Here is a 139,122-nt window from a genome sequence, read left to right on the forward strand (position 1 = left end):
CATATTTTCCTTCGTTTAGTATTAATATAAGATAACTATGTTTTTTCCTTCATATTTTCTTATTTTGTTTGAATAGTTTTATTTTCTTTGATTGAAATTTAATGCTTAGTCAATGCTCAAAGCTCGAGCCACGTCAAACGCTTATAATTTAAATGCACATTAACTAAATGTTTTTTTTCCTTCATATTTTCTCATTTTGTTTATAATTTACAACCCATTGACTTAATGCACATAAAATCCAATAAATCAGGCATTTAAATAGTTTATTCATATTCCAAAAATATCTATTTACGTTTCAAAGACGCGCAATCGGAGAGACGCTCAATTCCGCGTTTAAAACGACCGAGAGCGAAACGACGAGAAATAAGGGGAAACAAAAAAAAAAAAATGAAAAGAAAAAAGAAAAGATAATACAAAAGATAAAAGGAAACAAAATTAGAATCCAAAATTAAAAAAACCAAAATGGGGGTGCGCAGTGTACAACCCGCGCACGATAGAGTCCCTCACCTTTATTTCTGGGTCCTTCGGTTTCCGTCCTCTATATCACCGCTAATCTATCCTTTCCTTCATCCTCTGAAGCCCTACTTTGCTATTCCTTGCTCTCGTTTTCGATATCGCCCAGATCTGCGATTCGAGTCGATTCCCCGCGATCCGACGGTCAAATCGCTGTATTTTGAGGATTTTCGACGATCCGAGCCCTATTTCAAGGTATTTCCTTCGATTTTGAGTCAGATTCGTCATTTTTTTCATTGAAAGTGATTTTTTTCTTTTCAAACGAGCTATTTATCGCTCGATTTGATCGGTTTTATCGTCAATTTTATGTTTTCCCGATCGATTAGGGTTTTTGGATTCGGAATCGTTTATCAAGTTCGTAATTTGTTGGTTTCAGAAATCGGTGAAAAGAATCGCCGATTTGAGATTCACCTCCTCCTGGTACGACCGTAAGGTGGAATCGCGTTCATAGAGCTCGTTTCGACAGCTTCAGGCTATTTCCAATCATTTGATTAAAGGTCTGTTCTTTTGAATCACAGCTTTCATAGGTTTTGGATGTTGTTTTGAAAGATAAAAATTATTTTGATTTCTTTTATGGGAATAGAGGTTAGGGTTTCAATTTCAAGATTTTCGTTCGCATATGATTTATGATTTTTTTTTGGGGCTTGTAGCAGAAAACCAAATTTTTTTGTTCGATAAGCGATGCGGGGATACGATAGAGAGGTTAGTTATGGTGTTCTTAATATTTTTTGTGCTTTTTTTTTTCTTCTTTTTTTTTTTTATGTAAATCTCAACTGGGTTTCATATGGATATTTTTCAGGAACTGCAACAAGAAATGGAAGAAGGGTATGACGATTACGAAGACGAAGATGAATACGAGGAAGAGGACGGAGAAGGATACGAAGAGGAAGAGGAAGAAGAAGACCCAAAGCCAACAAAGGAAGCGTTGGAATATCTCGAGCTGAGGCAACGTTTGAAGGAACAAATCAGAAAGAAGAACATCAAGGAAGGTGGATCGAGCCTCAGAAACAATTCCAGTGATAGAAAGCGAAAGCTTCCTAATGATACGTAAGTGACTTCAAAGGAAGCTTTTTGTTTTTTGTACTCGTGATTATCTCATAATTTTTTTTAATATCTGTTTTATGATTATGCTTTACATTTTGTTTTGCAGCTGCGGATCATTTTTCGGCCCTTCTCAGCCGGTTATTTCTCAGAGAGTAATTCAAGAAAGCAAGTCTTTTTTGGAAACTCAGCATTTGAATCCGAAAGTATCAAATCCCTCCCCACACCCGGTATGTATGCATTATTTACCTCACATGTCTGATGAAAATTCTGAATCTTGAGAGACACACTTGACATTGAAACAAGCTTCAGAAGCAGCCGAGCAAAAAAATAAAGGCTTCGTTTTTATTTTTAATATTTTTTTATATGGGTCAAAGCAGATAATTGCTCCGGTTCTGGAAAATAAACTGCACATAGGAACTTGACTGCGTGGAAAGGATTTTCTTCTTATATTTTTATTTGTAATCAAGTTACATTTCTACCGTTTTCTCTGCTAACCTGATACGTATTTGCAGAACAAAAAGAGTACCGCTTCATCCACCGCCTCAGGATCAAAACCCACTGTACACAACAACAGAGGAAGAGTTGTAAATGAGGTACTTAAACCATACGTGTTGATATTTTTCCTCTATATATGTCTCTTTTTGCAGCGATTTAACTCCAAATGAATGTTTGTCGCACGCAGGTTAGAAATAAAGTACAAAAGCTTAAGCAGACTAGAGATTACTCGTTTCTGTTGTCGGACGAAGCCGAGCTTCCAGCCCCCACTCCAAATCCGGCTCCTCAGCGGAATATGTCCGCTTCAGGTTCCGGTATATTACTCTTCGTCCCGTCTTTTTCCGCTTATGTATCTCGAGACATTCTATTTTTATAGAATGAAAACTTATACAGGTTTTTTGGTGATGTTGAAGATTCAAGACCTGCTTCGGCCCCGGCGACGAAGAGTAAACAAGGCGGCCCTGTAAACGGCGCAAGGCATGCCAACGGTTTTAACGGAGAAAGGAGACCCAGTTCTTCAAACGGACACGCGAACCCAAAACCAGGGCTCAATAATCATAGAAGATTGCCTTCAACGAGTAGGCCCGATTCAAGGCAGTCAGACTCAAGACGGCCTCACAGTAGCAACGGAACGGGGCCTGGTCGGCCTCTCAGGCCCAATGGAGGTCTTCCCTCAAAGGCTTCTTCTTCGTCGTCGGTTTCAAGGAGCTCCGTCCCCAATAAGAGGCCTCAACCACCACCAGCTTCGAAATCGCAGCCTCCTTCAAGACCGAAACTTGCTTCTCAGTCTCGCCCTTCTTCACAGTCGCAATCAAAGTCAAAGTCGCAACATTCTTTGAACTCGCGGCAACCACCACCTTCGGCCTCGAGACAGCATTTGGAGCAGCGCAGGGAATATCAGGGATCGAATAAGCCCAAAATGATCCCTAAACCACAAGGTGGTGGACTTTCGAGACCTCCTCAGGTATTTTTTTTTTTTTTTTATGGGAAATTCCTCATAAACTGATTTTTTGTTTAATGCTAGTTTGACGAATATCAACTTCTAAAAATCTCCACAGCTACAAGTTAAAAAAAAAAAAAAATCAAACTGTAAACAATTCCCCTTTTTTTTTAAATGAGACATCAAACGGTAAAAAAATGCTAAATTAAAGTTACAGTAAAAACAGAAAAAAAAACATTAAGGAAAATAGCTGTAGATTTTGAGAAACCAATTCAAACTGTAGACAATCCATAATGCACAGGATGAATTTTGTTTGTTTTTTTGATAGATATTTGTAGAATAAGTTTTGTAAAGTTGTAATTTTTTTTCGATTTTTTATTTATTGCTTTCTCTTGTCTCCGATTTTTTCATAATGATAATGTCACGAAATCAGCAGGCAAACAGGCCTCCATTGAAGCAAAATCTGTCACGACATAGATCTGGATCTCCCGTTGAGCGGCCAAAGAAAAAGCCGAAGCGACGGTACTCTGACGGGGAAGACGATGGCGAAAATGCCATTAGTATGATCAGACAGATGTTCCGGTAAAACTTCGAGTTCTTCACTACTGTGGTCGGTCGTTTATTGTTAAGATAGATCTCGAGATGTGAATAATGATTTGGAAAACTTTTCAGGTACAACCCCAATAAGTTTGCCGACCGCGATGACGATCTTAGTGACATGGAGGCCAACTTTCACGACATCATGAGAGAGGAAAAGAGAAGGTAATTCCTTTCTTTCTAAATCCTAAAATTCCATTGTTTTCTCGACTTTTTAGGATAATTAGCCTCTGAACCATTATGCGAGTGGGCATTTTGGTCCCCTTATCTAATTTTATTCTAAAAATAATCCTTGAACTATTGATTTCGATATTACGATACAAAACTGACCACGGCTTCCCTTCTTTCCACTAAAAATACTAGAATTTTGCCGAAATAAAATTAGCTTAGGATCAAAATAACCACTTTAATAGTTTATGGACTTAATTTAGCTTTTATAAAAAAAAACCCTACTTTTTTTGTTGTTGCAAAAGTTGGTGGTATTGAAATGAATTGGATGATGAAGTGGTGTGTGAATGCAGTGAGAGAGCCGGAAGAGCAGAGGACGAGGAGCAACTTCGTCTGATTCAAGAAGAAGAGAAAAGGGAACGCTTGGCCAAGATGAAAAAACAGAGGAGACATTAGAAGAAGACTCTAATCTTAGTTTTGACACATTTATTAGGATTTTATATCTCAGATTTGTTTTGTTTTTTTGGGTCCTTATTATTTTTGACTGGTAAGTTATAAGTGGTCGTTGCTCTTTGTCACATAAAGCCCACCAAATTTGTTGTTTTTGTTAGTTGGAAATTCATGGTTTACCAACCTCTTGCAAATATAATGTGAAATATGAGGTGTATTTTAATATTTTTTTAAAAGAGAATGAAATCTTTCTTAATGCTCTTCAAGTTCAACGTTTGGGCTAAAACATATTGTGAAGTAACAAAGTAGCTCCACGAGATTGGACAAGGCAAGAAAAAGAGATAAAAATAAAATTTGTTTGAGAAAAAAAATTTAGATAAATAAACAAGTCCATCCATGCAATGCATTATATCTATTATGCACGTGAGATTAATAAAATTATAATTTCTTAAAAGTAAAAAAGTTAAGGATAACAAGCAAGTGTTAATAACGAGCATCACAAACCAGAGTTGAAGTGGAATGGACGTTAAGTTTTATGTCATTATTCATTACCTTTTTTTTGGGAGATTATTTACTATTGATATTCATAATGACATATGCCGGGATGTGTATGTATATAAAATAATAATACTTTTAGTTTCAGCAAAAATAATTGAACCTGAAAGAAGTTTGGGATCTAGTGATTTCTATATCATTACTTTTGGTATAAATATAAATTTAAACTCCAAAAAATGAATAAAAAAAAAAAAAAAAAAAAAAGTAACAATGAACTTGAAGTTCACACGAGTAATTTAATTTGCGAAGGCGAGAAAGAAGGAATCGAATTGAATTGAAGTTATGAAGGCCTTGATTTCCTCTGCAAATGCAATTCAATGGAGTCCTCATTCCTCTCTCAAATCCACGATCAAGCTTTTTCATCGCTCCCGATCTCCGTCTCGCTTCTCGTGCTCTTTCAGGTTGGAAGGTCAAGGTCATGGAAACGCAGACATTTCTCAGGTACAGAATCGCTATATCTTGCTTACTTAATTCCCCTCTAATACCCATTTTTTACCGTTTTCAATTCTCGCTTTTTAAAGTCCATGAATGGCGGGGATAATAAACAGGCCGAGATTTGGCAATACTTCAAAGAAGCTCAGCAGAGTAAGTCCCTATGCAAATGGATCCAGAATTTGAGTACTCGATTTTTTTTTTTGTTTGTGTGTGTGTGTGTTGATTAACAGTGGTTTATTTGGTGTTGATGATTAGACATTATGTACTTGAACAAACAACGCGTAAAGGCCGTGGATGAGCTCAACAGAGTCAGTGAAGAGAACCACTCGCTTCGGGAAACTGTAAGCCGGCTTGAGGCCGAGAAAAAGCTAGCTCGTTTCGGGGAAGGTAACTTTTGCACGGCCCTCGTTTTTGTTGAATAGAGCTTAGTTTATTAATTCTGTGACTGTTCTATAATTTACAAAAAATTATAAGGTCGGTTTTGAGATATGTATAAAGCTAAATGTATCGGTTTATGTGACTGTTCTATAAGGTAACTTTTCGGGGAATTTTGATTTTTGTGGTGTCTGATGAGTCTCTTCATTTATGTATCGGTTTGATCAAATGATATACAATTTTTTTCTACACTTGGGCAATGTTGTTTGGCTGAATTGAGTTGAGTCTATGTAGAAAGTCAGACGCTGTGTTGGGAATTACTGCTTCGAATAGACTCGCTAGTTTTGACGGGAATGATTGGCACCTCCGAATCGTCCGATTTGAGGAGGCTGGTCATGGATTGTAGAGTTGGTCTACACGATGTTTTTTCCGGCGTTCGTGAAGGGAACGATGTCGAGTTTCTAGAAGCACTCCGTCGGTTCTTGGACAGAAGCAAAAGGTACACACATTTTTTTTTTTTTTCTAGATGTTTAATTGGATTTCGGACCCGGAGTGTCACATTCTTTTGATCATGAAAGATTCTCTTTGGCATCAAATGATTTTAGAAAGTATCATATTTCATGGATGGAATTTTATACATTAATGAACTAATATTATTGCCTTGATGAATCGTACGCTAAAATATCTCTTTTCATGCTTTCCTTCCCCGGTTCTATTAATAATTTTTATTGTTAATTCTCGACCCAGAAATGCATTCCATGTTGTCCACATATGCACTGAAATGGAACCATTGGTTTCTGTTGGATGTTTGGGATCATATGTGACGGGATTATCGCGAGCCTTGCAGAGAAAGGGTCATCTCGTGGAGGTTATATTACCCAAGTAATCAACATACTTTTTTATTTTTATTTTTTAATCTTGTTCTTTAAGTGTCTTTGGTGCAGTAGATATCCAAATTTGGCCGGATACATGATCTAGGATTATTTTATTCTATTTTTGATAGATTTTTAAAAAAAATTTATTCCCAATGACTTTGCACTGGACATAGGTATGAGAGCCTGGACCTAGAAGCAGTTCAAGGGCTGCGCGAAATCGATGCGGATTCTTATTCATACTTTAATGGCCAATTGCATGAGAACAGAATTTGGAATGGGTTGGTAGAGCTCATTTTTTTTCGTCTCATGGGACATTGTAAGAAACTATGTTTTAAACACCTACTTTCTTTTTATTTGTTTTGAATTTTGCAGTGTTGTTAGTGGTATCGGAGTTACTTTAATTGAACCACGGCTTTACTCTTCCTTCTTCAACCGTGAGCTGATATACGGCTACTCGGACGACTTCGAACGGTTAGAAATAAAACTATTTTGGGTTTATTCTTAGTTCCCCTAAGTTATTGATATTTTTCACGTCGATGATCACAATCATACCAACATTTTAACTTTTTCTTGTTAAATTCACCTTTTATGATTCTCAGATTTTCCTATTTTTCGCGTGCTTCTTTGGATTACATATTGAAATCCGGAAAACGGCCCGATGTATTACACATCCATAATTGGGAGACCGCTATCGCTGGACCACTCTTCTGGGATGTCTTTGAAAAGCAGGTTTACCTTAATTAACACAAATGAAGAACTAACGACTTGGATATCAGTTTTTTAGTACTTGTAACTTTAGATATCAGCTTTAAAAATGTTATGATTAAGCTTGTGAGCATTTGAAATGTTAGATGTGTAAAAGAGTGAAGAGCGGTAGATTAATAGATTGGACGATGAATCCATGAAGAGGTTTATTAGATCCGTTGCTCTCTTTAGTTAAAAAGTTACGGTCTGTGAATGTGATCGGGTTATACAATTACTTGACTAGTTCACGTGGAAATGCCAATAAAGACTAAGTGAGAATGAGCAACTATTTCTCTAGATCATCTTTCAGTTAATAATCCTATATGGAAATTTAAGTTCATGTAAAGGCTATTTATTTTTATTTTTTTTTATGTCAGATTTTGACGTAAAGCTATTTTATTAGAGAAGCTCTCTCAGTTTTACTTCTGTTCCATATGCGATCTTCAATTCCAACAAATGATCCTTTTAGAAGTGTAATTTTTTTTCGATGATTCTTCGTTCCTTAATTAGTATTTTTTTTTATTACAGGGACTAGAAGGTACAAAAATATTGTTCACATGCCAGAACTTAAATCTACAGGCAAGAGCTGTTTCATTTCATGTCCCGCTTCATGTACTCTCGGCATCCCTTTGACCAATTTTCATACTTATAGTGTGTAGAGAAACCAGAAAAAATAGCATTATGCGGACTTGATCCTCGCAGTCTTCACCGAGCCGATCGTTTGCAAGACAGCGATAAAACTCATCTCGTCAACCTTTTAAAGGTAAAAATCGCTTTCTTTTTAGTTATTATTATCTTTTTAATATAAAATCTTTGACTATAGTCACCTTGCTAGCTCTCTTATTTATAAGGCCGAAATATATAGTTTGGCCTGCAAGTTTCATCAGAAAAAGTCCAATTCATGCACCATTTCTATCTTGGGTCAAAACTGTATCAGAGAACACAGTATGCAGAACTTTGATAACACAGTTGATTGAAACATATATCTCTATATTGACGAGCAATTTCTTTTCCTTCCACAATGGTTCTCACGTTTTTATTTAATTGTTTTTAACGTTATTACATGCCAAGAGTTCTTTAGCTTCGTGTCATGTCTTGAGTTTTCCCGCGTGTATTATTATAAGTTTTCAGGGTGGAATTGTGTATTCCAATAAAGTGGTGGTAATGTCGTCAATGCATTCGAAAAGCAAGATTATTCAGAGTCTTAGCCATGGCTTGGAATCTACTTTGAATGCTAACAAGTAAGTTTATAATTTAAAGGCCAATCCTTGAATTTAGTCTCAGAATCTTTAGATATATTGGTAAAGTTGTGTTGTACACTGCTGTTGGAGGACCAAACACTATTCATAGGAAAAAAAAATGATTCTTTTTAGGAAAAATGATTAAAGTGTTAACAAAACCAATAGTTGTTGGAATATTTTACTCAAAATATTTAGTTTCTATATAATCGTGGAAATGTCATTTTATTGCAGAATCACGCCTTTTTTTTGTTCTTCAGAAGATAGATAGGTATATATTAAAATATACCCAATGTTTCAGGGACAAGATTGTTATTTCTCCTTTTGGATTTGAGAGCTCTACTTGGGATCCTTCCACAGACAACACTCTTCCGGGAAATTACACTGCGGATGACATCACCGGGAAAGCCTCTTGCAAAATCACACTACAACACTACACGGGATTATCTGAAAACACCTCTAATATAGTTGTAAGAATTCTAGTTTATTATTATTATTGTTTAGCCTTTGTTTTTTTTATAAGAACGGTTTTACTATTTGATAAATTGAAAACCATATACATCATGTTACATCTTTGGCGATATAATAAAGTCTGAATAAGATGGGAGACTAGGCATTGTTATCAAAAGAAGAAACACTTCTAAATTCGTCTTTTGTTGCTATAAATAAAGCTTTTGAGAACTTCGTTTAGATAATATATGTGACTTGTGATAGTTATTTTTACAATATTGAAATTTCTTTTTTGGTGTGGGCCACGGTTTTTCTCCGATCTTTGGAGTTCCCCACGCATATTCTTGTTTATAGTTATTGTTTATTTTTTTACTCATTGACGTGTGTTATTGATTCTGTCTTAGGTCGGATGTATTCTCTCCGATGTTTCAGATGTTGATCTGGAAAATCTCAAGGCTGAAATTCAGAATGCTATCATCAGAGGTGTCCAGGTTGTTACACATATTTTCCAAGTTGAAAAATGATTCGCATCGCAGCTTAAATTTTTATTTTAAATCAATATCCAAACTTGTGAGAAAAATTAAACTCACTTTTGCTACTGCCCATCTTTTTTTTTTTTTTTTTGCATCAAGAGTTACATTTTTTTATAGAAAAAAAAACCTTGATTGGGAACTTTCTAGTTGATCTTTCTCTTTCTTCTGTCAAGTACTTTATTTACATTACATTAGTTTCAGATGCATATTAATTATTGGCCTGATTGTTCTTCTGATGATCATAAAAAGATACGAGCTTTCGTATAATGAGTTGTGACACGTAAAAGCAATTATTTTGTGGTTTTTTCCCTTACAGTTTATCATCATAGGGAATGAGAATTTGTCAAAAACAAACAGACGGCTTCAATATTTCCAAGAAGAGCTTCAGGTACAAGCTGGACAGGTTATTTTTTTTCCCTAGTAATGAAAGCAAGCTTGATTGAAACATCAAAATGTACCTCATTTTATTTTCATTACCTTTTCATGGGGTTTGTTTATATAGATTTGTATTTCAAGCTTCAATAAGTCCATTCGACTAAAAAATATTCACGCAGGATGATAATGTACAATTTTGTCTCCAACATAACGAAGCGCTCTCTCATCTGATCTTTGCGGGATCAGACATTATCTTGTGCCAATCATATCACGACCCTGTTTCTCAAGCTCCGGTGAGTCTCTCTCTCTCTCTCTCTCATTAGTGATTATAAGGTAGAAACAGAACCATGTGATACTGAGTCTTGTGGCAAAAAATATTTGCCTAGAGATTTTTATTAACCTTGTTGAATTAGACTCTTATAACTTATACCAAGACCCGAAGCAAAACCCGTTTACTAAGCTTGATTCTCTTGTGTAAATGTTTTCCTAGGAACCTTATTTGTCTATATATATATTCATTTTTATTTTTAAAACCGTTGAATAGCTTGCAATTTCATTTTTTTTTTGTTTATGTTGATAATGTAGCTCAAGGCATTGAGATACGGAGCGGCTCCGCTGGTAATTAACTCCAGTAAAAGCATATTCCGGTATCTATCTCTCTTTCTCTCTCTCTCTCACTCGCGCCTGCTCACACACACACACACACACCGAAAACAGTAATTGACTATATTGTTCTCTCTCATGTTTTTGTGAAGACCTTTCGTCGATCACGACAACGGGACCAATAAATTCTCTCGGTTTATAAGCTCTACATTCAGAGATATGTCGCTTAGCGAAGCTCTTGATGAAATTGTACGTCTTTCTTCACAGTTTTATGTTGAGTTTTCTTTTTATAAACTGTGATATAAGAAGTAAAGCTAAATAAATTCGACTGTGTGTTTTAAAAGGAAAAGAAGTCGTCAGAGTGGGATCAGAAGATAATCCAAGGGATGAGAATGGACTTCTCTTGGGACGCCGAGTGCTGTGACATCCATATTTCTACTTATGCAGATCTTAGGAATTTGTAAATAACTACACAATGTATATGAAAAAGCATATATGTGTACATATTTGTTAGTAGTGTTTCATTGCATATATTTTATCTGGTGTTAGAGTGGGATTTCTATATAGACCTTTCTAATTCAAAGTTCAAACAAGTTGTGCTAAAATAGACGACTATAAGTTAATAAAATAAAAATGCTTACATAATAAAACTTGATATTTGCTAGAGAGTAAAATAATACGTAATATTTTTAACTATGAGCTGAAAATTGGCCAATTTGTTACAAAGTAGACTACCAAGAATATTTAATAAATAAAAAAATAAATTGTACAAAATAATGGCATTTTCAAACTAGTAACAATTTAAATTGGCTAGATAAGCCTTAAAAACAGTGGCAATTGTGTTTTAGCCAACGTTTGGTTAATTTTTTGTAAATGGCCATTGCGCCTACGTGGCAGGGAATTAACTGCTTTTTTGTTACTGAATTGCCCTTATTAATTGCGCATTCATTTTTAAATTAAGGCAGTTTTAATTTGAAATTTGAAATGGACCGAAATGATTTTTATTTTCGGAATAAACTTTTTTGGAAAGAAGTTATTGCATTTTAGTTATGTTAGACGTGTGTTTTGGTGTGTGTTTATCGGCATTAATGGTACTGATTCCCTGAAATTCTGGACGTGTAAATGGAATTTTTCACGTTAATTGATTTGTCAGCTTATTTACAATACAAATAACTTGTAAATAAATTTTATATTTATTGTCCATTAACATCAATTTACATCTAAAGAATCAGTTTACAATTTACATCGCGAGGATGAGCGGAGCGAGAGCAGCGATCTTGTGCGCTGATCTGGTGCGCTCGATCTGGTTTCTTCATAGAATTAAAAAAAAAAAAATCTTGGTTCCAACTTATTCCCTGCTCTTTACAAATTCTCTTCTTTATTGTCACTGTTAAAACAAATAAAAAATCTTCAAGACTAGTCTCCGCAAGAAAAGAAAAGAAAAAAAAAAAAAAACTTCTCTGAGAGACTTCACGAAGAACTCCCTTTCAATCTTCTGATCAAAACCACCCGATAAAAACTTCTAGTCCGAACAAACAAAGCGACCAGACACCCGAGGCAAGCCACGCCAGCCATGACGAAGAACGACAACATGAAGCAACGCGACGTAGACCGAGTCTGAGTCCGGTGAGTCTGCGACGGCGGCGACTCGCGCCTTGTAGATCCTCGGATCGGAGGCGTCTCTCCACTGGACCGAGCCGAGGTTCCGGCTGCCGGAGAGATCGTAGAAGTGTAGCCCCGCGGCGGAGTCGGATCCGAGGGCGGCGATCTCCGACGATCGGCTGAGACGTCCCAGGGCCGAGATCTCGTCGAGGTGAGTCCGGATCGTGGCGGAGCGGAGGAGATGAACATCGTAGCTGGAGATCTGGCCGGCGTGGGCGAGCCAGACGGAGCCGTCCGCAGCGGAAGCGGATATCGCGGTGGTGAGGCCGTCGGAGGCTGGTTGGAAGGTGGCGGCGATGGAGGCGTCGATGCCGGAGAACGGCGGAGGAGATGCGGCGCTGTGGAGGCCGTGACCAAGGCCGTAGGAGAGAGCTTCGTTGGCGAGCTCGTGCTTTGAGAATCGGAGGGCGGCGGAGGGAGACGGTTTGAGCGGAGGAGGGAGAGTAGGACGGAGAAGATCTCTGGATCGCGGTCGATGAAGATCGGGGATTGGCGATAATGGGGTTTCAAAAAAGGGGTTGTGGGAATCGTGATATTAATGACCGAGTAATGGTGTCCTCGATTACGGGGCAGTTATTATCGATATTCATTTAAATGTATTTTTTTTTCATTAACGTTTGGGCGGGAACAGGTAAGGGTTAAATGGTATTTTTATTCGTGTTAATAAAGTGGAGTGGTCATTTACACAAAATTAACCAAATGGTGGCCAAATCCAAATTGGATATAATTTATGTGGCCATTTAGCTATATAACCCAATTTAAATTGTAGATAAGCATGTAAAAGTTGACTATAAAACAATCGGTCACAATATCATCATTGAGATCATAATTATATATATGTATCACGTGATGCACTAAGAAATCACAACCAATATGGTAGTAGTCAATGGTAAAAAAATCCATCTTCCATTATTGTAATAGAATAGCGACCACTGTGCCCTTAATTATTTATTTATTATAATTATTAATATAAAGACATCTTTATTTTTTTGTGGAGGAGAATGATTGAAGTATGTCGGGAGAATGAGCATATTTTCCTTTACAGCTATTGCCCTTTTTTTCTCCTTTCCATTCATTAGTTGTATTGAATAGTCTGAAAATATAATAGGGATATAAGAGTTTCTTCTGTCCAACCCTGTTATTACCTTCTTCATCCAATACCATAAGAGTGAGTGAGTTGAGCTGTGAAGAAAATTCCAAAGTGGGAAGATGGCTGAAGCTGTGGTTTCGGTGCTGATTGAGACTCTGGGTTCCATGGCAATCGATGCAATCGGAGGGGAGATCAAGCTGGTGAGCGGAGTCGAAGAAGATGTCCGAAACCTGAAGACCAATCTTGAGGACATTCAAGCTGTTCTTGAGGATGCTGAGCAGAAGCAACTGAATGACGCTGCTGTGAAAAGATGGCTTAAGAAGCTCAAGACCGCTTCCGAGGAGATCGAGAACGTTCTGGACGATTGGAGCACGGCCGTTCTCCAGCACGAGATCAAGAAAGAAGAAGACAAGAAGGTGTGTTTCCCGGTTTCTTTCTCTTGCTTATCTTGCACCAAAGTCGGTCGCCTCGTTATGCGCCGTGATAGTGCTCTCAAAATTAAGCAACTTAATGGAGAGTTGGCTAGGATTTCCGAAGAAAAAAATAGGTACAATCTCAACATAAACACTGTTGTTGAGAGGCCTCGGCCACTTGGGACAATCTCCCTTGTCGACGTGACCAAAGTTCATGGTCGAGACGAGGAAAAGAGTCTTTTAGTGAGCAAGTTATTGTGCGAGAGCAGTACCGATGAGGATGATGGGAGATCTTCCCTTCATATCATCCCCATTGTGGGACCGGGGGGTCTCGGAAAAACTACTCTCGCCCAACTTGCTTTTAACCATGAGGCGATTAAGAACCACTTTGATAAGCTAATTTGGGTGTGTGTCTCCGATCCTTACAATGAGATCAAGGTCTGTGAAGAGATTATTGTTGGTCTTGGAAGCTCTGCTCAAAGCTCTTCACTGAATGTCCTTGTCACATGCATTCATGAGTCCATAGAGGGGAAAAGAGTTCTCATTGTCTTAGACGATGTCTGGTTTGTAGATTGTAGGAGATGGGAAATTTTAGGAGAAGCTCTTAGGAATGGGGGTAGAGGAAGCCGGATATTAGTGACCACGAGAAAGCAAGATGTTGCGACGATGATGGGAGTGCCCACAGACCAGATCATTAGTCTAAAAATGCTGAGTGAAGATCATTGCTGGTCGATTTTCAGCCAATTGGCATTCATTGGGAAGGGAGACGAGGAGCGTCGACAGCTAGAACCTATCGGCCGGAAAATCGCTGTTAAGTCGAAAGGCTTGCCTTTAGTTGCTAAAACTCTTGGAAGTCTTGTGCGGTTTAAAAAGACGATGAGTCAGTGGGAAGACATTTTGAATAGTCAACTGTGGGAGTCAAAAGATGCTCAAGTTAAGGAGGTTTATGCTCCTTTTCTGCTAAGTTACTACGATCTTCCACCGCTGGAAAAACGCTGCTTTTTGTTTTGTTCGGTGTTTCCTCAAGACCATGTTATAGACAGAGATGATCTAATCGAGATGTGGATGTCTCATGGTTACTTCAGCCGAAGTGAAGATTCGTGGAAACTAGGTCGAGATTGTTTCGAGACTTTGGCTATGCGGTCGTTTTTTCAAGAAATCAACGAGAACGGATATAGGGAAGTTATGTTCAAAATGCATGACATAGTTCATGATTTTGCCCATTTTTTGACGGGCGATGAATACGTTTATATGGAACTTGACGGAAAGGAGAAGAAGGCGGTGGTGGTAGAAGTTAACACTCGTCACTTGACTCTCAAAGGGTGTCTTCCTAATTCATTAGGAAATGCGAACAAATTGCGCACGCTTTTCCCCCTACCAAGAAGAGGGGGCAGAGTCGCAAACCACGAAGAAGAGAAGTTAGTGTTTTCTCAACTTACATGTCTTCGGACTTTGAGTTTGGAGCAATGCGGGCTGGAACAATTATCAGAGGATATTGGTCTATTGAAACACTTGAGATATCTAGACTTATCTATCAACTATTGGTTGGAAGAATTGCCGAAGAAACTATTCGACCTCTGTAATCTGGAGACCTTGAAACTCAATCATTGCTCTAGATTAAAAGCACTACCAGAGTGCATCTCAAAACTAGTCAGCCTAAAACATCTCTACATACGGGAGTGTTCGGAGTTAGAGGGGCTTCCGAAAGGGCTAGGAAAATTAAGTGGTTTGCAAAGTCTAGACATGATAGTGGTGCCCAAGGAGAGGGGATCCTATCTACACATTGGAGATTTAAACACAATGAAACACCTTCAGTTTCGAGGGATTCTAAGCATCACAGGGTGTGGAAACACAGGGTCGACAATGGATGATGTCGCGAAGCTGAACCTCTCGCATGTGCTTGACTTGGAGTTGATCTTCAAATCTTCAGATAGCAACAATCACAACCACACCGAAATCCTGAGTTCCATTCATCCACATCCCAATTTGAAAGATCTGTATATTGAGGATTACTTGGGTCTCACTGCGTCGCCCGCTTGGATGATGTCTCTTTCCAATCTCACCCGTCTTAACTTGCTAGAATTCAAGAATTGCGAGACTTTACCTCCGCTTGGGAAATTGCCTTCACTTAAGGAACTAATACTACGTAAATTTCCCAAGATGTGTAGGGTGGGTGAAGAATTCCTCGGAATCACTGAAGCCGATCGAGAGGTCATTTCATTTCCGAAATTGGAAGAGCTTACTTTCGATGTTCATACGCAGTGGAGAGTGTGGGAAGGATGTTGCACAAAGACGACAACAAAAATCATGCCATGTCTACGCACCTTGAGGATTGAAGGTTGTGGAAGCCTTGAAACACTACCAGAGTTTCTGAAAATGACGCCACTGCAAGAGGTGTTTATCTATGATTCCCCCACCTTGGAAAGGCAGTGCCAGAAAGAGGTCGGGAAGGAATGGCACAAGATTTCGCATGTCCCCAACATCATCTTCGATCTCAATCACGTGCGGAAAGATGGTGTTTGGATTCAAACAGACGAGACCGAGTGAGACAACTTTCTGGTAATTTCATTTTGTCTTTTCTTCCTCCAAAAAAATCATGTCTAGTATTATTATACAGATCAAACCCCTTGCATTAACTTTTTTCCTCTAAAGATTTCAAGATCTAAAATCAGAATTTTTCTTCTCTTGTGATTCTCGCGATGGCCGAGAAGAAGTCGGAGCGGCGGCGATTCGCTGCTGTGAAATAAGCAGAGCTCAATCTTAGCCACAACAAACTCACGCACACCCATTCCAAACCTTCTTCCCTCAGAAAAGGTCTCTCTCTCTCTCTCTCTCCTGTAAAGACTGAAGCTTGATCTTCTTCTTATATGACTAAAGTTTGAATCTGGAGATTTTTGGTTGATATATGGTTGGTTTTCGTGTAGAGCTCCGATGGGAAAGAGACTAAAGTCGATAACTTTTTGGACCAAATATTTCGAAACGGGGACGCGGGGCAGAAATACAGGCAAGGGTCGAGAAGCTTAAGATCGACAATCAGGTCCTACTCGATAATTACGCTCAGGGACGGAGTGTCTCCACTGGTTCTCGTCTCAGGGCTCTGCATATTTGCTCCAAGTGCTCCAAGGAGCACATGTTCATTATCGATTGTCCAAGCCTTGAAACACTACCAGAGTTTCTGAAAATGACGCCACTGCAAGAGCTGCTTATCAATTATTCCCTTACCTTGGAAAGGCAGGGCCAGAAAGAGGTCGGGAAGGAATGGCACAAGATTTTGCATGTCCCCAACATCCTCTTCAATGGCACACACGTGCAGAAAGATGGTGTCTGGATTCAAACAGACGAGACCGAGTGAGACAACTTTCTGGTAATTTCATTTTGTCTTTTCTTCCTCCAAAAAAATCATGTCTAGTATTATTATACAGATCAAACCCTTGCATTAACTTTTTTCCTCTAAAGATTTCAAGATCTAAAATCAGAATTTTTCTTCTCTTGTGATTCTCGCAATTATGTTTTTGTTTTGAACAAGTGTATTCGATTTGATTTATGTAACCTTAGTTGATGATCATGATAATAGACCATAGCTGGATTTTCTAATATTTGATTTCCAGGTGACCATCGCTTATGGGGCTTTCAATTTAACTTCTCAAGTTCGAGAACATCGATTGGAACAAGATTAATGAAAAATGGGTATGAGAAGAGTGCTCATTTAAATCAACGTGCAATCAGTTCCCCTTGTTCTATAAGCTATATCCAATGCTTGATTATTGAAAAAACTTGCAGGAGAACAGTACTGGACATGCAGCGATGGATTGCAAACGTTAAAGCCAAGCTTCTTCTTCCTTCCCCAATTCTTGAGAAAATCCGAGCTGTCTTCCGAGTCTCTGCCATTTATGAGCCGAGCTGAGCCTTGCCTTGACTATCTGGTATTTTTCTAATCTTTTTGTTTTTACTATTATTTTTTACGTTACCTTTGTTTTGTTTTGGTAACTTTATCATAAATTCATAATCCACTAATTTCATTGATATTTATATAAAAATAAAAACAACCCTTGTTCATCTAGAGAAGTCCACTAAGTATAGACTAATTTATGTTGTTGTAAATTCGGTCTAGCTACCGATGAAGTTTATCTCAGTTTCTTTAATTTTTGAATGCACGCTATGTGTTTGAGAATTTGTTGTTAGCCTCTCTCTCTCTCTCGCGCTCTCTCTCTCTCTCTCCCTCTTGTAAAGACTGAAGCTTGATCTTTTTCTTTTATCTCTTGAGATTTTTGGTTGATATATGGTTGGTTTTGGTGTAGAGCTCCGATGGGAAAGAGACTAAAGTCGATAACTTTTTGGACCAAATATTTCGAAACGGGGACGCGGGGCAGAAATGCAGGCAAGGGTCGAGAAGCTTAAGATCGACAATCAGGTCCTACTCGATAATTACGCTCAGGGACGGAGTGTCTCCACTGGTTCTCGTCTCAGGGCTCTGCATATTCGCTCCAAGCGCTCCAAAAATCACATGTCCATGAAACAAACAAGAACAACGGGGCGTTGTATTTTTCCCAAGGGGTTTCACAAGTGAGTTCGACAAACTTGTTTTTTGGTTTTGCTCTATCTTGGTTTTTTGAATTGTTCTCTTTTGTTCCTTTATTAATCATTGTCGCAATATGTGAATCGGACCACAGATACAAATTGTTCTTGCTCATGCATGAACACTTGAAAAATATGATGGCACAACATCTGAAAAAGAATTGGTAAATTCACATACAAAGTTGTCGCCTTTGGTTTTCCTTGATGTGATCGTAGTTCTGTTGAACTTAACATAATAAATCAGCTTGCTCAACATTATTTGGACATATAGACGTACACGAGTCTCACCGCGTATCCCACCTTTCTTAAATTAGATGGATTCGTGAATTGAAAGGTACTTTACCTCCGCTTGGCAAATTGCCTTCACTGCAATATCTTGCACTGGGGAGCTTCTCCAAGATGTGTAGGGTGGGTGAAGAATTCCTCGGAATCACTGAAGCCGATCGAGAGATCATTTCATTTTCCGAAATTGGAAGAGCTTCGTTTGTACCGCAATTTGCAGTGGAGAGTGTGGGAAGGATGTCGCACAAAGACAACAAAAATCATGCCATGTCTACGCATATTGAGCATTGTAGATTTTAGAAGCCTTGAAACACTACCAGAGAGTTCATGAGAAGGAGCGGAGCCAGAAAGAGGTTGGGAAGCAATGGCACAAGATTTCGCATGTCACCAACATTCTGTTTGATAGTCGATACAAAAAGATGGTGTCTGGATTCAAACAGCCGTGACCGAGTGAAACAACTTTCTGGTAATTTAATTTTTTCCTTTCTTCCAAAAAAATTCGTATTTAGTATAATCATACAGATATAACACTTGCATTAGCTTTTTGGCTTTGTAGAAGAGTATACGATTTGTTTCATGTAATCTTAGTTGATGATCATAGACCATAGCTAGATTTTCTAATATGTTTTTGTTACTTCTTAATTTAAAATGTTGTTTGAAAACTTTGATTTCTCTCCAGGTGAGTCATGATGGGGGCCCAGTAAACCATCCTCTTTCATCTTCACTTAGCTTCCGAAGTTTGAGAACATCGATTGAAACGAGATTAATAAATATTGGGTATGATAAGAGTGACTCATTGAAATCAATTTGCAATCAGTTTCCCTTGTTCTGTAAGCTCAATCCAATTTATGATTGTTGAAATTACTTGCAGGAGAACAGTGCTGAACATGCAGCGATGGATTGCAAGTAGTCTTAAGGTTTATTTTGTAACAATGGATCAATTGCCACACTTTCAACTTATAGTAAATTAAGGTCCCTGTTTATATTATGAGATGATGTATGTAGAAGAAATGACGAGTATTCGATTGAAGACATCGAAGGCCTTCTTTTTCCATAAGATTCAATACTTTTTATTTTCTGTGGTTTGGAAGTAGTTTCATCAATAGAATTAGCCACTGTATTGCAATGTGGTTATTTTATTTTCTGCTTGTGAGTATTTTATCAAGGTAACAGATTGCCTCTTTGTATGGTGCTCTGAGGTTCTCTTCTGTCTCGTTTTAGCGTTGGGTCCTCAAAAAGCCTTTTTTGCCTCGGTATAGATAGAGGGTTTTGTTTCTTAAAAAAAACAAATCCCCAAGCTGATCACATTCATCATCTAAACTTTCTCAAAAATATCAATCACAAAATTTAGCATACTTTTGGTTGTCTAAGGCTTCCAGGCATTTTGTAACACTGAATTAAAAATTGCACTAAGGAAGAAGAGACTTGGCTTTACTGTGCGAGATTGGTGTAAATAATCCCTTGTTTTTTTTTTCGAAACAATAATCCCTCAGTTTTAATCAGTCTTGTACGTTAAAAGCCAAGCTTCTTCTTCCTTACTGCAATTTTTAGTTCAGCCCTTTTCTTCCTTCCCCAATTCCCGAGAAAATCCGAGCTGTTTTCCGAGTCTCTGGCATTTTTTTAGCCGAGCCGAGCCTTGCCTAGCCTATCTGGTATCTTTCTAATTATCAGTTTGCTTTGACTCTTATTTTTTCTATTGCCTTGGTAAATCTATCATAATCCACTTTCATTGATAATAAAATAAAATAAAAAGTCATCAACCCTTGTTCATCCGGAGAAGTCCACTTAGTATCACTAATTTTTTTTGCTGTCGTAAATGCGGTCTAGCTTCTTTGCATATGGCCGATGAAGCCTCTCTCAGTTTATTTGTTTGAGAATTTGCTGTTGTCATTCAGTTTTGTTGTTCTTGATTTTATGTGATTAATCGCTTTCAGACACCGATAGGAGTTCATCTCCGTGACACTCTTGATTAATTATCAGTAATTTTTGGTCCGTTCTGTTCATAGATAGTGATACTAGTAGAGAATATACTCGCAATGGCTGAGAAGAAGACGGTACACAAAGATCAAAAGCAGCAAAATTGGGACGTGTTGGAGCGGCGATTCACAGCAGAGCTCGATCTTAGCCACAGCAAACTCACAGTCACCCATTCCAAACCTTCTTCTCTCTCTCTCTCTCTCTCTATCTCTTTCTCTCTCTCTCTCTCTCTCACTCCCTCAAGAATAGACTTAGAATCGTCATCAGACATATGTTGAGCGTCGTAGCAGTGGCGGATCAAGGCGTGTTGTCTAGAGACCTCGAAATCTCTCTTTTGGAAATCAGTAGTTTCTGTTTTAAATCGCAATATCACTTCTTTTGCTGTTTTTTTTTTGTTTGGTTTGACTATTAACTACATTCCATGTTGTCAACAAAATTAGTTTATGGTTTTTCTTTTATGTCATAGGTAAATTGTTAGAGGGTACACGAAAACTTTTTATTAAGAGGAAGTTGTGAAATCAACAGTTACAACATTGAGAATACTAGAAGGGAAAAAAAAGGTTATATGAAACAAATAGTTATAGCTAAAAGAAAAACAGTCTCAAGCTAGAATATGAGTAGCATAAGACTCTTTAAAGGTTGTGGCATAATATTGGTGCCACCATTTCATAGAACGACAAAAATGACATCGTTAGTGCACATGGTATCTCGGGTCACCTCTTGCAACATCGTGTGCGTTTTTGATCCATAAACAACATACTATTTTCAATTTATTGATCGTTCTTCGTTTATGTGGTCCTTGAGTGTTTGATGCATTTTAGTCTCTAAGATTTGGCTTATTGGCGTAGATAGTAATGAATTTTTTTTACTGTGCTACCTAGTTTCTAGTATATTTGTTAGAGCATTTTAGTCCCCAACGCTCTTATTGTCCAAGAAATTTTATTTTTTAAATAAAAATTTAACACTTAAACTACTTATAGCATTTTATTAATTAAAATAACTTTTGTAAAATAAACTAATGAACTTATACTATGACCATCCTAAAAACACTTAACAATTAAAGCTTTTTAGATCATTATTTTATCTAAATTATACTTTTTAAATTTAATTTTAGTTTTTATATGTTTTAAAGATGCTCAGGTGTTGAATTATATTTTTTTAAATGAATTTCTTTCGAAAAGACTAAAAAAAAGCTACTAAATCGATATGTTAGAGACCAAAATGCTCTAAATAAATATTTAAGGACCGAAACAGCAGAATCATAAAAGCTAAAAGACCATTAACGCTAAAAACCGCTAAATAATTTTAAGAAGTAACTGTTTTGCAGGATTAGTCCCTCCTGTCCCGGGAATTGGTTTAGGCAAAATTAGTCTATTCCCCAAATTTGTTTCCGAAAAGAAGAACGTGTGAGAAAGAGCCTAGATTTCACGAAGATCGAGGCTCGCCGGAGATTCACCGGTGGCCTCTCACTTCGTCAGAGAGTGACGGTAACGCTCTTCTGATATTCACTCTCATAATCTTTAATGAACCAAGCTCTCTCGCCTTAGGGTTTAGATAGCACATCATGTGTTTGCGAATATAACAACCGTAATAATCAAATGCGTTTTCATTTTCACTTGATGTTGGTTCGTTTCTAGCTATATATTGAAAATTATATATATATTGAAAATTTAGTTACATGCATTTTTTTTAATGTTACTCCGTTTTCCTAGTAGGCATTTTTTTTTGCTAGTTGTTTGTCTTTGAATTCATCTCCGTTTTCTTCTTTTCAATTCGGGTTTGTGAAGACTCTAACAGGCAGCTATGGAGAGTTGAAGAAATTCAAGACCTTGCTCGGCCCAACCACACAAGAGTGATGAAATTTCTGGCATGTCCCTAACAGATCTTCCTTCAACCATACTCATCGAGATATTTCTGAAACTTCCGACGAAGAGCATCGTTCTCTAATCTCTTGTCCTGAATTCGTCAGGATCTACTTGGCACAAGCAAAGGATCGCACGTTGATCCGCGACATTGACCAATCCAAATTCTCGAGAAGCTTTTACTTGTTAGAGGACGATGATCACGTGTCAGGTTATTGCCGATGCAATGCCCGCAAAAACGACGTAAAGTGCGAACATTGCGAAGTCAGCGCACCGGTGGATATTTCCAGATCAAAACTTTCGGACGATTGCTCTTCTTTTAAACCATAGAATTTTCAGCTGTTATACATAAACAAAGAAGCGGTGGTGATGTTCAATCATCTTAAGGGGTACAAATTTATTTACTATGATCGGTTAAAAGGCCCGAGATTCAAACGGCTCAGTTTCAGTGGCTGTACATCGGACTCAGGTGTTACACTCCAAGCTATTGCTTACACGATCAGACATTATCTTTGCAGGATCAGACATTATCTTGTGCCAATCATATCACGATCCTGTTTCTCAAGCTCCTGTGAGTCTCTCTCTCTCACTCTCTCATCAGTAATTATAAGGTAGAAATAGAACCATGTGATACTGAGTCTTGTGGCATAAAATATTTGCCTAGAGATTTTTATGAAACATGTTGAATTAGACTCTCATAACAAATAAAAGGTCCGTTTGTATTTTTGGGGGCTGATCTCGGTTCTTCTGCAGATCTTTCTCTTGTAAAGAAGCTTTTTGCCTTTAGCAATATAAAGCATTCTTGTTTAAAAAAAAAAAAAAAAGCTTATTATGATCGATATTTTAAATCATTGTATTACCCTTTGGTTATTCTCTTCTTGTAACGATTTTAAAGTGTAGTCTTTAGAGGACTTGGCTAGGGACTGGTCTAGGGGCTTTGTAATTTTCCTCTTCTCGATTTTTTTCGTTTTCGGGTTTGGCTTTTGGGTTGTGGGGTTGCGTGGTAGTTTCAGCATTTGCTCCGTCCTTTTGCCTTTCTCGTTGACATGCTTTGTAATCTTGTTACGGTTTTTCCGTTTTTTATATAAAGACCTGCTGTTTCTTTAATTAAAAGAAAAAAAAAAGAGCGAACAATTTGATTACACGAAGAATATTCATCGGTTATTAACACCCAAATAAAACTTGTTAATTAGAAATATGAGATAATAGATATATCATAAGAGAAATTTCATTTTCTAGACCAAAAAGTTATGAAAATATCTCAATTAGACCCGCTAGTTAAAAAATATCCAAAATTGGACTTTTGTACCAATTTTGGACGAAAATACCCTTAATTCAAAATAAACCATCTCTCTATCTATTTCCATCTCTTTCATTCTCACTCACTTTCTCTCCACACCAAAGAACACCAAATCCGACGTGAGCCCCATTCCAACGCCCAACCACACCAAATCCGACGAGTTTCAACGCCCACCACACCAAATTCGACCGAATTGGAGGTGAATTTTTTTTTTTTTTTTTTTTTAAATCTGGAAATTTCCGATGAAGACCGTCGGAATCCATCGGATTCGGTCGGATCCGACCGAATCCGATGGATTCCGATGGTCTTCATCGGAAATTTCCGATGGATTCCGACGAAGACCATCGGAATCCATCGGATTCGGTCGGATCCGACCGAATCCGATGGATTCCGATGATCTTCATCGGAAATTCCCAGATTTAAAAAAAAAAAAAAAAAATTCACCTCCAAAGATGGATTCCGACACGTTCCGATGAGTTTCCGAAACCCTAAAAAACTATGAAATTTATTTAAAAAACGATGCGAAACCCTCAAAATCGAAGCTAAACATATACCCAAATTCGTAAAGAAAAAAAAAAATCCGACCGAATCCGATGGATTCCGATGGTCTTCATCGGAAATTCCCAGATTTAAAAAAAAAAAAAAAAAAATTCACCTCCAAAGATGGATTCCGACACGTTCCGATGAGTTTCCGAAACCCTAAAAAACTATGAAATTTATTTAAAAAACGATGCGAAACCCTCAAAATCGAAGCTAAACATATACCCAAATTCCTAAAGAAAAAAAAAATCGGGGCAACCAATTCGAAGGTGACAAGAATTGTGATGAAGAGGATTTAAAAATGAGAGGAATATGAGTTATTTGAATTTCAAGGGTATTTTTGTCCGAAAAGTGTTCAAAAGTCCAATTTCAGATATTATTAAACTAATGGTTCTAATCTTGATATTTTCATTGTTTTTAGGTCTAGAAAATGAAATTTCTCTATCATAAAGTCTCTTTCTACTGATATTGCTCGAACTTTTGATTTAGGTGTGAAAAGCTAAAACTCTTAGAAGAAACCCGTCAACTTATGTTTGGAATAGCAAAGCGCGTAGTTGACCTTGACTGCGGACCTTGAAATCTCTCATTTTGAAATAAGTAGTTTTAGATCGCAACATCATTTTCCATTTCTCGACTCGGAAATGTTTTCCATGTTGTCGACATATGTACTGAAATGGAACCACTTGTTTATTTATGGATGTTTGGCATATGAACTGTTCAGAGTACTGATGGAATTATCGCGAGCCTTTTACATAAATGATCAACATATGAATTTCAACTGGCTAAAGAATTTCGATTGTGTGTGTTTTGAAAGGTAAAGAAGTCATCGGAATTGGAAGATAATTGAAGGGATGACAATGGGCTTCTCTCGATGCAGAGCTTAGAAATTTTAATTATGCAGAGCTTTGGAATTATGCATATAAAGCACGGCTATGCACATTTATTAGTGTGGTTTCATTTCATTGCATGTATTTTGTTTGATGCTAGAGCGGATCAGGGCTCTTTAGGCGTTTTCTAATTGATTCAAATGTGCTAAATAATAAAGAAAAACATGTACGACTATTAATAAAAAAGAAAACGAAAAGTTTTCAAATCCGTTTTTAACTAATATTTGCAAATTCTTGAAAAGCACACAATTTTTTTTCAGTGAGACCTTTATATAAAAGAGGAAGTTGTGAAATGGTAAAATACCAATAATATTCCCTCTATTTAATTGAATTGCGCGATTTATAGTTTCTAAAAATATCATACATATCCATTTAGTTTAATATAAATGATATATATCTCACCCAAAAATATATTATATTACAAATACCATATTTTTCGTTTATTTTTTATAAAAAAATAATTTGAATTCCTCAAAATACTTTTAATAGAATAAATATTTATTTAGCCTTGGCATTATGGCTTCTTTTGACTTGAATGAGAAGCAATTTCAATTTCTTGGAAGAAATCCATCCGCTTATGTTCGGAGAAATCCATATGGAACCATTGGAAGAAGTTCATCGCAGCCTCCTTCGAGACCGAAACTTGCTTCTCAGTCTCGCCCTTCTTCACAGTCGCAACATTCTTCTTCAAAGTCAAAGTCGCAACATTCTTTGAACTCGCGGCAACCACCACCTTCGGCCTCGAGACAGCATTTGGAGCAGCGCAGGGAATATCAGGGATCGAATAAGCCCAAAATGATCCCTAAACCACAAGATGGTGGAATTTCGAGACCACCTCAGGTAATTTTTTTTATGGGGAAATTCCGCATAGACTGGTTTATTCTTAGTTCCCCTAAGTCCTTGATATTTTTCACGTCGATGATCACAATCATACCAACATTTTAACTTTTTATTGTTAAATTCGCCTTTTATGATTCTCAGATTTTCCTATTTTTCGCGTGCTTCTTTGGATTACATATTGAAATCCGGAAAACGGCCGGATGTATTACACATCCACAATTGGGAGACCGCTATCGCTGGACCACTCTTCTGGGATGTCTTTGAAAAGCAGGTTTACCTTTATTAACACAAATGAAGAACTAACGACTTGGATATCAGTTTTTTAGTACTTGTAACTTTAGATATCAGCTTTAAAAATGTTATGATTAAGCTTGTGAGCAATTGAAATGTTAGATGTGTAAAAGAGTGAAGAGCGGTAGATTAATAGATTGGACGATGAATCCATGAAGAGGTTTATTAGATCCGTTGCTCTCTTTAGTTAAAAAGTTACGGTCTGTGAATGTGATCGGGTTATACAATTACTTGACTAGTTCACATGGAAATGCCAATAAAGACTTTAAGTGAGAATGAGCAACTATTTCTCTAGATCATATTTCAGTTAATAATCCTATATGGAAATTTAAGTTCATCTAAAGGCTATTTATTTTTAAATTTTTTTTATGTCAGATTTTGACGTAAAGCTATTTTATTAGAGAAGCTCTCTCAGTTTTACTTCTGTTCCATATGCGATCTTCAATTCCAACAAATGATCCTTTTAGAAGTGTAATTTTTCTTCGATGATTGTTCGTTCCTTAATTAGTATTTTTTTTTTGTTTATTTATTACAGGGACTAGAAGGTACAAAAATATTGTTCACATGCCAGAACTTGAATCTACAGGCAAGAGCTGTTTCATTTCATGTCCCGCTTCATGTACTCTCGGCATCCCCTTTGACCAATTTTCATACTTATAGTGTGTAGAGAAACCAGAAAAAATAGCATTATGCGGACTTGATCCTCGCAGTCTTCACCGAGCCGATCGTTTGCAAGACAGCGATAAAACTCATCTCGTCAACCTTTTAAAGGTAAAAATCACTTTCTTTTTAGTTATTATTATCTTTATAATATAAAATCTTTGATTATAGTCACCTTGCTAGCTCTCTTATTTATAAGGCCGAAATATATAGTTTCGCCTCCAAGTTTCATCAGAAAAAGTCCAATTCATGCACCATTTCTATCTTGGGTCAAAACTGTATCAGAGAACACAGTATGCAGAACTTTGATAACACAGTTGATTGAAACATATATCTCTATATTGACGAGCAATTTCTTTTCCTTCCACAATGGTTCTCACGTTTTTATTTAATTCTTTTTAACGTTATTTCATCCTAAGAGTTCTTTAGCTTCGTGTCATGTCTTGAGTTTTCCCGCGTGTATTATAAGTTTTCAGGGTGGAATTCTGTATGCCAATAAAGTGGTGGTAATGTCGTCAATGCATTTGAAAAGCAAGATTATTCAGAGTCTTAGCCATGGCTTGGAATATACTTTGAATGCTAACAAGTAAGTTTATACATTTAAAGGCCAATCCTTGTTTTTGGTCTCAAAATCTTTAGATATATTGGTAAAGTTGTGTTGTACACTGCTATTGGACGACCAAACACTATTCATACGAAAAAAGAATGATTCTTTTTAGGAAAAATGATTAAAGTGCTAACAAAACCAATAGTTGTTGGACTATTTTCCTCAAAATATTTAGTTTCTATATAATCTTGGAAATGTCATTTTATTGCAGAATCACGCCTTTTTTTGTTCTTCAGAAGATAGATAGGTATATATTAAAATATACCCGTTGTTTCAGGGACAAGATTGTTGTTTCTCCTTTTGGATTTGAGAGCTCTACTTGGGATCCTTCCACAGACAACACTTCCGGAAAATTACACTGCGGATGACATCACCGGGAAAGCCTCTTGCAAAATCACACTACAACACTACACGGGATTATCTGAAAACACCTCTAATATAGTTGTAAGAATTCTAGTTTATTATTTTGTGGTTTTTTCCCTTACAGTTTATCATCATAGGGAATGAGAATTTGTCAAAAACAAACAGACGGCTTCAATCTTTCCAGGAAGAGCTTCAGGTACAAGCTGGACAGGCTATTTTTTTTCCCTAGTAATGAAAGCAAGCTTGATTGAAACATCAAAATGTACCTCATTTTATTTTCATTACCTTTTCATGGGGTTTGTTTATCCAGATTTGTATTTCAAGCTGCATTAATTCCATTCGACTAAAAAATATACACGCAGGATGATAATGTACAATTTTGTCTCCAACATAACGAAGCGCTCTCTCATCTGATCTTTGCGGGATCAGACATTATCTTGTGCCAATCATATCACGACCCTTTTTCTCAAGCTCCTGTGAGTCTCTCTCTCTCTCTCTCTCTCTCTCTCTCTCTCCTTAGTGATTATAAGGTAGAAACAGAACCATGTGATACTGAGTCTTGTGGCATAAAATATTTGCCTAGAGATTTTTATGAAACATGTTGAATTAGACTCTCATAACTTATACCAAGACCCGAAGCAAAACCCGTTCACTAAGCTTGATCGATTCTCTTTTGTAAATGTTTTCCTAGGAACCTTATTTGTCTATATATATATTCATTTTTATTTTTAAAACCGTTGAATAGCTTGCAATTTCATTTGTTTTTTTCGTTTGTGTTGATTGTTGGTAGTAGTACTAGTGGTGGAGCCTAATCTAAGGTTATTGGATAAAGTCCCACATTGGTGAGGAATAGTGACTTTACTTTCCCTTAGTGTATATAAAAGGGTATCATTTATTGTATTCATCTGTACCCAAAAAGTAAAACACTTGTACTTGTAACTTTTCCCAATTGGGTTTATAGTATTGCAGCGGCAAAAGTGGACGTAACTTTCTCTTTGAAAGTGAACCACTATAAATCTTGTGTCCCTTCTTTTATCTTTCGTTTTTCTTGTTTCGAGAGAGGTTTTGACAGAGTTAACCCAACTCGGTTGGGCGAACTGACGAACTGAAATCCAAAGGCGCATGGGCCGATGAGCTCCCTCTCGTCCTCTGGGCCTACCGAACGACGACTCGGACCGCCTCCGGAGAAACACCATTCTCTCTCACTTACGGAGTGGAAGCTGTCATACCCGTTGAAATCGGGGCTCCGTCATTCCAAATGGAAAACTTTGACGAGGAGGGCAACAACGAGGCCCTTCGAATGGAGTTGGACGTAATTGAAGAAAAGAGGGCCGACGCGTTCACCCGTATGGCCGCACAGAAGAGGATCGTCGAGAAACACTACAACTCGAAGGTCAAAGTCCGTCGTTTCACCGAGGGAAGCCTCGTCCTGAGAAAAGTGTTCCAAAACACTCAAGTTCGCGGGGCAGGAGCACTCGGACCAAATTGGGAAGGACCTTATCGTATACGAAAGGTGATACATGACGGTACCTATCACCTCGATGAGATGGACGGTACAGAGATCAGACACTCATGGAACGCTGAACACCTCCGCCAATATTACCAGTAGTCCATAGTATCAAGATATCTGAAGACTGGCAAACAACACAGCCAGAGTTTACTTTTATTTCATCATTCCAAAAGTGGCCATCGGCCCAATTGTATTTTAAATTTCCAAAAGCGGCCACGCGCCCAAGTAATGAATGAAGCGAGATTTGCGTTTAGTTTGCAATGTTAGCTCCTAAATTTTCACACAATTTGAACAAATTGCATAAAAACAGGAGGGGTTAACGGAGTAAGACAAATTACCAGACGCAATAAAAAAAAAAGAGAAGAAAGAAAAGTTGAACATATATATAATATATACACATTTATTATAAACATGTAGGCATAGCAATCATGACGACGAAGGGTTCGCAGTCTTGAGCCTCCAAACGCACCTCAAAGCGTCCATGGAATTCGAGAAAATGGTTTCGCGGTGTCGAAACCCCGAACATATCTCAAAGAATTCCGTGCGGCCCGAGATGAGGGTACTCTTGCCATTTAGTCTCCGACCAACCTCAGAGCGTCCATGAAATCCGAGAAAATGGGTTTCGCGGTGTCGAAACCCCGAACATATCTCAAAGAATTTCGTGCGGCCCGAGATGAGGGTACTCACACCATCGAGTTCCCGACCGACCTTAAAGCTTTTATGAAAAAAAAGAGGATTACTCACGGCGCCGAGAAACCAAGCGCAACTCAAAGAATCCCATGAAGTCCGAGATGAGGAAACTCGCACTATCAAGACACTGACCCACCGCAAAGCCTTACCAAGGCGCGCGAGAAAAGGAAAAAGGCGTCAAAAGCCTCGCACAAACTCAAGTGTTTTCATACAACGTGCATAAACGCAAAAGATAAAAGAGAATAATACACAATAAGCATATATACATATATGTATATGATGCCACGTTACCATACAATGAAAGATGGAGCAGAAAAAATTGGAAGTGGGGCCATGCCAATCTCAAAAGATAAATCAGTAAAAAAGAAAAAAAAAAGGCATGGCAGCAACTAAATATATATATATAATAATAAGATATATATATATATATATATATATATATATATATATATATATATATATATGTAGCGGTAATCAATGAGCAAGGAGCAAGTACTATCCATCAAGGGCAAAAGGAAAAGGAGCTGGAAAGGTTCAGGAGTAAGGCTAAGTCTATTTCCAAAGACAAAAGACAAAAGCCAAAAAAAAAAAAAAATGTAAAATCTTTTAAAGTCATGCGCACAACATATTGAGCACATGACTGGGGGCTGTTGATTGATAATATTAAAATAGTGCTGTCAAGAAGTTGGTCCCACCCATCAAGCCCAACAAAAGTTAATTTTTTACCTCCCCACAAAGTAACGAAGAGAGTTATTTGCCCACAATGTTTGACATGCCATGTCATCCGCCAAAAACAAAAACAAAAACAAAAGAAGCTTACCTCACATCATCACTATACCCACTGGCTAATAATCTTATCCGCACAAGAAAAAAGAGACATGCCCCTCACTTTTTCTTTGGCCACGTTACCGGCACACAAAAAAAAAGGACTGAATAGCTCCCATAAATAATAGAGCCCAGATCACAATTCATTATAAATACCCCGCGCGGCTCTATCATTTGAGGTCTCTCCCTCTCTCTCCCTCTCTCTCTCTCTCTCTAGCCAAACTATGGCAAAAAATATATTCAACAATATTCTCTTACTTACACACATTTGAGACTATAATAAAGTATTTCAAGATTATCTCCACTCATACAAACGTCACCAAGACTAATGTTGAGCGTCGGAGCACGAGCCGGGGGAAAACCCCCCGCGTCCCTCTAGTTCACGTTTCTTTTCTTATTTTCTTAGGAATCAAGGACGAAGAACGCATTCCCGACGAAGAAGAAGGCAAATCATTATTTCCCTCTTTGCGATTCTAAGATCCTCTGAAGCTCTTGGACGCTTTGGGCTTTGTCCCAAACTTCCTCGAGCCCTTTGGACTCTTGAAAAGTAATTTGGGCCGACCCGAGACTAGGCACGCGACCAATCCAAGCACGCCGCGTGTTCACGAACGTTAAGTCTAAAAAACGGCTTAACATGGGCCACGGTTTTTCTTCGATTTTTAGAGTTTCCCATGCATATTCTTGTTTATAGTTATTTTTTATTTTATTTTTTTACTCATTGACGTGTGTTACTGATTCTGTCTTTAGGTCGGATGTATTCTCTCCGATGTTTCAGATGTTGATCTGGAAAATCTCAAGGCCGAAATTCAGAGTGCTATCATCAGAGGTGTTCAGGTTGTTACACACATTTTCCACGTTGAAAAATAATACGCATCGCAGCTTAAATTTTTATTTCAAATCAATATCCAAACTTATGAGAAAAATTAAACTCATTTTTGCTACTGCGACCTTTTTTTTTTCGCACCAAGAGTTACATTTTTTTTTAGAAAAAAAACCTTGATTGGGAACTTTCTACTATATCAGTGACAGTAGTTGATGCTTTCTTTTTCTTCTGGAAAGTACTTTATTTACATTACATTAGTTTCAAATGCATATTAAATATTGGCCTGATTTTTCTTCTAATGATCACAAAAAGATATGGGCTTTCGTATAATGAGTTGTGACACGTAAACGAAATTATTTTGTGGTTTTTTCCCTTACAGTTTATCATAATAGGGAATGAGAATTTGTCAAAAACAAACAGACGGTTTCAATCTTTCCAAGAAGAGCTTCAGGTACAAGCCAAACAAGCTCTTTTTTTTCCCATTAGTGATTATAAGGTAGAAACAGAACCATGTGCTACTGAGTCTTGTGGCATAAAATGTTTGACAAGGCGTCCGAGGTGACGAAAGAGGTGAATTCATGTGCGAAAAAAGAAACCAACGGCCTTATCGAAGAGGTTATTCCCTCGGGAACTGTTGACAGCTCAACGAGGCTCGTCTTTGCGAACGCACTGTACTTCAAAGGAGCTTGGAGCGAGCAGTTCGACGCTTCAAAGACCAAAGACCATGACTTCCACCTCAAAAACGGGACCACGGTGAAAGTCCCCTTTATGACCAGCAAGAAAAAGCAACTCGCCGCAGTTCACGATGGATTCAAAGTTCTCGGGCTTCCTTACAAACAAGGCGAGGACAAGCGCCGATTCTCCATGTACTTCTTTCTCCCCGACTCCATAGCCGGGCTAACGGAGTTGGTGGCCAGAGCGGGCTCGGAGCCCGGATTCCTCGGCCGTCACCTTCCGAACCAGAAGCTCGAGGTGGGCGAGTTCTTGATCCCAAAGTTCAAGATCTCGTTCGGCTTCGAGGCCTCGGAGATTCTCAAAGGCATGGGAGTCTCGCTGCCGTTCTCCGGCGAAGGCGGTCTCTCGGAGATGGTTGAATCCCCGGCCGGGAAAAACCTCTACGTCTCGAGCATATTCCACAAGTCGGTGATCGAAGTCAACGAGGAAGGCACCGAAGCCGCGGCCGCCTCTGCCGGGGTGATCAAATTGAGGGGTTTGCTCGTTGCCGAAAAAGTCGACTTCGTGGCGGACCGCCCTCCTCTCGGGGTGATTAAATCCCGGTGAGAACACTTTGTGATAATTGTGTTGTTTGTGTATGGTACAATATGTATTAGTATCATAAAGCTAAGCGCTATACTATATGGAGAAAACAAGTTTAGCCTGTATTTGAAGAAACCCACTTACGTATTATGAATAATTATGTGAGGGAAGACTTTTTCTGTGTTTGTGCAGATTTGCATAAGTAACAATGTGAGTTTTTGAGGCACATGTGACGTGTTTTCTGATCCTAGAGATTTTTATGAAACATGTTGAATTAGACTCTCATAACTTATACCAAGACCCGAAGCAAAACCCGTTTACTAAGCTTGATTCTCTTGTGTAAATGTTTTCCTAGGAACCTTATTTGTCTATATATATTCATTTTTATTTTTAAAACCGTTGAATAGCTTGCAATTTTTTTTTTTTTTTTTCGTTTGTGTTGATTATGTAGCTCAAGGCATTGAGATACGGAGCGGCTCCACTGGTAATTAACTCCAGTAAAAGCATATTCCGGTATCTCTCTCTCTCTCGCTCTCACGCGCTCACGACGCGCACACACACACACATCGAAAACAGTAATTGACTATTTTGTTCTCTCGATGTTTTTGTGAAGACCTTTCGTCGATCACGACAACGGGACCAATAAATTCTCTCGGTTTATAAGCTCTACATTCAGAGATATGTCGCTTAGCGAAGCTCTTGATGAAATCGTACGTCTTTCTTCACAGTTTTATGTTGAGTTTTCTTTATATAAACTGTGATATAAGAAGTAAAGCTAAATAAATTCGACTGTGTGTTTTAAAAGGAAAAGAAGTCGTCGGAGTAGGATCAGAAGATAATCCAAGGGATGAGAATGGACTTCTCTTGAGACGCCGAGTGCTGTGACATCCATATTTCTACTTATGCAGATCTTAGGAATTTGTAAATAACTACACAATGTATATGAAAAAGCATATATGTGGGTACATATTTGTTAGTAGTGTTTCATTACATTTATTTTATCTGGGGTTAGAGTGGGATTTCTATAGACCTTTCTAATTCAAAGTTCAAACAAGTTGTGCTAAAATAGAAAACTATAAATTAATATAAAAAAAAATGCTTACATAATAAAACTTGATATTTGCTGGAGTGTAAAATAATACGTAATATTCTTAACTATGAGCTGAAAATTGGCCAATTTGTTACAAAGTAGACTACCCGAGAATATTTAATAAATCAAAAAATCAAAATTTTCAAGTAATTATTTTTTTTCTTAAAATAAAATAAAATAAAAGAAGGAAAAAACAGTATAATGAAGAACAATATTTCCATAAAATGAAAAAAATTGCAAGACAGTTTGAAAATGAAAAATTAAACTTTAGTCTAGGTCCATAAATTAAACTTTAATATTATATAAATGGGTAATATAGCTAAATAGCCTCCTATAAATATACAGTTTTGGATATGGCCAACATTTTGTTAATTTCGGGTAAATGGCCAGCCCAATTTATTTACACATACAAATATACCAAAATGTCCTCATAACCGATCCCGCCCAAAACAGCCTACAAAATAAATTAATAAATTCAATATTTAGGCTAATAACTACCGCAGTTATTATGACGCTCTGTAATTAATAGCGAAGATACACGAAATCTTCTCTGATACAGACGCGAATGGCAACACGAAATCCCCAAATTGAAACCCATTAAATTTACGAGTGCTCTGGTTTCTCCTCCGACCGATCTTCTTCTTTTGAATGATCGATAACTTCAGATTCATTACCATCGCAGATGGAGGCTGGTGCTCGAGCCGCGCCTGAGAAGGAGATCCTCGACCGAGTCGAGCTGGAGTGGCTATCGACGCACGCGAGGGAAGCCTCGACCGACGATGGCGGAGATCGAGTCGCGTCGGACGGTCGGAGAGTGTGCGCGAAGGAGATCGCGACCGGCGATGGCTGGGAAGCGCAGATCCGAGCGTCCACGAGCGTTGTTGAGCGACAACGAGCCGATCCAAGATCCAAGCCGCGAGCGAGCGAGGATGAGGCGCGCGACAACCTAGGGCGTGACCTAGGTTCTAGGTCGGGATTTCGCGGCGACCTAGGGCACGGCGGCAGAGCAGCGTGGCGACTTGGAGGCCCGCCGGCCGGAGGAGATCCAAGGCGTGGAGTCTTGAAGAAGTCTTTAGCCCGAGTCCATTTCGAGGCCGACCGCACCAGATCGGCACACCAGATCGAGCGCACCAAATCGGCGGGCGCGACCACGAGCGAGCGCACCAGATCGAGCGCACCAGATCGGCGGTTTCTACGACGACTATGGCGTGGACGGAGAGATCTTCGACGGGATGTGGGACGACGAGGCGGGGCTCGATGGCCTTAAGCTCAGGTTCTACGAAGGAGTCGTTCGGGACGCCGACGGTTGTATTGTAAATAAGCTGTGAAATCAATTAACATCAGACAATAAGCTGTCAAATCAATTAACAGACAATATTACAAAATTTATTTACAGTTTATTTGTATTGTAAATAACCTGTCAAATCAATTAACATCATATAACGTGTAAATAAGCTCGCAAAATTTTCTCAAACCAAGTCCAAATATTTCGGAAATACAATAACTGCTATTCAATTCAGTTTATACCAAATTTTAAAAAAACCCAGCGTCATAATTAATGCGATTTTAATGAGTCATTTACATGACTACTTTCCTATATAACTACTTTTCTATTCAGTTTTTTTTTTTTTAATTTTAAAAAAACTGCCGCATATAATGAGTAAGGGCAAATAAGTAACAAAAAAACAGTTAATATCCTACCACGTAGGCGCAATGGCTATTTACAAAAAATTAACCAAATGTTGGCTAAAACGCAATTGCCACTGTTTGTAAGGCTTATCTGGCCAATTTTCTCCTACAGTGAACTAAAATCGTTCAATAAATTAAAAATACTATAAAAAAAATAATAATTTAATTAATTATAATCAGTTGCTAATTAATTATAATTAACATAATATTGGCTATTTAACAAATAATAAGTTTAATGTGGCTTAATTGTTTATAAATTTCTTAAACAAAGGCATAAGACATATAATTTATATAGAGAAAATTGGCCAGATAAGCCTTACAAACAGTGGCAATTGCCTTACTTTAGTGCATTTCCAACCCACTCCATAACAGAGTGAACAAAATGAAGTTGAGATTGTTGCAATCCAACTTTATTTCTCACTCCATAATAAGAGTTAATGAATAGTGAAACTCTATATTTACAATTCAATTCCAAAAGCAAGCCAGTAACCAAAGATTGTACAAAATAATGGCATTTTCAAACTAATAACAATTCAAATTGTAGAACAGCATGTAAAAGTTGACTATAAAACAATCAGTCACAATCAAGGAAAAAAATGCCGTTTTCGTTGCCGTTTCGAGCCTCCTGATTTACGGAAAATCGTCATGCCGATGGAATTTCCAACGGAAAAATTGTGGAAAAGGGCAAGTAAAATGCCGTTTTCAAATGCCGATTTCCATGGAAAACCGACGTGCCGACGGAAAACCGAACAGAAATAATGTGGCGAAACAAACACATAAATATATATATTTTTAAATGTAGTTCAAATTTAAAACACTTCAAACCATACATATCTAGCATAAATATTCCATTTGTTCATGAAATAAATATGTTTCACAACCATATAGTTACAATATTAAAAACAATGTATCAATAGAATCCCGATGGACGTCCCGGTTGGATAAAACTCGGTTGGTTTTCTTGAAGCTCGCAATACTGAGACCAAGTGAAATTTCCCTGGTACGATTGTTGGAAGTTTTGAACATGTCTGTCGTAGTCGGCTTGATCGTACCCCACAGCTGTACTTATCAGTGGGCATCCCGGTGCACATGCTATGATGTGCTCGGCACCGAACCGATCTACGCGTACACCGTACATACGACGTCCACGTCCTTGCGAATTCACCTGTGGCTGTGGCACTCCTATCGGATTAGGATAACGGTAGGAAGGACAAGTATACGAACCATCACTCTGTGTGTCTGACGTAGTGAATGACATTGTGTCGAACTGAGACATCAAGTGATCGACGCCGTATTCACTGCCAGATGACATGTACGCTCCATATCCTTGCTGGAAGTCACCGCTGTATTCACTACCAGAAGACATGTAATGCGTGGGCGCTCTCTGTGTTCCTCCACCGTAATACGATCCGGTCTAAAAGTCAAAGTACTCTCCGGGTCTGTTAAGCATGTAATATATTACTTTCCATATTCATCATACGTACATTGTTTGTGAACTCCGACATGAATAAATGCGAATACACTAACCTATCAGATCTTTGACGTCGTCACCCGTGATCAGAATCTTGCGTGGGTTGATAACCTTGCTCCATAGTCCACGGCTCGTAATGTTGGCTACCACCACCACCACCACTACCACCACCACCACCACTACCACCACCAACGTCTTGACTAGCTGGATAACCGCCAAAGTCACCACCGTCTCCACCATCGTCACCGTCGTTAGGACCACGTCCATCATCTGATGATCCATGCGAAGTATGACCGACATCTTCGCTCAAGACGGTGTCGACATCAACACCTTCCGCCCGGGCTTGTGAGGCGACGTTTGGGTCGGGGTTCCGGTCTTCATCGTCGAGGTGAACTGGGCGGATCCATTGTAGGAGTTCATCATCGTCGACATTGTCGCCCATTATCTCCATTGATCTTTGGATCACATCCAACGGATCCTTCCTGTCGACGACGTCGTTTTGGATATCTCGTAATTGCAGCTTCATATTGTAGCTACAAAAGACGAGTTCCTCAAGTCGCTTATACGCCAGTCGGTTTCGCTGCTTAGTGTGGACAAGTGCAAACGTGCTCCAATTTTGCTCGCACGCCGGTGATGATGCGGTATGAGAAAGGATTCTCATCGCCAACTTTCTCAACGTGGGGGTTTGAATTCCAAACATCGCCCACCATTCTCCTAACAAAATGAAGAAACTCCGTAAATATGACACTATGATATGAACATCGGGAATTAGAAATAGTTCTTATCGGAAGCCATCTTCGTCCTTCCCGCTACTGCGGATTTATTACCGAACATGTCTTTCGCATCGCGGAATTTTATAAGTTCATTCCCAATGTCGTCGCAGTCATCGTTGGGGAATAGCCGCTCAAACACTTCTGTAACCGCCGTAAGATGTTCGGGTGCCTTGGCGATCTCCGGATTGTATTGGAATTTTGGATTTAGGTAGTGGGCTGCAAGATAAATCACAGATAAAAATTAAAAATTATACAACGATGTTCACAAAGAATAAGTGAAATGAGTAATACCTGCTTGGTGCAACGGATGGTCAAGTTGTCTATTCCATCTCTGAACCGCAATGTCAACCACCCATTGCTTGTTTGGGATGCTTTCCAACTTCTTTTTCATTAAATCGAAGACGTGGTACAGCAAGCCCATCGTGGGAACAACTTCTGTATCAACGAGACGCAGAGCAGAGTACATAGGTTCGAACACCTTGCACACACTATCAACATGGAGCCAAAAGTTACTGTCCAATACTTTTGACTCCACAAACTGCCCAGGTGCAGTTTGACGTAAGGAACATCGGTCCCACCAATCCGACGTGAACATCTTTTTCAACCTCGGTCGACTGCTCTTGAGACTCGTTAGAGCCAAGTAGTTCGTGGCGAATCTCGTCGGACCGGGACGGATTAGCTCTCCTTGTCCTTCTTCTCGCATCTTCGAGAGGACAATCCCGTGATTGTAGATGAACTTCGTGATGTCTCTACAATTCTTAACAACATCGGCAACAGTCGCTCGTTTTCCAACGTCCTCGAGCATCAAGTCAATACAATGTGCGGCGCACGGAGTCCAGCACAGATTATATCGACGAGCAAGTTTCAATCCGGCTTTCTTGTAAGCCGAACCATTATCAGTGATAATCTGAACAACATTGTGTTCACCGACTTCTTTCACAATGGGCGACAGAATCTTATAGATGTACAAATAGTTCTTGATCTCATCTGACGCATCAACTGACTTAAAAAAAACAGTCTTACCCGCCGAGTACACCATAACATTTATGATGCTTAAACGCGTAGGTCCCGTCCATCCGTCCGACATTATGGTGCAACCATATTCCTTCCACACTTCCCGTTGCTGATGGATGTACTTCTTGACGGATGCAACCTCTGCTTTCAAGTACGTGTTATAAATCTCATACGGAGTCGGAAGCGGAATACCTGGACCTGTAAAGTTTGAAATGATAGTACAGTTAGACACCACAATACTTGTCAAATTAAAACCGGTAGTTCAAAAATTCAAATACAGGAGACTTACCAACTGCCACAGCTTCATTGATCATGTGTCGAAAATGCGGCGACTTCACTTTGGCGGCTGGGATGTTCTCGTGGATGACGTAGCTGCTAACAGCTGTTCCTAGACGCCCTTTCAATTTAGGATTCGTGATTTCCGAGATCGTAGGTTGTCGTCCACTATCTGGCCGAAAATGAGGTGGTGGTGAAATTCCTGAACCCCCACCAGGACTGGATCTACAAGCATCCGGATGTGTCTCTTGACGGCTTCTTTTAAGAGCTTGCATCATATCACGTTCGTATTGTTGGTCGGGGTCAAGCTCTACGTGAGTCGGACCGAAGCGTCCGGCCACGTGGTCGTCTACGGTTTCTTGAAGGACGCCCTTGTTTTTCTTCTTTTGGACCGTCGCCTCTTGTAACGCTAACATCTCCGTGCGTACTTGTGAAGGAACACTCGTACATGCCTTCACCTTTTTCTTCGGATCGTTTCCACTTAAGTGTAACTTCATCCGTGTGATTCCCCCTCCCCTGGTAACGTGCCCACAATAATTGCACGTGAAGTGGAACGGGTTTGTTGCACCTGGGGTGCAATGCTTACGAACTCCTTCCTCGCTCATCTTCGATATACCTGCATATTGAATTCAACATTTCAATCCAATTTCAACTTGTCAAAAAATTCTAATCAAACTACTTTCATTTCAATATGTCAACAAATTTCTTTCACCATGTCAACAAATTTCTTTAAACATGTCAACAAATTTATTTCAACATATCAACAAATTATAGTCAAACTACTTTCATTTCAATTCAAAACGTAACAATTTCAATTCATAATCTAATTTAAACATGTCAACAAATTTATTTCAAGATATCAATAAATTCTATTCAAAGTTCAAACTAATTTAATTTCAATTCAAAACGTAACAATTTCAATATATCAATAAATTCATACACTTAAGTCTTAAATAATTTCATTTCTAGCATATACAAGATAAAAATTAAACACATAAACTTACTTAAAAACAGAAATAAAACTTGAACTTCGGTTTTTTCAGTCGCCGGAAAATTCAAGGTTCGCCGGAAAAAATGGTGTTTCGCCGGAAAATTTCAAGGTTCGCCGGAATTTCACCAAAAAATCTGGAAAAAATATATATGATAGATCGTCACATTACAAACAACTTTCATGAAGAGGATTATATGAAAAAAAATCAAATTACTCAAGAAATTGAAGGTGCAAGTTTCAGAATCTAGGGTTTCCAAAACGACTTGGAAATTCCTTCAAATCGGAGGAAATTCGTCGACATCTTGTTGATTTATACCTTCAGCGTGACGAAAATGGTGGAAACTCGCCGATCGCCGTCGAATTCCTCTGACACCCACGTTCTCTCCTCCACAGCCGCGACTCTTTTTTTTTTTTTTTTTTCTTTTCCTTCGAATTTCCTGGATATGAAGATGGTTTTATACACAAGTTGGAACGACATCTATCGGCATTAAACGACAGAAACGAAATGTCGTTTCTTGGAAATTCCAGCGACATCACACATGGAAACGACAAATGTCTCTTCCGCTCGCCGTTGACCCATGGAAATGGAATTTCCAACCGAAATTCCGGGAAATTCGCTGGCATTTAATTCCTTGGTCACAATATCATCATTGAGATCATAGTGGATATATAAATAAATAATATATCACTTGATGCACTAAGAAATCACAACCAATATGGTAGTAGTCAATGGTCAAAAAGCTTCAATAATATAGCAATAGAATAGGGATCAACTGTGCCCTTAATTATTTATTTATTATAATTATTAATATAAAGACATCTTTATTATTTTGTCGAGGAAAATGATTGAAATGTTAACATCTACAAATGTTAGCAGATGCTTGGCTAATTCTTTTAGAAGACTTCTCTTGCTAATTTTGGATCGGGATACAAACCTGTTACACTCACACGAACTATTATATAGTTATGTCATTATATGCAACACTAGAAGTATAACAATAATACAAACATGTATATGTAGAGTTGTAGACTCCTGAGATTATAAATCAAACATAATAAAAGACGGTGACGTAGCTAAGTCAAATACATACATGCAGCGTGCCAGCGTGCAAAAAAAAAAAAAAAATACAACAATAAAACATCTATTACAATGCAATGCCAAAGCAAGCCAGTAACCAAATTAAGATTGTACAGAATAATGGCATTTTCAAACTAATAACAATTTAAATTGTAGAACAGCATGTAAAAGTTGACTATAAAACAATCAGTCACGTGATGCACTAAATAAATAATGTATATATAAATAAATAATGTATCACGTGATGCACTAAGAAATCACAACCAATACGGTAGTAGTCAATGGTCAAAAAACCCATCTTCAATTATTGTAATAGAATAGCGAGTAGCGACCACTGTGCCCTTAATGATTCATTTATTATAATTATTAATATAAAGACATCTTTATTTTTTTGTGGAGGAGAATGATTGAAGTATGTCGAGGAGAATGAGCATATTTTCCTTTACAGCTATTGCCCTTTATTCTCCTCTCCATTCATTGGTTGTATTGAATAGTCTGATATAGGTTCTTTTTAATAAAATCAGCCTGAAAATATAATAGGGATATAAGAGTTTCTTCTGTCCAGCCCTGTTATTCTCTTCTTCATCCAATATACCATAAGAGTGAGTGAGTTGAGCTGCGAAGAAAATTCCAAAGTGGGAAGATGGCTGAAGCTGTGGTTTCGGGGCTGATTGAGACTCTGCTTCCCATGGCATTCGATGGAATCGGAGGGGAGATCAATCTGGTGAGCGGAGTCGAAGAAGATGTCCGAAACCTGAAGACCAATCTTGAGGACATTCAAGCTGTTCTTGAGGATGCTGAGGAGAAGCAACTGAATGTCGCTGCGGTGAAAAGATGGCTTAAGAAGCTCAAGAACGCTTCGGAGGACGTAGAGAACGTTCTGGACGATTGGAGCACGGCCGTTCTCCAGCACGAGATCAAGAAAGAAGAAGACAAGAAGGTGTGTTTTCCGGTTTCTTTCTCTTGCTTATCTTGCACCAAAGTCGGTCGCCTCGTTATGCGCCGTGATATTGCTCTCAAAATTAAGCAACTTAATGGAGAGTTGGCTAGGATTTCCGAAGAAAAAAATAGGTACAATCTCAACATAAACACTGTTGTTGAGAGGCCTCGGCCACTTGGGTCAATCTCCCTTGTCGACGTGACCAAAGTTCATGGTCGAGACGAGGAAAAGTTGTCTTTAATAGACATGTTATTGTGCGAGAGCAGTACCGATGAGGATGATGGGAGATCGTCCCTTCATATCATCCCCATTGTGGGACTGGGGGGTCTCGGAAAAACTACTCTCGCCCAACTTGCTTATAATGATGGGGCAGTTAAGTCCCACTTTGATAAGCGAGCTTGGGTGTGTGTCTCCGATCCTTACGACGAGATCAAGGTCGCGAAAGCGATCGCTGAAGGCCTTGGAAGTAAATCTAAAAGCCCTGAACTGAATGCCGTTGTCGAACGCATTCGTGAGTCCATAGAGGGGAAAAGAGTTTTCATTGTCTTGGATGACGTCTGGTTTGTAGATTGTAGGAGATGGGAAATTTTAGCAGAAGCTCTTAGGAATGGGGGTAGAGGAAGTCGGATATTAGTGACCACGAGAAAGCAAGAAGTTGCGACTATGATGGGAGTGCCCACAGACCAGATCATTAGTCTAAAAATGCTGAGTGAAGATCATTGCTGGTCGCTTTTCAGCCAATTGGCATTCATTGGGAAGGGAGATGAGGAGCGTCGACAACTAGAACCTATCGGCCGGAAAATTGCTGCTAAGTCGAAAGGCTTGCCTCTAGTTGCTAAAACTCTTGGAAGTCTTGTGCGGTTTAAAAAGACGACGAGTCAGTGGGAAGACATTTTGTGTAGTCAACTATGGGAGTCAAACGATGCTAAAGTTAAGGAGGTTTTTGCTCCTTTTCTGCTAAGTTACTACGATCTTCCACCGCTGGAAAAACGCTGCTTTTTGTTTTGTTCGGTGTTTCCTCAAGACTTTGATCTACTGAGAGATGATCTAATTCAGATGTGGATGTCTCACGGTTATTTAGGCCGAGGAGTAGATTCGTGGAAACTAGGTCGAGATTGTTTTGAGAATTTGTCTATGCGGTCATTTTTTCAAGAAATCAAAGAGGATGAATATTTTGGAGGCGTTGAGTGCAAAATGCATGACATAGTTCATGATTTTGCCCATTTTTTGACTGGCGATGAATACGTTTATATGGAAGTTGACAAAGACAGAAAGGAGAAGAAGGCGGTGGTGGTAGAAGAAAACACTCATCACTTGACTCTCAATGGGTGTTTTCCTAATTCATTAGGAAATGCGAGCAATTTGCGCACGCTTTTCTCCCTACCAAGATGGGATGGAGGCCTCGAAGAAGAGATGTTAGTGTTTTCTCAACTTACATGTCTTCGGACTTTGAGTTTGGAGCGTTGCGGGTTGGAACAATTATCAGAGGATATTGGTCTATTGAAACACTTGAGATATCTAGACTTATCGAGGAATGAGGAGTTGGAAGAATTGCCGAAGAAACTATTCGACCTCTGTAATCTGGAGACCTTGAAACTCCGTGGTTGCTGGAGACTTAAAGCACTACCAGAGTGCATCTCAAAACTAGTCAGCCTAAAACATCTCTACATACGGGGGTGTTGGGGGTTAGATGGGCTTCCGAAAGGGTTAGGAAAATTAAGTGGTTTGCAAAGTCTAGACATGATAGTGGTGCCCAAGGAGAGGGGATCCTATCTACACATTGGAGATCTGAAACACATTCAGTATCGAGGGCGTCTAACCATCCAAGGGTGTGGAAATGTAGCGTTGACAGTGGATGATGTCGCGAAGCTGAACCTCAATGGCAAACCGCATGTGCTTACCTTGGAGTTGCGCTTCAGATCCGATTCTGAGTTTGTAGATAGCAGCAATCACAACGACACCGAAATCCTGAGTTCCATTCATCCACATCCCAATTTGAAAAAACTGTTCATAAATAATTACGTGGGTCTCACCGCGTGGCCCGCTTGGATGATGTCTCTTTCCAATCTCACCCGTCTTACCTTGCTAGAATTCAATAATTGCGAGACTTTACCTCCGCTTGGGAAATTGCCTTCACTTAAGGAACTAGTACTATGTGAATTTCCCAAGATGTGTACGGTAGGTGAAGAATTCCTAGGAATCACTGTAGCCGATCGAGAGGTCATTTCATTTCCGAAATTGGAAGAGCTTTCTTTATTTGATCATTCGCAGTGGAGAGTGTGGGAAGGATGTTGCACAAAGACGACAACAAAAATCATGCCATGTCTATGCACCTTGCACATTTTTAATTGTGAAAGCCTTGAAACACTACCAGAGTTTCTGAAAATGACGCCACTGCAAGAGCTGTTCATCTATGGATCCCGCACCTTGCAAAGGCACTGCGAGAAAGAGGTCGGGAAGGAATGGCACAAGATTTCGCATGTCCCCAACATCCGCTTCGATGAAAAACACGTGCAGAAAGATGGTGTTTGGATTCAAATAGACGAGACGGAGTGAGAGAGCTTGGATCACAACAATCTATACACACGTCCCTGGTAAATTCATTTTTCCTCTGGAAGATTTCAAGATCCAATTTGAACTTTCTGGTAATTTCATTTCCTCCTTTTTTTCCCGAAAAAATTGAGATGTTTAGTATTATCATACAGATCAAACACTTGCATTAGCTTTTTTCCCTCTTGAAGATTTCAAGATCCAATTTGAAAAGAGCAAAAACATAATTTTTCTTCTCTTGTGATTCTCGCAATGAAGTTTTCTTTTGAACATGTGTATTCGATTTGATTTATGTAACCTTAGTTGATGATCATGATCATAGACCATAGCTGGATTTTCTAATATTTGATTTCCAGGTGACCATCGCTTATGAGGCTTTCAATTTAACTTCTCAAGTTCGAGAACATCGATTGGAACAAGATTAATGAAAAATGGGTATGAGAAGAGTGCTCATTTAAATCAACGTGCAATCAGTTACCCTTGTTCTATAAGCTAAATCCAATGCTTGATTATTGAAAAAACTTGCAGGAGAACAGTAGTGGACATGCAGCGATGGATTGCAAATAGTCTGATATTTAATCATGTTATGCAAAAATTCAATCAGTCTCGTACGTACGTTAAAGCCAAGCTTCTTCTTACTCACTACAATTTTCGGTTCAGTTGCCATTTATGAGCCGAGCCGAGCCGAGCCTTGCCTTGACTGTGTGGTATTTTTCTAATCTTTTTGTTTTGACTCTTTATTTTTACCTTACCTTTGTTTTGTTTTGGTTACTCTGTCATAAATTCATAATCCACTAATTTCATTGATATATATATATATAAAAATAAAAAATCATCAACCCTTGTTCATCTGGAGAACTACTTTGTTAATTTTTGAATGCACGCTATGTGTTTGAGAATTTGTTGTTAGCATTCAGTTTGATGTACTGTTCTTTTCCATTGTTGTTCTTGATTTGATGTGATCAATTATATCAGATTTTGCCTAGTCACTGATTGGAGTTTATTTCGGTGATACTCCTGATTGATTATCAGTAATTATTGATCTGTTGTTTCATAAGATAGTGGTACTAGTACGTACAGAGTAGAGAGGTGATACTTCCAATGGCCGAGAAGAAGTCGGAGCGGCGATTCGCTGCTGTGAAAAAAGCAGAGCTCGATCTTAGCCACAATAAACTCACGCACACCCATTCCAAACCTTCTTCCCTCAGAAAAGGTCTCTCTCTCTCTCTCTCTCTCTCTCTCTCTCTCTCTCTCTCTCTCTCTCTCTCTCTCTCTCCTGTAAAGACTGAGGCTTGATGTTCTTCTTTTATGACTAAAGTTTGAATCTTGAGATTTTTGGTTGATATACGGTTGGTTTTGGTGTAGAGCTCCGATGGGAAAGAGACTAAAGTCGATAACTTTTTGGACCAAATATTTCAAAACGTGGATGCGGGTCAGAAATACACGCAAGGGTCGAGAAGCTTAAAGATTGACAATCAGGTCCTACGCGATAATTACGCTCAGGGACGGAGTGTCTCCACTGGTTCTCGTCTTAGGGCTCTGCAGATTCGCTCCAAGCGCTCCGAGGAGCACATGTCCATGAAACAAACAAGAACAACGGGGCGTTGTATTTTCCCAAGGAGTTTCACAAGTGAGTTCAACAAACTTGTTTTTCGGTTTTGCGCGATCTTGGTTTTTTGAATTGTTCTCTTTTGTTCCTTTATTAATCATTGTCGCAATATGTGAATCGGACCGCAGATACAAATTGTTCTTGCTCATGCATGAACACTTGAAAAATATGATGGCACAACATCTGAAAATGAATTGGTAAATTCACATACAAAGTTGTCGCCTTTGGTTTTCCTTGATGTGATCGTAGTTCTGTTGAACTTAACGTAATAAATCAGCTTGCTCAACATTTTTTGGACATAGACTTACACGGGTCTCACCGCGTATCCCACTTGGATGATGTCTCTTTCCAATCTCACCTTTCTTTAATTAGATGGATTCGTGAATTGGAACGAGATTAATAAATATTGGGTATGATAAGAGTGACTCATTGATATCAATTTGCAATCAGTTTCCCTTGTTCTGTAAGCTCAATCCAATTCATGATTGTTGAAATTACTTGCAGGAGAACAGTGCTGAACATGCAGCGATGGATTGCAAATAGTCTTAAGGTTTATTTTGTAACGAGAGAGGAAAGTTTAAATCTTGTGATTTGTATTTGTTTAAACTGATATGTAACAATGGATCAATTGCCACACTTTCAACTTATAGTAAATTAAGGTCCCTGTTTATATTACGAGATGATGTATGTGCAAGAAATGACGAGTATTCAATTGAAGACGTCGAAGGTCTTCTTTTTCCATAAGATTCAATACTTTTTATTTTCTGTGGTTTGGAAGTAGTTTCATCAATAGAATTAGCCACTGGATTGCACTGTGGTTATTTTATTTTCTGCTTGTGAGTATTTTATCAAGGTAACAGATTGCCTCTTTGTATGGTGCTCTGAGGTTCTCTTGTGTCTCGTTTTATTGGGTCCTCAAAAAGGCTTTTTTGCCTCGGTATAGATAAAGGTTTTTGTTTCTTAAAAAAAAAAAAAAACAAATCCCCAAGCTGATCACAATCATCATCTAAACTACTCTAAATATCAATCACAAAAATTGCATAATTTTTAGCAAAAATTATCCCTCAGTTTTTTTTTTTTTTTTTTAGCATACTTTTGGTTGTCTAGGGCTTCCAGGCATTTTGTAACACTGAATTAAAAATTGCAGTAAGGAAGAAGAGACTTGGCTTTACTAAGCGAGAGTGGTGTAAATAATCCCTCTGGTTTTTTTTTTTTTTTTTTTTTTTTTTTTCGAAACAATAATCCCTCAGTTTTAATCAGTCTCCTACGTTAAAAGCCAAGCTTCTTCTTCGTTACTGCAATTTTTAGTTCAGCCCTTTTCTTCCTTCCCCAATTCCCGAGAAAATCCGAGCTGTTTTCCGAGTCTTTGGCATTTTTTTAGCCGAGCCGAGCCTTGCCTAGCCTATCTGGTTATCGACGGATATGATGAGTTGCAGAGAATAGAAGAAAAATGCAGAAACTGCAACAACTTCCGTATAATTCTGGACAAAGCCCTTCCTTGCTCTCTAAAATCTCTGATTATCGACGGATGTGATGAGTTGCAGAGAATAGAAAAAAAAGGGCTTCCATCATCTCTCTTGACATTGGGGATCTACAGGTGCCCAAATTTGACGACAATTCCGACCAAACATCATCATTGGGGTAACATCATGGGGTAACATCATCATTGTTTGGTTATGATACTTTTTAGTGGTTGCGTAGCTTATTTCGTTTATCAAGTTTATACCAAGGATCGACATCCCGGGGGTTCCGGCCGGGATCCCTTGAACCGGAGGGGACCGGGACGGTTCTTGCAAAAACCGGTCCCGTGAACTGAACCCGGTTGAATCCCGGCCAGATCCCTCTAATCCAGCTGAATCCCGGTGTTTCTGGTGTGCGTCCCGCCGGATCTCGCTCAGTAGAAACCATTTTTGTCTAGATCCCGGGGAACCCGGGAGGTATCATCTAGATCCCGGGGAACCTGAGAGGTATCATCCGAGTTTTTCATTTTTTAGGATTTTTTTTCAATTTTTTCTTATGAATTGATGATTATTGTGATGATATTATTGAATTTTAATTAATTTCGAGATTAGTTGATTATTGTCATGATAAAGTTGAATTAAAATGTTGATTACAATTAATTTGATGATTATTGTGATGGTTATGTTGATTTTTGTCATATGAATTGATGATTATTGTGATGATATTGTATTTTGTTTAAGAATTCAGTTTATGTTTGGTATAAACCTTTGTTTGAAGTTTGAACTATGAAAACTATTTTTATTATTGTAAAATATTTATCTGAATCCCCATCGGGTTCCTACATTTTTTGTCGGGTTCCTCTCCGGTAAATGGGTTCCTACCGGTACCGGTTTTTTTTTTTTTTTTTTTTTTCCTTGAATCCCCCTCGGTTTCCTCTTCGGTAAGCGGTATCCCCCAAAATTGAGGTCCCGGAACGATAACGGTAACGGTACGGCGAACCTTGGTTTATACATCTCTTTATTATTATTTTTTTTAAGAAAGGAACATCTCTTTATTATTTATTCTTGTTTTGTTATAGCGTAGCGTAGTTTTTTTAATATTAAAAATAAATAAAACTCATATATACACATGCGAATATATTTTTGCAGCCTACAATTTAGCCTCTCACTTCGTCCTCCTCTCCGTGATCTGCCACGAAGAACAGCCTCGTCGCCGGGAAAAACTCCGGCGCCTCTCACTTCGTCCTCCTCTCCGCGATCTGCGTCCAAAGGTCCCGATCAAAATCATGGACTCCGCGAAGAACAGTTTTTTTTTTTTTTTGTTGCTCACATTAATAGTATGTTCGTGTAAATAGAAAACATATTTACAGTATATTCGTGTAAATACGAAGTATATTTACAGTATATTCATTGTAAATACAAAGCATATTTACAGTATTCGTGTAAATAAACTGAAAAAAATTCTGGAAATATTTTGGGCACGAAAATTACAGGAAATTATGAATATATGGAAGACAAAATAATATCAATAAATAAAGAATATATTTACAGATTTTATCCATAATGAATTGCCACGAAAATAGAAACTAATTACCTAAAGTCAACGTTGAAAACTTCCAAATACATAACAATAAATGGGTTGAGAACTTTCAAAATCTGCTGGAAAATTCAAATTTCAAATTTGAAAACTTCCCTATTCGGTTTTAATATTTGATTCGAAATATAAAAAAAAAAACTGCCTAATTAAAATAGCGTAAGGGCAAAAATGTAAAATTAATTCAATTAATAAGCTGCCACGTAAGCAATATGGCTATTTACAGGAAATTAACGAAAGGTTGGCTAACACCTAATTGCTAGTGTTTAAGATGGCTATGCAGCCAATTATTTGTTTTTTTTTGCTGTCGTAAATGCGGTCTAGCTTCTTAGCCACAGCAAACTCACGGTCACCCATTCCAAACCTTCCTCTCTCTCTCTCTCTCTCTCTCTCTCTCTCTCTCTCTCAAGACTAGACTTAGAATCGTCATCAGACATATGTTGAGCGTCGTAGCAGTGGAGGATCAAAGCGCGTTGTCTAGAGACCTCGAAATCTCTCTTTTGGAAATCAGTAGTTTCTGTTTTAAATCGCAATATCACTTCTTTTGCTGTTTTTTTTTGTTTGGTTTGACTATTAACTACAGTCCATGTTGTCAACAAAATTTGTTTTTGGTTTTTCTTTTATGTCATAGGAAAATTCTTAGAGGGCACACGAAAACTTTTTATTAAGAAGTTGTGAAATCAACAGTTACAACATTGAGAATACTAGGGAAAAAAAAAGTTATATGAAACAAATAGTTATAGCTAAAAGAAAAACCGTCACACGCTAGAATATGAGTAGCATAAGACTCTTTAAAGGTTGTGGCATATTGGTGTCACCATTTCATAGAACGACAAAAATGACATCGTTAGTGCACATGGTATCTCGGGTCGTCTCTTGCAACATCGTGTGCGCTTTTGATCCATAAACAACATAATATTTTCAATTTATACTATTACCATCCTAACACTACTACAAATTAACATATTAGGTGCGACATGTCGCACCTAAATGTCGCACCTAAGTGTCGCACCTAAGCACATATTAGGTGCGACATGTCGCACCACCAGAAAGTCCTCCAAGCGACTAAAAATTTCGCTGATGATTAGTGCTATCCGGTGCGACATTGTCGCACCCAATATGAAAATGTCGCACCTGATACTATTGGGTGCGACAAATGTCGCACCTAATACCATTAGATGCGACATATGTCGCACCTAATGGGTTAAAAAAATTTAAAACGGTCAGAAATTCCCCCCGAAAATTTTTGGTTCTGGAATTTCACATTAGGTGCGACATGTCGCACCAGAAAGTCCTCCAAGCGACTAAAAATTATACTTATAGCATTTCATTAATTAGAATAACTATAGTTTTGTAAAATAAACTAATGAACTTATACTATGACCATCCTAAAAACACTTAACAATTAAAGCTTTTTAGATCATTATTTTATCTAAATTATACTTTTTAAATTTAATTTTAGTTTTTATATGTGTTTAAAGATACTCAGGTGTTGAATTATATTTTTTAAATGAATTTGTTTCGAAAAGACTAAAAAAAAGCTACTAAATCGATATGTTAGAGACCAAAATGCTCTAAATAAATATTTAAGGACCGAAACAGCAGAATCATAAAAATTAAAAGACCATTAACGCTAAAAACCTCTAAATAATTTTAAGAAGTAAAGTGGTCCTAAAGACTGTTTTAAATATCATCGGTAACCAACGATATCAAGCTGATATATCCAAAAATGGGGACTTTCGGTATTTAAATGGTTATAACAGCCTAAATACCGACACCATTGTAAAAAAAAAGAAGGTCATTTGCGTGTATCTGTTTGTGACAACTTCATAAACAACTTGTTTAAAGATGGTAACTCCCTAAATGCCTCAAATTTTATAAAATTCTATATATACCCTATTTATTTTTGAACTACTAATAAAAATTTAAATAACAAATAAATAAAAATATCTCATTTATATATGCAAGTGTGTATACATCATTTATACAATGGTATACATCATATAAATGTATATGGTATAAAAATAATTTTTTATTTTAATTATACAAATTTTTTGAACATATAGAATTTAGATTTCCTTGAACACACACATATACATATATATATATATATATATATTGTGTTTTTATAATTATGTTTTGTTATAGAATATTTGTCGATATATCCGTCGGTAATCGATATATCATCGATATATCACCGATATAATCTATAGTCAGTATTAAAATTGTTATAGAATATCTGTCGATATATCCGTCGATACTCGATATATTTATAAAATCAAAACTTCGGTATGGGTAGCGGTATCGATATTTTAAACCTCGGTCCTAAACTGTTTTTTGCAGGATTAGTCCCTCCTGTCCCGAGATTGTTTTAGGCAAAATTAGTCTATTCCCCAAATTTGTTTCCCAAAAGAAGAACGTGTGAGAAAGAGCCTAGTTTTCAGGAAGATCGAGGCTCGCCGGAGATTGACCGGTGGCCTCTCACTTCGTCAGAGAGTGACGGTAACGCTCTTCTGATATTCACTCTCATAATCTTTAATGCACCAAAGCTCTCTCGCCTTAGGGTTTAGATAGCACACCATGTGTTTGCGAATATAACAACCGTAATAATTAAATGCGTTTTCATTTTCACTTGATGTTGGTTCGTTTCTAGCTATATATTGAAAATTATATATATATTGAAAATTTAGTTACATGCATTTTTTTTTAATGTTACTCCGTTTTCCTAGTAGGCATTTTTTTTTTTTTGCTAGTTGTCTGTCTTTGAATTCATCTCTGTTTTCTTCTTTTCAATTCAGGTTTGTGAAGACTCTAACAGGCAGCTATGGAGAGTTGAAGAAATTCAAGACCTTGCTCGGCCAAACCACAGAAGAGTGATGAAACAACTCAAATTTCTGGCATGTCCCTAACAGATCTTCCTTCAACCATACTCATCGAGATATTTCTGAAACTTCCGACGAATAGCATCGTTCTCTAATCTCCGGTCGTGAATTCGTCAAGATCCACTCGGCACAAGCAAAGGATTTCACGTTGATCCGCGACATTGACCAATCCAAATTCTCGAGAAGCTTTTACTTGATAGAGGACGATGATCACGTGTCGGGTTATTGCCGATGCAATGCCCGCAAAAACGACGAAAAGTGCGAACATTGCGAAGTCAGCGCACCGGTGGATATTTCCAAATCAAAACTTTCGGACGATTGGTCTTCTTTTAAACCATAGAATTTTCAGCTGTTATACGTAAACAAAGAAGCGGTGGTGATGTTCAGTCATCTTAATGGGTAAAAATTTATTTACTATGATCGGTTAAAAGGCCCGAGATTCAACGGCTCAGTTTCAGTGGCTGTACATCCGACTCAGGTGTTACACTCCAAGCTGTTGCTTACACTCCAAGCTTCATTCCCCTCAAGGATTTTGTGGGGCCGGGAAAAGTTGAACACCTTAATATCAATTCAAGGTATGGAATTTTTTTTTTCTATACACTTATTGCATATGTGACTTGCATTGCTGTTTATCATATCGGTATTCGATGATCGTTTTGAAACTTTTAATTTTACCTGCCACTAATAAATTATTTCTTTTCTCTATTATACATATATTTGTGTCAACACTAGAACTGTTCGAGTGTAAGGCTTCATATTGAGTCGATATACTTGTCCTATTCACCTATAAGATCGATCTGTCATTTGAAAGTTTAGAGCTTTGTTTGGCTTGCATGTTAAAAGAATAGTCATTAAAGCTTATTCAGATTAAGTCATACTTGACTGTTTCTTAATCAACAAATAAAAGGTCCGTTTGTATTTTTGGGGTCTGATCTCGGTTCTTCCGCAGATCTTTCTCTTGTAAAGAAGCTTTTGCCTTTAGCAATATAAAGCGTTCTTGTTTCAAAAAAAAAAAAAAAAGCTTATTATGATCGATATTTTAAATCATTGTATTACCCTCTGGTTATTATCTTCTTGTAACGATTTTAAAGTGTAGTCTTTAGAGGACTTGGCTAGGGACTGGTCTAGGGGCTTTGTAATTTTCCTCTTCTCGATTTTTTTCGTTTTCGGGTTTGGCTTTTGGGTTGTGGGGTTGCGTGGTAGTTTCAGCATTTGCTCCGTCCTTTTGCCTTTCTCGTTGACATGCTTTGTAATCTTGTTACGGCTTTTCCGTTTTTAATATAAAGACCTGCTGTTTCTTTAATTAAAAGAAGAAAAAAAAAAGCGAACTATTTGATTACACGAAGAATATTCATCGGTTATTAACACCCAAATAAAACTTGTTAATTAGAAATACGAGATAATAGATATATCATAAAGTCTCTTTCTACTGATATTGCTCAAACTTTTGATTTAGGTGTGGAAAGCTAAAGCTCTTAGAAGAAACCCGTCAACTTCTGTTTTGAAAAGCAAAGCGCGCAGTGACCTTGAAATCTCTCATTTTGAAATAAGTAGTTTTAGATCGCAACATCATTTTCCATTTCTCGACTCGGAAATGTTTTCCATGTTGTCGACATATGTACTGAAATGGAACCACTTGTTTATTTATGGATGTTTGGCATATGAACTGTTCAGAGTACTGACGGTTATCGCGAGCCTTTTACATAAATGATCAACATATGAATTTCAACTGGCTAAAGAATTTCGATTGTGTGTGTTTTGAAAGGTAAAGAAGTCATCGGAATTGGAAGATAATTGAAGGGATGACAATGGGCTTCTCTCGATGCAGAGCTTAGAAATTTTAATTATGCAGAGCTTTGGAATTAGGCATATAAAGCACGGCTATGCACATTTATTAGTGTGGTTTCATTTCATTGCATATATTTTATTTGATGCTAGAGCGGATCAGGGCTCTTTAGGCCTATCTGCTAAATAATAAAGAAAAACATGTACGACTATTAATAAAGAAAACGAGGTATTTTAAACCGTACATGTAAATTATTTTCTTCTATACATGTCTCTTTTTTGCAGCGATTTAACTCCAAATGAATGTTTGTCACACGCAGGTTAGAAATAAAGTACAAAAGCTTAAGCAGACTAGAGATTACTCGTTTCTGTTGTCGGACGAAGCCGAGCTTCCAGCCCCCACTCCAAAGCCGGCTCCGCATCGGAATATGTGTGCTTCAGGTTCCGGTATATTACTCTCCGTCCCGTCTTTCTCCGCTTATGTATCTCGAGACATTCTATTTTTATAGAATGAAAACTTATACAGGTTTTTTGGTGATGTTGAAGATTCAAGACCTGCTTCGGCCCCGGTGACGAAGAGTAAGCAAGGCGGCCCTGTAAACGGCGCAAGGCATGCCAACGGTTTTAACGGAGAAAGAAGACCGAGTTCTTCAAACGGACATGTGAACCCAAAACCAGGGCTCAATAACCATAGATTGCCTTCAACGAGTAGGCCCGATTCAAGGCAGTCAGACTCAAGACGGCCTCACAGTAGCAACGGAACGGGGCCTGGTCGGCCTCTCAGGCCCAATGGAGGTCTCCCCTCAAAGGCTTCTTCTTCGTCGTCGGTTTCAAGGAGCTCCGTCCCCAATAAGAGGCCTCAACCACCACCAGCTTCGAAATCGCAGCCTCCTTCGAGACCGAAACTTGCTTCTCAGTCTCGCCCTTCTTCACAGTCGCAATCAAAGTCAAAGTCGCAACATTCTTTGAACTCGCGGCAACCACCACCTTCGGCCTCGAGACAGCATTTGGAGCAGCGCAGGGAATATCAGGGATCGAATAAGCCCAAAATGATCCCTAAACCACAAGGTGGTGGACTTTCGAGACCTCCTCAGGTATTTTTTTTTTTTTATGGGAAATTCCTCATAAACTGATTTTTTGTTTAATGCTAGTTTGACGAATATCAACTTCTAAAAATCTCCACAGCTACAAGTTAAAAAAAAAAAAAAATCAAACTGTAAACAATTCCCCTTTTTTTTTAAATGAGACATCAAACGGTAAAAAAATGCTAAATTAAAGTTACAGTAAAAACAGAAAAAAAAAACATTAAGGAAAATAGCTGTAGATTTTGAGAAACCAATTCAAACTGTAGACAATCCATAATGCACGGGATGAATTTTGTTTGTTTTTTTGATAGATATTTGTAGAATAAGTTTTGTAAAGTTGTAATTTTTTTTCGATTTTTTATTTATTGCTTTCTCTTGTCTCCGATTTTTTCATAATGATAATGTCACGAAATCAGCAGGCAAACAGGCCTCCATTGAAGCAAAATCTGTCACGACATAGATCTGGATCTCCCGTTGAGCGGCCAAAGAAAAAGCCGAAGCGACGGTACTCTGACGGGGAAGACGATGGCGAAAATGCCATTAGTATGATCAGACAGATGTTCCGGTAAAACTTCGAGTTCTTCACTACTGTGGTCGGTCGTTGATTGTTAAGATCGATCTCGAGCTGTGAATAATGATTTGGACAACTTTTCAGGTACAACCCCAATAAGTTTGCCGACCGCGATGATGATCTTAGTGACATGGAGGCCAACTTTCACGACATCATGAGAGAGGAAAAGAGAAGGTGATTCCTTTCTTTCTAAATCCTAAAATTCCATTATTTTCTCGACTTTTTAGGATAATTAGCCTCTGAACCATTATGCGAGTGGGCATTTTGGTCCCCATATCTAATTTTATTCGAAATATAATCCTTGAACTATTGGTTCTGTTGCATTTAGCCATTTAAATAAAATAAAAAATAATTATCGACACGTTTTGTTTCTGTTTAAAACATAGCTAAATTTACTTGCTCTCTTATTATTATATTACGATACAAAACTGACCACGGCTTCCCTTCTTTCCACTAAAAATATTAGAATTTCGCCAAAATAAAATTAGCTTAGGATCAAAATAACCACTTTAATAGTTTATGGTCTTATTTTAGCTTTTATATAAAAAAAACCCTACTTTTTTTTTTGTTGCAAAATTTGGTGGTATTGAGATGAATTTGGATGATGAAGTGGTGTGTGAATGCAGTGAGAGAGCCGGAAGAGCAGAGGACGAGGAGCAACTTCGTCTGATTCAAGAAGAAGAGAAAAGGGAACGCTTGGCCAAGATGAAAAAACAGAGGAGACATTAGAAGAAGACTCTAATCTTAGTTTTGACACATTTAGGATTTTATATCTCAGATTTGTTTTGTTTTTTAATTTGGGTCCTTATTATTTTTGACTGGTAAGTTATAAGTGGTCGTTGCTCTTTGTCACATAAAGCCCACCAAATTTGTTGTTTTTGTTAGTTGGAAATTCATGGTTTACCAACCTCTTGCAAATATAATGTGATATATGAGGTGTATTTTACTATTTTTTTAAAAGAGAATGAAATATTTCTTATCTCTTCTAGTTCAAACTTTGGGCTAAAACATAATGTAAAGTAATAAAGCTCCTCGAGATTGGACGGCTGAGATTTAATAGTGACTTGGAAAAATGGACAAGACAAGAAAAAGAGATAAAAGTAAAATTTGTTTGCGAAAAAAATTTAGATAAATTAATAAGTCATCTTTTTACAGTGTAAGGAAGAAGATGAACGAGAGAAGAAAAGGCTTTTCTCATTAAGTCTGAATGAAAAGAAAATACAGAGTATTTATATTGTTCTAGTAACCAATTAGATTGCTGAGGCTATAACAGAATTGCCACGTCAGCTTATTGTATGAAAATATCTAAGTTAGGAATAAAAGAGGAAAAAAACGACAGAGAATGAAGGTTCATAAGGAATGTGTGTCGTAATACTCCCCCTCAAGATGGAGAGTAGATATTATGTACTCCCATCTTGCGAAGAAGAAGGTGAAACTGAGAAGGATGCAGGGCCTTTGTGAGAATATCCGCGAGCTGTGAAGATGAAGGAACATGAAAAGTTTTCAGAACACCAGCCTGAATCTTTTCTCTGATGAGGTGGCAATCAATTTCGATGTGTTTCGTGCGCTCGTGGTAGACGGGGTTGGCGGCAATGTGGAGGGCAGCCTGGTTGTCGCAGTAGAGCATAGCTGGGTTAGGGTGCGGAAGGTGAAGCTCTCAAAGAAGGGCGAGGAGCCACGTGAGTTCACAGCTAGCGTTGGCCATACAACGGTACTCGGCCTCGGCGGAGGATCGAGACACGGTGGATTGCTTCTTCGACTTCCAAGAGAGGAGAGAAGAGCCGAGGAAAACGCAGAAGCCGGAGATCGATCGGCGAGAGTCGGGGCATTGAGCCCAATCAGAATCTGCGAAAGCTCGCAAGTGAAGATCATTCTGAGAGGGAAAAAGTAAACCCTGTCCAGGAGCTTTCTTGATATACTGCAGGATTCGAGTAACAGCGTGGAGATGAGGAACTCGAGGTTCAGCCAGGAATTGACTAAGCCGATTAACAGAGTAACTCAGATCAGGGCGAGTGATGGTGAGGTATTGGAGCTTCCCAATGAGTCTGCGATAACTGGTTGGGTCTGGAAGCAAATCTCCAACATCTTTGGAGAGCTTGAGATTCGGAGTCATGGGAACGGACGCAGGTTTGCTTGCCAGGTGACCAGTCTCCGAGAGAAGCTCAAGGGCATATTTCCGCTGGCAGATCGAGATCCCTTCTTTCGAGCGGGCAACCTCGATGCCCAAGAAGAAACGAAGAGGGCCAAGATCCTTGATCTTGAAATGTCGATGGAGAGAGGACTTGAGGACATCGACCGCAGAATTATCATTACTCGCAATGATAATGTCGTCCACATAGACTAATAAGATGATCAAACTGGTTCCATGTTGCTTAATGAAGAGAGAGTGGTCACAATGAGATTTGCAGAAACCATAAGAGAGAAGCGCAGAGGAGAATTTCTTGAACCATTGTCGCGACGCTTGCTTTAAACCGTAGAGCGATTTGTGGAGCCGACAAACTTGAGGAGATGAAGACTCCCCCTGAACCGGTGTATATCCAGGCGGCAATTGCATATACACTTCTTCATCTAAGTCGCCGTGAAGGAAAGCGTTTGCAACGTCCAACTGCGTCAACGACCAGCCTCGAACAGCAGCGAGAGAGAGAAGAACTTTGATAGTAACAGACTTCGCCACCGGGGAGAACGTGTCGAAGTAGTCTATACCCTCTTGTTGGGTGTAGCCTTTAGCAACCAACCGGGCTTTGTGGCGTTCAATCGAGCCATCGGAATTGAACTTCAGCTTATACACCCATTTACAACCAATTGGGTGTTTACCCGGAGGTAAAGAACACAAGGACCAAGTGTTATTATCCTCCAAAGCTTGTAACTCACTAGCCATTGCTCGTCGCCAAACCTCACACTTAGAAGCAGCAGGATAATCAGGTGGTTCAACATGGGAACTAATGGATAGGGTAAATGCGCGATAGGGATCAGAGAGTTGGCTGTAACTAACAAAGGAACAAATGGGGTATAGGGAGGCTGAGATGTTATCAGGTGAAGACTTTGAGAGGGTGAGAGAGCAATGATAGTCACGAAGGTAAGAAGGAGCATTACGAACCCGGGATGGGCGAGGTGGGGTGAGGTTGGGGTGTTCAGCCGCTGAGGTGGCTGGTGAGGGAAGGTGCGAAATAGGTTGTGATGGTGCTGAATGTGGTGAATCGGGTGCCAAGGGACAAGGTAGAACCCTATTGTCAAATATTGAAGGCTCAGGCGGGGATGGATTGTGGTTAAGAAAAGGAAAAATGGATTCGTGGAAAACAACATTTCGGCTGATGTATATTCTATGGCTCTCAAGGTCGAGGAGTTTGTACCCTTTGATCCCAGGTGGATAACCAAGAAAGACGGAGGCGCGAGCACGGGGAGAGAATTTGTGGCGATGGCTGGGCAAGGTAGAACCGTAACAGAGACACCCAAAGACACGGAGGTGAGAGTACGAGGGTTTTTTGTGTGTGAGGACTTCGAAAGGGGTTTTATGCGAGAGCAAAGGTGACGGGGTACGGTTGATAATGTACACAGCAGTGAGTACACAATCACCCCAGTAGCAAAGAGGGACATTAGACTGAAAAAGAAGGGCTCGAGCGACATTGAGGAGATGTTGGTGTTTGCGTTCGACTACGGAGTTTTGCTCAGGGGTTTCGACACATGAATGGAAGGGAATCACACCATTTTCTTGGTAAAAATCAGTGAATTTGAGTTCGGGGGCATTGTCTGAACGGACTGACTTGATTTTTATGTGGAATTGGGTGAAAATGAGTTTAAAAAAACTGGGAAAAATAGTGAGAACATCAGACTTGCTTTTAAGTAGGTAAACCCAAGTAGTGCGGGTGCAATCGTCGACGATGGTGAGAAAATAACGATGGCCCCCTGGAGTGTGGACGTGAAATGGCCCCCAGATATCAATATGAATGAGGTCAAATGGTGATTCAGACAGGTTATTGTGAGAGACAAAAGGTAAACGGCGCTGTTTTGACAAATGACATGTTTTACAATGAGGATTTAAACCAGAAACAGAGCCGTGGATATTCAAATCGTTTGATAAAATTTTGAGTTTTACAGGAGAAGGATGTCCGAGTCGAGAATGCCAAACATCCGGCTTGGAAACAGCAAAACAAGAAATAAAATTACAAGAACTGTTTGTAGGCTCTAAGACATATAGGTTGTGCTCTCGTTTACCCCTCCCAATCGTCCAGTCCCGAGTAAGGTCCTGAATGACACAAGTATCAGCTAAGAATTTGACATAGCAATTGATATCTCGAGTAAGAGTACTAATGCTTAGCAGGTTGAAAGAAAAGGTTGGGGCATGTAAAACATTCTGCAAAATAAGGTTTGGGGTGACAGGGACAGACCCTATGTGGCTGACAGGAACCGTATGACCATTTGGGAGACTAATGGAGACATTGCTAATGGGTTCATAAGTGGAGAAAAGGGTGAGGTTCGAACAGATATGATGAGTTGCACCGGTATCTATGATCCACATGTAAGATAGGGATAGAAGGATGGATGTACCGTTCAAAGTGTGAGATGTGGCAGCAGAGGCAGACGGCGGTGAGTTATTTTGCAGTGGAGATTGCAGCTGTGAGCTGAGGAACGAGATGAGCTGCTGTACTTGATCTGTGCTTAGGGAGACGGATGGTTGCAGTGGAGAAGAAGTCGGGGGTGCTGGTTGAATCCCAGTGGATTGAAGTGAGCTCACGAGGTTTGAGGCTGCTGAATAGCCTTGCTGAGGTGCCTTGGTCTTGGATTTGAACTGAAATCCGGGTGGAAACCCATGGAGTTTGAAACATTTCTCAGCTGTGTGCCCAAGAACTCCACAGTGAGAGCAGGTTGGGCGTTTCCCTTTGTTGAACTGGGCAGCCAAGGCAGTTGCCGGGGCCTTCGTGGGAGTAGAGAGTGTGTTGACGTTGAAGGCAGCTGTCTCCGGTGCACCTCCGAGAACGCTTACCCCCAATCCTCGCTGCCTCTCTTCTTGCACCACAAGGCTGAACACCTTAGCAACTTGAGGGAGTGGTTCAATCATCAAGATCTGGCCACGAATGCCTGAATACGAATCATTCAGACCCATAAGGAATTGCATCACCGTCTCTTGTTCTTGGTACTCGATCCATGCCTTCATGCCTCCACATGAGCAGATCGGGGCAGGTTGATAATTCTTCAGCTCGTCCCACAGTATTTTCAGCTTCGTATAGTATGTGTTGACGTCGAGGGAACCTTGAGACAGCCCATTCAGCTGTTGCTTGATCTGAAATATCCTCGGAGCATTGCTTTGACGGAACCGATCATGAAGATCAACCCAGACAGCTCGAGCATAATCAAGATACAAGAGTGAATCTGCTATATCTTTTGACATAGAGTTCAAGATCCAGGAGGTTACCATGCTGTTGCAGCGAGATCCGGAGCTGTAGAGAGGATCTTCAGCTGCCAGAGTCGGAACAGACCCATCTACGAACCCGAGCTTGTTTTTGGCATTTAAGGCCATGGTCATCGCTCGACTCCAGGTGTTGTAGTTAGGGCCGGTGAGAATGTGAGAGACGAGAACCATTCCTGGATGATCTCCGCTGTGTAAGAAAAATGGGTTTGAGGAATCCATGGTCGCCGGTAATGGATTCTCGACAGAGGATGGAGAGGCTGGGCTGACTGGAGCAAAACGATTAGCGTTGTTGTTTTGTCCACCACGAGCCATGATGAAGAAAAGAAGGAGAAGAGCTCAGAGTGCAATGGAAGCTAAATGCTCTGATACCATTTTACAGTGTAAGGAAGAAGATGAACGAGAGAAGAAAAGGCTTTTCTCATTAAGTCTGAATGAAAAGAAAATACAGAGTATTTATATTGTTCTAGTAACCAATTAGATTGCTGAGGCTATAACAGAATTGCCACGTCAGCTTATTGTATGAAAATATCTAAGTTAGGAATAAAAGAGGAAAAAAACGACAGAGAATGAAGGTTCATAAGGAATGTGTGTCGTAATACATCTATTATGCACGTGAGATTAATAAAATTATAATATCTTAAAAGTAAAAAAGTTAGAGGATAAAAAGCAAGTGTTTTTTTTTTTTTTTTTTTTTTTTTTTAAATGATAACAAGCAAGTGTTGTTAATAAAGAGCATCACAAACCAGAGTAGAAGTGGAATGGACGTTAAGTTTATGATTCATTACCTGTTTTTTTGGGAGATTATTTACTATTGATATTCATAATGGCATATGCCGGGATGGATTTTTTTTTTTTTTTGAAGGCAGCTTTTAGCTGCAGTGGGGATTGAACCCACGACCTCCACATAAGATCCTAGTAGTACCGCTACTATCCTAGGTACCGCTGGCATATGCCGGGATGTGTATGTATATAATGCTACTTTTAGTTTCAGCAAAAATAATTGAAGCTGAAAGAAGTTTGGGATCTAGTGATTTCTATATCATTACTTTTAGTACAAAAATAAATTTAAACTTCAAAAATGATATAAAAAAAAAAAAAAAAAAAAAGTAACAATGAACTTAAATTCACACGAGTAATTTAATTTGCGAAGGCGAGAAAGAAGGAATCGAATTAAATTGAAGTTATGAAGGCTTGATTTCCTCTGCAAATGCAATTCAATGGAGTCCTCATTCCTCTCTCAAATCCACGATCAAGCCTCTTCATCGCTCCCGATCTCCTTCTCGCTTCTCGTGCTCTTTCAGGTTGGAAGGTCAAGGTCATGGAAACGCAGACATTTCTCAGGTACAGAATCGCTATATCTTGCTTACTTAATTCCCCTCTAATACCCATTTTTGACCGTTTTCAATTCTCGCTTTTTAAAGTCCATGAATGGCGGGGATAATAAACAGGCCGAGATTTGGCAATACTTCAAAGAAGCTCAGCAGAGTAAGTCCCTCTGCAAATGGATCCGGAATTTGAGTACTCGATTTTTTTTTTTTTTTTTGTGTGTGTGTCGATTAATGGTGGTTTATTTGGTGTTGATTATTAGACATTATGTACTTGAACAAACAACGCGTAAAGGCCGTGGATGAGCTCAACAGAGTCAGTGAAGAGAACCACTCGCTTCGGGAAACTGTAAGCCGGCTTGAGGCCGAGAAAAAGCTAGCTCGTTTTGGGGAAGGTAACTTTTGCTCGGCCCTCGTTTTTGTTGAATAGATCTTAGTTTATTAATTCTGTGACTGCTCTATAATTTACAAAAAATTATAAGGTCGGTTTTGAGATATGTATAAAGCTAAATGTATAAGGTAACTTTTCAGGGAATTTTGATTTTTGTGGTGTCTGATGAGTCTCTTCCATTTATTTATCGGTTTGATCAAATGGTATACAATTTTTTTCTACACTTGGGCAATGTTGTTTGGCTGAATTGAGTTGAGTCTATGTAGAAAGTCAGACGCTGTGTTGGGAATTACTGCTTCGAATAGACTCGCTGGTTCTGACGGGAATGATTGGCAACTCCGAATCGTCCGATTTGAGGAGGCTGATCATGGATTGTAGAGTTGGTCTACACGATGTTTTTTCCGGCGTTCGTGAAGGGAACGATGTCGAGTTTCTAGAAGCACTCCGTCGGTTCTTGGACAGAAGCAAAAGGTACACACATTATTTTATTTATTTTCTAGATGTTTAATTGGATTTCGGACCCGGAGTTTCACATTCTTTTGCACATGAATGATTCTCTTTGGCATCAAATGATTTTAGAAAGTATCATATTTCATGGATGGAATTTTATAAATTAATGAACTAATATTATTGCCTTGATGAATCGTACGCTAGAATATCTCTTTTCATGCGTTCCTTCCCCGGTTCTATTAATAATTTTTATTTTTATTCTCGACCCAGAAATGCATTCCATGTTGTCCACATATGCACTGAAATGGAACCATTGGTTTCTGTTGGATGTTTGGGATCTTATGTGACGGGATTATCGCGAGCCTTGCAGAGAAAGGGTCATCTCGTGGAGGTTATATTACCCAAGTAATCAACATGATCTAGGATTATTTTATTCTATTTTTGATAGATTTTTTTTAAAATTTATTCCCAATGACTTTGCACTGGACATAGGTATGAGAGCCTGGACCTAGAAGCAGTTCAAGGGCTGCGTGAAATCGATGCGGATTCTTATTCATACTTTAATGGCCAATTACATGAGAACAGAATTTGGAATGGGTTGGTAGAGCTCATTTTTTTCTTCTCATGGGACATTGTAAGAAACTATGTTTTAAACACCTACTTTTTTTTTATTTGTTTTGTTTTTTGCAGTGTTGTTAGTGGTATCGGAGTTACTTTAATTGAACCACGGCTTTACTCTTCCTTCTTCGACCGTGAGCTGATATACGGCTACTCGGACGACTTCGAACGGTTAGAAATAAAACTATTTCGGGTTTATTCTTAGTTCCCTTAAGTCATTGATATTTTTCACGTCGATGATCACAATCATACCAACATTTTAACTTTTTATTGTCAAATTCGCCTTTTATGATTCTCAGATTTTCCTATTTTTCGCGTGCTTCTTTGGATTACATATTGAAATCCGGAAAACGGCCCGATGTATTACACATCCACAATTGGGAGACCGCTATCGCTGGACCACTCTTCTGGGATGTCTTTGAAAAGCAGGTTTACCTTTATTAACACAAATGAAGAACTAACGACTTGGATATCAGTTTTTTAGTACTTGTAACTTTAGATATCAGCTTTAAAAATGTTATGATTAAGCTTGTGAGCATTTGAAATGTTAGATGTGTAAAAGAGTGAAGAGCCGTAGATTAATAGATTGGACGATGAATCCATGAAGAGGTTTATTAGATCCGTTGCTCTCTTTAGTTAAAAAGTTACGGTCTGTGAATGTGATCAGGTTATACAATTACTTGACTAGTTCACGTGGAAATGCCAATAAAGACTTTAAGTGAGAATGAGCAACTATTTCTCTAGATCATCTTTCAGTTAATAATCCTATATGGAAATTTAAGTTCATGTAAAGGGTATTTATTTTTAATTTTTTTTTATGTCAGATTTTGACGTAAAGCTATTTTATTAGAGAAGCTCTCTCTCAGTTTTACTTCTGTTCCATATGCGATCTTCAATTCCAACAAATGATCCTTTTAGAAGTGTAATTTTTCTTCGACGATTGTTCGTTCCTTAATTAGTATTTTTTTTGTTTATTTATTACTGGGACTAGAAGGTACAAAAATATTGTTCACATGCCAGAACTTAAATCTACAGGCAAGAGCTGTTTCATTTCATGTCCCGCTTCATGTACTATCGGCATCCCCTTTGACCAATTTTCATACTTATAGTGTGTAGAGAAACCAGAAAAAATAGCATTATGCGGACTTGATCCTCGCAGTCTTCACCGAGCCGATCGTTTGCAAGACAGCGATAAAACTCATCTCGTCAACCTTTTAAAGGTAAAAATCACTTTCTTTTTAGTTATTATTATCTTTTTAATATAAAATCTTTGATTATAGTCACCTTGCTAGCTCTCTTATTTATAAGGCCGAAATATATAGTTTGGCCTGCAAGTTTCATCAGAAAAAGTCCAATTCATGCACCATTTCTATCTTGGGTGATCAAAACTGTATCAGAGAACACAGTATGCAGAACTTTGATACCACAGTTGATTGAAACATATATCTCTATATTGACGAGCAATTTCTTTTCTTTCCACAATGGTTCTCACGTTTTTATTTAATTGTTTTTAACGTTATTACATGCCAAGAGTTCTTTAGCCTCGTGTCATGTCTTGAGTTTTCCCGCGTGTACGTATTATAAGTTTTCAGGGTGGAATTGTGTATTCCAATAAAGTGGTGGTAATGTCGTCAATGCATTCGAAAAGCAAGATTATTCAGAGTCTTCTTAGCCATGGCTTGGAATCTACTTTGAATGCTAACAAGTAAGTTTATACATTTAAAGGCCAATCATTGAACTTGGTCTCAGAATCTTTAGATATATTGGTAAAGTTGTGTTGTACACTGCTATTGGACGACCAAACACTATTCATAGGAAAAAAGAATGAATCTTTTTAGGAAAAATGATTAAAGTGTTAACAAAACCATTAGTTGTTGGACTATATTACTCAAAATATTTAGTTTCTATATAATCGTGGAAATGTCATTTTATTGCAGAATCACGCCTTTTTTTGTTCTTCAGAAGATAGATAGGTATATATTAAAATATACTCAATGTTTCAGGGACAAGATTGTTGTTTCTCCTTTTGGATTTGAGAGCTCTACTTGGGATCCTTCCACAGACAACACTCTTCCGGAAAATTACACCGCGGATGACAGCACCGGGAAAGCCTCTTGCAAAATCACACTACAACACTACACGGGATTATCTGAAAACACCTCTAATATAGTTGTAAGAATTCTAGTTTATTCTTATTAGTATTGTTTAGCCTTTGTTTTTTTTTTAAGAACGGTTTTACTATTTGATAAATTGAAAACCATATACATCATGTTACATCTTTGGCGATATCATAAAGTCTGAATAAGAAGGGAGACGAGGCATTGTTATCATAAGAAGAAACACTTCTAAATTCGTGTTTTGTTGCTATAAATAAAGCTTTTGAGAACTTCGTTTAGATAATATATGTGACTTGTAACAGTTATTTTTACAATATTGAAATTTCTTTTTTGCTGGGCCACGGTTTTTCTCCGATTTTTGGAGTTCCCCACGCATATTCTTGTTTATAGTTATTGTTTATTTTTTTTACTCATCGACGTGTGTTACTGATTCTGTCTTAGGTCGGATGTATTCTCTCCGATGTTTCAGATGTTGATCTGGAAAATCTCAAGGCTGAAATTCAGAGTGCTATCATCAGAGGTGTTCAGGTTGTTACACACATTTTCCCCGTTGAAAAATAATACGCATCGCAGCTTAAATTTTTATTTCAAATCAATATCCAAACTTATGAGAAAAATTAAACTCATTTTTGCTACTGCCACCTTTTTTTTTTTTGCACCAAGAGTTACATTTTTTTTTTAGAAAAAAAACCTTGATTGGGAACTTTCTACTATATCAGTGACAGTAGTTGATGCTTTCTTTTTCTTCTGGAAAGTTTACATTAGTTTCAAATGCATATTAAATATTGGCCTGATTTTTCTTCTAATGATCACATAAAGATATGGGCTTTCGTATAATGAGTTGTGACACGTAAACGAAATTATTTTGTGGTTTTTTCCCTTACAGTTTATCATCATAGGTAATGAGAATTTGTCAAAAACAAACAAACGGTTTCAATCTTTCCAAGAAGAGCTTCAGGTACAAGCCGAACAGGCTCTTTTTTTTCCCCTGGTAATGAAAGCAAGCTTGATTGAAACATCAAAATGTACTTGATTTTATTTTCATTGCCTTTTCATGGGGTTTGTTTATCCAGATTTGTATTTCGAGCTGAATTAATTCCATTCGACTAAAAAATATACACGCAGGATGATAATGTACAATTTTGTCTCCAACATAACGAAGCGCTCTCTCATCTGATCTTTGCGGGATCAGACATTATCTTGTGCCAATCATATCACGACCCTGTTTCTCAAGCTCCGGTGAGTCTCTCTCTCTCTCTCTCTCTCTCTCTCTCTCTCTCTCTCATTAGTGATTATAAGGTAGAAACAGAACCATGTGATACTGAGTCTTGTGGCATAAAATATTTGCCTAGAGATTTTTATTAACCTTGTTGAATTAGACTCTTATAACTTATACCAAGACCCGAAGCAAAACCCGTTTACTAAGCTTGATTCTCTTGTGTAAATGTTTTCCTAGGAACCTTATTTGTCTATATATATATTCATTTTTATTTTTAAAACCGTTGAATAGCTTGCAATTTCATTTTTTTTTGTTTATGTTGATAATGTAGCTCAAGGCATTGAGATACGGAGCGGCTCCGCTGGTAATTAACTCCAGTAAAAGCATATTCCGGTATCTATCTCTCTTTCTCTCTCTCTCTCACTCGCGCCTGCTCACACACACACACACACCGAAAACAGTAATTGACTATATTGTTCTCTCTCATGTTTTTGTGAAGACCTTTCGTCGATCACGACAACTGGACCAATAAATTCTCTCGGTTTATAAGCTCTACATTCAGAGATATGTCGCTTAGCGAAGCTCTTGATGAAATTGTACGTCTTTCTTCACAGTTTTATGTTGAGTTTTCTTTTTATAAACTGTGATATAAGAAGTAAAGCTAAATAAATTCGATTGTGTGTTGTAAAAGGAAAAGAAGTCGGCGGAGTGGGATCAGAAGATAATCCAAGGGATGAGAATGGACTTCTCTTGGGACGCCGAGTGCTGTGACATCCATATTTCTACTTATGCAGATCTTAGGAATTTGTAAATAACTACACAATGTATATGAAAAAGCATATATGTGTACATATTTGTTAGTAGTGTTTCATTGCATATATTTTATCTGGTGTTAGAGTGGGATTTCTATATAGACCTTTCTAATTCAAAGTTCAAACAAGTTGTGCTAAAATAGACGACTATAAGTTAATAAAATAAAAATGCTTACATAATAAAACTTGATATTTGCTAGAGAGTAAAATAATACGTAATATTTTTAACTATGAGCTGAAAATTGGCCAATTTGTTACAAAGTAGACTACCAAGAATATTTAATAAATAAAAAAATAAATTGTACAAAATAATGGCATTTTCAAACTAGTAACAATTTAAATTGTAGATAAGCATGTAAAAGTTGACTATAAAACAATCGGTCACAATATCATCATTGAGATCATAATGATATATATGTATCACGTGATGCACTAAGAAATCACAACCAATATGGTAGTAGTCAATGGTAAAAAAATCCATCTTCCATTATTGTAATAGAATAGCGACCACTGTGCCCTTAATTATTTATTTATTATAATTATTAATATAAAGACATCTTTATTTTTTTGTGGAGGAGAATGATTGAAGTATGTCGGGAGAATGAGCATATTTTCCTTTACAGCTATTGCCCTTTTTTTCTCCTTTCCATTCATTAGTTGTATTGAATAGTCTGAAAATATAATAGGGATATAAGAGTTTCTTCTGTCCAACCCTGTTATTACCTTCTTCATCCAATACCATAAGAGTGAGTGAGTTGAGCTGTGAAGAAAATTCCAAAGTGGGAAGATGGCTGAAGCTGTGGTTTCGGTGCTGATTGAGACTCTGGGTTCCATGGCAATCGATGCAATCGGAGGGGAGATCAAGCTGGTGAGCGGAGTCGAAGAAGATGTCGAAAAGCTGAAGACCAATCTTGAGGACATTCAAGCTGTTCTTGAGGATGCTGAGCAGAAGCAACTGAATGACGCTGCTGTGAAAAGATGGCTTAAGAAGCTCAAGACCGCTTCCGAGGAGATCGAGAACGTTCTGGACGATTGGAGCACGGCCGTTCTCCAGCACGAGATCAAGAAAGAAGAAGACAAGAAGGTGTGTTTCCCGGTTTCTTTCTCTTGCTTATCTTGCACCAAAGTCGGTCGCCTCGTTATGCGCCGTGATATTGCTCTCAAAATTAAGTTATTGTGCGAGTTATTGTGCGAGAGCAGTACCGATGAGGATGATGGGAGATCTTCCCTTCATATCATCCCCATTGTGGGACCGGGGGGTCTCGGAAAAACTACTCTCGCCCAACTTGCTTTTAACCATGAGGCGATTAAGAACCACTTTGATAAGCTAATTTGGGTGTGTGTCTCCGATCCTTACAATGAGATCAAGGTCTGTGAAGAGATTATTGTTGGTCTTGGAAGCTCTGCTCAAAGCTCTTCACTGAATGTCCTTGTCACATGCATTCATGAGTCCATAGAGGGGAAAAGAGTTCTCATTGTCTTAGACGATGTCTGGTTTGTAGATTGTAGGAGATGGGAAATTTTAGGAGAAGCTCTTAGGAATGGGGGTAGAGGAAGCCGGATATTAGTGACCACGAGAAAGCAAGATGTTGCGACGATGATGGGAGTGCCCACAGACCAGATCATTAGTCTAAAAATGCTGAGTGAAGATCATTGCTGGTCGATTTTCAGCCAATTGGCATTCATTGGGAAGGGAGACGAGGAGCGTCGACAGCTAGAACCTATCGGCCGGAAAATCGCTGTTAAGTCGAAAGGCTTGCCTTTAGTTGCTAAAACTCTTGGAAGTCTTGTGCGGTTTAAAAAGACGATGAGTCAGTGGGAAGACATTTTGAATAGTCAACTGTGGGAGTCAAAAGATGCTCAAGTTAAGGAGGTTTATGCTCCTTTTCTGCTAAGTTACTACGATCTTCCACCGCTGGAAAAACGCTGCTTTTTGTTTTGTTCGGTGTTTCCTCAAGACCATGTTATAGACAGAGATGATCTAATCGAGATGTGGATGTCTCATGGTTACTTCAGCCGAAGTGAAGATTCGTGGAAACTAGGTCGAGATTGTTTCGAGACTTTGGCTATGCGGTCGTTTTTTCAAGAAATCAACGAGAACGGATATAGGGAAGTTATGTTCAAAATGCATGACATAGTTCATGATTTTGCCCATTTTTTGACGGGCGATGAATACGTTTATATGGAACTTGACGGAAAGGAGAAGAAGGCGGTGGTGGTAGAAGTTAACACTCGTCACTTGACTCTCAAAGGGTGTCTTCCTAATTCATTAGGAAATGCGAACAAATTGCGCACGCTTTTCCCCCTACCAAGAAGAGGGGGCAGAGTCGCAAACCACGAAGAAGAGAAGTTAGTGTTTTCTCAACTTACATGTCTTCGGACTTTGAGTTTGGAGCAATGCGGGCTGGAACAATTATCAGAGGATATTGGTCTATTGAAACACTTGAGATATCTAGACTTATCTATCAACTATTGGTTGGAAGAATTGCCGAAGAAACTATTCGACCTCTGTAATCTGGAGACCTTGAAACTCAATCATTGCTCTAGATTAAAAGCACTACCAGAGTGCATCTCAAAACTAGTCAGCCTAAAACATCTCTACATACGGGAGTGTTCGGAGTTAGAGGGGCTTCCGAAAGGGCTAGGAAAATTAAGTGGTTTGCAAAGTCTAGACATGATAGTGGTGCCCAAGGAGAGGGGATCCTATCTACACATTGGAGATTTAAACACAATGAAACACCTTCAGTTTCGAGGGATTCTAAGCATCACAGGGTGTGGAAACACAGGGTCGACAATGGATGATGTCGCGAAGCTGAACCTCTCGCATGTGCTTGACTTGGAGTTGATCTTCAAATCTTCAGATAGCAACAATCACAACCACACCGAAATCCTGAGTTCCATTCATCCACATCCCAATTTGAAAGATCTGTATATTGAGGATTACTTGGGTCTCACTGCGTCGCCCGCTTGGATGATGTCTCTTTCCAATCTCACCCGTCTTAACTTGCTAGAATTCAAGAATTGCGAGACTTTACCTCCGCTTGGGAAATTGCCTTCACTTAAGGAACTAATACTACGTAAATTTCCCAAGATGTGTAGGGTGGGTGAAGAATTCCTCGGAATCACTGAAGCCGATCGAGAGGTCATTTCATTTCCGAAATTGGAAGAGCTTACTTTCGATGTTCATACGCAGTGGAGAGTGTGGGAAGGATGTTGCACAAAGACGACAACAAAAATCATGCCATGTCTACGCACCTTGAAGATTGACGGTTGTCCAAGCCTTGAAACACTACCAGAGTTTCTGAAAATGACGCCACTGCAAGAGGTGTTTATCTATGATTCCCCCACCTTGGAAAGGCAGTGCCAGAAAGAGGTCGGGAAGGAATGGCACAAGATTTCGCATGTCCCCAACATCATCTTCGATCTCAATCACGTGCGGAAAGATGGTGTTTGGATTCAAACAGACGAGACCGAGTGAGACAACTTTCTGGTAATTTCATTTTGTCTTTTCTTCCTCCAAAAAAATCATGTCTAGTATTATTATACAGATCAAACCCCTTGCATTAACTTTTTTCCTCTAAAGATTTCAAGATCTAAAATCAGAATTTTTCTTCTCTTGTGATTCTCGCGATGGCCGAGAAGAAGTCGGAGCGGCGGCGATTCGCTGCTGTGAAATAAGCAGAGCTCAATCTTAGCCACAACAAACTCACGCACACCCATTCCAAACCTTCTTCCCTCAGAAAAGGTCTCTCTCTCTCTCTCTCTCCTGTAAAGACTGAAGCTTGATCTTCTTCTTATATGACTAAAGTTTGAATCTGGAGATTTTTGGTTGATATATGGTTGGTTTTCGTGTAGAGCTCCGATGGGAAAGAGACTAAAGTCGATAACTTTTTGGACCAAATATTTCGAAACGGGGACGCGGGGCAGAAATACAGGCAAGGGTCGAGAAGCTTAAGATCGACAATCAGGTCCTACTCGATAATTACGCTCAGGGACGGAGTGTCTCCACTGGTTCTCGTCTCAGGGCTCTGCATATTTGCTCCAAGTGCTCCAAGGAGCACATGTTCATTATCGATTGTCCAAGCCTTGAAACACTACCAGAGTTTCTGAAAATGACGCCACTGCAAGAGCTGCTTATCAATTATTCCCTTACCTTGGAAAGGCAGGGCCAGAAAGAGGTCGGGAAGGAATGGCACAAGATTTTGCATGTCCCCAACATCCTCTTCAATGGCACACACGTGCAGAAAGATGGTGTCTGGATTCAAACAGACGAGACCGAGTGAGACAACTTTCTGGTAATTTCATTTTGTCTTTTCTTCCTCCAAAAAAATCATGTCTAGTATTATTATACAGATCAAACCCTTGCATTAACTTTTTTCCTCTAAAGATTTCAAGATCTAAAATCAGAATTTTTCTTCTCTTGTGATTCTCGCAATTATGTTTTTGTTTTGAACAAGTGTATTCGATTTGATTTATGTAACCTTAGTTGATGATCATGATAATAGACCATAGCTGGATTTTCTAATATTTGATTTCCAGGTGACCATCGCTTATGGGGCTTTCAATTTAACTTCTCAAGTTCGAGAACATCGATTGGAACAAGATTAATGAAAAATGGGTATGAGAAGAGTGCTCATTTAAATCAACGTGCAATCAGTTCCCCTTGTTCTATAAGCTATATCCAATGCTTGATTATTGAAAAAACTTGCAGGAGAACAGTACTGGACATGCAGCGATGGATTGCAAACGTTAAAGCCAAGCTTCTTCTTCCTTCCCCAATTCTTGAGAAAATCCGAGCTGTCTTCCGAGTCTCTGCCATTTATGAGCCGAGCTGAGCCTTGCCTTGACTATCTGGTATTTTTCTAATCTTTTTGTTTTTACTATTATTTTTTACGTTACCTTTGTTTTGTTTTGGTAACTTTATCATAAATTCATAATCCACTAATTTCATTGATATTTATATAAAAATAAAAACAACCCTTGTTCATCTAGAGAAGTCCACTAAGTATAGACTAATTTATGTTGTTGTAAATTCGGTCTAGCTACCGATGAAGTTTATCTCAGTTTCTTTAATTTTTGAATGCACGCTATGTGTTTGAGAATTTGTTGTTAGCCTCTCTCTCTCTCTCGCGCGCTCTCTCTCTCTCTCCCTCTTGTAAAGACTGAAGCTTGATCTTTTTCTTTTATCTCTTGAGATTTTTGGTTGATATATGGTTGGTTTTGGTGTAGAGCTCCGATGGGAAAGAGACTAAAGTCGATAACTTTTTGGACCAAATATTTCGAAACGGGGACGCGGGGCAGAAATGCAGGCAAGGGTCGAGAAGCTTAAGATCGACAATCAGGTCCTACTCGATAATTACGCTCAGGGACGGAGTGTCTCCACTGGTTCTCGTCTCAGGGCTCTGCATATTCGCTCCAAGCGCTCCAAAAATCACATGTCCATGAAACAAACAAGAACAACGGGGCGTTGTATTTTTCCCAAGGGGTTTCACAAGTGAGTTCGACAAACTTGTTTTTTGGTTTTGCTCTATCTTGGTTTTTTGAATTGTTCTCTTTTGTTCCTTTATTAATCATTGTCGCAATATGTGAATCGGACCACAGATACAAATTGTTCTTGCTCATGCATGAACACTTGAAAAATATGATGGCACAACATCTGAAAAAGAATTGGTAAATTCACATACAAAGTTGTCGCCTTTGGTTTTCCTTGATGTGATCGTAGTTCTGTTGAACTTAACATAATAAATCAGCTTGCTCAACATTATTTGGACATATAGACGTACACGAGTCTCACCGCGTATCCCACCTTTCTTAAATTAGATGGATTCGTGAATTGAAAGGTACTTTACCTCCGCTTGGCAAATTGCCTTCACTGCAATATCTTGCACTGGGGAGCTTCTCCAAGATGTGTAGGGTGGGTGAAGAATTCCTCGGAATCACTGAAGCCGATCGAGAGATCATTTCATTTTCCGAAATTGGAAGAGCTTCGTTTGTACCGCAATTTGCAGTGGAGAGTGTGGGAAGGATGTCGCACAAAGACAACAAAAATCATGCCATGTCTACGCATATTGAGCATTGTAGATTTTAGAAGCCTTGAAACACTACCAGAGAGTTCATGAGAAGGAGCGGAGCCAGAAAGAGGTTGGGAAGCAATGGCACAAGATTTCGCATGTCACCAACATTCTGTTTGATAGTCGATACAAAAAGATGGTGTCTGGATTCAAACAGCCGTGACCGAGTGAAACAACTTTCTGGTAATTTAATTTTTTCCTTTCTTCCAAAAAAATTCGTATTTAGTATAATCATACAGATATAACACTTGCATTAGCTTTTTGGCTTTGTAGAAGAGTATACGATTTGTTTCATGTAACCTTAGTTGATGATCATAGACCATAGCTAGATTTTCTAATATGTTTTTGTTACTTCTTAATTTAAAATGTTGTTTGAAAACTTTGATTTCTCTCCAGGTGAGTCATGATGGGGGCCCAGTAAACCATCCTCTTTCATCTTCACTTAGCTTCCGAAGTTTGAGAACATCGATTGAAACGAGATTAATAAATATTGGGTATGATAAGAGTGACTCATTGAAATCAATTTGCAATCAGTTTCCCTTGTTCTGTAAGCTCAATCCAATTTATGATTGTTGAAATTACTTGCAGGAGAACAGTGCTGAACATGCAGCGATGGATTGCAAGTAGTCTTAAGGTTTATTTTGTAACAATGGATCAATTGCCACACTTTCAACTTATAGTAAATTAAGGTCCCTGTTTATATTATGAGATGATGTATGTAGAAGAAATGACGAGTATTCGATTGAAGACATCGAAGGCCTTCTTTTTCCATAAGATTCAATACTTTTTATTTCTGTGGTTTGGAAGTAGTTTCATCAATAGAATTAGCCACTGTATTGCAATGTGGTTATTTTATTTTCTGCTTGTGAGTATTTTATCAAGGTAACAGATTGCCTCTTTGTATGGTGCTCTGAGGTTCTCTTCTGTCTCGTTTTAGCGTTGGGTCCTCAAAAAGCCTTTTTTGCCTCGGTATAGATAGAGGGTTTTGTTTCTTGAAAAAAACAAATCCCCAAGCTGATCACATTCATCATCTAAACTTTCTCAAAAATATCAATCACAAAATTTAGCATACTTTTGGTTGTCTAAGGCTTCCAGGCATTTTGTACCACTGAATTAAAAATTGCACTAAGGAAGAAGAGACTTGGCTTTACTGTGCGAGACTGGTGTAAATAATCCCTTGTTTTTTTTTTTCGAAACAATAATCCCTCAGTTTTAATCAGTCTTGTACGTTAAAAGCCAAGCTTCTTCTTCCTTACTGCAATTTTTAGTTCAGCCCTTTTCTTCCTTCCCCAATTCCCGAGAAAATCCGAGCTGTTTTCCGAGTCTCTGGCATTTTTTTAGCCGAGCCGAGCCTTGCCTAGCCTATCTGGTATCTTTCTAATTATCAGTTTGCTTTGACTCTTATTTTTTCTATTGCCTTGGTAAATCTATCATAATCCACTTTCATTGATAATAAAATAAAATAAAAAGTCATCAACCCTTTTTCATCCGGAGAAGTCCACTTAGTATCACTAATTTTTTTTGCTGTCGTAAATGCGGTCTAGCTTCTTTGCATATGGCCGATGAAGCCTCTCTCAGTTTATTTGTTTGAGAATTTGCTGTCGTCATTCAGTTTGTTGTTCTTGATTTTATGTGATTAATCGCTTTCAGACACCGATAGGAGTTCATCTCCGTGACACTCTTGATTAATTATCAGTTAATTTTTGGTCCGTTCTGTTCATAGATAGTGATACTGGTAGAGAGCATACTCGCAATGGCTGAGAAGAAGACGGTACACAAAGATCAAAAGCAGCAAAATTGGGACGTGTTGGAGCGGCGATTCACAGTAGAGCTCGATCTTAGCCACAGCAAACTCACAGTCACCCATTCCAAACCTTCTTCTCTCTCTCTCTCTCTCTCTCTCTCTCTCTCTCTCAAGACTAGACTTAGAATCTTCATCAGACATATGTTGAGCGTTGTAGCAGTGGAGGATCAAGGCGCGTTGTCTAGGGACCTCAAAATCTCAGTAGTTTCTGTTTTAAATAAAAATATCACTTCTTTTGCTGGTTTTTTTTTTTGGTTTGACTATTAAGTATTAACTACATTCCATGTTGTCAACAAAATTAGTTTTTGGTTTTTCTTTTATGTCATAGGAAAATTCTTAGAGAGCACACGAAAACTTTTTATTAAGAGGAAGTTGAAAAATCAACAGTTACAACATTGAGAATAATAGAAAAAAAAAAGTTGTATGAAACAAATAGTTATTTGTGCTAATTAGTTTCTAATATATTTGTTAGAGCATTTTAGTCCTTAACGCTCTTATTGTCCAAGAAATTTTATTTTTTAAATAAAAATTTAACACTTTAAACTACTTATAGCATTTTATGAATTAAAATAACTTTAGTTTTGTAAAATAAACTAATGAACTTATACTATGACCATCCTAAAAACACTTAACAATTAAAGCTTTTTAGATCATTATTTTATCTAAATTATACTTTTTAAATTTAATTTTAGTTTTTATATGTGTTTAAAGATGCTCAGGTGTTGAATTATATTTTTAAATGAATTTCTTTCGAAAAGACTAAAAAAAAAAGCTACTACATCGATATGTTAGAGACCAAAATGCTCTAAATAAATATTTAAGGACCGAAACAGCAGAATCATAAAAGTTAAAAGACCATTAACGCTAAAAACCCCTAAATAATTTTAAGAAGTAATAAAGTTGTCCTAAACTGTTTTGCAGAATTAGTCCCTCCTGTCCCGAGAATTGTTTTAGGCAAAATTAGTCTATTCCCCAAATTTGTTTCCGAAAAGAAGAACGTGTGAGAAAGAGCCTAGAATTCGCGAAGATCGAGGCTCGCCGGAGATTCACCGGTGGCCTCTCACTTCGTCAGAGAATGACGGTAACGCTCTTCTGATATTCACTCTCATAATCTTTAATGCACTAAGCTCTCTCGCCTTAAGGTTTAGATAGCACACCATGTGTTTGCGAATATAACAACCGTAATAATCAAATGCGTTTTCATTTTCACTTGATGTTGGTTCGTTTCTGGCTATATATTGAAAATTTAGTTACATGCATTTTTTTTTAATGTTACTCCGTTTTCCTAGTAGGCATTTTTTTTTTTTTGCTAGTGGTTTGTCTTTGAATTCATCTCCGTTTTCTTCTTTTCAATTCGGGTTTGTGAAGACTCTAACAGGCAGCTATGGAGAGTTGAAGAAATTCAAGACCTTGCTCGGCCCAACCACACAAGAGTGATGAAACAACTCAAATTTCTGGCATGTCCCTAACAGATCTTCCTTCAACCATGGATTGCACGATCAAAATAAACGAAGAGCACATTAAACAACCAGGAAGTTTCAGATCTTCCTTCTTGCCGCCGCGTCGTCATACACTAGACATATTAAATATCACAATCTTATATATGATTTATGTGCTTATTTAGACTATAACGTACGTACACATCATTTGAAACAAGATAAATGTATCAAAATTACGTAATTGAAGATAAATGTATCCTAGAGGTTTAAATTCAGCGGCTCATTTTGTTTGTAAGAGCGTGATTGGATCTGGGAATGAAGAGGACTTTAACATCCGCATGCAGAGTGTAGAATAAGAATCCATGGTAAGGGTAGGTTACCATTAAAAAGTTGGCCAACACATGAAAATACTCATTTTTTTTTTTTTTTTTTTTTCTGTTAAAACCAGGCTAATTCTTTTTTCCTATTCATTTTAATCCTTATGTTATGTGTACTTCATTAATACGCATGTTAAGGCTTTGTGATTTGTTTTGGATATGAGTTTGTTCAAAGATATCAACCTATTGTAGTTGATCCGGCGATATACCTGGCCAGAAGGAGCCAAATATTCCATGCCACAGAAAAACGAAAACCCCCCCGAAGCATTTAAAGTATTCACAGGCAAAGTTTCTGTCATGAATATATATTGTTTTCTCCTTTGGCTTCATTTGCGTGAAACTAATAGGATCGAGGCTAAATTGAAGGTTATGGATTGAGTTTTGGCAGGGTCGCCGTGGGTAACTCTGAGCCGGCAATTTGGAGTATTGCATTTTGGGGTGGGAGAACCTTCCACGGACCCTTCTGATGTACTTCAACAACGTGGTCCTGTCGGAAGAAGGGTATTTCCACTCGGTGATATGCAAGTCGCCGGAGTTTGCTAACACGACGGTGAACAACGACCTGCGGTACATGATCTGGGACAGCCCCCCCGGGATGGACCCCCATTTCTTGAACGCCTTGGATTTCGATCAGATGGCTCAGAGCGGCGCCGCCTTTGCGAGGCGGTTTGCGCGGGACGATCCCGTGCTCGACCTCATTGACCGGCGGATCTTGGGCCGGGAGAGCAAAGGCGGGCCCGCCCCCGGGGCCTGGTGCTCTGGCCGCTGAAGATTAAATATTCACGGAGGGTATTTCCCTTATATAAGGTATTGACCGTTAGTTCTTCTTTTTCCTTTTTTCTGTTTCTCTTTCCTACACCGGTCGAACCAGTAATAGCACCGGCTAGTCCGGTATATCACCACGTGCTCTTTAGATGAGCCCGGACATAAATGTGTGCCCACATGTCGGTGGGTTTGTTATTTTGTACTGTCATCTGTAGAGAACCCGACACGTGCCTAACGCGCGTAAATAAGATAGGCTCGTGAATTGATTTCTCAACTTGCAAGTTTTTTATTTTTTTATTTTTTTTTATTTAGAAATATTATCTACCTTTATTCACTTGACAACCCGTAGCAGCTGAAACCCATACTCGTCGAGATATTTCTGAAACTTCCGACGAAGAGCATCGTTCTCTATTCTCCGGTCGTGAATTCGTCAGGATCCACTCGGCACAAGCAAAGGATTGCACGTTGATCCACGACATTGACCAATCTAAATTCTTAAGCTTTTACTTGTTAGAGGACGATCACGTGTCAGGTTATTGCTGATGCAATGCCCGCAAAAACGACGAAAAGTGCAAACATTGCAAAGTCAGCACACCGGTGGATATTTCCAAATCAAAACTTTCGGACGATTGGTCTTCTTTTAAACCATAGAATTTTCAGCTGTTATACGTAAACAAAGAAGCGGTGGTGATGTTCAGTCATCTTAATGGGTACAAATTTATTTACTATGATCGGTTAAAAGGCCCGAGATTCAAACGGCTCAGTTTCAGTGGCTGTACATCCGACTCAGGTGTTACACTCCAAGCTGTTGCTTACACTCCAAGCTTCATTCCCCTCAAAGATTTTGTGGGACCGGGAAAAGTTGAACACCTTAATATCAATTCAAGGTATGGAATTTTTTTTTCTATACACTTATTGCATATGTGACTTGCATTGTTGTTTATCATATCGGTATTCGATGATCGTTTTGAAACTTTAAATTTTACCTGCCACTAATAAATTATTTCTTTCCTCTATTATACATATATTTGTGTCAACACTAGAACTGTTCGAGTGTAAGGCTTCATATTGAGTCGATATACTTGTCCTATTCACCTATAAGATCGATCTGTCATTTGAAAGTTTAGAGCTTTGTTTGGCTTGCATGTTAAAAGAATAGTCATTAAAGCTTATTCAGATTAAGTAAATCTTGACTGTTTCTTAATAAACAAATAAAAGGTCCGTTTGTATTTTTGGGGTCTGATCTCGGTTCTTCCGCAGATTAGGTTTCTCATCAACTTCGGCTCGTGTCTGACTTTGTTGATCTTCCAGACTTGCCCGTTTCCCATCTTCAGCCTGACGTCGCCGACACCAACAATGTCTAGAGGCTCGCCATCAGCCACATAGACCTTCCCGTGATTTCCTGCGACATAATTCTCCAGAATGTCGATGTTAGGGGTGGTGTGGAAAGACGCTCCTGAGTCGAGCACCCAAGAGTCAATCGAGCTGTCCACCGCTAGCAGTAACGCATCTGCTAAATCTTCAGTGACGGCATGGGCACCGCCTTTCTCCTTGGTTGGCTTCTTGCAATACTTCCTGATGTGGCCGGACTCGCCACAGTTCCAGCACGCAAAGGGTCGCCCTGACTTGGACTGACCTCGCCCGCTCCGTGACTTCGACCTGTCCTTCCCTCGGTTCTGATTCCGGTTGTGGTTTCTTCCCATGTTCTCCACATTCAAGGCCGAACTCGTCGAGGCCTCGCCAGAATCAATCCTTCGTACCTCTTCGGCGAGGATGCGATCTCGTACGTCGTTGAACTTTAACTTCGCACTTCCAACCTAGTTGCTAACCGCAGCCCTCATCGGCTCCCAGCTGTTTGGTAAGGACGCGAGCAGAATCAGAGCTCGCACCTCGTCGTCGAAATCAATCTCAACCGATGACAGTTGGTTGACAATTGTGTTGAAATCGTTCACGTGAGTGGCTACCCCGGCTCCTTCATCCATCTTCAAGTGAAAAAGCATTTTCATCAAAAACACTTTGTTGTTCGCCGAGGGTTTCTCGTACATGTCCGTCTGGACCTTCATCATTCCCGCCGTGGTCTTCTCCTTCGCCACATTGTGAGCTACATTCTTCGACAGCGTCAGTCGAATAACTCCCAGAACCTGCCTGTCGAGGAGATTCCAATCTGCCTCGTCCATCTTCTCTGGTTTCTCGCTCAGCGGTTGATGAAGCTTTCTTCCGTACAGATAATCCTCGATCTGCATTCTCCAGAATGCGTAGTCCGACCCGTCGAACTTCCCGATCCCGTGCACCGTGCCTTCTTCGCCTCCCATTGTTTTCTACTTCGCTTCTTCTCCACAAGTCGCACTCCATTTCAATAAGAAACTGCAAACCTAGAAGCTCTGATACCAGTTGTTAGGATTTAGACCTCGTCACTTCGACAGATCGAGCTCGTCGCTTCTGCAGATCGAGCTGGAATGACTACGTCACTTCGTCCAAACGTCTTTGGATTCAGTTCGTCAGTTCGCCCAACCGTGTTGGGTTAACTTTGTCAAATCCTTTCTCCAGAAAACAAACAAGTAAATAAAGAATGGACACAAGATTTATAGTGGTTCACTTTCAAAGAGAAAGCTACGTCCACTTTGCCGCTGCAATACTATAAACCCAATTGAGAAAGGTTACAAGTACAAGTGTTTTTATTTTAGGGTACATAGAATACAACACATAGTATCCCTTAAATATACTAAGGAAAAGTACAAAGTTACTCTCCCTAACCGATGTGGGACTTTTTCCAATTCCACTAGTTAGGCTCCACCACTAACATCTTCACACAGGCTTTGATTCATTCAGCTCGTTCTTTGGCGAGGGAGATCAACGAGCTTTGCGAGATAGGTTTGATCGATAAAATACCACCGTTATATGTGAACTATCTGTTGTTTTATTTGGTGCTTTCTAAAAGTGGCCTTATTATAAATTGTTTTGCGGTTTCTCTACCAACTGCCTCAAGGGAAGGCGAACAACGCTAGCAGAGGAGCTATTTCTTGGGCTGATGTCAGTACTTGCAGTGATGTAAGAGCAAATATATATATATATATATATATATATATATATATAGTAACAAGAACTTTGATATATATATATATATATATATATATATATATAAACTTTGATATATATATATATATATATATATATATATATATATATCAAAGTTCTTGTTACTATATTAGCTATATATTAGGAGAGGTACGAAAAGAGAAAGGAATAAAATCTTTTTGGAGAGTATGGGGAAAAGCCTCTAATAAATGGAGTTGCAGTAAGCTAATGATTCTTCTGTTGCCTTTATAAGAAATTTTTGTTGTACATCGCTTCTCTTGTTTTTAATTTTTTTTTATATATTATAATGCTAATTACGTGTGTGCTCAATTTTCTTGCTCAAATTATCACGCTATTTTCGGTTCAAATATTTGATTTTGAATGCTGTTATCATCTAAAAAATTCACATTCTGGTATGTTGGAAGTCAGCTTCAAGTCGTTACAAGACAGTTAGAATGCTGATGACGTGGCTTCATCTGATCGCATGAGGCTTAGATCTACGGTGGAGTTTCATCTCATGTACTAATAGGAATCAGACTGTTTCTATAAAGTCTCATTAGATTAGTTTAGTCAGTACCAATTTCTTTTACTGTTGTATTGAATTTCTTCAGAGTGATCTATTGTTGTGAGGCTTAGTCAAGAATTGAGAGGCAATTTCTCAGGGTTCTTGACAGGGTAGGTACGAAGGGTTTGTAAAGGCTTTCATCGGAGGAGATAATTGGAGTGACTCGAACTACCTATTCAGAGGAGTTCCGGGGATTAGGCATTCGTGCTGAACCTCGTTAACAAATCCTGCATGTCTTTCTTTTACGATTTCTTGCACTTTACGTTTTTGTCTGGTTTATCGCGGCTGTGCGTAGTTGCTTGCGCAGGAAGTTATTGTGATAGGAGTGTTCAAGAGAGGACGATCCTCGACAAGTGGTATCAGAGCCTTAGGGTTCGAAAGCGCTCCTCATTTTCTCAGATTGCCTATGCGCCAAGTTTCAGATCGTCGCAACTCTGGAGGAAGAACAAGACTCAAGTCGGTTACCTGTTCTTGAGGAAGACGACGATACCAGACGCGATCCAAACCAGTCCAGGAACTCAGAAATTGAATCATCTCAGATTCAATCCTCGAGCGATCTCCAGTGGAATCCAAATCCAGACATGAAGATCGACATCGAGAAATTTGACGGCACAGGTGATTTCAGAATCTGGCGAAGGAAAATCACTGCTCTTTTGGCTCAGCAGCGCTTGCTGAGGCTGATTTCCGATCCAATCATGTGGCCTAGTGGCATCTCTGAGGATCAGAAATTAGAGATAACTGAGACAGCCACAGGTACGATCATCTTCCATCTCTCTGATTCAATTATTCGCTTAGTTGACAAGGAAGACACCCCTGCAAAGATTTGGAAGAAACTCGACGAGTTATTCCAATCTAAGTCTTTATCTAACAAAATCTACTTGAAAGAGAGATTATTTGGTTTTAAGATGATGCAGTCTAAATCCCTAGAACAGAATCTTGATGAATTCCTGAAGATGACCATTGAATTAGCCAATTCTGGTGAGAAGGAAGCTTTAAGTGATGAGAACCAGGCGATCATCATCCTGAATTCCTTACCTGAAGCCTATCGTGAAGTCAAGTCAGCCATCAAGTATGGCAGAACGTCCATCACTCTCGAGGAAGTGATATCAACTTTGAAGTCCAGGGATCTTGAGATTAGATTGGATAAGCTGAACTCAAGTGATGGAGAAAATCACATGGCTCGTGGAAGGACTCAATCAAGGTCATCTGAACCAAGCTCTCAGAGATCCAGAAGCTCAAGCAAAGGCAAGTCTAAAGCCTCCTCTCAAGAGTCCAACCCAAACAAAGAGAAGAAGTGCTATCACTGCAAGAAAATGGGTCACATCAAGAAAGAATGTTACTCATGGCTCAAGAAGAACAAGGATGCAAAAGCAAGCACTCCAAGTCAATCACCTCAAGACTCAGCAAATCTTGGTGATGGGTATGACAGTGGAGAAGTTCTCATGGTATCTCATGACCCCAATGCCTCAGAGTGGATCTTGGACTCTGGCTGCACATATCATATGACCTACAACAAAGAGTGGCTCTCAGATTTCCAAGGAAGTGAAGGAGGCAAGGTGGTCATGGGCAATGATCACACCTGCCAAGTCCTTGGGGTTGGTTCTATAAGTGTGAAGATGTTTGATGGAGTCATAAGAACTCTCAGGGAGGTCAGATATGTGCCTGATCTGTCAAGAAACCTTATCTCCCTGGGAGTCTTGGATGACTTGGGGTATTCAAACAAAATAGAAGGAGGCTCAATGAGAATCAGCAAAGGTTCTATGACAGTCATCAAGGGGATCAAGCAAGCTGGTCTGTACTACATGGTGGGTGAAACCATCTTAGGCCACACTGCTGTGGCCATGACACCTGAAGACAAGAAGGCAACCCTGTGGCACAGACGCTTGGGACATATCAGTGAGAAGGGTCTACAGATCATGAGCAATCAGAAGCTGCTTGGAAAAGACAAGGTCAGCAAGGTTGACTTCTGCGAGCATTGCGTGTTGGCCAAGCAACACAGACTCAAGTTTCAAGTGGGAAAACATCAGTCAACTCAAATCCTAGAATACATCCACTCTGACTTGTGGGGACCATCAAGGACAGCAACACATGGACGTAATCTTTACTTTCTTTCTATTATTGATGATTTCTCCATAAAAGTTTGGGTTTATCTTTTGAAAAATAAGAATCAGGCTTTTCAAAAATTCAAAGATTGGAAACTGTTGATGGAAAATCTCACTGACAAGAAAGTTAAGACTCTAAGGACTGATAATGGTTTAGAGTTTTGTAATTCTGAATTTGACATGTTTTGCACTCGTGAAGGAATTCAAAGGCATAAAACTGTTAGACTAACCCCTCAGCAGAATGGTGTTGCTGAGAGAATGAATAGAACCTTGCTCAACAAGGCAAGAAGTATGCTCTTTAATGCAGATCTGTCCTAGGCTTTCTGGGGAGAGGCTATAGTCACTGCTGCCTATCTGATCAATAGATGTCCCTCCAGTGCCATAGAGTTCAAGACACCTGAAGAAAAATGGTCAAACAAACCACCTGACCTGAAGCATCTCAGAGTTTTTGGCTGCACTACATTTGCTCACCAAAATCAGGGTAAACTAGAACCTAGGTCTATCAAATGTGTTTTTCTGGGTTACCCTCAGGGCACTAAGGGATATAGACTATGGGTTAAAGAAGGTTCTGGTTTCAAAACCATAAACAGCCGTGATGTTGTGTTCAATGAATTTGATTTTCCATGTATTGTAGAGACTAACCCTCTTGCAGATCAAGAAAGGCCAACATCTACAACAGGATACATAGAGTCTTATTCAGGTGGAGCCAGTCAACACAACTTCACCACTTCAAGCACCTGCTTCAAGTGAAGTCCCTGAAGAAAGAAGTGAGAACCAAGTGAGATCAACTGATCTAGAGGATGCTGAAGAATCCTCTAACCCAGATGAAGGTGATTGCAACCATGAAGATCAGGAAAATTCACAAGAGGAACTACTTGCAGAAGCTGATCAAGGGAATGAGGGTTACCAGCTCACAAGAGACAGAGCCAAGAAAGTGTCCAGACCTACTCAGAGATATGGCTACAGCTCTTATTCAGAGCTCCTAGCATATGCCTTCACATCTGCTGTAGCTGTCACTCATCAGGAACCCATGTTCTATCATGAAGCTATGTCCAGTCAGGACTCCAAGAAATGGCATCAAGCCATGAAGGAAGAGATGGAAGCCCTTTACAGAAATCAAACCTGGCTTATGGTGAAGAGGCCCCAGGGTCAAAAGCCAGTGGCTTGTAGATGGTTATACAAGCTCAAGGAACCAGCTACACCAGGAGATGGCCCCAGATACAAGGCAAGGCTTGTGGCAAATGGATTTACTCAGGTGGAAGGTATTGACTATAACGAGATATTTTCTCCAGTATTCAAATACAAGACCATCAGAGTTATGTTGTCCATAGTTACTCAGTTTGACCTTGAGCTGCAACAAATGGATGTCAAGACAGCTTTTCTTCATGGTGAGCTAGAAGAAACCATCTACATGGAACAGCCTCTTGGTTTTGAGGTGCATAAGGGGAAGGACATGGTTTGCTTGATGAAAAAGTCTCTCTATGGACTCAAGCAATCCCCACGCCAATGGTACAAAAGGTTGATTCTTACATGCTGAAACAAGGATACCAGAGAAGCTCTTTCGATACCTGCATGTACTTTAAAGGGTCAAATGTTCTGGATGCAATCTATCTACTGCTTTATGTAGATGATATGCTCCTTATCAGCAAGTCGGCAAAGAAAATTGCAGCTTTGAAACAGGTGCTAAGTCAAGAGTTTGACATGAAGGATCTGGGAGCTGCAAGGAAAATCTTGGGCATAAACATTCTCAGAGACATGGCAAATGGAAGATTACTGCTTACTCAACAAGACTACCTGGAGAAAGTAGTTGACAAGTTTGCCATGAGAGGGTCCAAGGCAGTCAGACAACCCCTTGCAAGTCATTTCAGATTGTCAAGCGCTCAAAGCCCAAAGACTGCCTCAGATCAGGAATACATGAGTAGTGTTCCTTATCCTAGTGCGGTTGGCTCAGTGATGTACACTATGGTGTGTACTAGACCAGATATAGCCCATGCCATCAGTGTGCTAAGCAGATTCATGTCCAAGCCTGGGAGAGAACACTGGCTTGCAATGAAGTGGCTGTTGAGATACTTACGCTGTACAACTCATTTGGGATTGGTCTACAGACAACAAGGAGAGAAGATTGAAGTTGAAGGATATGTAGATTCTGATTATCCAGGGGATCATGACACTAGAAAGTCTACTACAGCATACTTCTTTCTAGTGTGTGGAAACTGTGTAAGTTGGAAATCTCAACTCCAACCAGTGGTTACTTTGTCCACAGCAGAAGCAGAATATATTGCAGCTACTGAGGCTGTAAAGGAGGGCATATGGCTGCAAGGTTTACTAAAGGAGTTAGAGATCTACAAAGAGACTGTGACTGTGTTTTCAGACAGTCAAAGTGCTCTTCATCTCTACAGAAATCCAGTGTTCCATGACAGGACCAAGCACGTCGACATTAAGTACCATTTCATCAGAGAAAAGATCTCAGATGGTACTATCAATGTTGCCAAGGTGGGAACAGATGACAATCCTGCTGACTGTGGAACCAAGGTGGTCACTCTAGGTAAGTTCAAGCATTGCCTTGAACTCCTGGGAGTTGGCTCTCACTGAGCTATGCCAGAAGATGAACAATGATTTTGGATAAGGTGGATCGTTTGAGTCATTCTGAGGAACGTCTTGGCGCTGAGGTGGAGTATGTTGGAAGTCAGCTTCAAGTCGTTACAAGACAGTTAGAATGCTGATGACGTGGCTTCATCTGATCGCATGAGGCTTAGATCTACGGTGGAGTTTCATCTCATGTACTAATAGGAATCAGACTGTTTCTATAAAGTCTCATTAGATTAGTTTAGTCAGTACCAATTTCTTTTACTGTTGTATTGAATTTCTTCAGAGTGATCTATTGTTGTGAGGCTTAGTCAAGAATTGAGAGGCAATTTCTCAGGGTTGTTCTTGACAGGGTAGGTTGTACATTAGGTCTTGAAGAAGATACAATTGAGTGATTGGGGACGAAGGGTTTGTAAAGGCTTTCATCGGAGGAGATAATTGGAGTGACTCGAACTACCTATTCAGAGGAGTTCCGAGGATTAGGCATTCGTGTTGAACCTCGTTAACAAATCCTGCGTGTCTTTCTTTTACGATTTCTTGCACTTTACGTTTTTGTCTGGTTTATCGCGGCTGTGCTTAGTTGCTTGCGCAGGAAGTTATTGTGATAGGAGTGTTCAAGAGAGGACGATCCTCGACATGGTACATACATATCTTCTCTTTCCCATCTAATAAAAAATTATCTTTTACATAACATTATCCTACTAGTCGTGTTCAGCTAAAAGCTTCGATGCTGTACACAGAGTCGGTGAAGCTTTATGTAAAACACATGTTTGTGGAGGAGCTCGGTGCATAAGACTCCTCTACATTATATTGATCCCCCAAGGTCTTTGTCCAGCTATTTTCAATTGGCAAAGTTCACAGGATCTGCGACGGCCAAAAATGCTTGGTTTCTAAAGGCGATATTTTAAAATACAAAAAAGGTTCGGTTTTCAACTTTTTAATCTTTCGAGCTTCTGTTTGGTTTTGTTCTTTAGACATAAAAAGCTCGGGTTTTTTTCTTCATATATTCTTGAGCCGAAGCAAATCTGATGTGACTTCCTCTGCGTATGTCTTATCTTCTTTTTCACAATCTTTATATCTGTTTTGATCTTCACTGTTGTACATGAATTAAATATTTTTAAGTTCACAGTTCCTAACTATCTCCTCTTTCTCAGTTACATTTGAATTAGAAGGTTTTTGTATCTTCATCTCTGAACTATCTGCCTCTTTCTCTACAGTTTCTTTATCATGACCAGTGCTGCCACGCGGGTCCTTGCTGCTCCTTCAGTTGACTTATTGGCGTAGTCAGTCCATTCACGATTTTGGTTTGAAATAAATTTATTGTTCATTTCATGTTCTAAGTGGAGATGATATCAGTCAGTATTCATTTCATCCCTCCTTTTTTTTATCGGAAAGGCTTTGGCTTCCTTCATTCAAGTGCCATGGCCTCGGCAACGACTTCATTTTGCGTACTCAGTTAAAAACTTCTTACTTCCTTCTTTAATTGTCTGAATGTTACAAAAATTATTATTATTATTATTATTTTAAAAGAAACAACAAAGTTTAGTTAATACTATTTTTTTTTTTCTTCAAACTCAACCAGTTTGATTACCGACATTCTATGTAACCTAGTGTCATCCTGATGAGTGATCTCCGTGCATCAATGGCACTGACTTTCCCATGAGGACCTTTAACGCCTACGCCAGTGAGCCTGAGGTGATTTCGCCTCTGGACTATTCTGCGTTGATGCCTTTGTTATGTGATTCTTAACACCTGATGATTTTCTTGTAGATGTGTTGTAACGGAGTTCGATATATCTCTCGATTCAGTCGCTGCAAGGAAAGCGGAGGAATGAGCTCGCCGGTCAGGATTGTGGGAGAGCAGCACTGTGGTTCTATCTCTCATGGCTGGAAATCTGGCGGTGGCTGGGGTTGGAGGCATATACAAAATTCTTTTCTTGGTGTCCTTTCAAGCTTTTGCATGTCAATATATGTTTTTTAAGCTTTTGAGCTTTACTCTCCCTCTCTCTGAGTGTTTTTTTTTTTTTTTTTCATTTGCTTGAGCCAAAAGAAAATCTGACGTGATGACATGGGACAATGCACAGCTGGAGAAGCGAGTGAGCTAAGCAGTGATGCTTTACGAGGAGATGCTTCTGATGGGCTGTGAATTCTTGTGAAGACATTTTAAGTGCTGGCTCTCTACTTGGTATCTTATCTTTTTAGCTTTTGTGTTGTTGTTTTTTTTTTTTTTTTTAATAAAAAACCTCAGGTTTGGCTTTGTTCCATTTTCTTGAGCCAGAGAGAAAATCTGACAACCCTGCTTATGGCAAATGCAATGAGAATAAAGGAACAAAAGTTGCCTATTTAGAGTGACTGATACGTTCGGGTGAAAACAATTCATTATATCAATCAATTAAATTAATATGAATATTAAGTTTGATAACTCATAACTGAAAATTTGGAAGTTTCTATTTAAATTTGTGCGGGAGGACAATACAACACAAATAATCCAAGTCTTAAACATTTTCTTGCAGTTTCGCTCGAACAATTTTAGCAGAGTTCTTTAGTCAAACCAAACTTTGGAACAAAAGATCCAACACAAGAGATCCTAGACCTGTGTCACCTGTGTACACATTCTTTGATTTTGTTATGCTGGTGCGAGACGACGAATTCGCACACGAAATTTTTGCCTTTATATATTTTAAAAAATAATGTTTATTGTTTCAATGAATTTCCCGTTTTAGTCTTATTTGTGGCCTTGTGGCTTTGGCGCTAGCTTTAGGATAATTTAATGGAACAATTATAATAACTGACCTTAGAAATGAATGTAATTATTTGCTTAACGAAAAGTTGAAAGTTTCTTTTTTCTTTGAAAGGATATAAATCAGTGTAATAAGTTGGTCGCGGAAGTCGTTGGTTCCCCATACACTTTTTTTCTTTTCTTTTGTTTGTTAGTTTTTTTTTTTTTTTTTTTGTGTTTTATGATTGATATACTTTTCTTTCGGTTGACATGTATATATTTCACTATCCTGGTCTACGCTCCTTGGTCAAGCAAGCATCTCTCTGCTGAACACACTTGTCAATGAAGTTAATAATATTTAGTGGAATATCAATTTTTTTTTAATCGGATAGTGGAATCATTTGGTCACTGCCGTTACAACTTTTATGACTTAATAATCAACAAATCACCTATCTTTTTTTCTTCTTTTCCGGCAGTAGAAAACATAATTACCAACCACCAAATTGACTATTTGAGCTTCACCACGCACGAGATATATAATAAGCACATGACACCCTGTCATTACAAGCAAACTCGAAACAAAATAACTAAGAATCGATATAACAAACTATCCTCTTCCTAAATACACAATGGACCTCAAAAAAAAAAAAAAAAAAAGTATAGGCCTATACAGCATGATGGTCCCTCCAATCTGTCCTCAACAATAATCTTGATGAATGCAATATACAATTTCTATACCAAACAAACAGAAGACAAAAACAAAGTAATCTACAGAGATTAAAAAAAAAACACTCCATTTACACGACGACGATGCTATAGCCTAGCACCAAGAGAACTGTAACGAGAGCGAGACTAGGACGAGTTGGATTGGGTTCGATTCTGGACCATGGCCTCGATCGCTTTCATGGCCTCGATCGCTTCCAAGGCCTCGACAACGTCGATCATGGAGGGTCGGTTCTTGGGCTCGACCTCCAAGCACTTGAGGGAGAGCTGCGCCGCTTGCATCGAGGCCTTGGGCGTGTATTGACCGTCCATTCTCGCGTCCATGATCGTGCTCAGCTTCCTCTTCGATCTCAGGCACGGCTTAGCCCACTCAACCAGGTTTTGTTGCCCACTTGGCCGCCTCGAATCCAGAGCCCTCTGCCCCGTCAGCATCTCCAAAAGGACTACCCCAAACCAGTACACGTCGCCCTTCATGTACAGATGGCCTACGCTAGGTCAAGTGCAATTACGATGAGATTAGAGTACATTCAATGGTTTATCTTTTTCGTAGGTTTTTTTTTTTTTTTTACCAACGGCCCATTCGGGGGGGGGGGCTTCGGGGGGGGATTCTTCGCCGTCCTCCGGGCCCCATATGGCCAAGCCGAAATCGGAGATTTTCGCGTTGTAGCTCTGCGCGAGACGAAATGTGCATACACGATTTTAGGTACTTAATCAATGGAAGTATTTTTTTTCTACGCGTTTGATGGCTGACAATGTTTTATTTAAATTTACCAAGTGAAGTTGGTATTTTGCTAGAAGATCAAATACATACCTCGTCGAGGAGTATATTCGAGGCCTTGAAGTTTCTGTATATGTCTTTCTTTTCGGAGCTGTGAAGGAAAGCTAGCCCCCGAGCAGCGCCGATTGCTATTTGGAGCCTCCTCTTCCACGACAATGGTTCGATCTTGGGATCCCCTGCTCCCAAATGAAAATGAACGGACACGTTTATTTCGCAGCCGAGAAAAAAATGACATTATTGAATTTTGGTAATGTTGATTAGTTTACGTTGAAAAAGATGGTTTTCTAAGCTGCCCTTTTGCATGAACTCATAAACAAGAAGCAACTCATTGTCCTCCCAACAATACCCCAAAAGCTTCACCAGATTCGGATGCGATAGCCGCCCTAGAAAGTTCAGTTCCGACTGAAATCGGTGCTGACATATTAATTAAGTAGGTAGGTTAGTATATTAGCTATGCGTTTAATTCTGTTGAAGCCAGTTTGATAATTGCTGAATCTAAAAGGAAATTAATTAGTTTTTATATATATATATATGTACCCCCCACTCCTGATGGAGCTTCTTGATGGCGACAATAATTCCGGTACCGGCCTCGGACGGAGCGAGAGTCCTCTCGTCGACCCATCCTTTGTAGACTTTTCCGAAACCGCCTTCGCCGAGGACACTACCAGGACGGAAGTTCTTAGTCGCCGATCTCATCTCCGATAAGCTGAACTCCCTCAGGTTCGGATTCTCCAGAACTCGCCCTCCGTCGTACGACCACTCCTCCGAAATCTGGCTCGTTGTCGTCGTCTTCGTCGACGTCATCACCGTCGTCGTCGCTGTCTCCGACGCAGAGAGACCGTTCGTCGTGCTCGTCGTGTTGCTGAACCTTGGCTCACTCCATGATTTGGATTTTGGAGGAGAAGCAAAAAGAGTTCCAAAGCATTGACCCATGGATAGATTGTGAATTTTGATTTAGTATTTTGGATGAAGAAATTTATTTGGAAAATTGAAGAAGAGCAAGAACATGGAAGTTTGTAAAAAGAAAAATGTTATATATTTTATATAAAAAAATATATATTAGAGAGAGAGAAAGAGATTTTATTATTATTGTGGACGAGGGCGAGGAATGAGAAAAAGATATATTATATAGTAAGGAGTTTTTTTTTAATGAAGAATTGTTAAGTGATGGTCTCTTCTTATATAATATTGATTTATATTTTTTTAATAGTGCGTGTTTGAGAACATAATTGCAGCTAATGTACTATTCCTACCAAGACACTTCCCATGGAAGCTCCAATTGGGTGTGTTTTTTTTTTTTTTTCTAGTAAGATGTTTAATTAATGTTAGGACTAATATTTTCTCACATTTAGTGTGGATCGTACTGTATAATTGAAAAAAAAAATTGAGCTGAGGTTAATATTACATCAGAACTTAAGGCATGTTTGTTTCTTCATTTGAAAACTGTTTTTGAGTTTTCTAACTTGAACAGTTTTTTCAAAAAACTGAATTGACTGTTTATTTGATGATTTTCAGAATACAACTCAAAAAGTTTTCAAACTGCTTTCTGTTTTAATGAAGAAAATCAGAAAACTGTTTTTAGGTGTTATCTAATTTTTTCACTCAACTTTTTTAACTTTTTTTTATTATATCATCTTGACATTTCTTTCACTTCTATCAACATCATTTCATTTTCCTCACTTTTGATTATCGAATTTGTTTTCGTTCCCTGAAAAACTTAAGTTTTACAATTATGGCAAATTTTAAACAATCGGAACTCCATTTTACAAACTATTAATTGATCGTGATTCTCTCGTCGAACACATGAGTTTTCACTATTTTTAGTCAACATTAGGTATCAAAATTTGATATTTGTTGTTTTGAAAACAACTGCAAAAAAAATTTAGACTACAAGTATATGAAAACAAAAACAGTTTGAGTGAACTACCAAACAGGCCCACATGACATGATGTTGAGTCAAGGTACTTAACTCACTCAGTTAAAGTCGATCGGTTATTGATTGTTTTTATTTAACATTTTTTGGGTTAAGAACTTGTGATCTAAAATTATCGTAATTTTTTTTATTATTATTTGTCAGAATGATAGGGTTCCCAAATGATAAGTGTTCAAAATTTCAAATATCTTTTATGTTAAATAAAAATTATATTGCTGGAATTTATTTGCTTATGCAACTACAAATCTATAATTAAAATTACTAAACAAATCTATATATGTCTCCTAAATTTATATATTTTTTTTACTTTTTTCTTCAAACCAAACTATTTATAATATTATATGCATGAAAACCGACACTACTTTTCTTAAAAAAAAAAAAAAAAAGTCAACGAGTTTGGGTGGTAGACACGGCGGGATTCGGTCGGGAAGCTGGAAAATTTGGTATGGGTCGCGCCGGGTTTGTCTCTCGAGCTTACCGTCCCAAATTCTTTTTTTTAGGTTAACCGGGTATTTATACCCGATTTATTATTTTTTTTTTAAACTGGACCGGACCGGGAAGTGGGAACCGGGTTCCTACCCGGATCCCGGTCCGGTTCCCCCGGAACCACCGGAAACTTCCGGTTTTGGTGGTTCCGGTGCCGGGTAGCTCAAAAAAGGGGGAACCGGACCGGTTCCCGTCCGGTTCCCCCAGGATTTAAATCCTTGGGTAGAACCCACCACAACATAAACCCCCCATAATCGTTCCTGATCTACATTTAATGTCTGTTTTGGCCTTTGTTTTTCCATAAGAAAAACAATGTTTTTGAAGTTTCCTGATGTACTCAAAGATTTTTTTAGTACATTTTCTTTTCTTTCTATTTTTTTCTCGAAAATACATTTTCATAGAGGAGTGGATGATACTTCAATAATGATGTCTAGCATATTCCGGTATCTCTCTCTCTCTCTCTCTCTCTCTCTCTCTCTCTCACACGCGCGCACGCACACACACACATCGAAAACAGTAATTGACGATATTGTTCTCTCAATGTTTTTGTGAAGACCTTTCGTCGATCACGACAACGCACTACAACAAATACGACAATTACCGACGATTTTTTTCGTCGGTAATAACCCTATAATCGTCGCTAAATCTATTTAGCGACGATTTTAGCGACGATTATTATCGTCGCTAAATGTCCGTGCCTAAATATATTTAGCGACGATTTATTCGTCGCTAAATATTTACCGACGATATTAGCGACGATAATGTCGTCCCTAAATGTCGTGACGAGAAGTTTTTTTTCCATTTTGAAATAGGTAATTAGCGACGACTTTGTCGTCGAAAGTCGTCGCTAATTCACGAGCGAAAATTTCCCGCGTGAATTAGCGACGACAAAGTCGTCGCTAATTACTTCTGTGTAATAATATTTAGCGACGACTTTGTCGTCGCTAATTATTATTTTTTTTTTATTTTTTTCGTCGTTAATTATTTATTTTTTATGGTTTTTTTTTATGAAATTCTAAAATGAAATTCTAAAATGAAAAATCAAATAAAAACTAAATTATATTATCCAAATCAAGAAATATATAAAATCCGGTTACGTACGTTTTCGGTTATCGAGAAATATGTAAATAATAATCTACTATACACAAAATATCTAATAAAACACTAGTCGCGACGTTTGCTTTGTCGTCCCGCCGCTCGTTTTCCCTCTCCTCGACGTGAAACGCTTTTTTGCTGGCGCTGAAGTTCTGCAGGCTGCGGCGTCGGAGTAGACTGACTTGGTCCGCCGGGCGTCGTCTGCTGGCTGGCGTCGGGAGTCCTCTGCTGGCCGCTCGTCGGAGTGTGGATGCCGGGCGTCGGAGTGTGGACGCCGGCCGTCGGAGTCTGCTAGCTGTGGGATGACGGAGCCTGCTGCGAACTCTGCGGAAATTGGGACATGAACGAGCTAAGGTTGAGGTCGGGCACCTGACTCTGTATTGTCTCGGCGAACGCGAGCGAGTGTCGATGTCAACACCTCCTGCGAAAATATATCATGCTTGCGACGTCCCAGCCTCCGAACTGTAGACTTCGACGACTTCAGCCGCCATCCGTGCTCTCTGTGGCACCAAACGTCCGACGCCGGTCAAGTGATCAGTCCGCAAACCCATAATATCGCGGATCGCCTGCTGCTCTAGGACGGAAATATCAACGTCCGCTCCTTGGTGCTCAGCCTCCGCTCGCAACGTGTTGAACCTAGCGACCAGTCGATCCTGATATAATTAACTAGTTAGTATATATTAATCGAAAAATAAGAAAAATAAATGTAAACTTACATAACGTGCGGAGGCTTCAGGAGTCAGCCATTCGGACTGATGTTGGCGCTTGTAGTTCGCAAACAAGCTCTCGAAAGCGCCTGTCTCGGCGCTCTTCTGCATGTAAACAAAACTTCAAGTGTTAGATAATTTTAACGATTTGATGTATCATATAAACATAAAATTTACGTTCTTCATGCGGTGGGTCGAGAACCCAATCGTCCCCTGTCGAGTCTTCGTCTTCTTCTTCGCGCGATTCGCCTTGTTCTTCGCTTGTATGGCCTGTAATATAAGTAAACGTACACGTAAATAACAAATCGTTTAATAAAAGGGTAAACACATATTTAACGTAAATGATTTGATTACCTTAAACTCATCGCTCGTATATCGTTGTATCAGCGTCTCCCATTCGGTGTCGAGCTTAACGGTCCTCGGTTTCAGCGACCGCGCCACCTGTACGCTACTCTTGCAGTCGATGTCGAACCATGACCGCAAGGTATGCCTCCAATCGTGAAGACGAGTCTTCGCGTCTCGAATGATTGCCGCATCGACAATCGCCTTCTTCTTCCCGGTTGCATCACCATCGACTCGAATGTCGTACTTGTCTCGAATCGCTGCTCGGATCTCGACCTCCTTCGCCGGCCCCACATTCGCATTCGTCCACCTTGGGACCGTAGGCGAGATCTTGTCTCGGACGACCAACCCGAGCGTGTTCGCGAACGTCGCGAGATCCGGATCCATCTCGCGCTCTGGCTGCAAGAACGACTGAAACTCCTCGTTATAAACAACGACTTCCTTCACCCCGGGGCGCCGTGCACGCTCAAATCGAAGCCCGACCGTCGGCCCACGCACGGCCGGTTCGATATCCTCGTCTTCTTCTTCGACGCCATCACGTACGGGCGCTGACTGACAATAATTCGGGAGACGGGCTAAGAAGTCATCCCCGCCTCCGCTGCCTCCAGCTCCTGTAGCCGCATCCATCTGAAATTCAAAACAAAATTCACGATCCTACCGAAATTTCGGCAGAACCTCCCCTATAAACTTAACAACCCGGCATCAAGCCTTTAACTTTAAAATCTGCATAGAAACATCCTAAAACTAACAATAAATCAAACCTCAGTGGTTCGATTATTAAAATTCATAATCCATATCAACTAATTTACCTAATATAAATATTTATAACTAATTTAAATATTTATACCTAATATTAAAATTTATAACTAATTTAAATATTTGTGTAAACTAATTAATATAAATAACTAATTTAAACTTATTAATTCTATAAACTAATTTAAATTACCTAATATAAATATTTATAACTAATTAATACAATTCCATTTATTTATAACTAATTTAAATAATTTAAATTACCTAATATAAATATTTATAACTAATTTAAATATTTATAACTAATTCATAATCCATATCAACTAATTAATTTCACATTATTAATCATTTGTAACAAGAATTAAATACAATTCCATTTAATTTACATAAACTAACTAATTGTTTTTACATGTTTTTACATAATTTTACCTAATATAAATATTTATAACTAATTTAAATATTTATACCTAATATTAAAATTTATAACTAATTTAAATATTTGTGTAAACTAATTAATATAAATAACTAATTTAAACTAATTAATTCTATAAACTAATTTAAATTACCTAATATAAATAACTATATACTAATTAATACAATTCCATTTATTTATATAAAGTTATATATTTATATATATAAATAACTAATATATATAACTAATATATTAATTATATAAATAACTAATATATATATATATATATATATAAAGTTATAAAAAAAAAAACTTACCGTGACAAGTACAGACGGCGTCGGTGGTGGACGAGGACGAGGAAGAGCAGCGCTGCCGGACCGGGGCGGACGAGGACGAGGGCGGCGTCGGTGGTGGAGCGGCGACGACGTCGGCGGCGGAGCGGCGGAGGAGCTGCAGACAGGAGAGAGAAATTAGGAGAGAGATGTGAGGAGCACTAGGACAAAATACGTTATCTGGTGCGACGAATGTCGCACCCAATGCCTCAAATGTCGCACCTAAAAGTTTATTAGGTGCGACATTAGGTGCGACAGCGTCGCACCGGATAACCCGTCGCAGAAGGTATTGGGTGCGACATGTCGCACCTAATAAGGCTCCCTTTAGGTGCGACATTTTCAGGTGCGACATGTCGCACCTAATGCCCACGTTATTTTCATGCCAAATTTTATAGAATTGGCGGGTAAATACATATCGGATGCGACATCGTCGCACCGAATATGTTCGCGCCATGGTATTCGGTGCGACAATGTCGCACCGAATATGTTTGTTCAATTAAAAAAAATACAAAATTAAAAAAGTAAATTAACAAAATAAAAATGAATTACATAATTCTAAATGAATTAGAAATAAAAATTCAAATAATATTAATTAAACAAAATTCTAAATGAATTAGAAATAATATTCTGAAAATAGAATTCTTAATTAAAAATACAAATTCTTTCCAAAAAAAGCGAAAAAAATGAATTCCTATTTTTTTTTCTTATAAAAATTATCGATAGTAGAATTTCCTCTACCGAATAAGCTGCCAGAACTTCGAGAACCGCTTCCGCGTCCTCGTCCACCGCTGCCTGACGTGCTGCCGCTCGTTCCGCCGCTTCCGTAAGGACGGTCTCTCAATTTCAACTATGAGCTGAAAATTGACCAATTTGTTACAAAGTAGACTACCAAGAATATTTAATAAATAAAAAAATAAAAAATTTCAAGTAATTAGTTTTTTTTTCTTAAAATAAAATAAAATAAAAGAAGGCCAAAAACAGCATAATGAAGAACAATATTTCCATAAAATGAAAAAAAAATTGCAAGACAGTTTGAAAATGATAAATTAAACTTTAGCCTAGGTCGAGTAATCTTTCGTCAATTTAATATTATATAAATTCTATGTCTTATCCCTTTTTTTTTAAAAATAATTTATAAACAATTAATTAATTAACTTATTATTTTTTTAAAGTATTTTTAATTTATTAAACGATTTTAGTTCACTTTAGTACATCTTCAACCCACTCCATAATGTAATGGAGTGAGATGTAACAAAATGAAGTTGAGATTACTGCAATTCAACTCTATTTCTCACTCCATAATATAGTTAATGAATAGTGAAACTCTAAATATGGAGTTCTTCTATGCATTCCACTCCCTATATATGCCTAGGCCGTTCAATGGAATAGACGTATCAGCGTTCACAGAGAGACGTGTTTCCGCTTGAGACGAGACCTTGCACTACCAAGACGCTCATCGAGGCCTTCACTATACGTTTCACACAAGGCCTTCACACCTTGGCTCAAATATGATGACACAACATCTGAAAAAGAATGCGTAAATTCATATAGAATTCAACATTGACTTAATAGGTTAATCAGCTTGCTCAACATCGACTATCCTCCAATTGTGCCCAAGAAGTGTTCCGTATTTGTTTGCCAATTCGACACGTGGAAGGTGACTTTGTTCGGGGACAAACTCACACCTCAAGAATAACCACCAGATACGACTTGTCGAAGAACTATTTCAGACTTTCAAGCAGATTTTCCTTAGTTCCAAATCCTTAACATGTCTCTTTTTGGGTATCAAATTGATAATCTAAGTTACTTATGGGCTTGTGAACAACCGCGTTTCACATGTAGTTAACATTGATGGCTGCGAGTAAAACGAGACTAATGAAAATTGGGTATGGTTCTAACAGTTGACTCATTAATTAACTCAACTTGCAATCTGTTTCCCTATGTAAAAAAGCGATATCCAATTTTTGTTTATTGAAATTACTTGCAGGGGAACAAAGCTGTATATACAGCGATGGATTGCAAATCCAGTTCATGTAATGTTATTGCTCACCTCCTTATGTTTTCTGAGATCAGATTTGGGCATATATGCCCTTTTTAATCGTGACTACCCTTTGAGACCCTTTCCTCTTCTTCTTAAAAAAAAAAGTACAAACCCGTTACACTTTTTTTTGGATCGGGATACAAACCCGTTACACTCACATGAACTATTATATAGTTATGTCATTATATGCAACAATAGAAGTATAACAATAATACAAACATATATATGTAGAGTTGTAGACTTCTGAGATTACAAATCAAACATAATAAAATATGGTGACGTAGCAAGTCAAATACATACATGAAGCGTGCAAAAAAAAATACAACAATAAAACATCTATTACAATGCAATGCCAAAGCAAGCCAGTAACCAAATTAAGATTGTACAGAATAATGGCATTTTTATACTAATAACAATTTAAATTGTAGAACAGCATGTAAAAGTTGACTATAAAACAATCAGGCACAATATCATCATTGAGATCATAGTGTTATATATAAATAAATAATATATCACTTGATGCACTAATATTTTGATATTTTATACAATATTTTGATAGCCACTTTCACTTATTTGATTAGCATGTCCAGTCTCAGATTTAAAATATAATTATAATCGGTATCTAGTTAGTATCAAGTTGAAATTCTAGTGCTAAAAAAAGGATCAGCTAACGGTACATAGAAGGTATTTAATATATATCATATTTTATATCGAAACAACTAACATTTTATTTGTATCCTTGTTCACATTAGGAATCTTGCTTGTGTTGAACTTTGTGTACGAACGTGATTTGAGATTTTGAGCTTAATATCTTTACGAACATTTATTTCACATATACATAAAATGGTTATTTTTTTATTATCATTATATAATTTTATAAAACATTCGATCCGTAGTCTATAACCGGTACCACAATAAATTCAAGAATTGATAAGATCGCTATGGAATTTCAAAATAACCATAAAACACATGAAAACTACAATAAAAAGAGATCAAATGTAAAAACGAAAAAACCTGGGCGGAGCCAATGTAAGTCTGCCCATGAGTGCATACTTTATAAACTGTAATTGCATTTTCCTCATAAAAAATAGGAGGTTGTAATTACACACCTCTAAAACTAATATTCTACACCATTTTTTTATTATAAAAATTTCCTTTTAAGATTATAAAGTATTTATAATAGAATTCAAATAAATAGTGAAAAAAAACACCATTAAGAATTCAAAAACAGTTATAAAACAAATATTAATCAAAATTGAGAGCCATTTTATTAATAAAGAGCAGCAACGCACCCAGGTATTACACCTTCGAGACATAATGAACATCATCTTAGTGAACTCCTGAGCTAGCTAGCTTGTGAGTAATTTTTGTTTTCCTTTCGAGGAACAAATTTGCACGATAAATGTTAGCAGCTGCTTAGCTGTTTCTTTCAGAAGAATTCGTCTACTCATTTTAAACGTCTTTTAACTTTCATATTTAAATTTTTTTTTTTCGCTTTCAAATTTGGGAATGTGGCATAGCATGGTAGCACACAATGGTCAAAAACCCATTCTTAATTATTGAAATAGAATATAGCAACCTCTGTTCTGTGCATTATTTAATATAAAGACAATGTTTATACAAGTTTTTTGACAAGTCGTGTTCACTCATTTATTTATTAGCATGTGCAGTCAAGACCCTACTATGAGTGTGAACATATATATTGCATTCAAAACTCGTTCAATACAGCCAATCAATGACAAGGTGAATAAGACAAGGGTGCTAGCTGTAAAGGAGAACATGGCAGCTGGTAATGAAATATTATTGGATTTCACTTTCAGACATTATTGGTGAGGATTGATGACTCGCCTGGCCCACCATGACTCAATAAATATCATCAGCCATGTCAAGAACGAGCACCAAAAACACAACCTTTTGAGTGAGCATTAGAGTGAGTGAATTGAGCTGTGAAGAAAATTCCAAAGTGGGAACAAAACTGTATATACAGCGATGGATTGCAAATTAACCAAATTAAGATAAAAAAAATTGGCCAAATAAGCCTTACAAACATTGGCGATTTGCGTTTTAGCCAACGTTTGGTTAATTATTTGTAAATAGCCAATACGCCTACGTGGCAGAATATTAACTGTTTTTTTGTTACTTATTTGCCCTTATTAATTATCGTGACTCATTATATGCGGCAGTTTTTTTTTTAAATTAAAAAAAAAAAACTGAATAGGAAAGTGGTTATATTGGACGTGTGTTTTGGTTCTATTAAAATCGCATTAATTTATGACGCTGGTTTTTTTTTAAAAATTTGGTATAAACTGAATTGAATAGCAGTTATTGTATTCCCGAAATATTTGGACTTGGTTTGAGAAAAATTTGCGAGCTTATTTACACGTTATCTGATGTTAATTGATTTGACAGCTTATTTACAATACAAATAAACTGTAAATAAATTTTGTATTTACTGTCTGTTAACAGGATTCCAGTAAATAACGTGTATTTTTCTCACAATTTTGATTGTTAGAAGCAAAAACAGACTTATGCAGATTGTAAATGAACCAATATATTTAACATGACATCAATTTACATATAAATGAATCAATTTACAATTTATAATTTACATGACTCTTATTTACAACTCAAACACGCACCAAAAAAAAAAAATCTTCGTCGGCGGTGCGCTCGGCGGGTCGCGACGGTCGCGCGCGGCGGCGCTCGGTCTCAGCGGTATGGCGCGCGCGAGGAAGAGAAGCTCGGGGCTCGGGCTGGTGCTTGTGGCCGCGCGCAGAAGAGAAGAAGGAGAAGAAGACGGCGGCGCTCGGTCTCAGCGGGATGGCGCGTACGAGGAAGAGAAGCTTGGGCTCGGGCTGGTGCTGGTGGCCGCGCGCAGAAGAGAAGGAGGAGAAGACGACGGCGGCGCTCGGTCTCAGCGGGATGGCGCGCGCAAGGAAGAGAAGTCGGGGCTCGGGCTGGTGCTGGTGGCCGCGCGCAGAAGAGAAGAAGGAGAAGAAGAGGCGGCGCTCGGTCTCAGCGGGATGACACGCACGAGGAAGAGAAGCTTGGGCTCGGGCTGGTGCTGGTGGCCGCGCGCAAAAGAGAAGGAGGAGAAGAAGACGTCGGCGTCGGTCTCAGCGGGATGGCGCTCGGTCTCGCCGATGAAACCAGAGCTCGCTTTTTTTTTTTGGGTTTTCAATATGGGGGTTCTCGTGTTTGAAATCTGTGTTTGAATGAGAGTGAAGATTGTGTGTATATTTGGTATTAATTACAGAGATAATGATGGCCCTAGAAATACGCGACAGTTATTATCCAAAAATTTGCTTTAATTGATTTTATTTTCGCTAGGGGAACGGGCGGGAATAGTTGCGAGGATCTATTGGTATTTTTATCTATGTAAATAAATCCGTCTGGCTATTAACACAAAATTAACCGAATATTGGCTAAATCCAAAACTGTATATTTTAGGAGGCTATTTAGCTATATATCCCTAAGAATATTGATATAAACCAAACCACCTCAAGAATCACAATCAAAATTCTATAATTATCATTACCACTCTTGTTTAAATCTGCATAATATTCAATTCTCAATCTGTTAGCTAGTTAAGATTAAAAATATGAATAAATGAAAACAAAAAACCTAGACTGAGAGCTAACAGTCTTTAGAAAACGACATCCTTCGTTCAGACTACAAAACTGACAATCTTAAGAAAAAGACATCCTTCGTTCCAAAATATAAATAACGAATCCTGAGAAACGACATTCTTTGTTTCAGAAAATATAAAATAAGTCTTGAAAAAACTACATCATTCTTTACAGAATACTTGAGGAAACGACATCCTTCGTTTCAGAAAATAAAAGACCGACAATCTTGAGAAAACGACATCCCTCGTTTCAGAAAATAGAAAACGACATTATTTGTTTCCGAAAATAAAAAACGACATCATTTGTTTCAGAAAATCTAAAACGACATATTCTTCAAGAATTTATCAACGCATTTGCTCTCTCTATCCCGCAGATATTCGACATATTCACCCAAAACGACGCTGCACTTCATTTTTACACAAATACAAGTTCTTTTTTCTTTTTCTTTTTTTCTTTTTTTCTTTTTCTTTTTTTCTTTTTTTCTTTTTTCTTTTTAAAGAGATTATATTAATTTCAATAAACTGGCAGAAGCCAGGAATACATATGCTAATTAAATTAATAAAATATTAACCATACCTTTAACCTCCTGAGTTCATTGTAGAACCACTAAACATCAAACGAAATGACGTAAAAAAAAAACAAAAAAAAAACTGTGTGCAACTGATGCGACCCATTTACCGAAATGCGGGGCTCATATTCCTGTCAGTAATAATCAGATTCGAGGTTTCGTTTTCTTTAAAATTCTTTTTAAGTTAAGTCAAAGAGTGGACTGTAATAGACAACATTAAAGAAGCCTAATCAAACCATTCAAGTTCACCAAATATTACATGTTTTAAGCATCAATCTCTTGCGCGTGTTGGTTTATTTTTCAATGAAGTAGTAGATACTTACGGTTTTGCTACCGTGTTCCTCATCGCTCGGTTTCGTTTCTTTGACATAACACGAACACATGTTCTCCGCGACTTTAATGGGGACACATATTTTGGCAATGTAGGTCTCACTGAAAGTCAAGAGCAGCAAAATGAAACCCAGAGAATCATCAGCTCTATGAAATCAACACCCCCAAAATCACACTCGGAATTCATATAGCTCATTACCAGCTCTGAAAAAGAGAACGTAACTCGGTAAAATCTACCTGCTTTGAACATCTCAAGAGCTTCATACAGACAATCATTGTCTATACAGAACGTAACTCGAGGAAGCCATGTCTGGCGCCGCCAATGTGAGAATCCTCCTGGCTGATCCAGTTCACCGCCGTCTTCCTCGCCGAGTCAAGCTTCGCCGTCTGCGAGAGGGGACTCAACACTAAATCTCAACTCAACACTGACATCCAACTCCCCGAATTCCGATCCTGATTCTCCTCACTCTCGGGCCACGGCTTCTCTGACGGCCTCGTCCAAACCTTCTCTCTCTCTCAAGACTAGACTTAGAATCTTCATCAGACATACGTTGAGCATCGTAGCAGTGGAGGATCAAGGCGCGTTGTCTAGGGACCTTAAAATCTCTCTTTTGGAAATCAGTAGTTTATATGTTTTAAATCGAAATATCACTTCTTTTGCAGTTTTTTTTTTGTTGGTTTGACTATTAACTACCTTCCATGTTGTCAACAAAATTAGTTTTTGGTTTTTCTTTTATGTCATAGGTAAATTGTAAGAGGGTACACGAAAACTTTTTATTAAGAGGAAGTTGTGAAACAACAGTTACAACATTGAGAATACTAGGAAAAAAAAAAGGTTATATGAAACAAATGGTTATAGCTAAAAGAAAAACCGTCTCAAGCTAGAATATGAGTAGCATAATAAGACTCTTTAAAGCTTGTGGCATATTGGTGCCACCATTTCATAGTGCACATGGTATTTTGGGTCGCCTCTTGCAACATCGTGTGCGCTTTTGATTCATAAAACAACATACTATTTTCAATTTATTGATCGTTTTTAGTTTATGTGGTCCTTGAGTGTTTGATGCATTTTAGTCTCTAAGATTTGGTTTATTGGCGTAAATAGTCTTATGATTTTTTTTATTGTGCTACTTAGTTTCTAATATATTTGTTAGAGCATTTTAGTCCTTAACGCTCTTATTGTCCAAGAAAATTTATTTGTTAAATATAAATTTAACACTTAAACTACTTATAGCATTTCATTAATTAAAATAACTTTAGTTTTGTAAAATAAACTAATGAACTTATACTATGACCATCCTAAAAACACTTAACAATTAAAGCTTTTTAGATCATTATTTTATCTAAATTATAATTTTTAAATTTAATTTTAGTTTTTATATGTGTTTAAAGATGCTCAGGTGTTGAATTATATTTTTTAAATGAATTTGTTTCGAAAAGACTAAAAAAAAAGCTACTAAATCGTTAGAGACCAAAATGCTCTAAATAAATATTTAAGGACCGAAACAGCAGAATCAGAAAAGTTAAAAGACCATTAACGCTAAAAACACCTAAATAATTTTAAGAAGTAAAGTGGTCCTAATTAGAGCAACTCCAATGGTTTAGCATAAGGACTTGCTAGTAAATTATAAAAGATTGGAGCTAATAGCTTCACCATTGGAGCATGATTTGACTATTGGCTTAGTAGAGCAAAGTAGCTCTAATTAGCAAATTAGCTCTAGCAAAAGCAATGGACCCCACATTCATTTGAACCAATGAGAATTAAGTAAAAATTTAATGAAATGTTATTTATATGTGTGATACATAGAGCAAAGAGAAAGAGATTGGCTTAACCATTAAAGATGATTGTTGCTTGAATGAGTTGTAGTTTGAAAAACCTAGGTGGCATATTAAGCTAATGTTACCACTAAAGATGCTCTAAACTGTTTTAGGCAAAATAGTCTATCCCACAAATTTGTTTCCGAAAAGAAGAACGTGTGAGAAAGAGCCTAGATTTCGCGAAGATCGAGGCTCGCCGGAGATTCACCGGTAGCCTCTCACTTCGTCAGAGAGTGACGGTAACGCTCTTCTGATATTCACTCTCATAATCTTTAATGTACCAAGCTCTCTCGCCTTAGGGTTTAAATAGCACACCATGTGTTTGCGAATATAACAACCGTAATAATCAAATCCGTTTCATTTTCACTTGATGTTGGTTCGCTTCTAGCTTCACACTATATATATATATATATATATATATATATTGAAAATTCAGTTACATGCATTTTTTTAATTTTACTCCGTTTTCCTAGTAGGCATTTTTTTTTTTTTTGCTAGTTGTTTGTCTTTGAATTCATCTCCGTTTTCTTCTTTTTTCAATTCGGGTTTGTGAAGACTCTAACAGGCAGCTACGGAGAGTTGAAGAAATTCAAGACCTTGCTCGGCCCAACCACACAAGAGTGATGAAACAACTCAAATTTCTGGCATGTCCCTAAGATCTTCCTTCAACCATACTCGTCGAGATATTTCTGAAACTTCCGACAAAGAGCATCGTTCTCTAATCTCCGGTCGTGAATTTGTCAAGATCCACTCGGCACAAGCAAAGTATTTCACGTTGATCCGCGACATTGACCAATCCAAATTCTCGAGAAGCTTTTACTTGTTAGTGGACGATGATCACGTGTCGGGTTATTTCCGATGCAATGCCCGCAAAAAAGACGAAAAGTGTGAACATTGCGAAGTCAGCGCACCGGTGGATATGTCCGACGAAGCCGAGCTTCCAGCCCCCACTCCAAAGCCGGCTCCGCAGCGGAATATGTCCGCTTCTGGTTCCGGTATATTACTCTCCGTCCCGTCTTTCTCCGCTTATGTATCTCGAGACATTCTATTTTTATAGAATGAAAATTTATACAGGTTTTTTGGTGATGTTGAAGATTCGAGACCTGCTTCGGCCTCGGCGACGAAGAGTAAGCAAGGCGGCCCTGTAAACGGCGGCGCAAGGCATGCCAACGGTTTTCACGGAGAAAGGAAACCGAGTTCTTCAAATGGACACGCGAACCCAAAGGAAACCGGCTCAATAATCATAGATTGCCTTCAACGAGTAGGCCCGATTCAAGGCAGTCGGACTCGAGACGGGCTTAGAGTAGCAACGGAACGGGGCCTGGTCGGCCTCTCAGGCCCAATGGAGGTCTTCCCTCAAAGGCTTCTTCTTCGTCGTCAGTTTCAAGGAGCTCCGTCCCCAATAAGAGGCCTCAACCACCACCAACTTCGAAATCGCAGCCTCCTTCGAGACTGAAACTTCCTTCTCAGTCTCGTCCTTCTTCAAAGTCGCAACATTCTTTGGACTCGCGGCAACCACCACCTTCGGCCTCGAGACAGCATTTGGAGCAGCGCAGGGAATATCAGGGATCGAATAAGCCCAAAATGATCCCTTCTGACGGCAAAGACGAGGGCGAAAATGCCATTAGTATGATCAGACAGATGTTCCGGTAAAACTTCGAGTTCTTCACTACTGTGGTCGGTCGTTGATTGTTAAGATCGATCTCGAGCTGTGAATAATGATTTGGACAACTTTTCAGGTACAACCCCAATAAGTTTGCCAACCGCGATGATGATCTTAGTGACATGGAGGCCAACTTTCACGACATCATGAGAGAGGAAAAGAGAAGGTGATTCCTTTCTTTCTAAATCCTAAAATTCCATTATTTTCTCGACTTTTTAGGATAATTAGCAACTGAACCATTATGCGAGTGGGCATTTTTAGTCCCCTTATCTAATTATATTCGAAAAATAATCCTTGAACTATTGATTTTGTTGCATTTAGCCATTTAAATAAAATAAAAAATAATTATCGACAAGTTTTGTTTGTCTATTATTTACTATCTTATTATTATTACGATACAAAACTGACCATGGCTTCCCTTCTTTCCACTAAAAATACTAGAATTTTGCCAAAATAAAATTAGCTTAGGATCAAAATAACCACTTTAATAGTTGATGGTCTTATTTTAGCTTATATAAAAACCGTACTTTTTGTTGTTGTTGCAAAACTTGGTGGTATTGAAATGAATTTGGATGATGAAGTGGTGTGTGAATGCAGTGAGAGAGCCAGAAGAGCAGAGGACGAGGAGCAACTTCGTCTGATTCAAGAAGAAGAGAAAAGGGAACGCTTGGCCAAGATGAAAAAACAGAGGAGACATTAGAAGAAGACTCTAATCTTAGTTTTGACACATTTAGGATTTTATATCTCAGATTTGTTTTGTTTTTTTGGGTCATTATTATTTTTGACTGGTAAGTTATAAGTGGATTGTAGAGTTGGTCTACACGATGTTTTTTCCGGCGTTCGTGAAGGGAATGATGTCGAGTTTCTAGAAGCACTCCGTCGGTTCTTGGACAGAAGCAAAAGGTACACACATTATTTTTTTTTTCTAGATGTTTAATTGGATTTCGGACCCGGAGTGTCACATGCTTTTGATCATGAAAGATTCTCTTTGGCATCAAATGATTTTAGAAAGTATCTTATTTCATGGATGGAATTTTATAAATTAATGAACTAATATTATTGCCTTGATGAATCGTACGCTAGAATATCACTTTTCATGCTTTCCTTCCCCGGTTCTATTAATAATTTTTATTTTTATTCTCGACCCAGAAATGCATTCCATGTTGTCCACATATGCACTGAAATGGAACCATTGGTTTCTGTTGGATGTTTGGGATCTTATGTGACGGGATTATCGCGAGCCTTGCAGAGAAAGGGTCATCTCGTGGAGGTTATATTACCCAAGTAATCAACATACTTTTTATTTTTTAATCTTGTTCTTTAAGTGTCTTTGGTGCACTAGATATCCAAATTTACAAAAGGTTGGCTATTTAGCAGTTCTTAGACTTTTGGTGGCTTATTTGGCTAATTTTTTTATTTTTGTGAGATGTTTTTAAAAATTTATTCCCAATGACAACTTTGCACTGGACATAGGTATGAGAGCCTGGACCTAGAAGCAGTTCAAGGGCTACGTGAAATCGATGCGGATTCTTGTTCATACTTTAACGGCCAATTACATGAGAACAGAATTTGGAATGGGTTAGTAGAGCTCATTTTTTTTTTCTTCTCATGGGACATTGTAAGAAACTATGTATTAAACACCAACAAAATATTTACTTTTTATTTTTATTTGTTTTGTTTTTTGCAGTGTTGTTAGTGGTATAGGAGTTACTTTAATTGAACCACGGCTTTACTCTTCCTTCTTCAACCGTGAGCTGATATACGGTTACTCGGACGACTTCGAACGGTTAGAAATAAAACTAATTCGGGTTTATGCTTAGTTCCCCTAAGTCGTTGATATTTTTCACGTCGATGATCTCAATCATACCAACATTTTAACTTTTTATTGTTAAATTCGCCTTTTATGATTCTCAGATTTTCCTATTTTTCGCGTGCTTCTTTGGATTACATATTGAAATCCGGAAAACGGCCCGATGTATTACACATCCACAATTGGGAGACCGCTATCGCTGGACCACTCTTCTGGGATGTCTTTGAAAAGCAGGTTTACCTTTATTAACACAAATGAAGAACTAACGACTTGGATATCAGTTTTTTTAGTACTTGTAACTTTAGATATCAGCTTTAAAAATGTTATGATTAAGCTTGTGAGCAATTGAAATGTTAGATGTGTAAAAGAGTGAAGAGCGGTAGATTATTAGATTGGACGATGAATCCATGAAGAGGTTTATTAGATCCGTTGCTCTCTTTAGTTAAAAAGTTACGGTCTGGGAATGTGATCGGGTTATACAATTACTTGACTAGTTCACATGGAAATGCCAATAAAGACCTTAAGTGAGAATGAGCAACTATTCTCTAGATCATCTTTCAGTTAATAATCCTATATGGAAATTTAAGTTCATGTAAAGGCTATTTATTTTTAAATGTTTTTTTTATATGTCAGATTTTGACGTAAAGCTATTTTATTAGAGAAGCTCTCTCAGTTTTACTTCTGTTCCATATGCGATCTTCAATTCCAACAAATGATCCTTTTAGAAGTGTAATTTTTCTCCCATGATTGTTCGTTCCTTAATTAGTATTTTTTTTTTGTTTATTTATTACAGGGACTAGAAGGTACAAAAATATTGTTCACATGCCAGGACTTAAATCTACAGGCAAGAGCTGTTTCATTTCATGTCCCGCTTCATGTACTCTCGGCATCCCCTTTGACCAATTTTCATACTTATAGTGTGTAGAGAAACCAGAAAAAATAGCATTATGCGGACTTGATCCTCGCAGTCTTCACCGAGCCGATCGTTTGCAAGACAGCGATAAAACTCATCTCGTCAACCTTTTAAAGGTAAAAAATATCACTTTCTTTTTAGTTATTATTATCTTTTTAATATAAAATCTTTGATTATAGTCACCTTGCTAGCTCTCTTATTTATAAGGCCGAAATATATAGTTTGGCCTGCAAGTTTCATCAGAAAAAGTCCAATTCATGCACCATTTCTATCTTGGGTCAAAACTGTATCAGTGATAGGTGCGTTTATCACGCGTAAAACTCCTATTTCCCGAACCGAAAACCGACGAGTCCTCAAGTATTTTAATGGTTTTTAGTAGGTTTTTGAGTAATTTCAGGTTCAGAGGAGCATTAGAGCATCTACAATCAATTTCGTGGAAAGATGATGAGATTCGGAGTAAAAATGGTCAAAATGGAGTCAAAATTGAGATGGGCAAGAAACTTGGCGACTACGCGCGCCGCGCGCCCTCCACCGCGCGCCGCGGGAAGACAGGATCCGAGACCGCGCGCCGCGTGCCTCTAGTCGCGCGCCGCGCATACGGGAACACAAATCACGAAATCGCACAGAGTCTTATGCGCGGAGCGCGCATAACCTGGAGCTGAGTCCGCGCGCCGCGCGCCTTTGGAATACTGGAATAGGAAATTAGCGATTTTTGAAGATTTTTGAAGATTTTTGACCCTTGGATCGAATTGGAAGGCTCAGATCACTCCGAAAAACACACACTCAGGGCTAAAAACGCCTCTTGTAACCTAATTAACTCATTTTGGTTTGGTTTTAGTTTTTTACTTTTTTTTGCTGCACTTTTCTTTGGAGAACTTTTGTTTGGGAGCGAAGTTGAGTCGACGATCCGACGAACAAGCAACCGAGAACTCCCGTTTTTAATAGTTTTTCTTTCTTTCCCTTACTCTCCATTACGTTTATTTCTCAATTAATTGAAAGTTTCATTCTTCCCGTCATGAATCTCATAGTGTTTTTCTTATTGATGATTATGTTGATTATTGTTTTGATCACTATGTTGTTAACTATGGATTCCGTTAGAGGCTAGATTTTTAGCGGGGTTGCGATGTAGCCGGACTAAATTGGGTTAGGGGGTTTCGTGAGGGTGAAATTATGTTGTGATTTGCTCGATTATTCATGCTTGTGTGGATGTGTTCTTAATGCGTTCTTTAGATTGACCATCTTTAGGATTGTTTTTAGGAGTTTTCGATCACTCGAGAGAGGGTGAAAACTCATGCTCATAATCCATGCTTCGTTTTGTTCTTAGGTTGCTAGACGGCTTAAGCTTAATGTAATCGTTTGAATTCTCGTGTTTATTGCTCGTGATTGTTTTAATAGGATTAGAGGCCGAGAGGATATATAATACGTCAATTGCGTAGGTTGCTAGATCACTCGAGAGAGGCTAGTAATAGCTTAGGGAGAATGAGATTAGCATGAGTAGAGTAGGTCAAGTTGTAGGAACCCGAAACCCCCGAGTCTTAATTTTCCGGTGAAGTCGTGACCTCCATTTTTCTCTTATTTGAAGTTTCGTGTTAAATTTCCGTTGCTGCTTTGTTATTTTTATTGTAGTTAATTTTTGCACCTCCCATCTTAATATAGTGAAATCAATTTGCTTTAGGTTGTTTAACGTCGCTAGAGTAACTAGTCTCTGTGGGATCGATATCCGTTACTTACGTAACACTATTACTTGTTCGATACGCCCACTTGCGTGCTAGTTATAAAAATATCGCAACAAGTTTTTGGCGCCGTTGCCGGGGACTTTTTACAATAGCGTCGAAAAACAATCTTCTTTGCCATTTGATTTCGTTACGCATTTCCTAACTTTGCGTGTCATTTTCTCTGTTTTGAAGGTGGATGCGGAGTGAGGGAACATCAAACCTCGTTCCACTAAATCTTGAAATCGAAAAGTTTTGCAAGACGAACAGAAAGCAAACAAAGGAACGAGCAATGGGAGATAGAGCGAACAACGTGGCGAACGAAGAGCCTAAGACCCTATTCCAATATGGGTTACCACCGGCCGACGCCGCGCAATCGGCAATCGCTCTCCCGGCTCTTGCGGGTAACCAGAATTTCGAGATCAAGACCGGCATAATACACATGGTCCAAGCGAATCAATTCTTTGGATCACCGGCCGAAGACCCGCAAGACCATCTGACTAACTTCGTCGAGATCGCAAACACGTTCAAGCTCCACAACGTGTTCGACGAAGCCATCCGCCTCCGCCTCTTCCCGTTTTCACTACGGGACCAAGCCAAGATGTGGCTAAACTCCCTCCCACCGGGTTCCATCACCTCGTGGGCCGACCTGCGCGTCAAATTCATCTCAAAGTTTTTCCCGTTCGAGAAGATGCACAAGAGACGCAACGAGATCCATTCGTTTGCCCAATACGAAGGGGAGTCATTGTTTGAAGCATTGGGGGGCTTCAAGGAGTTAGAGAGGAGGTGTCCCAATCATGGCATCCAAGGGTGGATGATGGTGCAGATTTTCTATGACGGTCTCTCACCATCGTCTCGCACCCTAGTCAACACGGCCGCTGGAGGGTCGTTCTTTCAGAAGACAGAGGAGGAAGCTCACAGCATTCTCGAGGAGCTGGCCTACAACAACGATCAATGCCCGTCCGAGCGGTGCATCTTGAAGAATATGCCAGTCACTCCCGAGATGGAGCTGATGAAGGGACTGGCAGCACAGGTGGCGGATCTTACAAAGTCAGTCCAGGGACAGAAGGCCTCCGTTCAAGCCGTGCACACCCCTGAAGTCTGTTTCTGGTGCAATGGGCAACACAATAGTGACGAGTGCGCTTATGGGGACAACGGCCAACAGGCCAACTTCATCAACAACAGGCCGCCCCAGAACAACTACAATTAAGGCCCAAGGAACAACTACCAGAATGAGGGATGGAGAGGTCCCCAAAACAACATACCTATGCAACCCGCGCCTCAAGCCCAGCCTCGTCCGCCACAGAATCAGCCCCGACCACCGCCATACCAGCCTCCTCCATTTCGGGCGTACAAGGGCGAGACCAACCTAGAGGAGCTCATCGCCAACTTTGCCACGTCAACGACCGCCTTCATAAACTCCACCACCGAGTTTATGCACGAAACGAAGACGTCTCTCTCGAACCAATCGGCGCAGATCCGAAATCTTGAGACGCAAATGGGGCAACTGTCGACCGCGGTGAACTCACGACCTCAGGGAACGCTTCCGAGCAACACCGACATCAACCCCATGTCACAGGTCAATGCCATCACACTCAGAAGCGGACAAGTGATTGACAACTCCGGCAAGAAGAAGGAGAATGTGGAGAAAGAAAAGTCCCTCGTTTCGATGCCCCAAGCCACGCCACCGCCGGCGAGCGCTCCAGCTCCAACAAGCACGCCAAAGTTGCCGTTTCCTCAGAGGCAGAAAGAAGGGAAACTCGACCACCAATTCAGCAAGTTCCTCGAGGTATTCAAGCAGCTTCAGATAAATATCTCGTTTGCTGACGCTCTTGAGTAGATGCCGACGTACGCCAAGTTCCTGAAGGACATCCTCTCGAAAAAGAGGAAAATAAAGGACTGCAGCACGATCACCCTCACCGAAGAGTGCTCCGCCATCATTCAGAGGAAGTTGCCGGTGAAAATGAAGGATCCAGAGAGTTTCATCGTCCCGTGTGCTATCGGGAACACCTTCTTTGAGCGAGCACTATGCGACTTGGGAGCGAGCATCAACCTGATGCCGTACTCTATATTCAAGAAGCTCGGCATCGGAGAGGTAACACCGACCCGAATCACGCTCCAGATGGCGGACAGGTCCATCGTATACCCGCGGGGAGTGATCGAGGATCTATTGGTCAAAGTCGACAAGTTCATCTTCCCCGCCGATTTCGTGGTGCTCGACATGGAGGAAGACCGCGACGTCCCAATCATCCTAGGGCGGCCATTCCTCGCCACAGGAGGAGCTCTCATCGACGTTCAGAAAGGAGAGCTAAAATTGAGGGTGCAAGACGAAGAGGTGGTGTTCAACGTGTTCAACGCCATAAAATACCCGAGGGCTAGCGACGATGTCTTCCGGATCGACGTTTGTAATTCCATCATCACCGACTTCTCTCACCGATTCGAGGACCCTCTCGAGGTAAGTTTGCTAAACTCTATTGATTTCACTAACGAGTTTGATGAATGTGAAGCTTTAGAGCACGTGGAGTACATGAACGCAGCCATGCCATACCGACGCAACTCGATCGCGAATTTGGGGGAGAGCCAACCTCGAGTGCCTCCGTCCATTCAACAGCCCCCAAAACTCGAGTTAAAAGAATTACCGGCACATCTCCGTTACGCATACTTAGGCGCAGGCTCAACCCTTCCGGTGATCATCTCGAATCACCTCACCAAGGGAGAAGAAGAAAGGCTGCCCGTGGCGCTACGCAAGCACAAGGGAGCGATCGGGTGGACACTCTCGGACATCAAAGGGATCAGCCCCTCCTATTGCGTTCATCGCATACTCTTGGAGGACGGGCATCGTCCCTCGGTGGAGCACCAAAGACGCCTCAATCCGGCGATGAAGGAGGTCGTCAGGAAAGAGATCCTGAAGTGGCTCGATGTCGGGATCATTTACCCGATCTCCGACAGCGCATGGGTAAGTCCGGTGCAATGCGTTCCGAAGAAAGGCGGAATGACGGTGGTGAGAAACGACAACAACGAGCTCATTTCCACTTGGACGGTGACCGGGTACAGAATCTGCATGGACTACCGCAAGCTCAACAACGCCACGCGCAAAGACCACTTCCCACTTCCTTTCATCGATCAGATGCTCGACCGTCTCGCAGGGCACAGGTATTATTGTTTTCTTGATGGTTATTCAGGTTATAACCAGATCACGATCGCACCAGAGGATCAGGAGAAGACCACCTTTACATGCCCTTATGGCACTTTCGCCTTCAAGCGAATGCCGTTTGGGCTATGTAACGCACCAGCCACGTTCCAAAGATGCATGATGGCCATCTTCTCCGACATGGTGGAGAAAACAATTGAGGTTTTTATGGACGATTTTTCTGTATTTGGCCCTACATTTGATCAATGTTTGGAGAATTTGTCTCAGGTGCTTAATAGGTGTGAAGAAACTAACCTCGTGCTTAACTGGGAGAAGTGCCATTTCATGGTACAAGAAGGCATCGTGCTAGGCCACAGAGTCTCGAAGGATGGGCTAGAGGTGGACCGGGCGAAAATTTCCACAATCGAGAAGCTACCACCGCCAACTTCGGTCAAGAGAGTGAGGAGTTTTCTGGGGCATGCCGGCTTCTATAGGCGCTTCATCAAAGACTTCTCCAAAATAACGAAGACATTATGCGGATTACTCGAGAAAGACACCAAGTTCTCATTCTCCACCGAGTGCTTAGAGGCCTTCAACTCCCTCAAGCAGAGACTCAGCACCGCCCCGATCATCAGCGCCCCAGACTGGAGTCTCCCGTTCGAGATCATGAGCGACGCCAGCGACCATGCGGTGGGTGCAGTCCTTGGGCAGCGTAAAGACAAGGCTTTCCACGCGATTTACTATGCGAGCCGGACTCTTAACGATGCCCAAGTGAACTACACGACGACGGAGAAGGAGCTTCTGGCGATGGTGTTCGCATTCGACAAGTTCAGACCCTACATCATCGGCAACAAGGTGATTGTCTACACCGACCACGCGGCCATTAGATACCTCATGGAGAAGAAGGACGCCAAACCCCGCCTAATCCGCTGGGTCCTTCTCCTCCAAGAGTTCGACATCGAGGTCAAAGACAAGAAGGGCACAGAGAACCTCGTAGCTGATCACTTATCGAGATTGGAGACTCTCGAGCACGTTCCAGACAAGACGGCACTCATCAACGATGACTTCCCCGACGAAAATCTTTTGGCCGTCCATCAAGTCGTCCTCCCATGGTATGCCGACATCGTGAATTACCTCGTAGGCAAGGTGGTGCCTACCGACCTCGAGACGTACCAGAAGCGGAAATTTCTTTCGGAGGTCCGGAGGTATTACTGGGAGGAGCCGATTCTCTATCGGCAGTGTGCAGACCTGATTGTGAGGAGGTGTGTCCCTGAGGATGAGATGGAGTCGGTTCTGCGACATTGCCATGGCCTCGAATGCGGAGGTCACTTCGGTCCAAACCGCACGGCAGCGAAAGTCCTCCAAAGCGGCTTCTATTGGCCAACGCTCTTCAAAGACAGCCGAGACTTCATTATTGCCTGCGACCGGTGCCAACGAACGGGTAATATTTCTAACCGAAATGAGATGCCACTCACTAACATTTTGGAAATAGAACCGTTCGATGTTTGGGGGATCGATTTCATGGGCCCGTTCCCGTCTTCCTACAACAATAAATACATTCTCCTAGCGGTGGATTATGTCTCAAAATGGCTCGAAGCCAAAGCCACACCAACGAGCGACGGAAAGGTGGTTCTCAAGTTCCTGAAGAGTATCTTCACGAGGTACGATACTCCCCGAGCCATTATTAGCGATGGAGGCTCTCACTTCTGTAACAGGCAATTCGACGCCCTCCTCACCAAATATAGCGTCACTCACCGAAGAGCTTTGGCCTATCATCCTCAAGCTAATGGTCAAGCGGAAGTCTCCAACCGAGAAATCAAGCAAATTTTGGAGAAGACGGTGAGCACCTCGTTGAAAGACTGGGCAAGTAAGCTCGATGACGCACTTTGGGCTTATCGCACGGCATTCAAAACGCCCATTGGTATGTCTCCTTATCACCTAGTCTATGGGAAAGCGTGTCATTTGCCGGTCGAGCTCGAACACAAGGCACTGTGGGCAATGAAGAGGCTCAATTTTGACTATAAAGCTTCGGGGCAACAACGACTTCTCCAACTCAACGCCCTTGACGAGCTCAGACGCGACGCCTACGAGAATGCCAAAATATACAAGGAAAAAACGAAAGCTTGGCACGACAAGCACATAATTCGGAAATAGCTCATTCCGGGCCAACGAGTCCTCCTCTACAACTCACGACTGAAGCTCTTTCCCGGAAAGTTGAAGTCGAGGTGGTCCGGGCCATTCGAGATCGATCAAGTCTACCCTCATGGTTGTGTTGAATTGAAGAACCAAAGAGGCGAAAAATTCAAGGTTAATGGACAGAGGGTTAAGCCCTATTTTGGAGGCGTATTCGAAAGCGAAAAGGCGGTCACTCACATCACCGCAATTCCATGAAGAAAACAAAACACGGTACCCCGTCAAGCTATTGACGTTAACTAAAGCGCTAATCGGGAGGCAACCCGACTTTCTTTCGTCGCATTTTCATATATTTTTTTTTTTTACTTATTTGATCGAACCCAGTTTTTTTTTAATTTTTATTTGTGTGTTAGTTTTCCAGTAAAAAAAAAATCGCACAACGCGCGCCGCGGGATATACACTGCGCGGCGCGCGGACGGAACTTTCGGCTTTTCCCACTCACAGAGTCATATGCGCGCTCCGCGCGTAAGCCGAATCTCCATCTGCGCGGCGCGAGGAATCACATACGCGGCGCGAGGAGGACATGCAGGCGCGCGCCGCGGGATCCAGTACGCGCGGCGCGCGAAACGAAATTTTTTTCGCCCAAAGTCACAGAGTAATATGCGCGCTCCACGCGTATGTCAAGACCCAGGTCCGCGCGGCGCGCGGACCCGCGTAAGTGAATTTATTAAAGGCTTTTTGGCAGTTTTTTTTAAAAAAATTCTCTCAACCCCAATTCCTCTCGAACCCTAACCCCATTCTCATCAAATTTCGACCCCCACAATCATATAAACACAAAATTTTATCATCACTCGTCCTACATTTGATTTCTCTTCATCAATTCGTGTGTGTTGAATTTATTTTTTGGGTGTTCTTCATCTCTACATCCTCTCAATCCCCTACACTTCAAGGTATGAATCTCTATCTCGATTTTTTTTCTGTGTTAGGTTGATGATTTCGTGTTATTAGAGAGTAAATTTGAGAATGTGGCTATAGGAATGGTTAAGATACTCTTCATGACTCACGTTTTTATCGTAAAATTGGCATGCACTCTAGGTGTTCGATGAAATACCCGAACGAACGTTCAAGTGAAAAAGTGAAAAATTTACGTACGATTACGGGTCAATACGTACGGGGATGAGTTGTGAATATGTTTGGGGGTAAAAATGGGTAATAGGCATTCCTCATAATTTCTTCGACTCATTTTCCGTCGTGTTTTGCAGATGCAACGAGCTTCGACATCAAGAGTCAACCCCAAACGTGTCCGTCGGTCGGGGGCGGCGTTGCCTCGGCCATCGACACTATTGGAGGGTGCCGGCGAGGTTTGGGACGCCATATCGAAGAAGGGACTCATCGCTGAGCGGGTGCTTGCACCCAATCAACTGTGCGGGAATATGTTGGCACAAATCCGGGGACTCCACTGGGAGAAACTGTGCAATATAGAGACGCCGGCATCACCGAAGTTGGTGCGCGAGTTCTACGCCAATCTCTCCGTCACGGAGGGAAACTTTGTCAAGGTGCGTAATGTGGTGGTCAACATCTCCGCACCGGCGCTCAACGATTATCTTGGGATCCCAGAACCCGAGAATGACGACTATGCCGACCTGTGCTTGTATCCATAATGGGAGGAGTGGATTCGCATCCTCGCCCATCCCGGAGCCACCTACAAGACGAAAGTGGTGCATGGCCAGGTAGTCCTGAGCCACCTCCCGATATCGAGCCTAAACCGTTACACAAAGGCGTGGCAGCACTTCATCTGCGCCACGATCCTTCCTAATCTGCGGGAGCACACAGTGGACCTTCAACGCCTGGCTCTATTGGTGTGCATCGTCACCGGGAAAGGCGTCAACATCGGAAAAATCTTGAAAGAGAGATTTGTGTTCTGCGCAAATCGCGACACCGATGTCACGCTCGGCAATGGGGGGCTCATCACACAGCTCTACCTCAACGAGGGACTGCGAATTCCGGCCTCCGAGACGCGAGAAAAATTGGGGGACCCAATCGACGACCGGAAGATCATGAGCCTAAAGCAGTGGAAGCACGGAGCTGCACATCCGGACGGGCGCGGGTTCATCGACATTCCCGAGCAGTACCAAGGCAACCCCGATGCCCTTTTCTTGGATGCCCCCGACGAAGTTCCACCCCCGGTCGCGACAAATGAAGCGCCCGCCACCGGCTACAACGAAGTATTGGCCATGATGAATCGGTTCGACCACCACTTGGGTCGAATCGACCAGAGCATCGACTCACTGGGCCAGTGCTATAACGCCATTGGGAGCTTCCTCACCGACTTCGGTCAACGACAACGCGACAGAGACGAGTTCCACCAAAACGTCTACAACACGTGGACATCGCAGCAAAGCTTCTCCGTCTCTCAAGCCGGAACACATCATGACGCCCCGATCTACCCGGCATACCCACAGCACCTCATGGCACCATACCCGACATATCCTCCGTGGGAGCCCAACATCTACGCCCCCCGCGATCCCGACGAGGACGATGACCATGGCCGCGACGAGTAGGGGCGCTCGACCACCCCCACAAAGGTACGTTCCTCCACCCCTGTTTTTGCATCGATACATTGAGGACAATGTAGGTTTTGAGTTTGGGGGGGGGGGGGGGGGGGGTTTGTTTGTCTTGCGGGGGTGTTTTTCTCTGTATACTAGTAGTTAAATTTTTGGTTTTCATGTTTTTTAGGATAATTGATAGAAATTGGTGTTTTGACTGCTTTGATTGACTCGTTAAATGTTTGCCGATGATATGGATAGTCTTGAGCTTTAGGCATTAGAAAAGATCTGTGAATTACCAAGTAAGAAAGAATCTGACTGAGTCTGTGTATGGTCTAAACCCGAATAATGTTTGTCTCAATGCTTAGCTGAACTTGAGTAGTCGCCTAACTAGTCCTAAGAAGTGACCACCGAACACACTAAGAACCTTTTCGGACCCCTAGTCGAGGCGAAATTGAGCGCATACTGATCTGGTGAGAGTGATATAGGCATTAGGAATAACCCTTCGAGCCAAAAAGCCGACCCGGAAACAGGTATCAAGTAGAACCCACTCACAAAAAGCCGAACATTTTATCCTCTCTTGATACTTAGTCAGAAAAAGCCGAGCCAATAAGTTCGAAATCCCACAAAGAACCCACATTAACTTTAGCGACTCCTGAGTGATATCTTTGAGTGAATTTTGTTGACCCTTGTGTGATATATGCTCTAACCCCACTCTTTGTGTTTGTTAGGTTGCCTTTTTAGACACCACGCCGGTGATTTATTTGGTTATATTTTGGAAAAAAAAATAAAAATAAAAAATAAAACAACGTGCCTATGTGAGTTATTTGTAGTTATGGCGTGGTGGTCTATGTTATTTTGAAGAGTGTGGTCGGGGTCGAGTCAAAGTTTGGGGGATTTGGGGAAGAAAGGCTAAAGAGGTAAGATGTTCTCGATAGGCATTTTCAAAGCCAAGAACATTGAGAAAAGTGAGTGAGTGAAGACAAAGGGGGAAGTTTTGGTGAGGATGGAGTCGCTAAGGGTAATGTCAAAACCACTAAAAATCCGTTTTCCCACCCGAACCTAAGCCTGAACATTACAAGCCGCTAAGACCTATTGACAAGCCAGGAAGGACGTGTGTGCATTAGTGGAGATCAAGGGGGAAGAGAAGGCGTATGGTGTGTCGAATCGAAGATTTTGTCAAGACAAATAAAACGATTCTTGTGATTGCATCTTAGGATTGGGAGGGTCACGAGACTTGGGAAGCAAAAGTTACTTGAGATAAAACAACATTGCAAACGGTGAGGGCTAACACGTATTCGTAAGGATTCTTTTAAACTTGGTAGTTGACTTGGAGTTTTTTTTTTTTTTTTTTTTTTGAGAAAAGCTGTCACTTGGACTTAGATTAAGGCATGTTTGCAAGTGTGATTTCCCACATGTCGGGAGGAACACTGTAAGACCAGTAGACATAAGAGTCATAATGAAGGGCCATTTTAGCCAGATTGTGAGCAATTTGATTACACTCTCGTGGGGTGTGAGAGATACTAAAAAAAGATAAATCATGTGATAGGAGCCGGATGTCGTCGAGGACGAGACCGAGTTCGTTTGCCGGAGAGTTGTTGTGACGGAGGAGTTTCGCTAGGGATTCGCAGTCTGTTTGGACCGCCACGCTGTTGATGCCAAAATCGCGACAATGTAAGTCTAGGAGTTGACTTGGAGTTTAAAACCACAGATGTCTATGTCAATGTAAGTCTAGAGGTTAGAAGTTGAGGCAAGCATGAGTCGATCAGTGTAGTCAAGGCATTGAAATTTACCAATTTTAGTCGGGTTAACTTCTTTTGCGTAATTTTAGGTATCTTTTTGTTTCTTTTGTTACTTGAGGACAAGTAACGGTTTAAGTTTGGGGGGATTTGATAGGTGCGTTTATCACGCGTAAAACTCCTATTTCCCGAACCGAAAACCGACGAGTCCTCAAGTATTTTAATGGTTTTTAGTAGGTTTTTGAGTAATTTCAGGTTCAGAGGAGCATTAGAGCATCTACAATCAATTTCGTGGAAAGATGATGAGATTCGGAGTAAAAATGGTCAAAATGGAGTCAAAATTGAGATGGGCAAGAAACTTGGCGACTACGCACGCCGCGCGCCCTCCACCGCGCGCCGCGGGAAGACAGGATCCGAGACCGCGCGCCGCGTGCCTCTAGTCGCGCGCCGCGCATACGGGAACACAAATCACGAAATCGCACAGAGTCTTATGCGCGGAGCGCGCATAACCTGGAGCTGAGTCCGCGCGCCGCGCGCCTTTGGAATACTGGAATAGGAAATTAGCGATTTTTGAAGATTTTTGACCCTTGGATCGAATTGGAAGGCTCAGATCACTCCGAAAAACACACACTCAGGGCTAAAAACGCCTCTTGTAACCTAATTAACTCATTTTGGTTTGGTTTTAGTTTTTTACTTTTTTTTGCTGCACTTTTCTTTGGAGAACTTTTGTTTGGGAGCGAAGTTGAGTCGACGATCCGACGAACAAGCAACCGAGAACTCCCGTTTTTAATAGTTTTTCTTTCTTTCCCTTACTCTCCATTACGTTTATTTCTCAATTAATTGAAAGTTTCATTCTTCCCGTCATGAATCTCATAGTGTTTTTCTTATTGATGATTATGTTGATTATTGTTTTGATCACTATGTTGTTAACTATGGATTCCGTTAGAGGCTAGATTTTTAGCGGGGTTGCGATGTAGCCGGACTAAATTGGGTTAGGGGGTTTCGTGAGGGTGAAATTATGCTGTGATTTGCTCAATTGTTCATGCTTGTGTGGATGTGCTCTTAATGCGTTCTTTAGATTGGCCATCTTTAGGTTTGTTTTTAGGAGTTTTCGATCACTCGAGAGAGGGCGAAAACTCATGCTCATAATTCATGCTTCGTTTTGTTCTTAGGTTGCTAGACGGCTTAAGCTTAATGTAATCGTTTGAATTCTCGTGTTTATTGCTCGTGATTATTTTAATAGGATTAGAGACCGAGAGGATATATAATACGTCAATTGCGTAGGTTGCTAGATCACTCGAGAGAGGCTAGTAATAGCTTAGGGAGAATGAGATTAGCATGAGTAGAGTAGGTCAAGTTGTAGGAACCCGAAACCCCCGAGTCTTAATTTTCCGGTGAAGTCGTGACCCCCATTTTTCTCTTATTTGAAGTTTCGTGTTAAATTTCCGATGCTGCTTTGTTATTTTTATTGTAGTTAATTTTTGCACCTCTCATCTTAATATAGTGAAATCAATTTGCTTTTGGTTGTTTAACGTCGCTAGAGTAACTAGTCTCTGTGGGATCGATATCCGTTACTTACGTAACACTATTACTTGTTCGATACGTCCATTTGCGTGCTAGTTATAAAAATATCGCAACAATCAGAGAACACAGTATGCAGAACTTTGATAACACAGTTGATTGAAACATATATCTCTATATTGACGAGCAATTTCTTTTCCTTCCACAATGGTTCTCACGTTTTTATTTAATTGTTTTTAACGTTATTACATGCCAAGAGTTCTTTAGCCTCGTGTCATGTCTTGAGTTTTCCCGCGTTGTATTATAAGTTTTCAGGGTGGAATTGTGTATGCCAATAAAGTGGTGGTAATAATGTCGTCAATGCATTCGAAAAGCAAGATTATTCAGAGTCTTAGTCATGGCTTGGAATCTACTTTGAATGCTAACAAGTAAGTTTATAATTCAAAGGCCAATCCTTGAATTTATTCTCAGAATCTTTAGATATATTGGTAAACTTGTATTGTACACTGCTGTTGGAGGACCAAACACTATTCATAGGAAAAAAAATGATTCTTTTTAGGAAAAATGAGTAAAGTGTTAACAAAACCAATAGTTGTTGGACTATTTTACTCAAAATATTTAGTTTCTATATAATCGTGGAAATGTCATTTTATTGCAGAATCACGCCTTTTTTTTGTTCTTCAGAAGATAGATAGGTATATATTAAAATATACCCAATGTTTCAGGGACAAAATTGTTGTTTCTCCTTTTGGATCTGAGAGCTCTACTTGGGATCCTTCCACAGACAACACTCTTCCGGAAAATTACACTGCGGATGACATAACCGGGAAAGCCTCTTGCAAAATCACACTACAACACTACACGGGATTATCTGAGAACACCTCTAATATAGTTGTAAGAATAGTTTATTATTATTATTATTGTTTAGCCTTTGTTTTTTTTAAGAACGGTTTTACTATTTGATAAATTGAAAACCATATACATCATGTTACATCTTTGGCGATTATAATAAAGTCTGAATAAGAAGAAACACTTCTAAATTCGTCTTTTGTTGCTATAAATAAAGCTTTTGAGAACTTCATTTAGATAATATATGTGACTTGTAACAGTTATTTTTACAATATTGAAATTTCTTTTTTTGGAGTTCCCCACGCATATTCTTGTTTATAGTTATTGTTTATTTTTTTACTCATCGACGTGTATTATTGATTCTGTCTTAGGTCGGATGTATTCTCTCCGATGTTTCAGATGTTGATCTGGAAAATCTCAAGGCTGAAATTCAGAGTGCTATCATCAGAGGTGTCCAGGTTGTTACACACATTTTCCACGTTGAAAAATGATTCGCATCGCGGCTTAAATTTTTATTTTAAATCAATATCCAAACTTGTGAGAAAAATTAAACTCACTTTTGCTACTGCCCATCTTTTTTTTTTTTTTTGCATCAAGAGTTACATTTTTTTATAGAAAAAAAAACCTTGTTGATTGGGAACTTTCTAGTACTTCAGTGCACTAGTTGATGCTTTCTTTTACTTCTGTCAAGTACTTTATTTTACATTACATTAGTTTCAGATGCATATTAATTATTGGCGTGATTGTTCTTCTGATGATCATAAAAAGATATGGGCTTTCGTATAATGAGTTGTGACACGTAAAAGCAATTATTTTGTGGTTTTTTCCCTTACAGTTTATCATCATAGGGAATGAGAATTTGTTAAAAACAAACCGACGGCTTCAATCTTTCCAAGAAGAGCTTCAGGTACAAGCTGGACAGGCTAGTTTTTTTCCCCTAGTAATGAAAGCAAGCTTGATTGAAACATCAAAATGTACCTCATTTTATTTTCATTACCTTTTCATGGGGTTTGTTTATCCAGATTTGTATTTCAAGCTGAATTAATTCCATTCGACTAAAAAATATACACGCAGGATGATAATGTACAATTTTGTCTCCAACATAACGAAGCGCTCTCTCATCTGATCTTTGCGGGATCAGACATTATCTTGTGCCAATCATATCACGACCCTGTTTCTCAAGCTCCTGTGAGTCTCTCTCTCTCTCTCTCTCTCTCTCTCTCTCATTAGTGATTATAAGGTAGAAACAGAACCATGTGATACTGAGTCTTGTGGCATAAAATATTTGCCTAGAGATTTTTATGAAACATGTTGAGTTAGACTCTCATAACTTATACCAAGACCCGAAACAAAACCCGTTTACTAAGCTTGATTCTCTTTTGTAAATGTTTTCCTAGGAACCTTATTTGTCTATATATATTCATTTTTATTTTTAAAACCGTTGAATAGCTTGCAATTTCATTTGTTTTTTTCGTTTGTGTTGATAATGTAGCTCAAGGCATTGAGATACGGAGCGGCTCCGCTGGTAATTAACTCCAGTAAAAGCATATTCCGGTATCTCTCTCTCTCTCTCTCTCTCTCTCTCACACACACACACACATCGGAAACAGTAATTGACTATATTGTTCTCTCAATGTTTTTGTGAAGACCTTTCGTCGATCGATCACGACAACGGGACCAATAAATTCTCTCGGTTTATAAGCTCTACATTCAGAGATATGTCCCTTAGCGAAGCTCTTGATGAAATCGTACGCCTTTCTTCAAAGTTTTATGTTGAGTTTTCTTTTTTATAAACTGTGATATAAGAAGTAAAGCTAAATAAATTCGATTGTGTGTTGTAAAAGGAAAAGAAGTCGTCGGAGTGGGATCAGAAGATAATCCAAGGGATGAGAATGGACTTCTCTTGGGACGCCGAGTGCTGTGACATCCATATTTCTACTTATGCAGATCTTAGAAATTTGTAAATAACTACACAATGTATATGAAAAAGCATATATGTGTACATATTTGTTAGTAGTGTTTCATTGCATGTATTTTATCTGGGGTTAGAGTGGGATTTCTATAGACCTTTTTTAATTAAAGTTCAAACAAGTTGTGCTAAAATAGAAGACTATAAATTAATAAAACAAAAATGCTTACATAATAAAACTTGATATTTGCTAGAGAGTAAAATAATACGTAATATTCTTAACTATGAGCTGAAAATTGGCTAATTTGTTACAAAGTAGACTACCAAGAATATTTAATAAATAAAAAAATAAAAAATTTCAAGTAGTTAGTTTTTTTTTCTTAAAATAAAATAAAATAAAAGAAGGCCAAAAACAGTATAATGAAGAACAATATTTCCATAAAATGATAAAAAAATTGCATGACAGTTTGAAAATGAAAAATTAAACTTTAGCCTCGGTCGAGTAATCTTTCGTCAATTTAATATTATATTGTATTGCAAGACAGTTTTTTTTTTTTTTTTTTTTTTTTTTTTTTTTTTTTTTTTGCTTTCAAACTTGGGAATGTGGCATAGCATGGTAGCACACAATGGTCAAAAACCCATTCTTAATTATCGTAATAGAATAGAAACCACTGTTCTGTGCATTATTTAATATAGAGACAATGTTTATAGTACAAGTTTTTTGACAAGTCGTGTTCACTCGTTTATTTATTAGCATGTGCAGTCAAGACCCCACTATGAGTGTGAACATAAATATGCATTCAAAACTCGTTCAATACAGCCAATCAATGACAAGGTGAATAAGACAAGGGTACTAGCTGTAAAGGAAAACATGGCAGCTGGTAATGAAATATTATTGCATTTCACTTTCAGACATTATTGGTGAGGATTGATGACTCGCCTGGCCCACCATGACTCAATAAATATCTTCAGCCTTGTCAAGAATGAGCACCAGCCGAGACCCAAAAACACAACCTTTTGAGTGAGCATTAGAGTGAGTGAGTTGAGCTGTGAAGAAAATTCCAAAGTGGGAAGATGGCTGAAGCTGTAGTTTCGCTGCTGATTGAGACTCTGGTTCCCATGGCAATCGATGGAATCGGAGGGGAGATCAAGCTGGTGAAAGGAGTCAAAGAAGATGTCAAAAAACTGAAGACCAATCTTGTGCTCATCCAAGCTGTGCTTCAGGACGCCGAGGAGAAGCAACACTTGGGCAATGAAGCTGTGAAATTATGGCTTAAGGAGCTCAAGAAAGCTTCGGAGGAGATGGAGAACGTTCTGGACGAGTGGAGCACGGCTGTTCTTGAAGACAAGATCAAGAAAGAAGAAGAAGACAAAGCTCTGGAGATTTTTTCTTCTTCAGACAAGAAGGTGTGTTTCCCGGTTTCTTTCTCTTGCTTATCTTGCACCAAAGTCGGTCGCCTCGTTATGCGCCGTGATATTGCTCTCAAAATTAAGCAACTTAATGGAGAGTTGGCTAGGATTTCCGAAGAAAAAAATAGGTACAATCTCAACATAAACACTGTTGTTGAGAGGCCTCGGCCACTTGGGACAATCTCCCTTGTCGACGTGACCAAAGTTCATGGTCGAGACGAGGAAAAGAGTCTTTTAGTGAGCAAGTTATTGTGCGAGAGCAGTACCGATGAGGATGATGGGAGATCTTCCCTTCATATCATCCCCATTGTGGGACCGGGGGGTCTCGGAAAAACTACTCTCGCCCAACTTGCTTTTAACCATGAGGCGATTAAGAACCACTTTGATAAGCTAATTTGGGTGTGTGTCTCCGATCCTTACAATGAGATCAAGGTCTGTGAAGAGATTATTGTTGGTCTTGGAAGCTCTGCTCAAAGCTCTTCACTGAATGTCCTTGTCACATGCATTCATGAGTCCATAGAGGGGAAAAGAGTTCTCATTGTCTTAGACGATGTCTGGTTTGTAGATTGTAGGAGATGGGAAATTTTAGGAGAAGCTCTTAGGAATGGGGGTAGAGGAAGCCGGATATTAGTGACCACGAGAAAGCAAGATGTTGCGACGATGATGGGAGTGCCCACAGACCAGATCATTAGTCTAAAAATGCTGAGTGAAGATCATTGCTGGTCGATTTTCAGCCAATTGGCATTCATTGGGAAGGGAGACGAGGAGCGTCGACAGCTAGAACCTATCGGCCGGAAAATCGCTGTTAAGTCGAAAGGCTTGCCTTTAGTTGCTAAAACTCTTGGAAGTCTTGTGCGGTTTAAAAAGACGATGAGTCAGTGGGAAGACATTTTGAATAGTCAACTGTGGGAGTCAAAAGATGCTCAAGTTAAGGAGGTTTATGCTCCTTTTCTGCTAAGTTACTACGATCTTCCACCGCTGGAAAAACGCTGCTTTTTGTTTTGTTCGGTGTTTCCTCAAGACCATAATATACGGAGAGATGACCTAATCGAGATGTGGATGTCTCATGGTTACTTCAGCCGAAGTGAAGATTCGTGGAAACTAGGTCGAGATTGTTTCGAGACTTTGGCTATGCGGTCGTTTTTTCAAGAAATCAACGAGAACGTATATTTTAAAAACGTTGAGTGCAAAATGCATGACATAGTTCATGATTTTGCCCATTTTTTGACGGGCGATGAATACGTTTATATGGAAGTTGACGAAGAAGTAGAAAACAAGGCGGTGGTGGTAGAAGAAAACACTCGTCACTTGACTCTCAATGGTTGTTTTCCTAATTCATTAGGAAATGCGAACAAATTGCGCACGCTTTTCTTCCTATCACATATAAGGAACAAATGGGACGGATCGATGTTAGTGTTTTCTCAACTTACATGTCTTCGGACTTTGAGTTTGAAGGGTTACGGGTTGAAACGATTATCAGAGGATATTGGTCTATTGAAACACTTGAGATATCTAGACTTATCATTGAATAATGAGTTGGAAGAATTGCCGAAGAAACTATTCGACCTCTGTAATCTGGAGACCTTGAAACTCAATGGTTGCTTCAAGTTAAAAACATTACCAGAGTGCATCTCAAAACTAGTCAGCCTAAAACATCTCTACATACGGGGGCGTTCGGAGTTAGAGGGGCTTCCGAAAGGGTTAGGAAAAATAAGTGGTTTGCAAAGTCTAGACTGGATAGTGGTGCCCAAGGAGAGGGGATCGTATCTAGACATTGGAGATCTCAAACACCTTCAGTTTCGAGGGTTTCTAAGGATCCAAGGGTGTGGAAACACAGGGTCGACAATGGATGATGTCGCGAAGCTGAACCTCCTGCATGTGCTTAAGTTGGAGTTGAAGTTCAGATCCGATTCTGAGTTGTTGGAGTTTGTAGATAGCAACAATCACAACGACACCGAAATCCTGAGTTCCATTCATCCACATCCCAATTTGAAAGATCTGTTCATTAGGAATTACTTGGGTCTCACCGCGTGGCCCGCTTGGATGATGTCTCTTTCCAATCTCACCTTTCTTGAATTAAATGGATTCAAGAATTGCGAGACTTTACCTCCGCTTGGGAAATTGCCTTCACTTAAGGATCTACATCTATATAGCTTTCCCAAGAAGTGCACGGTGGGTGAAGAATTCCTCGGAATCACTGAAGCCGATCGAGAGGTCATTTCATTTCCGAAATTGGAAGTGCTTGGTTTCTGGAGCAATCAACAGTGGAGAGTGTGGGAAGGATGTTGCACAAAGACGACAACAAAAATCATGCCATGTCTACGCACCTTGTCCATTAACGAATGTGAAAGCCTTGAAACACTACCAGAGTTTCTGAAAATGACGCCACTGCAAGAGCTGGACATCTATGGATCCCCCATCTTGCAAAGGCAGTGCCAGGAAGAGGTCGGGAAGGAATGGCACAAGATTTCGCATGTCCCCAACATCCTCTTCGATTGGAAATACGTGCGGAAAGATGGTGTTCGGTTTGAAATAGTATATGGGACGGAGTCGGAGAACTTCTGGTAATTTCATTTTCTCCTTTCTTCCAAAAAAAAATTGAGATATTTAGTACTATCATACATATCAAACACTTACATTAGCTTTTTTCCTCTGAAGATATCAAGATCTAAAAACATAATTTTTCTTTCTCTTGTGATTCTCGCAATGATGTTTTCCTTTGAACAAGTGTATTCGATTTGATTTATGTAACCTTAGTTTACTACTAGAAAAATGAGAATAGGTGGCACTTGAAAGAGCACTTCTTCGCAAAAGCGCCGTCTATTTAATTATTTTTCATGGCAGTCACATATTCACCGCTACTAAAATATATCATTTTAAAAGATGGCGGATATAGATGAAATGCCACTAAAACTTAAAAAAAGATGGCACTCATATCTGCCATCTTTTGTGTAATCAATTTGTAATTTTTACTACTGTAAATAGTTTTTTTCTTCAAAAATTTATCTCAAGTTTTAAATATATTTAGCCCACGTTAAACTCAAATTTTTTCTGCAATTCATTTTTTTCCCGCTGTCAAATTTTTCCCTCCTTCGCTTTTTATTATTATGGTTGTCTTCCCTATTTTTCCGAAGTAGTTGGAGACTATAATCACGGGCTAAACTTATCTACTCCCTTTTGATAATAAACTGTAATTTTTATTTCTTCTTGTTTTTAAATATGTAATTTTAAGTCTTTTTTTTTTTTTTTTTTTTTTTTTGCAGTTTCATCTGCTGATCAATCAATTTGTCGATCATTGTCGTCAACTGCACTGATGGAGTTTGAGATTTACGTACAAGGGAAGGTCGGAGTTCATGGACCGATAAACAAGATGCTATCAGGTAAGTAAAATTTGATATTTGAAATTGTATTTAAAGAAACACGTGTGTTAGTTGTGCTCCCATGGGAGACCAAAGGAGGATGGAGTTGAGCCCAATTCGGGTGAGGGAAGAAACGGCGAGTGAGTACGAGTCTTAGGGGCTCGCATCAATTTAACTTATGGTGATTTCCAGGTGACCATCGCTTATGGTGCTTTCAATTTAACTTCTCAAATTCGAGAACATCGATTGGAACAAGATTAATGAAAAATGGGTATGAGAAGAGTGCTCAGTTAAATCTATGTGCAATCAGTTTCCCTTGTTCTAAATCCAATGCTTGATTATTGAAAAAACTTGCAGGAGAACACTACTGGACATGCAGCGATGGATTGCAAATAGTCTGATGGTTAATCATGTTATGCGAAAATTCAATCAGTCTCGTACGTACGTTAAAGCCAAGCTTCTTCTTCCTCACTACACTTTTCGGTTCGGTCCTTTTCTTCCTTCCCCAATTCTTGAGAAAATCCGAGCCGTCTTCCAAGTCTCTGCCATATATGAGCCTAGCCGAGCCTTGCCTTGACTATCTGGTATTTTTCTAATCTTTTTGTTTTGACTCTAATTTTTTACGTTTACCTTTGTTTTGTTTTGGTAACTCTATCATAAATTCATAATCCTCTAATTTCATTGATATATATATATAAAAAAAAACCATCAACCCTTGTTCATCTAGATAAGTCACTAAGTATAGACTAATTTCTGCTGTTGTAAATGCGGTCTAGCTACCGATGATGCCTCTCTCAGTTTCTTTAATTTTTGAATGCGCGCTATGTGTTTGAGAATTTGTTGTTAGCATTCAGTTTGATGTACTGTTCTTTTCCATTGTTGTTCTTGATTTGATGTGATTAATTATATCAGATGTCGCCTACAGACACCGATTGGAATTCATTTCGGTGATACTCCTGATTGATTATAAGTAATTATTGATCAATTGTTTCATAAGATAGTGGTACTAGTACAGAGTAGAGAGTAGTGAAAAAAGCAGAGCTCAATCTTAGCCACACAAACTCACGCACACCCATTCCAAACCTTCTTCCCTCAGAAAAGGTCTCTCTCTCTCTCTCTCTCCCCTAAAGACTGAAGCTTGATCTTCTTCTTTTATGAGTAAAGTTTGAATCTTGAGATTTTTGGTTGATATATGGTTGGTTTTGGTGTAGAGTTCCGATGGGAAAGAGACTAAAGTCTATAACTTTTTGGACCAAATATTTCGAAACGGGCGCGGGTCAGAAGTATACGCAAGGGTTGAGAAGCTTAAAGATCGACAATCAGGTCCTACTCGATAATTATGCTCAGGGACGGAGTGTCTCCACTGGTTCTTGTCTCAGGGCTCTGCAGATTCGCTCCAAGCGCTCCAAAAAGCACGTCCATGAAACAAACAAGAATAACGGGGCGTTGTATTTTTCCAAGGAGTTTCACAAGTGAGTTCGACAAACTTGTTTTTCAGTTTTGCTCGATCTTTGTTTTTTTAATTGTTCTCTTTTGTTCCCTTATTAATCATTGGGGTAATATGTGAATCGGACCACAGATATGCATTGTTCTTCCCAGGCATGAACACTTGAAAAACATGATGGCACAACATCTGAAAAAGGATTGGTAAATTCGCATACAAAGTTGTTGCCTTTGGTTTTCCTTGATGTGATCGTAGTTTTGTTGAACTTAACGTAATAGGTTAAATCAGCTTGCTCAACATTTTATGGACATGGAATTGCACGGTGCTCTTCTTTCAGGTAAGCCCTTTATTTGTATTTGTCGAAGTAGCTTCTTATTGTTAATATTGTTATTATCATTTTCTTAAACTAAAGCCTACTCTGTGTGTTTTCAGTTATTGACTGTAAAACTGCTTCTCTCACCGGGGTGAGTGGCATTATGAATGATAAGTTCCAAGGTAAATTTTTTTTTTTTTTGCCTAAATCATAACTCGTTTTTGTTTTATCGCCAAACTTTGATGGACTATCTTCCAGTTGTGCCCAAGAAGTGTTCCATCTTCGTTTTCCAATTCGACACGTGGAAGGTGACTTTGTTCGGGGACAAGCTCACCTCAAGAAATACCACTAGACTATGACTCGTAGAAGAATATTTCAGACTTTCAAGCGGATTTTCCTTGGTTCCAAATCCTTCACAGGTTTCTCTCTGGGAATCAATTTGACAATCTAAGTTACTTATGAGCCTGTTAACAACCGTCTTTCGTGCTGTACTTAACATCGATGGCTGCGATTGGAACGAGACAAATGAAAATTCGGTATGGTTCTGACAGTTTCTCATTAATTAACTAAACTTGCAATCAGTTTCCCTTATCGTTAAAAGCCAAATCCAATTTGTGTTTATTGAAATTACTTGCAGAAGAACAGTGATGAACATGCAGTGATGGAATGCAAATAGTCCGAGTTTTATTTTGTAAAGAGAACGCAAGAGTTTTAAGCTTGTAATCTGTCTTAATTGCCGATTCCGTTGGATCGGTCGGGGCTGGCGTGTTGGTTTGCGTGTGGTCCCACTGGTCTACTGCTTTTTGTATTAAGGTCCCTCTTTCTATTTGTAAGAAAAAGTCGAAACTCACTTTCTTCTTGTGAGGAGTTTAAAAGTGTATTCCCAACATAACTTGTCAAGGGAAGAAGATATTGCCTCTATGCGTTGTCGTGGGAATCTCTTCTATTTCATTTTAGCCTTGGCTCCTCAAAGGCTTTTGCCTCTGTATAAATATAAGTTTTGTTTCTTCAAAAAAAAAAAAAACTTCAAGCTGATCACATACATCATATAAACTTTTCCAAAATAAAAATCTGTATTCATCAACTTTGGCTGAATTTTTAGCATAATCTAATTTTTTCCAGCAACTTTATGGAAGGTGACTTTGTTTGGGGACAAACTCACCTCAAGAAATACAACCGGACTATGACTCGTTGTAGAAATATTTCGTACTTTCTAACAGATTTTCCTTGGTTCCATATCCTTTACAAGTCTCTCAGTGGCGGTTCCGTGGTTGTGCGCGAATCTGTTTTGACTAAGCTTCCTAGACTGAAGTGCGATACATGAATGACTCCCAGACTAAACCTCAAAGTGCATTAAAGGCACAATATATTAACCAACACTATAGTATGCTTATTTATTACTACACACAACACAGGTAATCATTATGCTCCTTCTGTTTTGTGGGAGCAGATATTGGCAGATATGTCGTCTAATGATGACCACCAGTGGCGGAGCCAGAAATTTCTATGAGTGAGGGCAAATTTGAAAAAAAAATTCAGGGGGCAAATTTGAAAACATTATATAAATTGGGGCTAAAATTATAAGGTAAAAATTGCAATTTTAAAAAGAATAATTCGACAGACTAGCTAGTCAAATTCAAACGTTGATATTGCATAGCCAATGTTTATATGTATTTTGAGAAATAGCCAATCGCTAACGTGGTGTTTCAGCCAATATTTTTGCTTCCAGTTTTGTCCTTTTTTAATATTTATTTTTTTAACAAAAATTATAATTAAAGAAAATAAAAATTGATTGCTAACGTATTATGATTTAATTGCCAAGATATTCTGATTTGAGAACTATAGGAAACTGCATTGGAGTAGATACATGCATGAATTAAAAGTTATTTCTACTTGCCACAAATGTATTAAATTAATTTTGTTATTTAGTATAAGAAATATATTATAATTTTTCGCTTAGTAACTTTGCAAAGATTTATATGTGGGAACATGCTCAGCGATAGTACATGCACGGATAAATTTGAATAGACCAAATAAATAAGGCTCACGGCGATGAGATTTACATAAACTATCTAAAATATAGTGTAACAATATTAATTTCAAAATATTTACTCTCTCTCTCTCTCTCTCTCCATAAGATTGCAGATCTCCTCGAGGGCGATGAAGGCGTGAGAGGAGTGCGGCTATGTAGACATGGACGAGCTTCTCGCGGCGATCGGCTTTAGCAGCTCGAGGAAACTATGTAGGCATGATCCAGCTCACCGCCGTCTTCCTCGCCGGGTCAGGCTTCGCCGTCTGTGCCATCAACCACTAGGGTCACGGCTTCTCTGACGGCCTCGTCACGCACATCCCCGTCGTCGACGACTGTATAACCTTTTTCCCCGAATTCCGATCCCGATTCTCCTCACTCTCGGGCCACGGCTTCTCTGACGGCCTCGTCCAAACCTTCTCTCTCTCTCTCTCAAGACTAGACTTAGAATAGTCATCAGACATGTGTTGAGCGTCGTAGCAGTGGAGGATCAAGGCGCGTTGTCTAGGGACCTCAAAATCTCTCTTTTGGAATCAGTAGTTTATGTTTTAAATTGGAATATCACTTCTTTTGCTGTTTTTTTTTTTTTTTGTTGTTGTTGGTTTGACTATTAACTACATTCCATGTTGTCAACAAAATTAGTTTTTGGTTTTTCTTTTATGTCATAGGTAAATTGTAAGAGGGTACACAAAAACTTTTTATTAAGAGGAAGTTGTGAAACAACAGTTACAACATTGAGAATACTAGGAAAAAAAAAAAAAGGTTATATGAAACAAATAGTTATAGCCAAGGTTCGCAATCCCGCGGGTTCCGTACGGGTTCCGGACGGGATCCCCTGAACCGGTGGGGACCGGGACGGAACGCACATAAACCGGTCCCGTGAACCAAACCCGGTCGAATCCCGGGTAAACCGGGCGGATCCCCCCAGACCGGGTCTCGTTTTGGTTATAAATAATTTGCCCCTAATTCGCGAAACCCTTATCTCCCGAGGAACAAATTTGCGCGTCCCGTCCCGACCGGATCCCGTCGACTCTCTTCGTGTTTTGCTCAAATCCCGGCCAAATCCCGTGAAACCCTTCGAGTCCGTCCTTCGTCCCGCCGGATCCCGTCCTGGAGAGGCCGATTTTGTCCAAATCCCGGGGAACCGAGAGGTACCACCCGAGTTCTTCAACTTTTGGGAATTTTTTTCAATTTTTAGTTATGAATTGTTGATTATTGTGATTATTGCCATGATGAAGTTGAAATTAGTGATTATTGGCATGATGAAGTTGAAATAATAGTGTTGATTACAATTAATTTGATGATTATTGTTATGGTTATGTAGATGATTATTGTGGTGGTTATTATGTTGATTTTTGTTATATGATTATGAATTTATGATTAGTGTAAAGTTAATTTGAGGTATGGCGTCCGACCCGACATACAAGTATTGCGACCCCATCAAAGGACGAGCACGTGCATACAAATGCAAGTTTTGCGGGCACATCATTGGAGGTGGTGGAATCACACGTGTGAAGAACCACTTGGCGAACGTGGACAAGGCAAAAAGCGTTAGGTTTTGCGACAAAGTTCCTCCTGAAGTAAAATTGGAAATGCAAAATTTACTCCACGGGAACGTTCTAAAGAAAAAGCAACGTAAGACTCTGGGTGAGTCGATACGAGCAGACCTCCGAAAAAGTCTAGGGGGGAGTCGAGACTCTGACGAAGACGTAGACGAAGAGCAGGAACTTCGTCGCGTAATGAAGAGGTCACGAGAGGCACAAGCTGCCGAACAATGGCGGAAGGAACGTGAAGGTCCCGGCGGATCATCAGGAACTCCTCCAACGACCGCACCGTCATTGTACCGGAGCGATAGTGCGCGACAAAGGAGGGTTGATGAAGCGCAACCCGGCATCAAGAACAGATTGGCCAAAGCCATTGGCCGATTTTTCATTCACTCGCAAGTTGCCACAAACAAGACAGTTGACCATCACTTCATGAACATGATTCATGTTTCCGGTGAAGTCGGTAAGTAAAAAACTTTTTATATCGATTTTACAAATATAAATTGCAATCTTTTGTATGTGATGTTGATATATTGATATTATTTACCTGTAGGACCGAATGTCCCGCTGCCCAGCCCGAAAGACATTCACGGGTGGATATTTTATGTACGTGTTGTAATAATTTTATACTCTACTTATGGTATTTTATGTTTAAGAACTCAGTTTATGTTTGGTATGAACCTTTGTTTGAAGTATGAAGTATGAACTATGAAAACTATTTTTATTATTGTAAAATATTTGTCTGAATCCCCCTCGGGTTCCTACATTTTTTGCCGGGTTCCTACCGGTAAACGGGTTCCTACCGGTATCGGTTTCCTTTTTTTTTCCTGAATCCCCCTCGGTTTCCTCTCCGGTAAGCGGTATCCCCCTAAAATTGGGGCCCCGGTACGGTAACGGTAACGGTAAGGCGATCCTTGGTTATAGCTAAAAGAAAAACCGTCTCAAGCTAGAATATGAGTAGCATAACAAGACTCTTTAAAGCTTGTGGCATATTGGTGCCACCATTGGTTTTTGTTGGATGTTTGGCATATGAATCGTACAGGGCTATCAACATAATCTAATTTTGAAAAATATAATGACCAGGTCACTTGAAACTTTAATATTATTATTTCGAATATGTTTCAAATATAGTCACTTAATTTGCCGTGATAAAATTAATTATGTTAATTTTGATTATATTTAGATATTTGCAAATTTATTTAGTCAATGTTTCGAGTATGTTAATGGTTATTTTGCAAAATTAACAAAACTTTAGCTATTTATCAGAATTTAAGTTTGTACTTAATTAATTAGCTACAAAACCTGTTTTTTTTTTTGGTGTATCCGTGTCCCTTTCTTTATAATTTTGTGAAGACCTTTCGTCGCTCACAACAAACTTGACTGATAAATTTTCACCGTACATAAGCTCTACATTCAAAGCTCCTGATGGGAAGATTAAAGAGATTGGATTGTGAATGTCTTTCCAAAAGGAAAAACTTGATAAATCAAATTTAATGTTACCTCACGTATTAAATCAAGCTCAATGTTGAGCACCTTAGGAAAATCATATTTTTGAGTAGGTAAGATGTTAGTTCTTCTAAAGTGTTCTTCCAAAACTTAAAATGCGTCTTTTGTTGGATCTTTAATCCAATATGTTGGATCCTTAATCCAACGTTGGGCTTATATGTTAAATAATTATGTGTTGTGAACTGTCAATAAAGATGGCCCATTAAAAGTGATCTAATTTGGTATACGGTTATTGGGCTTTAATGTATCTAACAGGTTGTGGGCCTTTAATGTGTAGACTCATTATGGGCTTCTATTTCAGTGATGGGTTGAAATAGGAAGCCCACTAGGGTAACCTAGGGTTTCTCTATAAATACGGCTGGTCCCCAGGTCACACGTAACATTCTTGTCATTCCTGATATCCCGTCGTCAGAGTGAGCCAGAGAGAACTGAAGGGACTCTCAAAGAAATACGTGTTGATCTGGAAGACCAACCGTTATGGATTCATCAGGTACGCTTCCGCTATTTAGTTTATGATTCTCCAATGTTCAACATGATTCGGTCGTGGAATTAGGTGATGGATTTCACCCGTGATATTCGGATCTAACAAGTGGTATCAGAGCCTATCATGTTTGAATTTTTTGGGGAAATTCGGAATAAAGAAATCGATGATTGTCAGCTTTAATTTTATGGATCCTTCAGTTCTGGATATATCTTTTTTCAATCGCATATATATACGTATGCATAATAGTTTCAATTTCGGTATAAGGCTTTCAGTCTTGTTATTAGTCTTTTGCTTATCATTTTTTTTTTTTGGATACTTTGGATTTTATTGAAATTCGTGCAATTTATGGTCATGGTATTTTTTTTTATTTGATATCATCAGGAATTATGTTTAATCGCATGTTTGTTCAATTTACAACTCATCAGTGGTTGTATACTATATTGCACGAATTTCTATAGTAAAGGTTTCTGTATGAAGTTTTTTTTTTTTTGGCATATTGTTCATCAGGTTTGATATCAGTTTCTAGTATATACATGTATACACCAGACTCTTGTTTCAGTTTTGTTTTAATAATGTGCGTGAGACATTTTTTTTTTTTTTGTCTTATTCTTTTATTGTTTCCTGGTTCAATTCTTTGATATCATCAGTATTATAGAAAATCGTGAAAAAGAATTCTCCAGGTTGTTAGGTTTCGGTATATCAGTTATGCATATTAAAATATTTTATTCAGTTTGGTATATGGATTCTTAAGCATCAGGCAGAGACGTGCAAAAGGGTAGCTGCGTTGATTAATACCCTAATGGGCCTTGATTGCTTAAGTTGTGGGTTTAGCCCACATATATAAAAAAAAAAAAAAAAATTCAAATCATGGTATTATTTAGTATATATATTTTTAAAATAAATTAATTAACGCAACATGTCACCAAAGTGGCCTCTCTTGTGGAAATTTATTTATTTTAAAATATAAAAGGTTTTGTACTTGTAATTATTGTGAATATTTATCGGCCCAAAGGAAGGTAAATGTTTAACTTGATTGCATGTATGTTTGTGCTAATAAATACGTGATAATTCTTCGGTTTTACATGTGAATAGTAAATCGGCCCAAAGGAAGATTTATTATTTGATATGTTCATTATTATCAGTATTTGATTAGTGCACCAAGATATCACTTACAAGTCATTATTCTTGTCCAAAGACATAATATTGATGGAGTGCACGGTATCTTGAGATGGGTTTTACCATATTTGAATTTGAATTTTTGAGTTTCGGATTAGGTTTTATCTGAGCTTGTTTGTTTATTTGTTTATTGTTCTTTGTATCAGTTACGACTCCTGGAAATATTTCTGCCAACATCAATTCAATTCCTTTGCTGAATGGCTCCAACTTCAAATCATGGAAGGAGAACTTGTTGATTGTTCTCGGGGTCATGGATCTTGACCTGGCGATACGAACTGAAGCTCCTCCGGCACTTACGGACAAGAGTACCTCTGATGAGAAGAGGGAGATGGAAAAGTGGGAGAGATCGAATCGCATGTGCATGATGATCATGAAGAAGGCCATTCCAGAAGCATTCAGGGGCACAATGTCCGATAGTATCAAAACCGCTATGGAGTTCCTT

The 139,122-nt window shown here is 39.2% G+C and overlaps 14 protein-coding genes and 3 long non-coding RNA genes across 42 annotated transcripts in view; 15 read left to right on the plus strand and 2 right to left on the minus strand.

The window, feature by feature from the left end:
• Nucleotides 1-283: 283 nt before the first annotated feature.
• Nucleotides 284-4,427, plus strand: LOC149399031 (uncharacterized). Of its 4 annotated transcripts, none has more exons than XM_089610984.1 (11): nt 284-708; nt 890-1,010; nt 1,167-1,215; nt 1,313-1,560; nt 1,664-1,784; nt 2,070-2,150; nt 2,240-2,366; nt 2,466-3,016; nt 3,426-3,574; nt 3,665-3,754; nt 4,095-4,221. In XM_089610984.1, the coding sequence occupies exons 3-11, from the start codon at nt 1,195-1,197 to the stop codon at nt 4,102-4,104; spliced, it is 1,398 nt and encodes a 465-aa protein (XP_089467110.1). In that variant the 5' UTR covers nt 284-708; nt 890-1,010; nt 1,167-1,194; the 3' UTR covers nt 4,105-4,221. The 4 variants fall into 4 exon arrangements, with proteins under 4 accessions (XP_089467110.1, XP_089467108.1, XP_089467107.1 ...); XM_089610982.1 differs by having other exon boundaries at nt 293-708; nt 1,164-1,215; nt 4,111-4,427; XM_089610981.1 differs by having other exon boundaries at nt 294-708; nt 4,111-4,427.
• A 498-nt stretch (nt 4,428-4,925) lies between these two features.
• LOC149399032 (putative starch synthase 4, chloroplastic/amyloplastic) lies at nt 4,926-10,952 on the plus strand. Of its 2 annotated transcripts, none has more exons than XM_089610977.1 (18): nt 4,926-5,203; nt 5,284-5,347; nt 5,453-5,584; nt 5,867-6,071; nt 6,320-6,454; nt 6,621-6,725; nt 6,820-6,918; nt 7,047-7,176; nt 7,720-7,770; nt 7,844-7,954; nt 8,323-8,432; nt 8,731-8,899; nt 9,284-9,370; nt 9,729-9,815; nt 9,967-10,080; nt 10,373-10,434; nt 10,543-10,639; nt 10,735-10,952. In XM_089610977.1, exons 1-18 carry the CDS (start codon nt 5,045-5,047, stop codon nt 10,852-10,854), a joined length of 2,037 nt encoding a protein of 678 aa, XP_089467103.1. In that variant the 5' UTR covers nt 4,926-5,044; the 3' UTR covers nt 10,855-10,952. The 2 variants fall into 2 exon arrangements, with proteins under 2 accessions (XP_089467103.1, XP_089467104.1); XM_089610978.1 differs by having other exon boundaries at nt 4,928-5,203; nt 9,729-9,800; nt 10,735-10,951.
• Nucleotides 10,953-13,109: 2,157 nt separating this feature from the next.
• On the plus strand, nt 13,110-53,927 carry LOC149399033 (putative disease resistance protein RGA4). Of its 7 annotated transcripts, none has more exons than XM_089610993.1 (8): nt 13,110-13,558; nt 16,480-16,919; nt 17,164-17,242; nt 17,336-17,478; nt 17,854-18,118; nt 18,445-18,878; nt 19,092-19,189; nt 19,284-19,556. In XM_089610993.1, exons 1-2 carry the CDS (start codon nt 13,262-13,264, stop codon nt 16,732-16,734), a joined length of 552 nt encoding a protein of 183 aa, XP_089467119.1. In that variant the 5' UTR covers nt 13,110-13,261; the 3' UTR covers nt 16,735-16,919; nt 17,164-17,242; nt 17,336-17,478; nt 17,854-18,118; nt 18,445-18,878; nt 19,092-19,189; nt 19,284-19,556. The 7 variants fall into 7 exon arrangements, with proteins under 7 accessions (XP_089467119.1, XP_089467120.1, XP_089467121.1 ...); XM_089610994.1 differs by having other exon boundaries at nt 18,465-18,878; XM_089610998.1 differs by lacking the exon at nt 16,480-16,919 and having other exon boundaries at nt 13,124-13,558.
• Nucleotides 27,263-32,123, plus strand: LOC149399034 (uncharacterized). The gene is made up of 5 exons (XM_089612515.1): nt 27,263-27,355; nt 27,654-27,820; nt 31,512-31,598; nt 31,967-32,038; nt 32,088-32,123. Exons 1-5 carry the CDS (start codon nt 27,346-27,348, stop codon nt 32,121-32,123), a joined length of 372 nt encoding a protein of 123 aa, XP_089468641.1. The 5' UTR covers nt 27,263-27,345.
• LOC149399035 (serpin-ZX-like) lies at nt 32,108-67,993 on the plus strand. Of its 4 annotated transcripts, none has more exons than XR_016296350.1 (4): nt 32,108-32,864; nt 33,296-33,357; nt 33,458-33,554; nt 67,921-67,993. XR_016296350.1 is itself a non-coding variant. In XM_089610992.1 (3 exons), the coding sequence occupies exons 1-2, from the start codon at nt 32,125-32,127 to the stop codon at nt 33,306-33,308; spliced, it is 753 nt and encodes a 250-aa protein (XP_089467118.1). In that variant the 5' UTR covers nt 32,108-32,124; the 3' UTR covers nt 33,309-33,357; nt 33,458-33,555. The 4 variants fall into 4 exon arrangements, 1 of the variants encoding a protein (XP_089467118.1); XR_016296351.1 differs by lacking the exon at nt 67,921-67,993 and adding an exon at nt 33,650-33,882 and having other exon boundaries at nt 32,108-33,183; XR_016296349.1 differs by lacking the exon at nt 67,921-67,993 and adding an exon at nt 33,650-33,880.
• Nucleotides 37,171-39,762, minus strand: LOC149399036 (uncharacterized). Its single transcript, XM_089612537.1, has 4 exons — nt 39,171-39,762; nt 38,159-39,079; nt 37,922-38,083; nt 37,171-37,808 (listed from the first exon to the last, which is right to left on the minus strand). Exons 1-4 carry the CDS (start codon nt 39,760-39,762, stop codon nt 37,171-37,173), a joined length of 2,313 nt encoding a protein of 770 aa, XP_089468663.1.
• LOC149399037 (putative disease resistance protein RGA1) lies at nt 41,631-47,003 on the plus strand. 5 transcript variants are annotated; one of them, XM_089610975.1, is made up of 8 exons: nt 41,631-44,760; nt 45,073-45,151; nt 45,245-45,423; nt 45,775-45,929; nt 46,082-46,346; nt 46,454-46,522; nt 46,628-46,735; nt 46,830-47,003. In XM_089610975.1, exon 1 carries the CDS (start codon nt 41,870-41,872, stop codon nt 44,720-44,722), a length of 2,853 nt encoding a protein of 950 aa, XP_089467101.1. In that variant the 5' UTR covers nt 41,631-41,869; the 3' UTR covers nt 44,723-44,760; nt 45,073-45,151; nt 45,245-45,423; nt 45,775-45,929; nt 46,082-46,346; nt 46,454-46,522; nt 46,628-46,735; nt 46,830-47,003. The 5 variants fall into 5 exon arrangements, with proteins under 5 accessions (XP_089467101.1, XP_089467099.1, XP_089467098.1 ...); XM_089610973.1 differs by having other exon boundaries at nt 46,454-46,735; XM_089610972.1 differs by lacking the exons at nt 46,454-46,522; nt 46,628-46,735.
• Nucleotides 54,331-56,655, plus strand: LOC149399038 (uncharacterized). 3 transcript variants are annotated; one of them, XM_089610986.1, is made up of 5 exons: nt 54,331-54,493; nt 54,593-55,140; nt 55,548-55,696; nt 55,787-55,876; nt 56,329-56,655. In XM_089610986.1, exons 1-5 carry the CDS (start codon nt 54,346-54,348, stop codon nt 56,429-56,431), a joined length of 1,038 nt encoding a protein of 345 aa, XP_089467112.1. In that variant the 5' UTR covers nt 54,331-54,345; the 3' UTR covers nt 56,432-56,655. The 3 variants fall into 3 exon arrangements, with proteins under 3 accessions (XP_089467112.1, XP_089467113.1, XP_089467114.1); XM_089610987.1 differs by having other exon boundaries at nt 55,551-55,696; nt 56,329-56,653; XM_089610988.1 differs by having other exon boundaries at nt 56,313-56,424.
• LOC149399039 (putative starch synthase 4, chloroplastic/amyloplastic) lies at nt 62,306-68,132 on the plus strand. Its single transcript, XM_089611008.1, has 18 exons — nt 62,306-62,450; nt 62,531-62,594; nt 62,698-62,829; nt 63,092-63,296; nt 63,546-63,680; nt 63,768-63,872; nt 63,966-64,064; nt 64,193-64,321; nt 64,877-64,928; nt 65,003-65,113; nt 65,486-65,598; nt 65,897-66,065; nt 66,452-66,538; nt 66,897-66,968; nt 67,136-67,249; nt 67,561-67,622; nt 67,729-67,825; nt 67,921-68,132. Exons 2-18 carry the CDS (start codon nt 62,534-62,536, stop codon nt 68,038-68,040), a joined length of 1,863 nt encoding a protein of 620 aa, XP_089467134.1. The 5' UTR covers nt 62,306-62,450; nt 62,531-62,533; the 3' UTR covers nt 68,041-68,132.
• Nucleotides 68,133-68,666: 534 nt separating this feature from the next.
• LOC149399040 (putative disease resistance protein RGA3) lies at nt 68,667-74,900 on the plus strand. The gene is made up of 9 exons (XM_089612573.1): nt 68,667-71,531; nt 71,625-71,786; nt 71,897-72,336; nt 72,581-72,659; nt 72,753-72,895; nt 73,271-73,535; nt 73,862-74,295; nt 74,509-74,606; nt 74,701-74,900. Exon 1 carries the CDS (start codon nt 68,829-68,831, stop codon nt 71,517-71,519), a length of 2,691 nt encoding a protein of 896 aa, XP_089468699.1. The 5' UTR covers nt 68,667-68,828; the 3' UTR covers nt 71,520-71,531; nt 71,625-71,786; nt 71,897-72,336; nt 72,581-72,659; nt 72,753-72,895; nt 73,271-73,535; nt 73,862-74,295; nt 74,509-74,606; nt 74,701-74,900.
• Nucleotides 74,901-88,044: 13,144 nt separating this feature from the next.
• On the plus strand, nt 88,045-88,944 carry LOC149399041 (uncharacterized). The gene is made up of 3 exons (XR_016296366.1): nt 88,045-88,280; nt 88,408-88,520; nt 88,596-88,944. It is a non-coding gene; the product is annotated as an uncharacterized LOC149399041 (long non-coding RNA).
• Nucleotides 88,945-89,988: 1,044 nt separating this feature from the next.
• On the minus strand, nt 89,989-91,977 carry LOC149399042 (putative serine/threonine-protein kinase PIX13). Its single transcript, XM_089612613.1, has 7 exons — nt 91,582-91,977; nt 91,311-91,446; nt 91,078-91,220; nt 90,836-90,935; nt 90,429-90,751; nt 90,215-90,275; nt 89,989-90,098 (listed from the first exon to the last, which is right to left on the minus strand). The coding sequence occupies exons 1-7, from the start codon at nt 91,975-91,977 to the stop codon at nt 89,989-89,991; spliced, it is 1,269 nt and encodes a 422-aa protein (XP_089468739.1).
• A 15,106-nt stretch (nt 91,978-107,083) lies between these two features.
• LOC149399043 (uncharacterized) lies at nt 107,084-107,939 on the plus strand. Of its 2 annotated transcripts, none has more exons than XR_016296367.1 (3): nt 107,084-107,139; nt 107,230-107,319; nt 107,751-107,939. It is a non-coding gene; the product is annotated as an uncharacterized LOC149399043 (long non-coding RNA). The 2 variants fall into 2 exon arrangements; XR_016296368.1 differs by having other exon boundaries at nt 107,735-107,757.
• A 46-nt stretch (nt 107,940-107,985) lies between these two features.
• On the plus strand, nt 107,986-125,568 carry LOC149399044 (putative starch synthase 4, chloroplastic/amyloplastic; the record flags this gene model as incomplete). Its single annotated transcript, XM_089612625.1, has 15 exons — nt 107,986-108,056; nt 108,303-108,437; nt 108,627-108,731; nt 108,841-108,939; nt 109,068-109,197; nt 109,757-109,807; nt 109,882-109,992; nt 122,973-123,085; nt 123,383-123,551; nt 123,878-123,964; nt 124,342-124,413; nt 124,581-124,694; nt 124,999-125,066; nt 125,164-125,254; nt 125,351-125,568. Coding segments are annotated over 15 exons (1,536 nt in total), but the record flags the coding sequence as incomplete, so codon positions are not given.
• A 595-nt stretch (nt 125,569-126,163) lies between these two features.
• LOC149399045 (ribonuclease MRP protein subunit POP4-like) lies at nt 126,164-132,860 on the plus strand. 6 transcript variants are annotated; one of them, XM_089611002.1, is made up of 10 exons: nt 126,164-126,822; nt 130,377-130,455; nt 130,542-130,768; nt 131,200-131,285; nt 131,396-131,656; nt 131,764-131,831; nt 131,907-131,965; nt 132,061-132,123; nt 132,200-132,477; nt 132,579-132,860. In XM_089611002.1, exons 1-2 carry the CDS (start codon nt 126,490-126,492, stop codon nt 130,443-130,445), a joined length of 402 nt encoding a protein of 133 aa, XP_089467128.1. In that variant the 5' UTR covers nt 126,164-126,489; the 3' UTR covers nt 130,446-130,455; nt 130,542-130,768; nt 131,200-131,285; nt 131,396-131,656; nt 131,764-131,831; nt 131,907-131,965; nt 132,061-132,123; nt 132,200-132,477; nt 132,579-132,860. The 6 variants fall into 6 exon arrangements, with proteins under 6 accessions (XP_089467128.1, XP_089467127.1, XP_089467130.1 ...); XM_089611001.1 differs by having other exon boundaries at nt 131,396-131,831; XM_089611000.1 differs by lacking the exons at nt 131,200-131,285; nt 131,764-131,831 and having other exon boundaries at nt 126,176-126,822.
• Nucleotides 132,861-134,826: 1,966 nt separating this feature from the next.
• LOC149399046 (uncharacterized) lies at nt 134,827-136,097 on the plus strand. The gene is made up of 3 exons (XR_016296781.1): nt 134,827-135,121; nt 135,362-135,977; nt 136,068-136,097. It is a non-coding gene; the product is annotated as an uncharacterized LOC149399046 (long non-coding RNA).
• Nucleotides 136,098-138,771: 2,674 nt separating this feature from the next.
• Nucleotides 138,772-139,122, plus strand: part of LOC149399047 (uncharacterized) — a 1,086-nt gene continuing 735 nt past the window's right edge. The window contains exon 1 of the mRNA XM_089613212.1: nt 138,772-139,122. This exon is cut by the window's right edge and continues 523 nt beyond it. Within this exon, the coding sequence (XP_089469338.1) occupies nt 138,931-139,122 (192 nt within the window). The 5' untranslated portion in view covers nt 138,772-138,930.

Source organism: Urtica dioica, chromosome 4 (assembly GCF_054948205.1).
Source record: "Urtica dioica subsp. dioica isolate 48M chromosome 4, U.dioica_male_clone48M_v1_H2, whole genome shotgun sequence".
Classification (NCBI taxonomy): Eukaryota; Viridiplantae; Streptophyta; class Magnoliopsida; order Rosales; family Urticaceae; genus Urtica; species Urtica dioica.

Bases quoted from the DNA above. Each gene is read 5' to 3' on its own strand.
- LOC149399034 (XM_089612515.1), top strand. The intron at 27,821-31,511 runs GTAAGAATTCTA...TTCTGTCTTTAG, and splicing joins AAAACACCTCTAATATAGTT to GTCGGATGTATTCTCTCCGA. The intron at 32,039-32,087 runs GTACAAGCCAAA...ATTATAAGGTAG, and splicing joins CTTTCCAAGAAGAGCTTCAG to AAACAGAACCATGTGCTACT.
- LOC149399031 (XM_089610982.1), top strand. From the start codon at position 1,195: ATGCGGGGATACGATAGAGAG. The intron at 3,017-3,425 runs GTATTTTTTTTT...TCACGAAATCAG, and splicing joins GACTTTCGAGACCTCCTCAG to CAGGCAAACAGGCCTCCATT. The intron at 3,755-4,110 runs GTAATTCCTTTC...GTGTGAATGCAG, and splicing joins ATGAGAGAGGAAAAGAGAAG to TGAGAGAGCCGGAAGAGCAG.
- LOC149399039 (XM_089611008.1), top strand. From the start codon at position 62,534: ATGAATGGCGGGGATAATAAACAGGCCGAGATTTGGCAATACTTCAAA. The intron at 63,297-63,545 runs GTACACACATTA...TTCTCGACCCAG, and splicing joins TTCTTGGACAGAAGCAAAAG to AAATGCATTCCATGTTGTCC. The intron at 65,599-65,896 runs GTAAGTTTATAC...TCAATGTTTCAG, and splicing joins TCTACTTTGAATGCTAACAA to GGACAAGATTGTTGTTTCTC.
- LOC149399040 (XM_089612573.1), top strand. From the start codon at position 68,829: ATGGCTGAAGCTGTGGTTTCGGTGCTGATTGAGACTCTGGGTTCCATG.
- LOC149399033 (XM_089610997.1), top strand. From the start codon at position 13,262: ATGGCTGAAGCTGTGGTTTCGGTGCTGATTGAGACTCTGGGTTCCATG. The intron at 13,559-16,479 runs GTGTGTTTCCCG...GTTTTCGTGTAG, and splicing joins AGAAAGAAGAAGACAAGAAG to AGCTCCGATGGGAAAGAGAC.
- LOC149399035 (XM_089610992.1), top strand. From the start codon at position 32,125: ATGTTTGACAAGGCGTCCGAGGTGACGAAAGAGGTGAATTCATGTGCG.
- LOC149399032 (XM_089610977.1), top strand. From the start codon at position 5,045: ATGAAGGCCTTGATTTCCTCTGCAAATGCAATTCAATGGAGTCCTCAT. The intron at 8,900-9,283 runs GTAAGAATTCTA...ATTCTGTCTTAG, and splicing joins AAAACACCTCTAATATAGTT to GTCGGATGTATTCTCTCCGA. The intron at 10,435-10,542 runs GTATCTATCTCT...GTTTTTGTGAAG, and splicing joins TCCAGTAAAAGCATATTCCG to ACCTTTCGTCGATCACGACA.
- LOC149399045 (XM_089611000.1), top strand. From the start codon at position 131,403: ATGGGAAAGAGACTAAAGTCTATAACTTTTTGGACCAAATATTTCGAA. The intron at 131,966-132,060 runs GTAAGCCCTTTA...GTGTGTTTTCAG, and splicing joins GCACGGTGCTCTTCTTTCAG to TTATTGACTGTAAAACTGCT. The intron at 132,124-132,199 runs GTAAATTTTTTT...ACTATCTTCCAG, and splicing joins TATGAATGATAAGTTCCAAG to TTGTGCCCAAGAAGTGTTCC.
- LOC149399038 (XM_089610986.1), top strand. From the start codon at position 54,346: ATGAATGTTTGTCACACGCAGGTTAGAAATAAAGTACAAAAGCTTAAG. The intron at 54,494-54,592 runs GTATATTACTCT...GTGATGTTGAAG, and splicing joins TATGTGTGCTTCAGGTTCCG to ATTCAAGACCTGCTTCGGCC. The intron at 55,877-56,328 runs GTGATTCCTTTC...GTGTGAATGCAG, and splicing joins ATGAGAGAGGAAAAGAGAAG to TGAGAGAGCCGGAAGAGCAG.
- LOC149399036 (XM_089612537.1), bottom strand. From the start codon at position 39,762: ATGAGCGAGGAAGGAGTTCGTAAGCATTGCACCCCAGGTGCAACAAAC. The intron at 38,084-38,158 runs GTATTACTCATT...TTTATCTTGCAG, and splicing joins CCATCCGTTGCACCAAGCAG to CCCACTACCTAAATCCAAAA. The intron at 37,809-37,921 runs GTAATAAATCCG...TCATTTTGTTAG, and splicing joins CGATGCGAAAGACATGTTCG to GAGAATGGTGGGCGATGTTT.
- LOC149399037 (XM_089610973.1), top strand. From the start codon at position 41,870: ATGGCTGAAGCTGTGGTTTCGGGGCTGATTGAGACTCTGCTTCCCATG.
- LOC149399042 (XM_089612613.1), bottom strand. From the start codon at position 91,977: ATGGGTCAATGCTTTGGAACTCTTTTTGCTTCTCCTCCAAAATCCAAA. The intron at 91,447-91,581 runs GTACATATATAT...CACCGATTTCAG, and splicing joins AGCTCCATCAGGAGTGGGGG to TCGGAACTGAACTTTCTAGG. The intron at 90,099-90,214 runs GTATAGGCCTAT...TTGTAATGACAG, and splicing joins ATTGGAGGGACCATCATGCT to GGTGTCATGTGCTTATTATA.